Source organism: Podarcis vaucheri, assembly GCF_965113315.1.
Source record: "Podarcis vaucheri genome assembly, chromosome: 6".
In the NCBI taxonomy this organism is placed as follows: Eukaryota; Metazoa; Chordata; class Lepidosauria; order Squamata; family Lacertidae; genus Podarcis; species Podarcis vaucheri.
This window is the reverse complement of record NC_138764.1, coordinates 10657316-10773668: the sequence shown is the minus strand read 5'-3', so window position 1 is coordinate 10773668 and position 116353 is coordinate 10657316. Positions and strand designations below refer to the sequence as shown.

General features: G+C 46.0%; 1 protein-coding gene across 1 annotated transcript; it reads right to left on the bottom strand.

The window, feature by feature from the left end:
* Nucleotides 1–9318: 9318 nt before the first annotated feature.
* Nucleotides 9319–115651, bottom strand: FAM163A (family with sequence similarity 163 member A). Its single transcript, XM_082229126.1, has 5 exons — nt 115269–115651; nt 23899–23993; nt 21441–21463; nt 13412–13526; nt 9319–9803 (listed from the first exon to the last, which is right to left on the bottom strand). Exons 4-5 carry the CDS (start codon nt 13502–13504, stop codon nt 9396–9398), a joined length of 501 nt encoding a protein of 166 aa, XP_082085252.1. The 5' UTR covers nt 13505–13526; nt 21441–21463; nt 23899–23993; nt 115269–115651; the 3' UTR covers nt 9319–9395.
* Between the last annotated feature and the right edge of the window lie 702 nt (nt 115652–116353).

The window sequence follows — 116353 nt, the reverse complement described above, 5'->3', positions numbered from 1 at the left end:
GACCCACAGCCCCAGGTAGATGTCAGGGCCACAAATGGTGAGGATTCCAGTTCCAGGGGGAAGTTGTCTGCCCACCCCGAGGGCCAGAGTGGCACACTTCCAGTTTAAAAATAGGAAACAAAGACCTAGAAGAGGCAGCAGCAGAAGACACCAACAGGAGGCTGAATTCCTAAGGTTGGAGCAGGACAGAATGGTGGGGGAGCTTAGACTGGTAGATTGTCATTGAGAATATGTTTACTTCCTTTCATTTTGAGAATACGAAGGTTGTGCCACATTCTCTTCTATGAGACGAGTTACTTAAACTGAAGGACAGGTTCAGGGGCCAGGATTTTACAGTCTGGTGGAGCGGGTTTGGCCTTCAGATGCGCTGAAGAACGCCTCTGAGTCTGGCTCCATCTGCACTATATGTTTAAAGCAGTATCCTACCACTTTGGGCAGTCATGGCTTCCCCCAAAGAATCCTGGGCACCGCAGTTTGTTAAGGGTGCTGAGAGTTGTTAGGAGACCCCCGTTCCCCTCGCTGAGCTCCAGTTCCCGGAGTTCCCTGCTAAGAGGGAATGGTAGCTAAACCACTCTGAACACTGTAGCTTGATGAGGTACAACTCTCAGTTACCCTTAATAAATCCCAGTTCCCAAGATTCGTTGAGAAAAGCCATGACGGTTGAGTGGAGCTTGGCCACTGGAAGGCCCACCCTTTGTACACCACCAGGGGTCCCAGCCACAAGCCGCAGGTTCTGATCCAGCAATGGACAAATGGATAAACGTAATGGAAGACATCAGACATCTACTTTAGTATTTCAAAGTCTGTATTATTGTTTTTTCCATTTTAACTTCTAACCTGGCTCCATTGCTGAGCAACAAAGGAAACACGTTGAAGACAAACAGCAGTTCTGAAGTACAAAGACAACGGATCGGGACCTTCTTTCAGTCAAACTTTCTTGTATCGATACTGTTTGCCCCTGCCTCTCCTCTACGTGCTACGGAAGCTGTGCAAAAGGTTATGGTTGGTACTTTTCTTCAATGAAGAAGGGAGGGGAGGAGATTGGGGGAGGAATCAGACCTTGAGCAAAAAAAATCCCCTCACCTGTGGCTTGGAAAAGAGGACACACCCATGTTTTACCTGTGTGCCAAGGAGGGAACAGGTTTTCAGGGTCAGCACCCTTGATGCACCCAGGAGAGATGTGCAGTGCAGAATGTCAACACTCCAAGTTTGGATTCAGGAGTTTGGGTGGCAGCACAAGGCAAGGAGCAGTGTATATTGGGCTATCCGCCTCCTCCCCCCACCCCCAGCGGGCCCACTTCCATTGGGGAGGATGGCAAATACAGCGGAGACACTACTGGGATTTTGTTCTGCAAAAATTTTGAAGGAAAGTTTTTAATTCAAGGTGGGGATGTGTCTGCAAAAGGCCACTCAGCACCGAAATAATCATTTCTCTCTACAAAAATTGTGACAGGGTTTGGACGAGCGTAATATCGGCTCGTTTTAATTCTAGAAGTTGGGGCTCACATCTGGCCTTGATTTGAACCTATCTTTAAATATCTGGCAGTAGTTTTAAGCCTCATTAAACCATGCTCCAAGAAAAATGTAGTTCTCAAACTATATTTACTGCAATGGGCTGATGTTCCTGCATGAGCAGCTGGCTTGAAAAACCTCCTTAATCCAGTCCTGTTTGCACTTTGCTGTGTGCAGTGAGCGGCCCTAGACGAACACCACTTAGAAGCTTGGGTGATCAAGCGGTTTATACATAGCTGGAATAAATAAAGATAAAAATAAAATGTGCACCACCACCCAATACCTCGGCTAATTGCGGTGGAGATCAGGTGAGCAGCATGATGAATATTCCCATCCAGAACCGCACACAAATCTCCCTTCTGCATCAGAACAACTCTCTTAGACCTTGAAAATAGGATTTAAATGAAGGCATGTGGGTCAAACAGGAGTGATATTACCACAGAAATACTCGCTTGAGTAGAAACCGGTAACCAGGGGACCAAAATAAATTCTGCATGCATCTAGTCCACTAATACACTTGTTAAGAACCGCTGACCACAGTTCTCTACCTAGGACTAGTAGAAAACTTTATTGGATGCAACCCAGATGAAATTAGTTGCCACTAAATACTGCTGACAGCAATGAACTTTGAGTGAGAAATCTTATCTAACAGCCATTTCGCCTGTTATGCTGGGTAGCCATGTGATCCACGGGCTGCATCGGGGTAGCCAACATAGCGCCCCCCCCAGATGTTATTGGACTTCAGCTCCCATGAGCCCCATCTGCATCGCCAGTGGTCAGGGATGATGGGAGTTGTAGTCAACAATTCATGAAGCGCAACAGGCTGAATAATAATAACTGTGAACATTTTATTGATTATTTCCTAACGGAAAGGTCTAGCCCAGTGTGTGCAACATATGCAGTTCATATATATGGTATATAACCTATGATAATTCATTTCTTCTTTTCTCATTGTTTCTTCTTGTGAGTTCCTGTATAACACAATCCTGAGGCTTTCTTATTGTTTGTAGCTGCACCAGCCAGCTTGTGCCAGCAGCCTACATCAGCTGTGTTGTTCTCGTTACAGATAGGTAGCCGTGTTGCTCTGCCATAGTCAAAATAAAAAAATTCCTTCCAGTAGCACCTTAAAGACCAACTAAGTTAGTTCTTGGTATGAGCTTTCGTGTGCATGCACACTTCTTCAGATACCAATGATGAAGAAGTGTGCATGCACATGGAAGCTCATACCAAGAACTAACTTAGTTGGTCTTTAAGGTGCTACTGGAAGGAATTCTGTTGTTCTCGTTACCTTGAGGACTTTTCTGTTTTCACCTAAGGATCGTGTTATACAGGAACTTCCAAGAAGAAACAATAAGAAAGCCTCAGGATTGTGTTATACAGGAACTCGCAAGAAGAAACAATAAGAAAAGATGTAAGGAAATAAGAGCTGGACCATTAAGGAGGCTGATCGCCGAAGAATTGATGCTTTTGAATTATGGTTCTGGAGGAGACTCTTGAGAGTCCCATGGACTGCAAGAAGATCCAACCTCTCCATTCTGAAGGAAATCAGCCCTGAGTGTTCACTGGAAGGACAGTGAGCCATTCTGGACAGATCCTGAAGCTGAGGCTCCAATACTTTGGCCACCTCGTGAGAAGAAGAAGAAGAAGAAGAGTTTGGATTTGATATCCCGCCTTTCACTCCCTTTAAGGAGTCTCAAAGCGGCTAACATTCTCCTTTCCCTTCCTCCCCCACAACAAACACTCTGTGAGGTGAGTGGGGCTGAGAGACTTCAAAGAAGTGTGACTGGCCCAAGGTCACCCAGCAGCTGCATGTGGAGGAGCGGAGACACGAACCCGGTTCCCCAGATTACGTGACTACTGCTCTTAACCACTACACCACACTGGAGAAGACTCCCTAGAAAAGACCCTGATGTTGGGAAAGATGGAGGGCACAAGGAGAAGAGGAAGACAGAGGATGAGATGGTGGGACAGTGTTCTCGAAGCTACCAGCATGAGTTTGACCAAACTGCGGGAGGCAGTGGAAGACAGAAGTGCCTGGCGTGCTCTGGTCCAGGGGGTCACGAAGAGTCAGACATGACCAAATGACTAAACAACAACAACATATACCATATATATATGAACTGTATATGTTGCACATCCTGGGCTAGACCTTTACGTTAGGAAATAATAAAATGTTCACAGTAATTATTATTCAGCCCGTTGCGCTTTGTGTATTGTGATAACTGTATTTGCGTAGCAAGGTACTGAATTTGTTTTGAGGGTGTTATAGTCCAGCAATGTCTGTATCCATGTTACAACAGAGGCAGATGAGTCTGTGCAGCTACACTCCTTTTAGTAATGTGAGAAGGCTTGGACCGCGTGGCGGGAACCCAAACTGCAGCTCCTGTCCTTGCAATGCCAGTCCTTTGGTACCTCGATGGCTGCTGCAATTCTGATGGCACCGCAATGTGACTACTCAGCAGGAGGTAGGAGGGGTGTGAACTGTACCATATCCTGCTACCAATGGAAGGATGTGTGTCTTGTTTTGTCCTGATTTTAGTTCAAAAAACCAAGAACTTCCCACCATGCGCTAATTTAGCACACCAGGGAAACGGCTAAGCTAAAAAGTTTCTCCTTTATGTGCACCATGAAAGGAGGATTCTTATTTAGATATTTAAAACATTTCTCAAGGAAGCTGACAAAACAAAATAATAGCAATGCACAGTGGTGTAGTGTGGGGGGTGCAGGGGGGGGCGGGCCGCACCGGCCGCAACATCTGGGGGTTAGGGTTAGGGGGCGCAAATTACTTGCCTTGCCCCGGGTGCTGACAACCCACGCTACGCCACTGGCAATGCAACCATTGAGGAATGAAGTATCAGACAAAGCTGTCAGAGTAACAGCGGCAAAGGTGATTTAAGAAAAGTCGTCTTATTCGCCTTTTACTTGGCACTGAAAAAGGAGAGTGGATGCCAAGAGGACATTTCGAGGAGTTGAGAAGGCCTTCTCCCTGCTTGCTCCTCACCCAACCTCTGGTGGTGAGGACATCCAAAGCAGGTCTCCAATAATGATGTAATTGGCAGGATCACATGGGAGGAGGCTAGCCCTCCTCCCAGACTGTTTAAGGCAGCCTTAGCAAACCTAATGCCCTCCAGATGTTTTGAATAGCAACTCCTACCAGCCTGTTGGCTAGAGCTAATGGGACTTGTAGTCCAGGACATCTGGGCAGCACTAGGTTGACAAAGACTGGCTTGGGGCAAATAGGTCAGTTGAAGGACTTTGAATCGCACCCAGAAACCAATTGGAAGCCATTTTTATGTGTGGGTCGGTCTTCATTTTCATGTAGTGCGATGTATATAATGGATTTCCGTCAGTCCCATTGTGTTGCTTTCCCTGGAATTTAGCAGGAGCTACACATTCAGTATAAGTCAGGAGGAGGCGGTAGAACTAGCTAAGATAAAGCCTATCTCTTTGCCAGGTTAGTTTTCTCCTGGGACATTTTAAAATTGCATCCTTCCAGTGCAGATTGGCAGCATGGCCCAGTTAACCACCTCATTTTTCTGGGTGTTAGTCATGACAAACATTTGGTGGATTGTGCCTATTTTCCCAGCAAGGAAATATTCAGTGTGGAAAGTGTGTGTGTGTGTGTGTGTGTGTGTGTGTGTGTGTGTGTGTGTGTGTGTAAAAAACTCTCCACAGAGGAATTTCAGTGAGTCTTCAGATGGTTTGCAGGTTCCAAGAACTGTTGACAGCTCACAAAGCTGTACATAACCAAGCTGGGTGGATTTGCAAAATTAGCAAGTTGTTTTAGGACAGATCACCTGTCACTCTAAATGTACATTTGAGGCTCTTGTTTGCACATTTGCTACACACACACCCCACCGCCGCCCACTGCAACCCGTTCTAGACCTCTGCAGGGATCTGATGAAACAGGCTCAAAGCTCAGGACCCCAGTGTCTTGCAAGTGCCAAAAGATTTTGGCATGTTTTGCTAAAGCAGAGTGAGGCTGCAATCCCATGCACATTTCCTGATAGTAAATCCCAGCTGAGGAAACGGGACTGACTTCTGGGTGAAATGGTTGCTCTCACTCTACGCCAGGCTCTCCAGACGAGCAACTCTGTGTAACCAGGTTGTGAATGTTATGTAATTCTTGTCTCAAGTGTCTCAAAAATCTAAACACCCCCTCGCACCCCTGAGCTTGCTACAAGTACAGCAAGCATAGACAAACTCCAGCCCTCCAGATGTTTGGGACTACAATTCCCATCATCCCTAGCTAACAGGACCAGTGGTCAGGGATGGGGGGAATTGTAGTCCCAAACATCTGGAGGGCCGAGTTTGCCTATGCCTGGAGTACAGTATGTGCAGAGGTGTCAGTAGGTACTTAAAGGGGCCCCAAACAAGGCCCAGGGCACAATTTTTTCACATGGCATTTGCATATATTAATATGCCTCTGAGAAATTAAGACAGGCAAGGTCTTTGCTGGATGCCTCTTCTCGCACCCCTGAACTCCAGACAAGTCCAGAAAACTGCCTTGCTTTGACAAATGCATCCTTGAGCAAGAGATTGTGGGAAGCCCCTAGGGCAGTGGTTCCCAATTTGTGGTCCGCACATCTCAGGAGGTCCATGTAACCCACCCAGGGGATCCGTAGCACCATTCACATAATGAAAACCACCATAGAGAGAGAAAACCTTTCAAACGTAGGGGGTCTGTAGCTTGCCTTTTGTAAAGCAGAGGGTTTGCAGTACTTAGCTAACTGGGGACCACAGTTCTAGGGGCTGAAGTTTGGAAGAGAGGAGGGGCTATGTGGCCAGCAGAACACACCCAGTATGACTGGGAACGCAATCGCGGTGAAGGAGGGGAATGCTGCTCCCAGTCCATCCATCAATCCATGCCTCCAGCCCAATCTCTCACTCTCACACTCGCTTCAGTCTTTCCAGTTACCTAGGTAAAGGTAAAGGGAGCCCTGACCATTAGGTCCAGTCGTGACTGACTCTGGGGTTGCAGCGCTCATCTCGCTTTATTGGCCGAGGGAGCCGGCGTACAGCTTCCAGGTCATGTGGCCAGCATGACTAAGCCACTTCTGGCGAACCAGAGCAGTGCACGGAAACGCTGTTTACCTTCCCGCCGGAGTGGTACCTATTTATCTACTTGCACTTTGATGTGCTTTTGAACTGCTAGGTTGGCAGGAGCAGGGACCGAGCAACGGGAGCTCACTCCGTCGTGGGGATTTGAACCGCCAACCTTCTGATCGGCAAGTCCTAGGCTCTGTCGTTTAACTCACAGAGTCACCTGCGCCCCCTTTCCAATTACCTACCATGCTGCCAATGTTAGTGTTTCACCGACCAAGCCTTGGTTTGGGCATATTTGCATATAGAAGTCCAAGAGACTTCTCCCGCATATGGAAGCCACCAGTTTTATACATCAGAACTCCCACTTGTGTAGAAACTCTAAAAAGAGCTCATTGGGTGTTAGAATCGCTGCCGCTTCAGTATGCAAGTAGGCGGTGGTATGACTGTTCCAAAAATATTCTTACATTACAGAACTAATTTTCCGTGGGCAGGGACTTCTTACACGGGAAAAGGGTTTTTAGAAAACCTAGTCTTCTGGTTAGGAACTCGGAAAGCTATCTTATCCTAACTCAGCTCATCATCTGTGTCAGATCCTGAAAAGTCCAGCACAGTCTCTACAGAATGGAAGCTGTTCTCCAGGGTTTTAGACAGGAGACTTTTCCAGCCCTATCTGTAGATGACAGGCATTGAACCTGGGACCTTGTGGTTGCAATGTGTGTGCTGTACTCCTCCCCCTTCCCTAACATGCTCGTTTTCTGTACGCAAGGAGTTTTTGCACGAGAAAGCGTTTGCTTGGAACGAAAGCTTCCCGCTGACATGCGAGGTCTATATGCAATCTGAGGTGGCCATCTAGAAACTATTTTATAACCAGTGGAACCGTGGTTATCAGGGTGAAGTGCTACCATCCAGATTCCAGATCATGCCCATCTTACTTAAAATGTTATTGGGCACACTATACACTGAAAGGGCATCATTTCTGCCCGGGGAATCCTGGAAACTGTAGCTTGTTAAGGGTGCTGGGGGTTGTGGCTTTGTGAGGGGTGAGCTATAGTTCCCAGGATCCTTTAGGCAAAACCTTGTGCTTTCAATGTGCTATACAGTGGTGCCTCGCAAGACGAAAAGAATCCGTTCTGTGATTCTCTTCGTCTAGCGGTTTTTTCGTCTTGCGAAGCAAGCCCATTGACGGATTAGTGGATTAGCGCTATTAGCGGCTTTTAGCGGCTTTTAGCGGTTTTTAGCGGCTTATCGGATCAGCTGATAAGCAGCTTAGCGGCTTAGAAAAAGGGGGGAGGGGAAAAAACCCGCAGGAACTCACAAGACATTTTCGTCTTGCGAAGCAAGCTCATAGGAGATTCGTTTTGCGAAGCACCTCCAAAACAGAAAACTCTTTCGTCTAGCGAGTTTTCCGTCTTGTGAGGCATTCGTCTTGCGGGGCACCACTGTAAATGATGAGAGCCAACATTTAAGCGCTACAAAGGGCAGTGGACCATTGTGCTTATTCAGCTGGGCAGGGTCCAAACAGCTGGAAAAACTGGGAAACTGAGACACCTTCCATGCAAAGCTGGTGACGGAGGACCCTGAAAGACCCTCCCGGGCGGATCGAGCCATTAGTAATTCAAATACAGAAACAACACTTGACAAATAACAAAGGGTGAAATTGCAAACATTGTAAGAGAAACAAATCCATAATGCAACCCAGTACAAATCCTTCCGAAGATCCAGAGTTCTTTTTAAAGAGGCGCATGATATTGTCTCGCGAATTTCATGAAGCTCTCAAGCTTGGCCTTAGCTTTCAACACTCACTTCACCCCTGGCCCTTCTTAGCCTTGTGAAACATGGTTTGTAGTCATCCTCCACATTCCATATCAGGACTTACTTATAAAAAAATACTATATTTTGCAGTTTCATCAAAGGTGTATCAGGAGGTTGCCCTAAACATGGGCTTTGAATACTAGGGAAATGGAGGTGGACGAGAGGCCACTAACTCGTCAGTGGTGCACTTTGTGGATGTCAGAAGTCATCATGTCTATGAAAGCCTGTGAGAGTTAAGGAAATTGAGAGAACAGAGTCTTTTTTTTTTTTTTTGCAATAGAAAAGCCACCCAAATGCAGAATGCTAGTAATTGCACCACTTCCCAATCTCCCAGTTCCTTTCCTTTATCTTTTGCATATTACGTGCTTGTGTGTGTGTTTGTGTGTGTGTGTTTGTGTAATAAGCAGAGAATGGTTCACCTATTTTTACATTCTAGTACAGAGAATAGCATTCCGTTTGTAACTATTATATTACAAGGATATTAATTCCATTTATTTGTTTTCCTCCTCTCCACTTCCAATGAACAGGAGCACTGGAAGTGAGTTTAGCAAGGATTTTGCCATCCTTCTCGCTAATGCCACCATCATTACTGGGTAGGACAGTGTACAATAAATGGTGTGTTGGCTGATTTAGTATGCACTCATATTACCTGTCAAGGGAGACCAGTGGCTATTGCTTTGGAGAGAGAGAGAGAGACAGACAAATAGGGTTTTCTACAGGTAGACACCAAATATGTTTGTGGGGGTCAGGGTGGACCTGCAAGAGTGTTTAAATACAAGTTAGTTTGTACTGTACATAGCCCTCCTTAGACAAGACCCTTCAGTGGACCCAACACTGTTTGCAGGTTCAAAAACCGCCAAGTTCAATGTCTTGGGCGCAATGTCACCACTTTCCCTCTTAATAAGAAGAGCCTTGCTGCGATGATCAGAAACGATGTTGGGTCTTTTGTTGAAAGGTTTCTGTAGCAATCCCCACTGCCCCAGGGGGATCAAACCGAAGCACCCTGCGGCCGTAACCGATTGTGATCAGACTTCTGTACTGAAAGCCCTCGAGTTGGGAAAGGTCTCGTGGATGATGCAGTGGTGATGGGTCACCGGGAAACTCTGGAGGCCAGCCATTTTGAGGGGCAGCCCCATTTCTTTGCAGCATGTAGGCATGTAGGTGATCCTCTCGCCTCCGTTACGCACCAGGTCAGCGGTCCGTATGTAAAAGGGGGAGCCATAGGGGGAGCAGGTTGGGCAATGGTTCCGATTGCCTGGCTTGTTAATCTCATGGGACGGGAAAGAGGAGTTGCCCTGCCCGTCCATGATGCGAGAGTTGCAAGCGTTGCACATGGCATAGTGCGAGTGTGAAGGAAGGTCAGTCTCCTCCTGCTCCTCCTCCTCTTCCTCCTCTTCCTCTTCATCAGTGTCATCCTTCTTGCAGCAATAATACTAAAGCAGGAGGGAAAGAACTGGGGTTAGGTGGCACACGCAAAAACAAAAGGGCATTAAAAAATATAATGCTTAGCATGTCTTTAGTATAGTGGCAAGAGGGATGCGGGTGGCGCTGTGGGTTAAACCACAGAGCCTTTTGGGCTTGCTGATCAGAAGGTCGGCAGATCGAATCCCCGCAACGGGGTGAGCTCCTGTTGCTCGGTCCCTGCTCCTGCCAACTTAGCAGTTCAAAAGCACGTCAAAGTGCAAGTAGATAAATAGGTACCACTCCGGAGGAAAGGTAAATGGCGTTTCCGTGCGCTGCTCTGGTTCTCCAGAAGTGGCTTAGTCATGCTGGCCACATGAGCCAGAAGCTGGTTCCCTCAGCCAATAAAGCGAGATTAGCGCCGCAACCCCAGAGTTGTCTGCGAATGGACCTGATGGTCAGGGGTCCCTTTACCTTTAGTATAGTGGCGGCCACCATAGTCTCTCTGTTGAGCCCATGAGGCCGTTTTGGGCAAACCCTCTCACCGGGCATCCTATGATGCCAGGTGTTATGAAAATTAGAAGGTCTAAAATATAAAATAAATGTTCATAAATGCACCAGGCAAACACATACGTAAATATATAAACCACATGTCTGAAACAATACAGGAAAATAGCCCTGAAACCATTTTGACTCTCCCAAATTGACCTCAAATGTTTCTCTGAGGAAATGGGGAAACATCCCCATTGTCTCTTTGCTCACAAATCCTGTCTTAAGGGTGCATCTGTGTATAAATACGGCGAGCCTGTGACCTGAATTCAGGAACTGAGTATTTACCATCACAAAAGAATGGCCAGACTGCCCAGGTAATGCAACCAGTGACCATTATTAGGTACCCTGGCAAACAGGATTTCTGCTGTAGACCGCCTCCTCTGCTGTTGACCGCCTCCTTCTGTGATGTATGTACAGTGGTGCCCCGCAAGACGAATGCCTCGCAAGACGGAAAACTCACTAGACGAAAGAGTTTTCTGTTTTGGAGGTGCTTCGCAAAACAAATTTCCTATGGGCTTGCTTCGCAAGACGACAATGTCTTGCGAGTTCCTGCTGGTTTTTTTCCCTTTCCCCCTCCTTTTTATAAGCCGCTAAGCCACTTATCAGCTGATCCAATCAGCAGATAAGCCGCTAAAAGCCGCTAAATGCCGCTAATAGTGCTAATCCGCTAATCCGCCAATGGGCTTGCTTCGCAAGACGAAAAAACCGCTAGACGAAGAGAATCACAGAACGGATTCTTTTCGTCTTGCGAGGCACCACTGTATGATGTTTGGGGTGGGTGGTCTTGGGCTCCAGGGTGGGCAGTTTCAAAAGTCTATATAAGAGCTTGCACACCAAGATTCTGGGTTCCTCCTTCCTCCTGCATGTGGGGAATGGGGACCCTGTTGCAACAGTTTGATAAAGATCAGTCTTAAAGGTAAAGGTAAAGGGACCCCTGACCACTAGGTCCAGTCGTGACCTACTCTGGGGTTGCAGAGCTCATCTCACTTTACTGGCTGAGGGAGCCGGCGTACAGCTTCCAGGTCATGTGGCCAGCATGACTAAGCCGTTTCTGGCGAACCAGAGCAGCACACAGAAATGCTGTTTACCTTCCTGCCGGAGCGGTACCTATTTATCTACTTGCACTTGATGTGCTTTCGAACTGCTAGGTTGGCAGGAGCAAGGACTGAGCAACGGGAGCTCACCCCGTCGCAGGGATTCGAACCGCAGACCTTCTGATCGGCAAGCCCTAGGCTCTGTGGTTTAGACCACAGCGCCACCCGCGTCCCTGCTAAGATCAGGCTTACTAGCTGCTTTGCTTCTCAATATTCTCTGGTTGGCCTCTGTTATTTTCTCCTACTGATAGAGAACCTACATAAGGACTCTATATGGGCTCTTGGGTACCCCATAAGGGAATTAAGAGGCGTTTTTCTTATAACACCAGGCATGGGAAATAAAAACCCCTTCTTGGGCACAGAAGTTTGGCCAGTTGCCAGGCACCTTCCCTTTCTTCTCCCGCCACTGAGATGCTGCTGGAGGCGCAGAGTGTGGTGGGGAGGGCAGTAGGAGAGATCAATGCACAGAAGCTTAAGACAACTGCAGGCTGTGCGCTCTGTGGCTCTAGAATACTGCCGGGAGAGCTTTTGAGAGGGGTCTGTGAATGTGAGTTTGTGGGAGGGAGGGAAGGAAGGAAGGAAGGAAGGAAGGAAGGAAGGAAGGAAGGAGATATGTGTTGCACATGTGGCGCTTCTGAGTTTGAAGGCAAAGATTCACCATGTAGGGCAAAATGGCAGGCCTTGACTTGAGCATACTGAGGTTACTTCCATTCCGAATGGGGGAGGCGAAAGGTCCCCTGCGTAAGTTAATGCATGAAAATCAGTGGCAACGTTTATAGGACTAAATGTCCTATATGTTAATTGTGCATGTATACAGAAGATGCCAATTAATATATAACGCCTTTTGACTTCTGCAAAGAGATTTGGAGAAACATTCTGGACTGAATGAAGCAGTAGTTTATAGTGTTGCGTAGTTTGGTAGTGTTGTGTATTATTATTAAGATTATAGTCTTGCAAAGACCTGCACTGTCAACAATGTTTTCTTGTAATGAAAAAAAAAATACTGTCATTAACTGAGTTGAATAGGATCCAAACTGCAGCAGTCTGATTGGTCCTAGAACAATAAGATCCAGAATGAAGCAGTCTCACTGGCCCTGGAACAATAGGATTCAGAATGCAGCAGTCTGATTGGTCCTAGAACAATAGGATCCAGAATGCAGCAGTCTGATTGGTCTGCAGGAGCCACCCAATCCAGCTCCAGGTGGAAGTGAATCCACAACCTGATTGGCCTACAGGAGAATCCCGGAATTAACCAATCACATGGGGCCCATTGTGAAAATAATGTATATAAGGCAGACATTCTGGGGGAATTTCCATTCCTCCTCACCACTATGAGCTGAATAAAGAGCATGAAATCCACACTCAACTCCGAGTATATTTCAAATACACAAAGCAAAAATAGAGACAGATAGCTATCTACCAGAGAGAAGTACCATAAAATATTTGTTTTTATTCTAATTTATTTTGGTTTGCTTTAAGTTGTTCTACTGGAAGAAAATTTTCTTTCTTATTCACTTCATATTGTGTTACATTACTTAATTCTTTCGCCTGGTTTTTGCCCCTCCCACTTCTGCCTTCCACCCCATCCATAACTGGAATGAGGTTCTTTGGACTTAGCACAATTCTGTCTCCGTGCAGAGAAATTGTCTGACCAGCCCTGATGGTGGCTGAGAGTGTGAATTGCGACCTGGGAAGGCCCTTATTCAACTGTCATCTCACCCACGTGCCCTTTGACCAAGATGCTTTCTCTGAACCTTAGCCACCTGTAATATGGGGATAATACTGACCTACTTTACGGGACTCCTGCAAAAGTTGCTAACAGAACAATCCTATGTGTGTTGACTCCGAAACAAGTACTACTGTTTTCCGTGGCGTTTACTCACAGGATTGCAACCTGAACTAATAGATTTTAAATACTGCAGTAGAGCTGTTTAAAATGTGAAGCTTTCTTTGGATGCAGAAGCAAAACAACCCATAAAAGCATAGATTCTTACCTGTAGCCTACAATAGCACAGAACAGCAATGATACACAGTAAGATCACTGTCGCTAGTATTCCTCCAGTGATTACAACAGTTCCTGCTGTCATCCGACCGATTCTCCATCAAACTCTAGAAGAACAACAAAGATAACTAGAAACAATTCAGAATCCCTATAGCAAGGGGAGGCAGAAGGTAAGATTGAGGTGTACAACTAGTAGATCTCTGGGGGGTTTGACGTAGATCTAAAATTCTTCAGCAACAATAAAAAAGTGGCTTTCCCCTCCAAGACTGCTGAAATAAAGAAAGCTTAGGGTAACCAGGAGTGGACTCTTCACTTCAAAATGTGCTCAGAGACATCCTCAGAAGTTACTTGTCATGCTGGCTGTGTCCTGCCTCCCCTATTGGAGACCATATGCCTCTGAATTGTGGGAAATTGCAGTCAAGGTTAGTGCTACTTAATGCATGAAGGGATTAAGATCATAGAACTGTATTCCTAGACTCAGCTAGCTCACATTCCTCACCTGGAAGGAAGTTATGTTTCCTCCTTGGTTCGAAAAAGAAGTAAAAACTGGGCGGGGGGGGGGACCACAATCATTCAAAGTAATTCAAATTACAAACACAATCATTTTGCTTTTATATCACATTCTGAATAATTTTCCAAGTACCACCATCTGCTTCCCTCCCCCCCCCGACTTCCCCTCACCCATGTGAGATCTTATTGGCATTTGTATTATTGTTTCTTGTTGTGTTAGCAGTTATTTATACTTAATAGTCATATCCTTTATAATATCACCTTATATCCTTGCGAGTCTTTCCTTTTACGTTTATGTTAAACTTAATTTCCATGTCCATCTTTTTTCATATATATCTCTACACACTCCCACTCTCTCTTAATTTTTTGCTTGGGACAGCCCCTAATTGATGCCGTTAATTTTGCCATCTCCATAAATTCACCAATCTTAATTCTCCATTCTAATAATTCTGGTATTTTTTCTGTTTTCCATTTTTTTTGCCACTAGTAATCTAGCCGCTGCTGTCACATAGAGGTATATATTCTTTTTATCTTTGGGGATATTGTTGGTTATTAAGCCTATCAGATATGCTTCTGGTTTTTTGAGAATTGTGCTTTTAAATATTCTTTTCAACTCTTCATGTATCTTGGTCCAAAATTGTTTAATCACCTTACACCCCCACCACATCAGGTGCATTATTCCTACCTCCGCTTTCCATCTCCAACAAAGGTTTGAATTTTTTAATAGATGTTTGCCCATTTGACTGGGGTGCGGTACCAACGATAACACATTTTCATTATATTTTCTCTTATCAAATAACAAGCTGTGAAACTTATAATTTTTCCCACCTATCTAAAAGTATTGTCTTGCCCAGATCTTGTGACCACTTTATTGTTGTTTCTTTTATTACTTCATCTTTCAATTCCCACTCATGGAGTAGATTGTACGTTTTTGATATAATTTTTTTATTTGACTGCAATAGTTCGCTTTGCAGTTTGGAATTTGGTTCGTTCTTTTTCACTAAGTGAACTCACCAAGGTAGGACATGCCTGAGCTTGCTCGCTACAAGCTCAGACTGTGTACTTGGTGCTATTTCACTATCTTGTCTGCATGACATTGACTATTTAATGAGCATTCATTCTGATCTGTTTGTGGGCAGGTTAAATGATGCTGCTTCGTGTCCTCCCACACTTCCCAGTGCATTTTCCCATCACTTTCCCTCGGGGGATGTGGATCTGTTGTGCAAGACATCCCAGTCAACTACAGCGGTGCAACCAAAATTTGCAGACATGTGACTGAATCCCACTCAAAAACAGAAAAATTATGGAAACACCCTGCATCTCCTTTACTCCTTTACTCCTCCTTGGTTGGCCTTGGGGTGCTAGTAAAAAAGCCAAAGTAGATCAGGATTTATATTGTCTCCCTGCTTATTTAACTTATATGCAGAATTCATCATGCGAAAGGCTGGGCTGGATGAATCCCTAGCCGGAATTAAGATTGCCGGAAAAAATATCAGCAACCTCAGATATGCAGATGACACAACCTAGATGGCAGAAAGTGAGGAGGAATTAAAGAACCTTTAAATGAGGGTGAAAGAGGAGAGCGCAAAATATGGTCTGAAGCTCAACATCAAAAAAACAAAGATCATGGCCACTGGTCCCATCACCTCCTGGCAAACAGAAGGGGAAGAAATGGAGGCAGTGAGAGATTTTACTTTCTTGGGCTCCATGATCACTGCAGATGGTGACAGCAGCCACGAAATTAAAAGACACCTGCTTCTTGGGAGAAAAGCAATGACAAACCTAGACAGCATCTTAAAAAGCAGAGACATCACCTTGCCGACAAAGGTCCGTATAGTTAAAGCTATGGTTTTCCCAGCAGTGATGTATGGAAGTGAGAGCTGGACCATAAAGAAGGCTGATCGTCGAAGAATTGATACTTTTGAATTATGGTGCTGGAGGAGACTCTTGAGAGTCCCATGGACTGCAAGAAGATCAAAGCTCTCCATTCTGAAGGAAATCATCCCTGAGTGCTCACTGGAAGGACAGATCCTGAAGCTGAGGCTCCAAGACTTTGGTCACCTCATGAGAAGAGAAGACTCCCTGGAAAAGACCCTGATGTTGGAAAATATGGAGGGCACAAGGAGAAGGGGATGACAGAGGATGAGATGGTTGGACAGTGTTCTCGAAGCTACAAACATGAACCTGACCAAACTGCGGGAGGCAGTGGAAGACAGGAGTGCCTGGCGTGCTCTGGTCCATGGGGTCACGAAGAGTCAGACACGACTAAACGACTAAACAACAACAAAAGATCAGACAAGCATGAAATCTTCCCACTCTTGCCCTGATGCCTCCAAGTATTGCTGCTGTTCTCTACTGTTATTGTCTTATGTTGTTACTTATTTTTAAAATGGCTTTTAAAAATTACATTTAAATAGGATTTTAGAAAGGCAGTGGGCTGAACCAGTTTAGTCAGTTGATTAATCTATTGAAGCTTCACTGATGAATCAAGTTTTAACCAGCGAGAGCCACATTTAATCTGTGGGATCAAGAGTTAAAGATATTGTTAATCTGTCTAGTGTGGTAACGGTTCTGGAATGCTGCTGGAATTGGAAATGTAAAAGGAAACATTAAAGATGACTTTTAACTCTGATGACGTTGAGGATCAGATTGAAACATCCCCATTCAAGCAGCTGGTCTGTTATTCCATTGAGTTGCGGGTTGTGTAATGCCTTTATTCCTAATTAAAAGAACAGCTGAGGCACAGCACACCAGTCTCATTAAAAGCCAAAGCAAATGAAAGTTTGTATTGATTCCTCGATCAATCTGTTTCAAAACAAACTAAACATCTCGCAGTATTTGATTTTCCTCTGCAAGAGCCCTGGAACTGGGGCTTGCTTCCTGGAATGGTCAGTTCCTTATCTTCTAGATACTCCAGGGACAAATCCAAAGAGTCTTGAAATGGCAAGATAAAGGGTCTCCAAAACTAATACAGATTTAATACTACTGCCTTGGTAGCATGTGGCTTTCGAGAGACTACGTCAGGGGTTGTTCTCAATGTTGGGTTGCATCTAGAGATCTGAAACATTGCCCTTCCATTAGAAAACAGCAGGGATATGGCTTTTTCCAATAAAGAGTAATTTATTGTGAAGAGGACATCACAGAGCACACATTTTCGAACAGGCTTTTTATTATTATTATTATTTAAGGAAAGGTACCGGGGTTTTTCCTGCAAACCTAGCAGTTCAAAAGCACGTCAAAGTGCAAGTAGATAAATAGGTACTACTCCAGCAGGAAGGTAAACAGCGTTTCCGTGCGCTGCTCTGGTTCGCCAGAAGTGGCTTAGTCATGCTGGCCACATGACCCGGAAGCTGTACGCCGGCTCCCTCGGCCAATAAAGCGAGATGAGCGCCGCAACCCCAGAGTCGGCTACGACTGGACCTAATGGTCAGGGGTCCCTTTACCTTTACCTACCGTATTTTTTGCTCTATAAGACTCACTTTTTCCCTCCCAAAAAGTAAGGGGAAATGCGTGTGCGTCTTATGGAGCGAATACAGGCTGCGCAGCTATCCCAGAAGCCAGAACAGCAAGAGGGATCGCTCTTTCCTCCTCCAAAAACTAGGTGATTCTTATGGTCTGGTGCGTCTTATAGAGCGAAAAATACGGTAATTACCTCATCCAGTTTTGAACTATGAGCCTTCATGCCACACATCAGAAACGGGGATAAAATGCTTATCGTTCATAAATAACTTGAAAGTTTTAGGATTATTTTATAAAGCAATTTCCCACCATTGCACCAAATTGGCAGCAGCCCAGGTACTCTCCAGGTGACTGCCTTCAATGCCTTACTTTGAGGAAGAATCATCAGAGGATCACTTCCTCAGAGAGAGGAACGAGGCATCCATGCCACTGTTACCTTTTCAGGTGCACAAGGAGGAACGCAGGAGGAAGAGGGCATTAGCAGGGAGCAGTGCGGTGGGGCATGTTGAACATTTCAACTTCCAACTTCCAAAAATGAGGGGTGCCAGAAAGTTGTAACATGACTTGAGAATTCAAAAGATATTTTGGTTAAATTAACGTAATTTGGTTTGCAACCTGTGTAAAATTGCATATTAAATATCAAATGTGATTGCAGTTATAGATTTATATTCTTATTTAGCATGACATTTTCAGAAGGTAAAATTAACATTCTTGAGTTTCCCAAAAGTTTTTTTTGTGTGCTTCTTCATCAAACATAAACCTACTGAGCTAAACGTTGTCCAGTCACACAAAAAATCAACAGCAGATTTGCATTCTTCACGCCCCAGAGCATATTTTTATGACTGAAGAAATTTGCAAAGATTAAGTTTCAGCCCCTCAAATGACACACCCTAGACTGGCTGTGTTGGCTGGCTATGAGCCAGTCAGTCAAGGCAGGCAGGTGGCTGGCCGGCCCTGTGAGAGGTGGATGAGGGAGATCACATTCCTAGCTGCCCTCCTGATCATTCACCATCATCTCCTCAGCGTCATTCACAGGGAGGGCTGGTTAGTATCATAGAATCATAGAATCATAGAATCATAGAATCATAGAATCATAGAATCATAGAGTTGGAAGAGACCACAAGGGCCATCGAGTCCAACCCCCTGCCAAGCAGGAAACACCATCAGAGCACTCCTGACATATGGTTGTCAAGCCTCTGCTTAAAGACCTCCAAAGTAGGAGACTCCACCACACTCCTTGGCAGCAAATTCCACTGTCGAACAGCTCTTACTGTCAGGAAGTTCTTCCTAATGTTTAGGTGGAATCTTCTTTCTTGTAGTTTGGATCCATTGCTCCGTGTCCACTTCTCTGGAGCGGCAGAAAACAACCTTTCTCCCTCCTCTATGTGACATCCTTTTATATATTTGAACATGGCTATCATATCACCCCTTAACCTCCTCTTCTCCAGGCTAAACATGCCCAGCTCCCTTAGCCGTTCCTCATAAAGATATGGTTCTGCCAGCCTAAAAGAGTGCATAGCTGTCAAGCGTCCCTTATTAGGTGGGACAGTCCCTTATCACAGCGCCATGTCCCGCTGCTGTCCCAGATTGATGATGTCCCTTAAATAAGCTACTGAAGGTAATGGGGCCCTTTCTATGTCCAGCTGTCCTTTGTCAACAACAAATTGTTGCTGGTTTTTTGTGTTGAATATATGCTATATGGTAATTTATAGACCTAATAGGTATCTAAAGCCATTTGCACGCAACAAAATATGTATTTTATCAAAGTAATTGTTGATCCCTTATTTTGGCTGCTGATCCCTTATTTTCGAGGCTGCTGGTCCCTTATTTTCAAATCTGTAAGTTGACAGCTATGAAACAGTGAGGTGAGATTGCATGAAAACTGAACAACGTGGCCTCTTGGGGACAAAACCTGAAGTGTCTGTTATCTGCAGTGGGACGGATTACCTGAGACAAGAGGTGATTAAACTGAAGCTGGGTGAAAGGGATACTCTGAAACAACAGGAAAATTAGCAGAGTCGCTGTCACTACAACAACGAGTTCCCGGCTGCAGTCTGATTGGACAGTCTTGAGGGGCAAAGCCAATTGAGGCAAAGGGTCCCAAGACCATGCCGTATTTGAACCTGAGTATTCAGGATGTGTCATGTGAGAAATGGCAGTGAGTGTGTTTAATTTGAAGATATGCAAATGGATATGGATTGTATTGCCAATGGGGCAGTGTCAGAAGGAGACACTTGCTCTTGCCAGTGGGCTAATGGAGTCCCATCAGCCCCGATCAGAATGGTCAATGGTCAGGGATGATGGATGCTGTAGTCCAAAACACCTGGATGCATAGCTGTCAATTTACAGATTTGAAAATAAGGGACCAGCAGCCTCGAAAATAAGGGATCAGTAGCCAAAATTAGGGGTTTTGGCTTTGTTTATACAGAAATCCGGCACTGATGGAGCCATGCTGCTTTGGCTGTGACTGACTATGAATTTGCAGCACCGTGACGGCTGCTAAGCGCCGCTCTTCTGCGTCCCTCCCCATCCCTTCCTCTTCCTCCTCCCTCAGGCCGCCTCCTCAGCCACCGCTGCCACCTCCGGCTTCCCCTGGCAGCGTGGCAGAAGTCTCGCAAGAGAGGGGCTGCCTGACTGCCCACCGCCACCTGTCTCCTCACGACGCGCCCCTGAGGGGGGAAAGGGAGAGATGGAGACGTGGCAGCTCGTGCACTCTCTCTCTCGAGGCAGAGACCCCGAGCCGCTGCTTCCCTCCCGAGCCGGGCGAGCATGAAACCCGGGAAATTTAAGGGACATCATCAATCTGGACAGCAGCGGGAAACGGCGCTGGGATAAGGGAGTTTCCCGCCAAATAAGGGACGGTTGACAGCTATGCCTGGATGGCATCGCGTTGGCTACCCCTAAAACAATGTTGGCAATTGGCAAAGAGATTGGGGTGTATAAAAGGGATTAACATACATCCAGAGTTCTTGTGCTTCTCAGTCAGATGATGAGGACAAGGAATCCCATTTCAGTGCGGTTATGGGTTGCTTCCTCTGCTTGAAAAGAGGAAACACTCATTCTGCAGCTACCTGTAGAATGGAACTTAAAGAACATTGCAGTTTTGGGGTACACAGAGGACTGGGCTACTTGGCAAGAAGGTTCCATTTAGCAATCTTTTTTTTTTAAAGCAAATTTTAATATTTATATGCTGCCCATCTGACTCAGTTGCCCCAGCCACTCTGGGGTTAGAAGTGGGACCTCCAACAAAATGTTGTGGTGTGGAGTGCTCCTGTTGAATGTTTCAGCCAGCCAGCTATGCCTTATGTCAGAATACTCCATTCCGATCCAAACTCACACACAACCAGCATGGCCACGGAGCATGTTCAGTCCCTTAAAGGATTATTATTATTATTATGAGAGCCAGTGTGGTGTAGTGGTTAAGAGCGGTGGACTCGTAATCTGGTGAAACGGGTTCGCTTCCCCACTCCTCCACATGCAGCTGCTGGGTGCCCTTGGGCCAGTCACACTTCTCTGAAGTCTCTCAGCCCCACTCACCTCACAGAGTGTTTGTTGTGAGGAGGAAGGGAAAGGAGAATGTTAGCCACTTTGAGACTCCTTCGGGTAGTGATAAAGCGGGATATCAAATCCAAACTCCTCCTCCTCCTCCTCCTCCTCCTCCTCCTCTTCTTCTTCTTCTTCTTCTTCTTCTTCTTCTTCTTGCCCTCTTGGTATTTTTCTCAAAGACTTCTGCAAACCTTTGAGTTCTCCCAAGCTTGCTGATACCTCCCTCTTGTATTTGGATGGTGATGCTTTGGCTACATAAGGACCCAGGACTCAGACAATGAGCTCACTTTGAGTATAGGATACAGATCGGGTATGATATAGCTACCGGTAGGCCTATCCTCCATGAAGCCAATCTTCTATATTTTTATTTTTTTTAATTATTTGTCTGCACATTTATTCCCCGCCATTCTGCCCATCAACAGCTCACAGAGCAGCTCATGGTTGGAATCAACAACTAATACACAACCCAACAGAAAGTAGGATTTGAAATGTTATGGGGTACTTACGTTCAGTGAAGGGTGCGCTGGGCCTGCAAGACAGAACAGAGGCGACAGATAAATCAATCTCATTCTTTCATTCTCTGATCTCTTATCAGCGGTGGGAAGCAGCTACGCCACCCTCTAGGATCTAGCTAGATGTTCACCAAATTGTTGTTTGTAATATGGCATCAGTGCATAGATGGTACCTGACAGAGTAACATGGGGGTAAAGAAGAACAAGCTCTGCCTGAAGGAACTGGTAGCCTAAAAGCCAGCCATGGGAAAATGGGAGACAGAGGAAAGCATGGCTGGTTAAGGTAGCTGTCAGGGGTTCAGAGACAGAGGCAGAGATGAGGGGGGAGACGGAGAGCGATGGGGAAGAATCCCAGGACAGTGGGGAAGAGAATGACAATGACTTGAGGTCTTCCATGAGTCTGTCAAGTGAATCAGAGGATTCCCAAAAGGGGGCGCCCCTAGTCAGGCAAAGGGGGGTCACAGGGGGAACCTGCCAGGAGCAGGGAAGCAGCAGGGAAACCCCGAGTGGGAGTGGGAGATCGGGATCGGCTTCCCAGCAGGAACGAAGTGAAGAGAGAGGAGTTCCCAGTGTGACACGCGGAGCGGAGCAGGATGGAGACGGGGGAAGGAGATCAGGGCAGGACGTCCTGCCGGAAGAGGAGGAGAGTAGTACAGGGAGTTGTGTAAGTGTCATGAGGAAGGTCAGGGGTAGCGAACGCGCGCCAAGTTCAAATGTGGAGGCGCGCGGAAATGGAGAGAGCCCGGAGGAGGAGCCTGGCCCCAAAGCACGAAGGAGGGGGGAGCAGGCATCTGGGGGATCCGCTTCAGGAGAGAGCAGGAGGGAAGGTACCCAGGGGGGCAGGAAGACCCTGCGGAAAAGAAAGGACAGGAAGAGGTGGTCTAGCACAAGCTCCTTACATTGGTGTAGGGGCGGGACCGATTCAGAGGGGACTTCAAATGTCTAGCCTAACAGACACGGGGCTGCGCGCTCCGGCTGTGGAACTGATAATGAACTGCAATAAACATCCTTGTATATAAGAAGAGCCTGGCGTTGGTCTTTTGTGAGCTGAGACCTGAGGCAGCCCTGACAGTAGCGTTTGAGAACGAAGAGCGCAGTTGTTGAGAGAGAGTTCCAAGCACAGCAGGCAGCAAGGCAGACTGGATGGAGTCACCGAATGGAACAAGAGGCCTGCGGTTCATAGGGCTGGAGGAGCTCTGACTTCACTCATTGGCTAAAAACACTGGCAGGCTGACTCATTTCGCAGAAATTGCTTCGAAGGATACCTGCACATTTTGCTTGATAACTTTCTTTCTAAAAGGACTGAATGCTTATTGTTGCTACCGTATTTTTCGCTCCATAAGACACACCTAGTTTTAGAGGGGGAATGCAAGAAAAAAATATTCTTTAAAGGGAGCGCTGAGCAGAGCCTGTAGGCATCAGCGCTCCCTTTCACGAGCCATGTGGAGCATGTGTGCAGCGCTTGCAGGCTTTTCCCCGAGGAGGGAGAGGGAGATGTGAATCACTAAAGCCATCATCTTACACAGACTGACAGTTGGGCAACTGAGCAATCATTGTAATATATTTGTAGGTGGTTTTGTATTATATTTGATACAGCTATCAATATCTGTAATGCAATATAAACATAAATAAATTTTATGCCCTTCTCCCTCCTCAGGGAAAAGCCCCCAAGAACACATGCTCCACGCGGCTCATGAAAGGGAGCGCTGAGCAGAGCCTCCCGCCTGCATTCGCACCATAAGACGCACACACATTTCCCCTTACTTTTTAGGAGGGGAAGTGCGTCTTATGGGGCGAAAAATACGGTATTTTAAATGAAAGCTCAAGAATCTGGGGACCCTGATCAGGGACAGCAGTGAAGGCCTTTGTGGGTGCCAAATGGGTGACCCTGCCTTACAGTGCAAAAGGCATTGAGGTGCAACCCTCCTGCTGCCACACTCCTCAGATGTCCCAACAAACGCTTTCCTGCTGAATCTTTGGGGCCCTGCAGATCTCAGAGGAAATAACTCTGGTCTGCAAATGAGTTTTGACTTAGCACTCTTTTACTGCTGGGGGCTCCATGGCTGTCAACTTACAGATTTGAAAATAAGGGACCAGCAGCCTTGAAAATAAGGGACCAGCAGCCAAAATAAGGGATCAACAATTACTTTGATAAAATACATATTTTGTTGCGTGCAAATGGCTTTAGATACCTATTAGGTCCTATAAATTACCATATAGCATATATTCAACACAAAAAACAGCAACAATTTGTTGTTGACAAAGCACAGCTGGACATAGAAAGGGCCCCATTACCTTCAGTAGCTTATTTAAGGGACATCATCAATAAGGGACAGCAGTGGGACATGGCCCTGGGATAAGGGACTGTCCCGCCAAATAAGGGACACTTGACAGCTATGGGAGGCTCCCAAATGAAGATATGACAGAAAGGACAGGCAAGCTAAGTACTTACTCTGAAACTATCTCAAATGGCACCTGTCACATGGTCCTGAGAGGTGCAGACTGCTGTCAAAAGCTCCCCATCGTCACACAGAGATCAGTCCATTTCTACAGAGGAGAAAGCAAAGCACAATTAGAAACTCGTCATTTCATTTACCGCAGAATCCAGAAATTAGGTTTACCAAATGGCTGCTTTTCCCCAAGCCCAACTTTGGACAGAAAACATTGCCTTGTGAATGTTTTAAGAATACTGGTATTTTTCCTGATTATTTTTTTTTTAATGCACATGGTTAAAAAATATATGCATACTAAAACACTTCCCTTTGGCAGATTTTCTGTTCCATTGTTTGGTTTGGTCGGGACTAAACATGCCTGGAGTTTTACACACATGTAGCCTGCTGCCTTTATATGCAGCAGATGAAGGTGGCCATTTTGCAACATACAATCCAGGGTATACATTCTTTGCAGTGGGTGCAAATGTGAATCACTAAAGCCATCATCTTACACAGATTTACATGAGTAGAATGTGTCCTTTTATTTAAAATGCATCTCTGGGTTATTTGTGGGGCATAGGAATTCATTCACCCCCCCAAAAAAAATCTAATCCGCCCCCCACAAGGTCTGAGGGACAGTGGATCAGCCCCCTGCTGAAAAAGTTTGCTGACCCCTGATTGTGTAACATCAACCTCCTCCACCCCAACCTAGGACTCAGCTATACAGCTGCAAATAAAACATTGTAAGTATGCATTATACAAATTTGACACTAGATGGCGATAGTGAGCCATGGCAAATTCAATATATTTTCCAAAACGTTTTTTAAAAAAGCATTTTCACAGTGTTTTTTTAATATGTGTCTAGATTCCACCCTAGTTATGGCACGTTGTGAGGTTTTGTTTTGGTTTTTTTTAAAAAACAATCTTTGCAGTAATCCTGCATGGCTCATGTTCATTTCAACGAGGTTGTGCCCCAGATTCTCAGTTAGAATTAGAAGTACTTTAATTGAAAATCTAGATCACCACCTCCACTGGGAGGAGCTCCCCTGAAATGAACGAGAGCCGAGCAGTTCATCCTAACCCTTCTCTGGCAGGAAAACCTCGCCCGCCCCCTTTTTTGATTCTCTTTCTGAAAGACTGCCACCATCCTCTTGGAGTCTGTGCAGGAAAACATCAAGCGACAGTGACTTTGGGGACCTGTTTGGCATACATTTCAGCTACACTGGAGTGGGCTGAAGCTAATGGAAGGGGTGAAGGAAGCAAGAAAAGTGCTTACATTTCCAGGCTGACTGACACAGTCCCACACAGTGCATGTCAGCTCTATTTATTTCCTAGTACTGCAAAAGTTGGCCCCAGCTGATGTAGTCACATTTAATTAACAATCCTTCCCTCTTGTTGAGTCACACTCGCAAACGGAAGGGCCTGATTTCCTTCCTATCGGACACAATTAAAGTTTCCCTTGCAGTTTATTTATTGACTCGTGAAACGGATTGAGCAGCCCAGATGACAGAAACAGCAAACTGGCCCCTCATCTCCCTATGGAACAGAATTCTTCGTTACTCAAAAGGGATAAAATGCCCAAGCTGGGTGTTCCCATTACAAAACAAAACAAAACAAAACTGTTAAGTTGTGGGTGAACATATCAGACAACACAGCGATTATTCAAACAGCTCTTGTTTATTCACAGGCCAGAACAGAACTGAACTGAAGGGTTCAGCCAGCCTGCTTATATAGAGCTCCAGTACAACGTAACTGTAACAACTTTCTGTAACTATCCAATCACTGAACGTCACTTTCGATCCCTTATTTGCATATGCAGACCTGAACTATCGACAGTATCCCCCTGCTGGCCCAGGGTGAGAACTTCAGTACATAACAAAAACAAAACAAAACCAAAAACCACACCTGCACCTCCAGTCTTCAGAAGTGAAAATTATAAACTGTGCATAAACTTCTGCCATGCATTAACAATATGCTAAGCTTGCTGGACCAAGTGTCCATCTAGCTCAGGGGTCAGCAAACTTTTTCAGCAGGGGGCTGGTCTGCTGTTCCTCAGACCTTGTGGGGGGCCGGATTATATTTTGAAAAAATAAATAAATGAACGAATTCCCACGCCCCACAAATGACCCAGAGATGCATTTTAAATAAAAGCACACATTCTACTCATGTAAAAACACACTGATTCCCAGACCTTCTGCGGGCCAGATTTAGAAGGCAATTGGGCCGGATCCGGCCCTCGGGCCTTAGTTTGCCTACCCATGGACTAGGTGAGGAGAGGAGAGCGTATTTCCCTCTGTATAAGATGATATTTTTCTCCATAGAAAAAATATACACAGAATATTGCTGCAGCCGTGGCAATTGGGCAGTTGATTTACTTTAGTGGAGAGGTATGTGTGCAATGGGTGGTGCTGTGGGTTAAACCACTGAGCCTAGGACTTGCCGATCAGAAGGTCGGCAGTTCGAATCCCCGCGACGGAGTGCGCTCCCGTTGCTCGGTCCCTGCTCCTGCCAACCTCGCAGTTTGAAAACACCTCAAAGTGCAAGTAGATAAATAGGTACCGCTCCGGCGGGAAGGTAAACGGCGTTTCTGTGCGCTGCTCTGGTTCGCCAGAAGCGGCTTAGTCATGCTGGCCACATGACCTGGAAGCTGCACGCCTTGCTCTCTCGGCCAATAAAGCGAGATGAGCGCCACAACCCCAGAGTCATCCGCGACTGGACCTAATGGTCAGGGGTCCCTTTACCTTTACCTTTATGTGTGCAATTGTCTGTGGTTGCGTCAAGTGGACAGGTGGAGTTTTTGCTGTAAGCATGCAGACAAAGCTCAACAACTCTGGGCAATTTTCTCCTCAAAATTGTTTGTTGCGGTCCCAAAAAATAGGGGTCATCTTATAGATGGGGGCGTGTTATACATGGGGAAAGTAAAATAATTTTGACACATTTCTTCAGTGTGGGGTCTTAAAAACACATTTTTGAGCGTGAGGAATTCAATCTGCTGTGACCGCACATTATTTTTGTGACTGCACAACTTTTAGCTTTGTAAGTCTACGTTTGATGAAGAAGCACATAAACTGCTTTTGGAAAAACAAAGAAATTGAATTTTACCTTCTGAAAGGCAAAATATTAATACATTAATATTAATACAGTGGTACCTCATGTTACGAACTTAATTTGTTCTGGAGGTCCATTCTTAACCCAAAACCATTCTTAACCTGAGGCGGCCTTTCGCTAATGGGGCCTTCCACTGCCACACGATCTCCGTTCTCATCCTGGGGTAAAATTCTCAACTCGACTCGAGGTACTACTTATTGGTTAGTGGAGTTTGTAACCCGATGTGTTTGTAACCCAAAGAGTTTGTAACCCGAGGTACCACTGTATAGTGGTACCTCAGGTTACATACGCTTCAGGTTATAGACTCCACTAACCCAGAAATAGTGCTTCAGGTTAAGAACTTTGCTTCAGGATGAGAACAGAAATCGTGCCTTGGCAGCACGGCAACAGCAGGAGGCCCCATTAGCTAAAGTGGTGCTTCAGGTTAAGAACAGTTTCAGGTTAAGTATGGACCTCTGGAACGAATTAAGTACTTAAGTACCTGGTAATCATTTTAAACAATTTCTACACCATTTTACACACGCTTTACTCACCAACCAAGCAAAACTAAATTGGTAATTTATCCAAAATATCTTTTGAATTCCAAAGTCATTTCACAATTTTTTTGCACCCTCATTTGGGGAAATTGAAAGTTGAAAAATTCAACATGCCCTAGCATTGATTTCTACTCTTTCTTCTGGACTGGACAGGCAGTTTCATTGGAATTTGTCTCATTGGGTAATAGCCTTGTGTAGGTAAAGGACTCAGCTATACAGCTGCAAATAAAATGTTTCAATTGTGTTGTAAAGTGCAATATACAAATGTGACACTAGGTGGAGATGGCGAGCTATGGCAAATTCAATATATTTTTCAAAACGTTTTTAAAAAAGCATTTTCACAGTGTTTTTTATGTGTGTAGATTACACCAGAATTAGTGAAAAAATAATCAAGAGCGGTTTTGACATAATCTAGCTCAGCCATTAAGTTCACATGCTTATATATTCAGGTGTTGGATGAAAATGAGCAAGAAAAGCACCATTTCAGGTATATTTTTTTAAAAAGTTGTCACCTTTTCCACCCCGCCCCTCCCAATGATTCTGGTACCTTGCCTCAGAATGCCTCTGACCATGTGCAAAAGTTCATTCCCTCCAGTGCAGTAAAGTTCTTCTTTTTTTTAAAGGACATATGAAATATACTCCATATGGGTCTTATGTGTGTAAAGCCTTTTTCTTCATGTTGGGAATGAAGTCTGGAACTAAAATACTGATTGCACCCTGCAAATCGATACTAATAATTTTCTATATGCCTCTCATTAAGAATTCCCAATACAACAACACAGTGTGCATTTGTTCATTCATAAAATGCATGTTGTTGTTGTTTAGTCGTTTAGTCGTGTCCGACTCTTCGTGACCCCATGGACCAGAGCACGCCAGGCACTTCTGTCCTCCACTGCCTCCCGCAGTTTGATCAAACTCATGCTAGTGGCTTCAAGAACACCATCCAACCATCTCATTCTCTGTCGTCCCCTTCTCCTTGTGCCCTCCATCTTTCCCAACATCAGGGTCTTTTCCAGGGAGTCCTCTCTTCTCATGAGGTGGCCAAAGTATTGGAGCCTCAGCTTCACGATCTGTCCTTCCAGTGAGCACTCAGGGCTGATTTCCTTCAGAATGGAGAGGTTTGATCTTCTTGCAGTCCATGGGACTCTCAAGAGTCTCCTCCAGCACCATAATTCAAAAGCATCAATTCTTCGGCGATCAGCCTTCTTTATGGTCCAGCTCTCACTTCCATACATCACTACTGGGAAAACCATGGCTTTTACTATACGGACCTTTGTTGGCAAGGTGATGTCTCTGCTTTTTAAGATGTTGTCTAGGCTTGCCATCGCCTTTCTCCCAAGGAGCAGGCGTCTTTTAATTTCGTGACTGCTGTCACCATCTGCACTGATCATGGAGCCCAAGAAAGTAAAATCTCTCACTGCCTCCATTTCTTCCCCATCTATTTGCCAGGAGGTGATGGGCCCCGTGGCCATGATCTTCGTTTTTTTGATGTTGAGCTTCAGACCATATTTTGCGCTCTCCTCTTTCACCCTCATTAAAAGGTTCTTTAATTCCTCTTCACTTTCTGCCATCAAGGTTGTGTCATCTGCATATCTGAGGTTGTTGATATTTCTTCCGGCAATCTTAATTCCGGCTTGGGATTCATCCAGCCCAGCCTTTCGCATGATGAATTCTGCATATAAGTTAAATAAGCAGGGAGACAATATACAGCCTTGCCGTACTCCTTTCCCATAAAATGCATACCTGCACACAAATGCACACCTGAATATAATCTGTATTAATGGCGAAAACACATTGGCAGCACTTTTTTCTGGCACAGAATCTTCCAATTCGGCCTACACAACTGAACCTACAAGATTTTAGGGTAAAGGGTAAAGGGACCCCTGACCATTAGCTCCAGTCGTGGCCGACTCTGGGGTTGCAGCGCTCATCTCGCTTTATTGGCCGAGGGAGCCAGTGTACAGCTTCCGGGTCATGTGGCCAGCATGACTAAGCTGCTTCTGGCGAACCAGAGCAGCGCACGGAAACACCATTTACCTTCCTGCCAGAGCGGTCCCTATTTATCTACTTGCACTTTGACGTACTTTTGAACTGCTAGGTTGGCAGGAGTTGGGACCGAGCAACAGGAGCTCACCCCGTCATGGGGATTCAAACTGCCGACCTTCTGATTTAGTCAGGCATCAATCCTATCTGGTCTGGATGATGCATGCCAGTCTGCAAAGAGGTTAGCAAGGAGACTGGACGTAGGTTGCTCACAGATCCTTTATTATGATAGAGTCCCATGATTCTATACCAGGCATGGCCAAACTTGGCCCTCCAGATGTTTTGGGACTACAGCTCCCATCATCCCTAGCTAACAAGACCAGTGGTCAGGGATGATGGGAATGGTAGTCCCAAAACATTTGGAGGGCCAAGTTTGGCCATGCCTGTAACAGTATTAACGTCTTACCACACTGACAGAATAGGACCTAGCAATAGCCTGATGGAATTTCACAGAAGCCTGACGACATCCCATGAATTCTGTGTAGGAGGCACTTTCAAGATGCCTCTTTGCAGAACAGATGTCTGACATCTGTTCCAATTTTGAGTGCCCAAGACCAGATGTTGTGGTTGCACCGAAGTTGTCTCTCTTGCTCTGGGTGTTGTTCAGTCACCCTTGGTCAGCATCCTTTTAAACTGCATTTCCGTGAGGATTTACTCTGCAGGAAGCAATTCGCAGGAGCAAATGTTGTAGTGGCAGAATACATCAATTCTCCGCATCTCAAAAACGATATTCTAGAGCTGGGAGAGGTGCAGAAAACGAGAGCCAAAAATGGCCAAAGGAATGGAGCAATTCTTTAGATTAGGGGGAAAAATGGCAAGGGGAGGCACAGCAAAGGGATATATAATTATGCATAAAAAGGTAAAGGTAAAGGTACCCCTGCCCGCACGGGCCAGTCGTGTCCGACTCTAGGGTTGTGCGCCCATCTCACTTAAGAGGCCGGGGGCCAGCGCTGTCCAGAGACACTTCCGGGTCAAGTGGCCAGCATGACAAAGCTGCTCTGGCACCAGCGCAGCACACGGAAACGCCAGCACCAGCGCAGCACACGGAAACGCCGTTTACCTTCCCGCTATAAAGCGGTACCTATTTATCTACTTGCACTTAAGGGTGCTTTCGAACTGCTAGGTGGGCAGGAGCTGGAACCGAACGATGGGAGCGCACCCTGCCGCAGAGATTCGAACCGTCGACCATGCAATCGGCAAGTCCTAGGCACTGAGGTTTTACCCACAGCACCACCCGCGTCCCTAAAAAAATTATGCATAGTGTGGAGGAAATGGGCAAAAAGAAGTTATTTCCCTCTCCCTTTCTCATAATAATAGAACCCAATGAATCAGAATATTCATATAATAATATCCAATGAATAGAATCCAATGAAGCAGAATAAGATTCAGGACAGGAAGTGGTGGGACAGGGAACAATGCATAATTAAACTATGGAATTTGCCACCCTCTTAAAGGTAAAGGTAAAGGGACCCTGACCATTAGGTCCAGTCACAGACGACTCTGGGGTTGCACGCTCATCTCGCTCTATAGACTGAGGGAGCCGGCGTTTGTCCACAGACAGCTTCCGGGTCATGTGGCCAGCATGACTAAGCTGCTTCTGGCAAACCAGAGCAGTGCACAGAAACACCGTTTACCTGCCCAACGGAGCGGTACCTATTTATCTACTTGCACTTTGATATGCAAGGGGGATTATTTGACAGAGTTAGGGAATATAAAAGGTATCAACGGCTGCTCATCATGATGGCTGTATACTGCCATGAGGATTCCTCAGTATGCAGGATGAGTGCAGCAGAGGGAGAGGGCTATTGCCAAAATTCAGCAGGGGCTGGTGCCCATGTCTCAGTGGGGTGAAATGCAGGGAGCCCAAACAGTAGGTGGAACCAGAGCCAGAGGCAGGCAGAGCAACCAACTGCAGCTTTGCCTTTGCCCTGAAGAATTTTGGGAGTGCAGTACTGAGACTGAGGAGGAGGAAACTGACAGGAGGAACTTTTGTAAGAAGGCAGGGCAGGTGGGGCAGTTAGACCAAACTCCACTGCCAAAGTTCTGCTCCTAGATGTCCTGCTTTTATCCTACCCAGAGACATCTGCTTAGCCACTGCTGGAAAGAGGATACTGGACTTGATTCTCCTTATTTTACGTTTTTCAGCTTGGTGCTGCGCTCTTCAGCACACATCATAAAATATCCATCCTCATGTATGTTTTGCTTTCATTTGGATTTGGATTTGATACCCCGCTTTATCACTACCCAAAAGAGTCTCAAAGCGGCTAACAATCTCCTTTCCCTTCCTCCCCCACAACAAACACTCTGGGAGCTGAGTGGGGCTGAGAGACTTCAGAGAAGTGCGACTGGCCCAAGGTCACCCAGCAGCTGCATGTGGAGGAGCGGGGAAGCGAACCCGGTTCACCAGATTACGAGTCTACTGCTCTTAACCACTACTTCTAATTCTATTCCTACAATGATTTCAAGATAAGATAAGCCAAAAGACCATCCGCCTAGGCCAGGGGTCAACAAACTTTTTCAGCAGGGGGCCGGTCCACTGTCCCTCAGACCTTGAGGGGGGCCAGACTATATTTTTTTGGGGGGGGGGGATGAACGAATTCCTATGCCCCACAAATAACCCAGAGATGCATTTTAAATAAAAGCACACATTCCACTCATGTAAAAACACGCTGATTCCCAGACCATCCGCAGGCCGGATTTAGAAGGCGATTGGGCCGGATCCAGCCCCTGGGCCTTAGTTTGCCTACCCATGGACTAGGCGATACCTGCTTCCTCATCTGGCCGTAAAGATGCCTCAGCAGTCTCACAAAACAGGGCATTGTAAAGGACGAGGAACGATACGTCGTGTTGCTGGTCTCCAGCAACTGCTACTCAGAGAGGCACTCTAAGTCTGGAAAATGTATTAAGCTATATGGTTAATGATCACTGGTAGATTAGTCCTCCATGAATCTGTCTGATACTCACATCTTGTGGTACAGTGGTGCCTCGCAAGACGAAAAGAATCCGTTCTGTAATTCTCTTCGTCTAGCGGTTTTTTCGTCTTGCGAAGCAAGCCCATTGACGGATTAGCGGGTTAGCGCTATTAGCGGCTTTTAGCGGCTTATCTGCTTATTGGATCAGCTGATAAGCGGCTTAGCGGCTTAGAAAAGGGGGGGAGGGGGAAAAACCAGCAGAAACTCGCAAGACATTGTCGTCTTGCGAAGCAAGCCCATAGGAAATTCGTCTTGCGAAGCACCTCCAAAACGGAAAACTCTTTCGTCTAGCGAGTTTTCCGTCTTGCAAGGCATTCGTCTTGCGGGGCACCACTGTAATGAGTTCCCTAAGTGAGTTGGATATTGTGCGAATAAGGGAGCAGTGCTATGCTCCCCCAAGGATGGCAGTTGAAGCGGTCTCTCAACTTGTGAGAGGTAACTCAGGCTGTTTTCCTGAACCAAATCTTATGTTCGGGGCACATCCCTAATATTGCTCATGTGTTTTTGCCACCACCATAGAGTTTCTGAGTCCTTTCCGCAAAAATCTGGACCCCTGATTTTCAGAGAGACAGTTGTCTGTTTTTATCCCGATTCTATTTCATGAATTAGTTTAATGATATTTCCTTCTCCCCAAGCATCCCTAACATTTGTGAAGGGGTTTTAAATAGAAATCTCAGTTCCCAGGGTCCTTTGGGGGGGGGACATAACAGTTATTGATATCAGGTTTATGCCAGTTTTGTGGCATAGATAGAACTGCAACTCCCTGGAGGTGTTCTCTGACCGCCCCCCCCCCCAAATCTCTGACAGTCATGCACTGGGACTCCCACAACTTGCGTCACTGGGATATAGTTAGCTGCACCCCCTATTCACCAGCATCAACACATAATTTGCAACCTCGGAAGACTGTCCTTTCATTTTACCAATCCTCCTGTTCCAATCAGTAATACTGGAACTGGCAGAAAGAGGAGCAATTAGGGTGCCCCTCCTTTGGTTGCCATGGGAACTCAAGTCCCCATCTCTCTTGCAAAGTTTAAGTCCCAAAATTAGCTCCCAGTGTATGAGAGGCCGCTTCCTTCAAGAAACCAGAGCCCAGGTATCACAATACAATTCTATTCTTATCCTCCCTTCTGAGCAAGGAGGTGACCTGTATGTTTTGCTGCAGGAGAAGATTTATGCAGAGAGCAGAGTCCTTGCCTTTTTAATTTCTCTTTTTCCGTTTTTGCAGTCTTGGATTCTCTCGCAGAGCTGACCTCCAGAACGGAAAGTCCTGCCCCCGAGAGAATTCCCTTTCCTCAGGACAGACCTTTCTAGCCAGTGATGTCACGGAAGGAGGTGTTACAATAGGAACATATCCACCCAGCACTTCTGAATTGACAACAACCCTTTTGAGCAGTTTATTGGTACAAATGTAGGAGATATTTCATATAGACGATTGAAGAGTGATGGAATTAGCTGGGCCATTATTCTGTACACATGACATTCAAAGAATATTAAGTGGGTATTTAAGACAGGATGCAGAATCTATGAGAATCAAAGCAGTCTTTCATCTTTTAATTAATTTTTCCATAAAAACCCACCCATATGCTCTTGCCACCATTCTTGCAAATAACCCCACAAAACGTATTAACACACTGTTCTTTCTTAACTACTTTGCCTGTTTCCCATATACCTGTTAGGTAACACGTCAATGGCCTGAAAAAACTACGTAGAGAACCAGCTGTCTTCTTATCTACCAAAGCTTCTCTATCTGCTCACCTATAAGCAACTCTCAACATGCCACAGGTAACTAGATGAATACAAAGTTTGCCTTGACAATACAGGCATTCCATGAAGAACAAAAAATAATAATCTCCAAGCATAATTTAAAACGTCTTAAACCAAATCTGTATGTGATGGGTTTAAACATGTATGATGCACGTGTAAGTCAGCCTCACTTTTCTGATGAGTGTTTATTTTCCCAGATCTTTGCCAGTAATACTCTAGCAAATGTTAAAAGATTCCACCGTGAAGTATTAATTAAAGTATTAATTAATGTATTAATGTATTAATATATTGCATGTTTCTCCCCTCCCTCCCAACTCCTATTTCTTGGGCAAATTGCTGTGCTCTGCGTGGTTGTGGCAACTTGTTTTTAAATGGGCCAGCCTAGTGAATGTTGGTGACCATCAAAACTGGTGGTTCTCAAAAGCTCACTCCCAGCTCCATTTCCATGTTTCTTGCCAGGACACCTAATTGTTTCACTCCAGTTCCTGTCACTGATGTTCCACCCAACTATCCCACCTCCCAAGTCCACCTGCAATTCTCTCCTACCTAAGGATGCTTTTTAAAACTGGAGGATGAGGAACCTGCGGCCCTCCAGACATTGTGGACATGGCTAACGGTCAGGGATTATGGGCGCTGTAGTCTAATAACATTTGAGGGTGACAGGTTCCCAGCCCTGCTGTAAATTATCATGTTTCTGCCAAATGTGTATGTAGGTAAAGCCTTCTCATTATACTGAGTCTGTCCATGCTGAGAAGTAATCATCTGTTCATTCTGTAGAACGTCAGTGAGCGGTTGGCTTTTCTGCCACTTATAAACAGTCTGGGGAAAACTGGTTCCTGTGCAGATAGATTATGTTGGGGCTGGTTTTCTAATTGTACGATAACAATGTTTTCCAGACTATACAGCTTAAACCAGCAATTTTTTAAAAAATTGAGCAGGAATATCCAATGGTACACAATGTTTTCGTATTGTTGTAAGCCACTGTGATGAATACCTTTATGATATTTTATACATAAAATAAAAATGAACCAGCCTTCTCAATGAAAACAGGCAGTTTTACAGAAGGCCGTTGCCAGAGCCTAAAAGCAATAGAAGCAACATTATGCTACAAGTCCCTTTCATCTGATGCAGAAGAAGGAATGAAGTTCTTAAGTGGAATAACCCATGAATGAGAAAGTGCAGGGCTTGGTGGGGTTGTCTGCTCTCAGTGGTCCTCTTTCTCTTCCCTCGGGCCCTCCTGCAAAGATACACAAAATTCCTGAAGTGCCTTTGTATTACTGCTGGTATGGCTCCTGGGGGCTGAGCCCTTTTACTTATGGTAGGTGCTGGGAGCCTACCATGGTGTGGTATGGCTCCTGTGCATAGCTGTCAACCGTCCCTTATTTGGCAGGAAAGTCCCTTATCCCAGCGCTGTGTCCCACTGCTGCCCCTTATTGATGATGACCCTTAAATTTCCCGGGTTTCAAAGGAAGCAGCTCCTCTCGCTCGCTCCCTGCCGGCCAGGGAGGCTCCAACCGTGCTTGGCTGCGTTGCTCACCCAATAAGGAGTCTAAGAACGACTGGGGGGTGGAGCTCACATGCCTTGTGCCGATCAAATCGGCCGCGTTGCCTGGGGACTCGCCTTTGCTCAGCGCTTCCCAGCGGAGAGGTGATGGTGTTTTTCCTTGCTGCATCCCCTTTGCCAGGTTGCTGCGCTGTGGGAACTACCGCTTGAGGCTTCGTTTGGCTGCTGGCTGGGCTTTCTGCCTTTGGCTCGGAGGGGCTCAGAAGTTGAACATACCTGTGCCCAGAAAATCCCTTATTTTGGCTGCTGATCTCTTATTTTTGAGGCTTCTGGTCCCTTATTTTCAAATCTGTAAGTTGACAGCTATGCTCCTGTGGCCAGCTCCTTCTCCTCCTGCCACGGAGGGGAAGGAGGGTCTGTGGGATGTGAAACACAAGAGCATTCAAGTACAACATCCCTAGAGTGAACATAAAAGGGGATGTCTGGACCAGCCAGTCAGAACTTCCTGTTTCTCCTAAGCTGGGACAGACTTCCTCTGCATGTGACTAGAGGTGGGCGTAGCCTCACCTGCCCAGGTAACAAAAGAGCAGGACTGGTCAGCCATCTCTCTCTCTCTGACCACATTCGTCAAAGGAGCAACATCTGCTTAGCCTAAGATGCTAAAGGGACTGTTTCCTTATGGGATAGTTTCCAGGTATATTACTTTTCTAACTTAACTCTGCCTTCTGGGATCCATTTGTGAACAGAATGTGAGTGAGTAAACTCTTTTTATACTTTTATAGAAGACTGTGTCGTGTCTCTCTTTTTATGAGGGACTAAAGGGGAAATTTCCAATGAAACTTATTATAGAGGCTTTAGCACGCCTGAGCAAACGCATCCGCTGTGAAAGTTTAAAAAGGGGAATGTTACGCTGCTAAATTGTAGAACTTGTTAACATAAGTTGGATAGGATATAATCAAACAATATATCCTCTCCTGCATCCCTGAACATTCCCACAGGGCAAAAGCAGCCTCCCAGCCACGTTCGGCTCCACCCCTGGCTCCTCCCGACCTCACACAAGTGGCGTGGTCCTCCCAATCCTTTGGTGCTTCTGGCCAGCATCCTTCTGTGGTGGTCTGAGCCCAGATTCGCAAGTTGCTTCCAGCTTATGATTGTGCCACACTAGGCATGGCTAAGCCAGTTCTCCTGATGCCTAATTTAATTCAATCCACTAGGCAAATCTGAAAGGATATCTGTGGCAAGGAAAGCAAAGGCATCAGGTGAGACTCCAGCGGGGTGAGAAGGTGCCAAATCATCCCTTTGGTTAAATAGACTGAAACCTTGGCCCTGTGGCATGCTCTGCAGAAGATGACTCGGTTGCAGCTGAACCCATTCAGATCCAGTCTGAGCTGGATTGCATTAAGGCAAAAGTCCCTCATTGGCACTCACAGCTGCCCAACCAAAAGGCTGAGGCCTTGGGCTGCAGCCAGTGCTTTCATTACCGCTCCCTTTCTCTTTTTAAAAGCACTTATCTGAATGCCTTCCTCCTCTTCTCTGCAACCTAAGGGGAAGAGATTATTCTGGCTAGAATGAGTCAAGGACAGATTTGGAGTCATCGCGCCCAAGGCCTCCGCATTCAAAACACCTGCGACAAGTCCAGCTCTCAGCCCTTAGCAAAAGTGTGACAGCACCAGGATGGAGCAGCAAGTCATGCTCTGTTCTAAAACAAGCTTTGCAATGCTAGCGGGGAAATGGCTCACATTAAAAACAAGCTGCTGTTCAAACAGATGTAGACTCAGCGCGATTGGCTGCATTTGCACCAATAATTAAGCACAGGTTTACTGCTGGAAGTCATCCAACCAGAGCAGGGTTTAGAGTTCCCCCATGGTAGCTTTCTGAATGGTCAATATAAAGATGCTCCAATTGTTAGGAACCCCCGAACAAAAGTCCTGGCTAAACCCATGCTGAGGAGACCCACAGGGCCCAATCAACTGGGCCAAACAGGCCACTTAGCGATCTAGATGGCAAGCCCAGTGCAAGAGGGAATGGAAAACATACAAATGAACATTTTATTCAGAATAACATTTTCCAAAAGACATATATGACCTTGGAAGTTGAAGTTCCTTTTTCAGAATGCGATTAGGAGATTAAAATTTTGCAGGTGAATTAAAACACTTCAAACTTTCCACTAAATGTAGCCATGAAAAGCTTGACATTGCTTTTTTCAAAGATTTCATTACTTAAAACAAGAGTCGGAAGGCGTTTACATCTGCCCCCCGATCTTTTCCTTTTGACAAGTAAAGGCAGAAGAGCTCTCTCTTTCAGATGAAAGTGAACAAATGGATTTACTGCCAGTTCTGTAAGTAAATCCACTCTTGCCTCGAGACATTTTGCAATTCGCTGAATCCCCAAGTGAGTTTCCTCTGTTCCATTTCCATTTCGTTAAAAGAGTTCTCCGAGAAGCATTTGCACAAAAGGATTTATGGTGGGACCAGCTGCCAGATGAAGTCAAACTTCATCAGGTGTGCTTTGTTCTGAGCTTTCCCTCTGTTAGAGGAAGCTGATGAAATGGAAAGATGAAAAGCTACTATGGCAAGGTATATTACACAGAGATCGGTGGAACTACTGGGCCCACTTTGAACAGTGTTAAGAGGAGGATCTGGCTATGTAGACACCTGGAAAAAAGGTAAAAGCATCTTATCAGTGCTCTTTGGAAACTGGTCCATGACCCTTTGCCTTTTCTGTCATGTTGCATTTCGTCAGAAGATTTTAAAGACTTTTCTTGCGTCAACATCAGCAGTAAATGGGTACGGTGACTTCTTCAACACGTTTTCCTGCATATTTGACTCTATAGCATATATCCAAATCTATGCAGGCTATAATTGCATCTCAAAGCTCATGTTACACTTTAAGGACACTGGTGCAATTCCATGCATCAGCCATGTGCTTGAAAATATTTGCTATGAATAAGTGTCCCACATATAGCAACCAGAAGTTACAGTGGGTCTGCCAAGGAGAAGTCGGGGGGGGGGGCAGGAAGGATGGGAGACAGCGACTTGTGCAACATGTGCACATGAAAGGGCCCTGGCCTATTACTGAGTAGTTTGGAACTACGTGCCAAAATAGGGATGGTGTCAAGTCTTTCACACTTGAGTTTTGTTTGCTAATTAGCAGCCAGTGCTTTTTTCCCCTCTAAAAAACTGTTTAGGGGTACTCTCATTTTCCTACTCATATTGAAATACTGCCCCTCAATGAGGCCAAACTTAGATTCACTAAATGTTTAGGGGTATGCGTCCCCCTGCATCCCCTCAGCAAAAAAAAGCACTGGATACGGAAGTCACTTTCAACCAGGACCATAGCTTGTAGGGAGCAGGACTTTAATCCTTTTCTACCATGGTTTCGATCTGGATTCCCTCCCGCTTCACCCCACTGCCGTTATTTGCGCTCGGAGGGAAACTGTTTGGCACTCAGGGCAGCTTTCCTTGGGAGCAAATAGCAGCTGAAGAGGGTGAGGTGATCTGAATCGGGACCACATTGCAGGCAAAGGGTTAAATCCCCTTTCCCCAAATACCATGGCCTTGATCCAGATCATTTGGGCAGTGACTGCTATTTAGAGCACTTCCAGGCAACCCATTTATTGAGCATTCGTCCTGATACACATTTGCAGGGATGATACTGGCTGTGTAAGGAGCCTTCCTTCTGATTTCTTTGCAGCAAAGTTAGATAACATTTGTGTCAAGGCCAGTGTCAACCCACACTTCCCACTGCATCTCCCTATCAGGTTCCTGATCTCAGGAAGTCTGATATTTTGGGGAAGTGGGTTTGTTGCGTAAGAGCTCCCAGTCGACTATAATTGTGTAACCTGAATTTCCTGGTATGTGATTGAGTCCTCCATGAAAATAGCAAGAGTCTGGAAGTGCCCTTAGCAAACTGGCCTCAGACACACCAGGGTAAGTCAAATGCTTAATATCAACCCACGTTTGGCCCTCGGATGGCCACTAGACTTGCACTTTGCCCAATAAGAAGTCAGTCAGCAATTTGAGAGGGAGCTATAATGAACACTAGTTAGACTGGATGCATGTACAATAACTGACTACTTCTTGCTTTGAATGGGAGTCTGTGGTGAGCATCACTTAGACCAAATGGATGCACAGCAGCTGTTTTTATGCTGTTCCGTCAGGAACCATAAGCAAATAAAATGAGTCTCTGCACATTTGGATGAAGAACAATGCTAAATGAATCATGCTGGCATGTGAACTAGTAAGAATTGGAGAAACCCCACCTTTTCAGAAACTGCCTATCTATTTTTGAGGAGAGGTTTCTTGAACATGTGATGCAGCTTTTAAGCAAGATGGAAATACAACCCACAGAATCGTTTGGATGCACTTTGTGCATCCGTACCTTGAGCAGTTGGCACTCTGAACCTTCAATTCATCCCTCTTCCCCCGTCATCCGTAAAACGGGAGCCACTGTCATTGTCTATGTGACAAGATGGCTGGGAGAAAACAGTAGTCAAGGACTGTAAGAAACACGTCTCCTAAAAACATTACATTAATAAAGAAAAAGCAGGGTAGGACAAAGAACGACCTACGGTGGGGAGGCTGGGACAAACACATTTTGTTGGCCAAGCTGCGCCCTTGAAAGAGCACAGGGGGGGAAGAGATGCCTGTTAGATTAGCAGCATTCAAATGGCTTTGATAGTAAGGAAGGGTAATTGCAAGCCGTTGGGAGGCAGCAGCAGAGAGTGACCTTTGGTGACTTCCCTCGAGTGAGCAATGTCCAAGAACAGGCTATGATTTATGGAGCCAGGAGCTCTTTGCATCCAGAAAACTTCATTTCACAGGAGCCATGATTTGATTTAGAGTTCTGAGAACAGCATGCAATTATCCCAAGGTTCAGAGCAAGCAAGCAAACAGGCAGGCAGGCAGGCAGCGGAGAAAGCACTCAGGGAGGCTGGGGAGAGGGAAGCAGCAGAATGCCAGGCCACAGGAAGTAGCCTGGGCAGCAGCAACTGCAGCTGCAAACATCGTTTACGTTATGGCACAGCCTTTGGGGGCATCTACTACTGCTGCATGGTGACTATCTGGCTGGGATGAATTGTTCCATGAACTGCTTTGCCCTCTACAGAAAAGGGTGTGTCATCACGCAATGTTGGTTGTTTCCCTACTGTGGGGGGTGCAGGGGGGCGGCCGCACCGGGCACAACATCTGGGGGTTAGGGTTAGGGGGCGCAAATCCATGGGTTAGGGGGCGCAAATTACTTGCCTTGCCCCGGGTGCTGACAACCCACGCTACGCCACTGCTACTGTCCCACTCAGTATTACTGGCTATGACTGACAGGTCTGGGAATGGCACAATATCATGATGTTGCAAGCAAGGTATCCCTGCCCATAAGGCAGCGCATGTGTTGCTCCCATGAGAACACGGAGTAAGTTCTTTCTTAGAGCCGAGAGAGCCAACGGAAGATTGACTATTTTTTGTACTATGTTTAGTCAATGCTGGATGGGACATTAAGAAGGTCTCTGGCTGAAAATGCCAGGCAGATTTGGAATTTGGCAACCCCCCATTCAATAATAATAATAATAATAATAATAATAATAATAATAATAATAATAATTTATTTATACCCCACCCATATGGCTGGGATTCCCCAGCCACTCTGGGTGGCCTCCAACTGAATATTAAAAACAATACAGCACCAGACATTAAAAACTTCCCTAAACACGGCTGCTTTCAGTTGTCTTTTAAAAGTAAAATAGTTGTTTATTTCCTTGGCATCTGCTGGGAGGGCGTTCCACAGGGCAGGCGCCACTACCGAGAAGGCCCTCTGTCTGGTTCCCTGTAACCTCACTTCTCACAGTGAGGGAACCACCAGAAGGCCCTCGGCGCTGGACCTCAGTATACGGGCTGAACGATGGGGGTGGAGACGCTCCTTCAGGTATACAGGACCGAGGCCGTTTAGGGCTTTAAAGGTCAGCACCAACGCTTTGAATTGTGCACGGAAACGTACTGGGAGCCAATGTAGGTCTTTCAGGACCAGTGTTATATGGTCTCAGCAGCCGCTCCCAGTCACCAGTCTAGCTGCCGCATTCTGGATTAGTTGCAGTTTCCGGGTCACCTTCAAAGGTAGCCCCACATAGAGCGCATTGCAGTAGTCCAAGCGGGAGATAAGCAGAGCATGCACCACTCTGGCGAGACAGTCCGTGGGCAGTTAGGGTCTTAGCCTGCATACCAGATGGAGCTGGTAGACAGCTGCCCTGGACACAGAATTGACCTGTGCCTCCATGGACAGCTGTGAGTCCAAAATGACTCCCAGGCTGCGCACCTGGTCCTTCAGGGGCACAGTTACCCCATTCAGGACCAGGGAGTCCTCCTGAGTAGACTGTAAGGCACCGGGAATCCTGCAGGCCTTCCTCTAGGTAGCAAATAAGTGGGTGGTGGCTAGAAGTGAGTAACACAATGGTATGGTGGTATACCCTACTATGTTTGCACAGGAACAGAGTGTTGTGGTCCATGGCATCTGGCCGCTAACAAAGCGAGCAAACCAGGGTAGGGAAATTGGCCCATTCCTGGAACATTAGATACAGAAGGAAAATGAATCAGGACATTGGTCTGTAGAATACAGATATAGATATCAACAGCCAGTGTTGCACGCACATGTATCTTTTTTTTTAATTGATACTCAAAAAACAAGAAAAAACAAGACAAGAATACAAACAGAACAGTAATAAAGGCAATATTAGTTCCAAATCAATAAAGCAAAAAGCTGTCCTTAAACTATAGACCCAACCTCCCATCCATTCCTTGTTTCAGTTATCTATTATTTGTTGCCAAAAACACATTTTTATCTTAAATTAACTAGTTATTGATTTATCTTAAATTTCATATCTTTCTTAAATCTACTACTAAAGTTATTCAAATGCTGCGACAGAGTTTAAACTATTGCAGTTGTTTTTCAAATAAACTTTGAAGACTTCCCATTTTGAAATAAATTCCTGTTTTGGTTTGTTCTTTGCTTTTTCGGATAAACCATCTAGCTCCGCATAATCTGTTAGCTTTTGGATCCATTCATGGGTAGTGGGGATTTCATCACTCTTCCACTTTGTAGCGATAAGGACTCTTGCATGCATGTGTATCTTGATGGGTGAGGCAGAGCTACAACTCTAACTTCCCAGCAGGAGGCTCACTGTTGCTTACTGGGAGGGAAAGGGGAGGCAGTGCGGATATCCAACACACTGGTGGTGGTGAAGAAGAAGAAGAAGAAGAAGAAGAAGAAGAAGAAGAGGAGGAGTTTGGATTTGATATCCTGCTTTATCACTACCCTAAGGAGTCTCAAAGCGGCTAACATTCTCCTTTCCTTTCCTCCCCCACAACAAACACTCTGTGAGGGGACTGAGGCTGAGAGACTTCAGAGAAGTGTGACTAGCCCAAGGTCACCCAGCAGCTGCATGTGGAGGAGCGGGGAAGCGAACCTGGTTCACCAGATTACAAATCCACCACTCTTGACCACTACACCATGCTGGCTCTTGTGGTGGAGCCAATCTGGAGCTCCTGGTGGTGCTTTTTGCACCATACTGACCTCACTCCACTCATCAGTCTTTAACATCAGCAGTAACATCTAGACCAGGGGGCTGCAACCCGTGGCTCCGGAGCCGCATGTGGCTCTTTTACACCTTTGCCGCGGCTCCAGGGCGGATACTAGCGAGGGGAGGAGGCGCATTGTGCGCCCCGACACTCCCCACTATGGTGGGCGCTGTACTGGCTGTGACGTCGCATGGGGGCGGTGCGTGCATTTGTCACACACTGTCCCGACATCACCTTCCCGCCCGCCCGCTACATTGTAAGGGGCATGTACGCTGGTCACTGCATTGAAAGGGGGCATGTACGCTGGTCAGTGTTTTGAAGGGGAGTGAAGAACACACACACAAAAAAGGTAACTTGTTAATTTAACATTTATTTCTATGAGGAGGAGTAATTCTGAGGGGTCAAACAAAGAAATAATTTTAAAAAGTGACAAAAAAGTTATTTTTATAATGACGAGTTTTGCGGCTCCAACGGGTCCAAGTGGCTCTTTTTGTCTTAAAGGTTGCAGACCCCTGATCTAGACCATGCGCAGTAACATCTAGACCTGTTCTTGAGTTTGTTTATAATCTAAAACAGCTTTATCTTATATTCCTTTCTTTGAATTTGTGCTATTTAGGTTTTTTAAACCTTTTTGTAAAGGCAATACTAGAGTTTTCACAGCCAAGTCCTCAACTCCTTATTACTACTGCTTGGCTTTCTTTAAGTTGGGCTATGTCTAAAACTTGCCATTTAGGTTTTCAAACCCTTTTTGTAAACTGAGTTTTAGAAACTGTACCTTTGAGTCCTCAATCCTTTATTAATGCGCTTTGCTTCACCTAGGTCGAGCTAGGATTATAATACTTCAGAATTTTGGGGAGTTTTACCCCCTTTCTTTTAATTTGGTCATTTAAGGTTTATGATTTTTCTATTTCCTTCTGAGGAAACTGAATAGTTCTGTGAAACGAGGTTTGTCACCGGTATCCCGTTAAGGCTTTGTTCAATTCTAGGTTTTTCTAATTTTTTCCTTAAACTTTTTGATTTTTGTTATTTGGTTTAATTCTATAAGGTAATATTTCTAGTCGATTACTTCTTGTTCCAGGGATTTTCACGGTATTTCATTTGTTTTGTGTAATTTGTCTGTTCCGTGACTGTCTTTTTTTCTACAGGACCCTGTCCCAGGCAGATCCACCCCACCAGTTGGTCATTCAAGGCCGGCCAATGTCCACACAATTCAAATTTATACTTGGGTACATGTGAAAACAATCTATGAAGTATAAGTGTTGGTGTGGGTAGCTTTTTTTCTTCTTCACTGGGGGAAAATAAGACGAGGGTGAAATGTCAAATAATGTTTGCAATAAGAGGGATGGGATAATGGCCCCTTGCATTGCTCACTGAGCGGCACACAGCAGTAATGAGATGAGCACTTTAGAATTACATAACTTTCCCATAGGAAGGCTACCAGGCTACATCAGTCAATATTCCGTATAGATGCTTCAAAGATGCTGTTTTTGGATTGGAGATAATTAGCACAACTCATTGGGAGCTGCGCCCACATGACAGATCTACTGAAATTCATGGAGCTAGGCTTTCGTATGGTGCTCATTAATTTCAGTTTTGTATAGGAAACGTGCTCATTATTTATTTTCATGTTGTTTTAAATTATATGTCCCCATCTCCTAGCCTGTTTGCAGGTTTCCGTGGCAGTCTACAACAACTGAAATCATCATCATGGCAATCATCATCATCATCGCATAAAAACATATTGCTCTTTATACAAAAGCCAGTTCCCAACATTCTGTTCCACTTATTCTGTTGCCTTCCAGTGCAATAGTGGGGAACCTCTGGCTATCCAGAGGTTAAAGTAAAGGTAAAGGGACCCCTGACCATTAGGTCCAGTCGTGACCGACTCTGCGGTTGCGGCGCTCATCTCGCTTTATTGGCCAAGGGAGCCGACGTAGAGCTTCCAGGTCATGTGGCCAGCATGACTAAGCCGCTTCTGGTGAAACCAGAGCAGTGCACGGAAACGCTGTTTACCTTCCCGCCGGAGTGGTACCTATTTATCTACTTGCACTTCGTGGTTTCAAACTGCTAGGTGGGCAGGAGCAGGGACCAAGCAACAGGAGCTAACCACGCCGTGGGGATTCGAACCGCCAACCTTCTGATCAGCAAGTCCTAGGCTCTGTGGTTTAACCCACTTAACATTTTACCCACCTCTTACTCTGCAAGTGTACAGTGTCAGTTCACCTGCTTTCAAAAGAACTGATTATGTATTTGCAAAGCAAATTTTCAAAAAGGACTAACAGTTAAATCCGATGCCTAGATTCAGTTCACCTTACTCCCAAGTAAACATGGATAGGACTGCAGCCTTAGTAACTTCAAGGGAAGTTACTTTCCCATCTTCTACCACCATTGATGTTAGTATTTTTATTAAAGATTTTCTTGGTTTACAAAAGTACATGCCTTGTCTCTTTTTGCAGTTTGTACAGTCTTTCTTGGGTATCGGGTGGCGCTGTGGGTTAAACCACAGAGCCTAGGATTTGCCGATCAGAAGGTTGGCTGTTCGAATCCCCGCGATGGGGTGAGCTCCCATTGCGGGGTCCCTGCTCCTGCCAACCTAGCAGTTTGAAAGCACATCAAAGTGCAAGTAGATAAATAGGTACCACTCCGGCGGGAAGGTGAACAGTGTTTCCGTGCGCTGCTCTGGTTCGCCAGAAGCGGCTTAGTCATGCTGCCCACATGACCCGGAAGCTGTACGCCGGCTCCCTCAGCCAATAAAGCGAGATGAGTGCCGCAACCCCAGAGTCTGCCATGACTGGACCTAATGGCCAGGGGTCCCTTTACCTTTTACAGTCTTTCTTACAGATCAGTTACTTTTGTTGTGAGACATTAGTGTTGAGTACAGTATAAGATTGGGGAAGAAGACGGTGGGAGAGGAGGGGGGGTGAGGCTTATTTTCTTTTATATAGTGTACATGTGGGGTTTTGTGTCAGCGTCAACTGGGTATGTTCTCTTTAATAAATGTTTATTGCATTTCCTTGGTAGTGAGAGGTATTGGGGGGCAGGGTGTAGTTGGTTATCTATGGCTGGCTGCAGTGGGGGGGGGTTGCATTTGTGAGGTGGGGAGGGCAATGATGTTATTAACATTTGAACATTTTATTCCAAGACTAGAACTTTCAGTCCATTGACTTGCATAGAAATAATCAAATGAACCGCTCTGGGTCATTAGATAAAAGCTTTATTTGTGCAGTCAATATACTAGTGCATGGGTTGGTTGTGGATTAAAATGTGGATTCATGTTTCGATTTTAGTAGGAGCAAAACATTTAGAAGTGATAGCATTGTGGGAAAGAATTGTTTTGATTTAGGTGATGCATTGGAAAAAGTTTTTTTTATTTAAAAAAACAACTCTCTTTTGCCTGTTATCTTTAATATTTGTTGGCATTTGTCTGTTTCAAGGCTGCCCCTCGTTTCCCTCTACGGCATGTGCAGAAACTGCCTTCTTGACCAGTGATGGTCAACTATTGGTCTTGTTTGTTCAATCCCCTGGAGTCTTGACATGCAGGGGGAGTCCCTGTGGGATGTGATACATAAGTAGCAGTCAAGTACAACATTCCTTGTTTTCCTAGAGTGGACATGCAGGGGAATGTTTGGTCCAGCCAGTCAAAAACTTCCTGTTTCCTCCTGGCTGGGACATACTTCCTTTGCATGTGACTAGAGGTGGGCGTGACCTTACCTGTCCAGGTAACACAAAAGGACAGGACACGCAGCACTCACTCTCTCTTTTTGACTCCAGCCGTCGTTGGACCAGCTTTTTAGCTAGGAGTGCTCTGCTAACTAGCATAGGCACTGGGATCATTCCTCCCTATGGGGTAGATCACCACACACATATCTGTAACTGTCTGTCTTCAGGGATCCAACTGTGAACTGATGCTGTGAGTAAACTTCTTTTATTGACTTTAAATAAGATTGCCGTGTGTTTATTCTTTTAAGAGGGATAAAAGGGAACTCTCCAGGAACATACAATACTGAATTGTATGATAGTGAGAGGCTTACACAAGCCTGCAACCAGCTACCCGTTGTGCGTTTAAAAGGGAATGTAAAACTCTGCTAAGTAAAAGAACTTGCTACCGCAAGTTAGGAAGGATATTAATAAACAATATATCATCTCCTCCTGCAGGCTCCTGGGAGCCACAGGTGGGAGCTGAATAATAATAATAATAATAATAATAATTTATTATTTGTACCCCGCCCATCTGGCTGGGTTTCCCCAGCCACTCTGGGCGGCTTCCATAGAAACCAAAAAACACTAAAATATCATACATTAAAAACTTCCCTGAACAGGGCTGCCTTAAGATGTCTTCTGAATGTCAGGTAGTTGTTTATCGTTTTGACATCTGATGGGAGGGCGTTCCACAGGGCGGGCGCCACTACCGAGAAGGCCCTCTGCCTGGTTTCCTGCAGCTTTGCTTCTCGCAATGAGGGAACTGCCAGAAGGCCCTCGGCGCTGGACCTCAGCGTCCGGGCAGAACGATGGGGGTGGAGACGCTCCTTCAGGTATACCGGGCCGAGGGCGAATGCAGGGTGGGGAACCACAGGTGGACAAAATATCCCAGAAGGAACATGACCTATGCCTTCCCTAATGCCCCAGGCACTCTTGTCTTTAACAGATGCTGTTAAAATATCACATATTGAGACTGGATTCCATCATACGCTTTGATCTAACGTTGCTCTAATCAAAGTAAACAAAACGTCATGTCATCATTGGAAACCATTAAAGGAAACACAAAAGTCTGTGGATGAAAAAGAAACTGAGCATTGGGCTGGCAGATCAGAAGGACGCAATTTGTTCTGGCCCTCCAGACGCCGCTTGTCATCCATGCTTCATGAGAGAATGAGTATCCCAGCTACATTTTCACAGACGTATTTGTGGAACTTCTAAGGCTACATATATATGAGCAGCTTAAAAGGCAGCACGGCAATGTCTACACAACCTAAATATTGAACTGTGAATCTATCCAGCTTATTATTTTGTTTCTCTCCCCGCCCCCCAAAATTCTTAGTTGATTTTTCGATTAACAACATACAGCACAACTTTGCCATTAGTTATGTACAGTGGTGCCTCGCAAGACAAAAATTATCCGTTCTGTGATTCTCTTCGTCTAGCGGTTTTTTCGTCTTGTGAAGCAAGCCCATTGACGGATTAGAGGATTAGCGCTATTAGCGGCTTATCTGCTGATCGGATCAGCTGATAAGCGGCTTAGCGGCTTAGAAAAAGGGGGGGAAGGGGAAAAAAACCCGCAGGAACTCGCAAGACGTTGTTGTCTTGCGAAGCAAGCCCATAGGAAATTTGTTTTGCGAAGCACCTCCAAAACGGAAAACTCTTTCGTCTAGTGAGTTTTCCATCTTGCGAGGCATTCGTCTTGCGGGGCACCACTGTACTTCCACATTAAAATAAACAACATGAAAAAACAAAAGTGTAAGAACAACCCAGATTTTCAGTTCTAAAATGTCATTTACTTACATCAGGGGCCAGCAAACTTTTTCAGCAGGGGGCCAGTCCACTGTCCCTCAGACCTTGTGGGGGGCCGGACTATATTTTGAAGAGGGGGGAAATGAACGAATTCCTATGCCCGACAAATAACCCAGAGGTGCATTTTAAATAAAAGGACACATTCTACTTATGTAAAAACACACTGATTCCTGGACCGTCCATTGGCCAGATTTAGAAGGCGATTGGGCCGGATCCGGCCCCTGGGCCTTAGTTTGCCTACCCATGACTTACATCCTCTTACTTATCGAGTTTCCACTGTGCTTCGGCCCTGAGCATTAGCTTTGCCTGTTATGTGGCATGAGACAGTGACTAACTAACAACTATCGGAGAGGCCTCCTTTCCCCCCAAACTGGGTAGCATTTCTAGCAACTGAAAAACCACTGTTTCCTTCTCCCTTCTGCACCTGACGTAGCCAATCTGCTGGCTGGACTGCTGCTGTAACGCATCAGGAATGATATTAAAGCATAAGAAGATGTCAGTCAGTTGATTTCGGAAGCTTGATCCATGATAAGTAGAAAATGGGTTTTATGTCCTGGTAAGTCCCATATGGAAGGACAGATCCTGAAGCTGAGACTCCAATACTTTGGCCACCTCATGAGAAGAGAAGACTCCCTGGAAAAGACCCTGATGCTGGGAAAGATAGAGGACACAAAGAGAAGGGGACGACAGAGAACGAGATGGTGGGACAGTGTTCTCGAAGGTCAGGGGTCCCTTTACTTTTACCTCCACTGTAGAAAGGCAGTGAGTTTGACCAAACTGCGGGAGGCAGTGGGAGACAGGAGTGCTTGGCGTGCTCTGGTCCATAGGGTCACGAAGAGTCGGACACGACTAAATGACTAAACAACAACAAGTCCCATATGGTCCGGTTTTCTATCACTAAAACATGTGTTTGAGAAAAGGGTGGCCAGGGGGTGGGGGTAGGGTGGGGATTCTGAAAACAGCCATGAGCCACAAGACAACTATTTCAACAGACAGGTAATAGAGGGTTGTATCCTACAAAGTCATCCCATTTCACCCAAGGAATTCCACTTGTGTGATGCAATTTCCCCTCCATCTCCTCCCTGGATGTGCCCCCCAAATCGATTCTGAACCCTGAACCCTCCAGATCAGATTTGGGAAGAGCACAGAGGGAGATGAAAGATATGGGAAGGTTTCCTGGAATGTTCTCCTATCATCTATCTATCTATCTATCTATCTATCATCTATCTATCTATCTATCTATCATCTATCTATCTATCTATCTATCATTTATTTATTTAAGTGATCCTATATCCCTATACAGTGGTACCTCGGGTTAAGTACTTAATTAAGCAGTTTAGAATCAAATTAATGGCAACCATTGGGCTAGAGTTCAATGAAGATTACAGAAGCAGAGGGGGAGATCAGACTGTGCCTTGGCCAAAGGCCTGGTGGACCAGCTCTGTCTTGCAGGCTCTGCGGAAAGATGTCAAGTCCTGCAGTGCCCTAGTCTCTTGTGACAAGAGCGTTCCACCAGATTGGGGCCACGGCTGAAAAAGCCCTGGCTCTGGTTGAGGCCAGCCTAACCTCTCTGTGGCCCGGGACCTCCAAGAATTTTTTTTTTTTTTGAAGACCGTAAGGTCCTCTGTGGGACATACCAGGAGAGGCGGTCCCGTACGTACGAGGGTCGTAAGCCGTATAGGGAATTCTACCCCATCGCCCTTGCCCTTGCCCTGATCCAGAAGGCAGTACTATTCTTCTACAAAAAGAGGTGCTGGAAGTCACCATGAATGCTTCCCTCTTTTTCTTAGAATGGCAATGGCACCCACCTGAGTGGTTCCAGAAACCACCTGAGAGGTGTTGGAACTGAGTTCTGGTGAGTTCCCCCTGGGGGGGGGGAAGCCCTGCCAGAAGGGAATGTCACATGTCTGTAAAAACATTTTTGCTGTTTGCAATTCAGAAAGGTCACTGTGTTCGTATCTGATTTAAAGATGGCTATTTATCTGCATTATTACATTGGGGGTTTCAGAAATACAGTGGTGCCTCGCAAGATGAAATTAATCCGTTCCACGAGTCTCTTCGTCTTGTGGTTTTTTCGTCTTGTGAAGCACGGCTATTAGCGGCTTAGCGGCTATTAACGGCTTAGCGGCTTTAAGAAAAAGGAAACAAACTCGCAAGAACTCGCAAGATGTTTCATCTTGCGAAGCAAGCCCATAGGGAAATTCGTCTTGCGGAACGACTCAAAAAACGGAAAACTCTTTCGTCTAGCGAGTTTTTCGTCTTGCGAGGCATTTGTCTTGCGGGGCACCACTGTAATGAAACAGATAGCACACAAGGAGTTAAAAAGGAGGGAGGGGGTGAGGGAGGGAGAGCAGGCAATCCATGGCAGAGAATGGAAATGGTGTTAAAGTCCACTGGGGCCAGTTGGTGCAGAGATACATTTGCTTTAATTGATGCTGCACTCTAATGTGAAGTTATGCTCCGAAAAGTGACTCTGTAAATTAATAACGCAGTGATGTTCTATATTTATTCTCCTCCAATGACGTCTATGCCAAAATGTGCACACTATGCAAGTCAATGTGAGGTTTTGCCAACAGTCATGGCACTGACAGAATAACCCACAATAGTTTTAAGACATTAGGCCTTGCTCTGCTCTTTCATTACACTAAAAGTCCCAGCAAGACCCAGAAACAATCCATTTGGAAGGCTGGTTACTTGATCGGTTAAATATTGGCAACTGAACAGTTATTACTGGAGTGTGGTCAAATATTGTTAATTACTCTGTATGTAGTCAAGAACGTCCTTGTGTAATTGGCAACCCGTCTTCTTACTTGCATTATGGGGGCATCTAACAGCAGTGGCAAGAGGGAAGGCTCCTTTGCATCTCAGGATCTTCTTGTACGGCCAGACAAACCCAGGTTTCTCACAAGAGCTTCTTTTGCCCTCCCACCTTTATGTTGAAGAGCCCTGCTGTTTTGCCCAGCTCTTTCCAAGCACAGGCCTGCATTTTTAGGGCCACATCCGAGCTCCCACCGCCCCGAGGTTTTCCCTATGAAAACCTGCTCTTTAAAGCTGAACCAGACCAAATGGCAACTCAGGTTTTCTACATACTGCTCTTTCTTTCGACTGAGCTTTAGAGAGCAGCTTTTCACTGGGCAAAATAAAGGGAGGTTGGACATGGAGCTTTAAAGCATGGACTGGGCCTGGAAAGCATGGAGGATAGGTAAGTGTGGACAAGCCCTAAGTCAATAGGCCTACCATCTTTTCTTGCTCACGTGCTACAGCTGCAGGCATCTCTGAACAGGAAGAGGGATATGGGAATCAAACACACACAGTCACAAATTAAATTACAAATTAAGACTCAGGGCGCCTCCAAGCTGCCAGTGTTTTATGGGAGGAACTGCAGCACGTGCCAGAACATTCGTTTCCCCCTGCCATGAAATACTGCTGCATTTGAGACTTGTTCAGTTTGGAGAAAAGGTAACAGGGGACCTGATAGAAGTTCATAGAACTTGTGGACATCAATTGAAACTGAATGTTGGAAGTTTCAGGACAGATTTTAAAAAGGACTTTTTCCATGCACCACATGGATTAGACAAATTCAGGGAGGATAACTGTCAGGCTTTGGGGAATCAGATCCCTCCCCTAGTGGCAATAAATAAGCAGATCAAATGAAAGGAGCGTTCTTACCAGTTAGTTTCTTTAATAATCACGGTGAGAGACAAAGGAATGCATATCTCTCTAGAAACGGCGTTGCTCCCAGTAAAGGTTTACCCCCTTTGTCCCCATTAATCTACGTCACTCCTACGTCAGGTAATCTGAGTTTGTTGCCGCTGAGCTTTCTGTTCCATCACTCTCAAAGCCCATCTAGTCTTAGGCGAAGTGGGGGGTCAGGAATGCTGTCCAAGGACACTGACTCTGCCAGCTGTCTCTCTCCTGGTGTTTCCTCTTTGAGCTGCTCCTCACCCACTATTTCCCAGCTTTTCCCCTCTGGACTATGTCCTTCTGCAAACCACTGTTCTAAATCAATGCTGTCAGGGCCGTCTTTAGCATATGCGCTGCCGGGGTGCAAAGATCCTCCCAGTGCCCCCAAATTTAGTTTAGCCGCTCCCAGATTTTGGGGGGGGACGATGAACAAAAGTTGTTGAGCTTTATTTGGGAAGGGGGGAGCCAAAGTTGTTGACCTGAAATCGCTCACCTGAAACAACGATGCAGCAGAAGTAACTGCTTTTGTTTCCTGACTCGGCGGGAATATTTGATGCTACGGAGTAACAGAGCAATGGAGAAGAGGGGCAGGGACTTTCGCTCCATTGCTTTTCACTGCCGCCGATCGAAAGGGACCGGTATACAGTAGGTATGCATCTGGCGCCCCCCATAATTCGGTGCCCGGGTGACCACACCCCTTGCACCCCCGGGTAAAGACGGCCCTGAATACTGTCCTCCCGCCCTTGGGAAGGTTCAGGAGAGGGGGGGACTCCCACCATTCCTCCTCAGTCCAGCCCCTGATATCAACGCTATTAGCAGCTACTAGCATGAATGGCTATGCTGTGTCTCCATGGTCAGAGGCAGGAACACTTCCCAATACCACTTGCTGAAAGCCCAAGGAGGAGAGAGTGATCCTGTGTTCAAATCCTGCTTCCTGGTTTCGTACAGGAATCTGGTTGGCCGCTGTGAGTAAACGATGCTGGAGTAGATGGGCTATTGGCCTGATCCAGCCAGCTCTTCTTATGTTCTTATGTTAAGTAATTAAGTGAACAAGGCCATTTTGTAATATTTATAGGCTACTACTTGTGTCCTATGTTTTAATGACTCCTATATTTCAATTATTCAGTGAGGACTAGCTGGAAATTAACCCATTAAATATTTTAGTTCAGAGTCAGATTCAGCTGTGTTTGAAGTTGTGCTAGGCTGGCTCCAGCCCTATAGAAGTTTGGTAATCTCTTCAGCTCACCTCCAGGACCAGATCAGTTGCAATCCACCTGGGAAGCCTTTAAACGTCTGTACTGATAGTGCTGAATTGCAAAGAGGATCGGGGCAAGTTAATGGGTCTAATGGTGTAACGAAGACATAAACCATAAGTACAACGAAGCATCAGATAAAAAGGACTAGATCATTCAATATTAAATATATAACTTGTTTTCAATTTGCTCTGTTTATTTAACCTTAGCCCCCCTAACAGAAATCTTTTATCCTAACTTTTATTCGTTGTTTTTGTTATTATTTTTCATGCCCCACCTTTCCCCCCCGATGGGACTCAGGGTGGCTTTAAAGATAAAAACAAGAACTGCAAAAACATAACAAAAGCAATCAATAAAATGCAATTAAACATTGGCAGAATTAAAACTATACAGTGGTACCTCTGGTTGAGAATGGTATCCATTCTGGAGCCCCGTTCGCAACCTGAAAGGAATGCAAACCATGTCTGCGCACACGCGGGTCACGATATGCCGCTTCTGCGCATGCACGGGACGTCATTTTGTGCATCTGCGCATGCACAAGCAGCGAAACCCAGAAGTAACCCTTTCTGGTACTTCCGGGTCACTGCAGGACTCAACCTGAAAAGATGTAACCTGAACCGAACGTAACAGGAGGTATGACTGTATACATATATAAATTATGTTCAAAACATACCAATAATTACAATAAACACAGCATGGCACCAGCCCTTTCATTAAAAGCAGCCGACTCCCAAAAGCCTATTGGAACAAGAAAGTCTGTTCCAACAGACTGGCAGAAAGAACAGCAAGGAGGGAGCCTGTCCGGCTTCTGTTGGGAGGGAGTTTCAGAGTCTGGGAGCAGCCGCAGAGAAGGACCTGTCCTGTATCCCCATGCCTGTGATGATAGCGGGACTGAGAGACAGGTCCCCAGGTTCATATAAAGGAATATGGTGTTTCAGGTGGCTTGGACCTAAGTCACGTAGGTGATAACCAGCACTTTGAAACTGACCAGTAGCCGGTGGATTTTTTTCTAGCAAGGGGGCTCATCTGCTCCCTAGAACCAGCCCTGGTCAACAATCTGGCTACAGCTCTTTGAGCCAGTTGTCTCTGTAACATTGAACTGGCTTTGGACTGATGGTGTGTGTTTGTGTGCAAATTATTTTTCAAAAAAATTAAAATAGCTTTTATTGTTTAAGTTTAGTGGTAGTAGCGGGGGGAAAGTTCAGTTTTGTTTTTGGTTCAGGGATATAAAAAGGATCACTAGTCTGCACAATATGCTTAAGAAATACTGGCTCCAAGTATGTTTCCGAGCACAATTCAAAGTGTTGGTGCTGACCTTTAAAGCCCTAAACGGCCTCGGTCCAGTATATCTGAAGGAGCGTTTCCACCCCCATCGTTCTGCCCGGACGCTGAGGTCCAGCGCCGAGGGCCTTCTGGCAGTTCCCTCACTGCGAGAAGCCAAGTTACAGGGAACCAGGCGGAGGGCCTTCTTGGTAGTGGCACTCGCCCTGTGGAACGCCCTCCCATCAGCTGTCAAAGCGATAAACAACTACCTGACATTCAGAAGACATCTGAAGGCAGCCCTGTTCAGGGAAGTTTTTAATATGTGACATTTTAGTGTATTTTTCATCTTTGTTGGAAGCCGCCCAGAGTATTGAATTTGCTGTAGCTCACCATCGCCATCTAGCGCCACATTTGTATAATGCACTTTAAAAGGTAAAGGGACCCCTGACCATTAGGTCCACTCGTGGCCGACTCTGAGTTTGCGTGCTCATCTCGCTTTATTGGCTGGGGGAGCCGGCATACAGCTTCCGGGTCATGTGGCCAGCATGACTAAGCCGCTTCTGGCGAACCAGAGCAGCGCACGGAAACGCCCTTTACCTTCCTGCCAGAGTGGTACCTATTTATCTACTTGCACTTTTGATGTGCTTTTGAACTACAAGGTTGGCAGGAGCAGGGACCGAGCAACGGGAGCTCACCCAGTTGTGGGGATTCGAACCGCCGACCTTCTGATCAGCAAGTCCTAGGCTCTGTGGTTTAACCCACAGCGCCACCTGCGTCCCTCCATAATGCACTTTGCAACACACTTAAAAAGTTTTATCTGCAGCTGTATATCTGAGTCCCTGGTCTGTAAAAGCTGGGTCAAATTGAGTTACAGCCACACACGACTTCTGTCACCTTTCATAAAGGCTCTTGTCGCCTCTTCCTCTTCTCCATGGAGTGGCAGGTTCAAGCCATCTCTTACCAGCTTCCCCCTTCCGACTTGTCTTTGTTGCAACAGACAACAATAGTGACATTTTAAAATTTATTAGCACTCCTCTGTAACATTACATTCTGGCCATTACCAGAAGTAATGATTGACCTCTGGACATCCTGATCCTTCTTGCAATAGCAGAGTAGCTCGGACTGCTTAAAAAAACACAAAACCCTATAGAAAGCAGTATTCTGCTATCGCTTCCCACAATCTGGCTGTTTTCAGCCATGAAGGCGCGTGTTCCTGGATATCTAACATGCACCTGTCTTGGTACAAATTGAACCCATTGCTTCATGCTCTTGGCTTCCATAGTGCTGATAAACACCTGTTCTCTTCCGTTCTTTTTGGTGAGAGGATGAGTATGGAATTAATTGCTCCTGTTTGCTCAAAGATACGGGCAACAAAAGGCTTGTCACTAAACACGCAACTACCTCTGTTTTACCATTATGTGTTCCATTTCCCGCCGTTCAAAGAGCCTGGCTCAACGTGTGGGAGACCTGAAATCAGAGCTTCTTGTCTTTTTTCTTTCCTTTTCAAGCGTTAAAGCGATAGGAGTGGGATGGATTAGGTTCACAGTGCTGGTGGGGAGGTGAAACACGAGAGATGCCTTAATATCTCTGTGTGTTTTGCCCTGCAGGCAGATATGTAGTTTCAAGGGAGACTGGGAGAAGCAATTTTAACCAGGAAATGTTGGGAAATGGTTATTCCTTTGCTGCCGTAGCACCATGGTCTCCGCCTGAATCGGCAGCCCCTGCCACAGTTGCTGTTTATACTCTATGAAATATACTTGGAGTTGAGAATAGATTTCATGCTCTTTATTCAGCTCATAGTGGTGAGGAGGAAAGGAAGTTCCCCCAGAATTTCTGCCTTATATACATTATTTACACAATGGGCCCCATGTGATTGGCTAATTCCGGGATTCTCCTGTAAGCCAATCAGGTTGCGGATTCCCTTCCACCTGGAGCTGGATTGGGTGGCTCCTGTGGACCAATCAGACTGTTGCATTGTGAATCCTATTGTACTAGGACCAATCAGACTGCTCCCTTTTGGATCCTATTCAACTCAGTACATAACAACCTACATATAGGGATCCTATTTGAACGTCTCCCACACCCCATCTAGTTTTGCATGTATCCCAATCCTGGGATGTGGGTGGCGCTGTGGGTTAAACCACAGAGCCTAGGACTTGCTGGTTAAAAAGTTCGCGGTTCGAATCCCTGCGACGGGGTAAGCTCCCGTTGCTCGGTCCCTGCTCCTGCCAACCTAGCAGTTCGAAAGCACGTCAAAGTGCAAGTAGATAAATAGGTACCACTCCATCGGGATGGTAAACGGCGTTTCCGTGTGCTGCTCTGGTTCGCCAGAAGCGGCTTAGTCATGCTGGCCACATGACCCGGAAGCTGTACGCCGGCTCCCTTGGCCAGTAAAGCGAGATGAGCGCCGCAACCCCAGAGTTGGTCACGACTGGACCTAATGGTCAGGGGTCCCTTTACCTTTACATGCCCCATCTAGTTTTGCCTGCATGTATTCCAATCCTATTACAGGCCATAACCAGAAGGGTTATAGGGTCCAGGACACTTTAGAGCAGGGGTCGGCAATTTTTTTTAGCTGTGGGTCAGTCCACTGTCCCTCAGACCTTGTGGCAGGCTGGAGAATGAGCACTGCCGGGGGGGGGAGCTGGAAGAAGAGGCAAGGGGGGCAAATTGTCCTCCTCCCCACCTCCCAGCCCCAACTGCGGCAATTACCTTCCCTGGGGCTGCCACCGCTGCCGCCACTGCTGCTGCTTCTCGTGGGTAGGCAGAGAAAGCTCATCCACTCCGTTCTCTGGCCCACAGGAGACTAGGGTGGTGGTGGGGGAGGGAAGATGAGCGGCATGAGAGGGCTGGCTCTGGAGAGGGGCTGCTTAAAATGGCATTCAGCCAGCTCAGCCCTGCCCCCTTCCTCCTCTAGGCAGGGCGGGGAGAAGCCAGGAGGAGGCAGGGAGGAGGCGCCACCGAGGTGTGTGCGAGAGAGAGGGGGGAAATGGAATGGCACAGCCTGAACAAACAGAATCCCCATGCTGATCCATGGACAGTCCACAGGCTGGATCCTGAAGGCAATTGGGCCTGATCCGGCCCGCAGACCTTAGTTTGCCGTCCTCTGCTTTAGACTGAGGATATTTTCCTTCTCTCCTGAATCTCTCCCCCCAATAATAAACCATATACATCATTACATGGCTTGGGACCCCAGTACTTCACAGACTGCAGTGGCAGAGCTTGGGGTCTCAAACTTCATCGATGCCAAAAATCAGCCTTCCATTCTAATTCATAGCAGCCGCTTCTCCTGAGGTGGCCTAGCGCCCAGTGCGACCAAACCAGTCACACTTCCCTTAAACTGCTTCTGCAGACTGCCTTCCCTGCTATGACCCTACCCCATAGCTGTCAACTGTCCCTTATTTGGCGGGAAAGTCCCTTATCCCAGCTCCGTGTCTTGCTGCTGTCCCTTATTGATGATGTCCCTTAAATTTCCCGGGTTTCAAAGGAAGCAGCTCTTCTCCCTCCCTCCCTGCCGACCAGGGAGGAGGGAGGCTCCAACTGTGTTGCTTGGCTGCGTTGCTCACCCAATAAGGAGTCTAAGAACGACTGGGGGGTGGAGCCTGCATGCCTTGTGCCGATCAAATTGGCTGCGTTGCCTGGGGACTCGCCTTTGCTCAGCGTTTCCCAGCAGAGAGGTGATGGTGGCTTTCCTTGCTGCATCCCCTTTGCCGGGTTGCTGCGCTGTGGGAACCACCGCTTGAGGCTTCGTTTGGCTGCTGGTTGACCAAAATCCCTTATTTTGGCTGCTGATCCCTTATTTTCGAGGCTGCTGGTTCCTTATTTTCAAATCTGTAAGTTGACAGTTATGACCTACCCAGACCCTGAGATCACAGTCAGACCCTTTTCTACATGGCCCTTTCAAGAGAAGTTGGGTGGGTGGTAACAACAGAACAGGCTTTTTCAGTAGCAGCCCCCTCCTCTTTGTGGAATCCCCCACCCCCCAGTTTGACCTTGACATCTTTTTGGCACGAGGTGAAGAAGTTCCTTATTCTCCCAGGCACTTGAGTGAGAATGCTGCTGTGGTCTTTGCAGCTATTTTTACTTGCATTTTTCATTGTCTTGTATTATAGGATGGAGAGAGTATTTTTGCTGTTTACTGCTGATTGCTTTTAGTTTGCCATTATTGATTTTGATGTTATGGTTCCTTGAATTGGATCGTATGGTCTTTTTTCCTCTCTCTACCGTTGCTTTGAATCTTTTTTGTAAGAAAGACTAATAAACGAAATAAATAATAATTGATATTATAAGTAGCAATGAAATAGCCGTAAATTAAATGCTACATACTGAACTCTATAACATATTTATGATTTCAATATTCCATGTTCTTAATAAATAAATAAATATACTACATATTTTGGAAAGTGGTTTGTCGGCTTGCCTTTTTCTTTCTTTGTTCTCTGTGGCTTTGCGTATCTCTCTGGATATTGTCATCAGACCAGGCATGAGGATCCCTGAGGTGGGGGAAGCACATTTTATTGACATCTGGATGCCAGTCACCATTTTGAATCAAGATGGTGGATCAAAACGTTGCTTTGGCATGACTTTGCCTGTTTTTTGGCATGGGTTTGGTTGCCTCTCGAGATATCACCGCCAAATTCTGCATGAGGGTTCCTGAGGTGGGAGTGGAAGGCTCAGTCACCGTTTAGACACTAGGCACTGTTTTGAACCAAGATGGAAGATCAAAACATGACTTTGGTGTGACTTCACCATTTTCTAGCATAGATTTGACTGATATAATCACCAAATTTGGCACAAGGGTTCCCAAGGCAGGGCAACAAACTCCTTTGCCATTTGGACACTGGGTGCTATTTTGAATCAAGATGGCAGACCAAAATGCTACTTGGGTGCAGTGCGACTCCACCTGTTTTTTGACATGGGTTCTGCTGTCTCTCAAAATATCACCACCAAACGTGGCACAAGGATTCCCACAGTGGAGGTCTTCATTGGCGTTTGGCTGCTGGTGTGACTTCACCTGTCTTTTTGGCATGAGTTGACTGCCTCTTGAGATACCATCTTCAAACTCAGAACAAGGATTCCTGAAGTGCAGGCAGTTTACTTGGATGCTGTTGGATGCGAAGTGCCATTTAGAATCAAGATGGCACCCCAAAATGCCACTTTGGCATGACTTTGCCCATTTTTTGGCATAGGTTTTTCGGCCTGCGTTCTGTGGAACATGTGAACAAGTCTTGTGTTTTACCCCAGGCTCCATTTCATCTCTTCGAGACCCTGCCTAGATCACATTGAATCAAAGACACAATTTGAAATAGATTTGTCTCGGGGCCTTTCCAACAGCACCTGATTTTTCAGCCTTCAAACTTACTAAGGAAAGGCTTCAGAGTTGAGGTCTGGATGCTGCTGAGAACATACAGAGAAGTGACCAACAAAACCAGGAAGCATAGGAAATAGGTGGTAATACACTGGTTCCAATATTACCAAATTAATGAGCTGTTCAAAGCAGATAAAAGAATAGGATTTCTGCCATGAAGTTCACAATTTGAAAGAGAAGTGATAGAAAATACAGAAAGGAAAATTTCTAAAATATATAAGATACTATTAGAATGGGAAACAAGAGATGAGCTGGTAAAGTCAGCGATGATACAGTCGGCAAGAGATATTGGGCAAGAGATATTGAATTGCTATCATGGGAAAGACTGTGGAAAAGAGATTTGAAATTCACAGCCTGAAGGAGAACTATATGAAAATGATGTATCGGTGGTATAGTAAACTAGCGAAAAAGTGTAAGTCCTAAACAGATATTTGTTGGAAATGTAAAGAAAAAGGAGGAACTTTTTAATCATATGTGTTGGACTTGCAAATTAGTAAAGGACTTCTGGGAAATGATATATAATGAAATGAGAAAAATGATGAAAGTATTTTTTAAGAAGAAGCCAGAAGCCTTTCTTTTAGGAATAATGGGGGAGAAGATTCCAAAAGTTCAAAAGAACTTATTTATGTGAGCTACGACATCGGCACGGATGTTATATGCCCAGAAATGGAAGGAAGGAGCAACACCAACCAAAAAAGGAATGACAGGTGAAACTGTGGGAATACACTGAACTGGCTGAGTTAAGAAGCAGAATTTGAGACCAAGAGAAGATTATTTAGAAAGAATGGGTGAAATTTGTGGAATACATGAAGAATTATTGTAAACATCTTAAAACACTAGCAGTACTAGAATAATCAGAGCAGAGAAAGTTTAATAAAATGAAATAAGACTGAAGGTGAAAATAAAAGAATGAAGTAGCATTCTGGATATGCAGTCAAATAGGGGGTATTTTAATGAACCACAGAATATGGGGAAGGGAAGTTGGGGATAATGAGATGATTTTAATAAATACTGAAAACTATAAATAAAATGTGAAAAAAGGAATAATAGGAACTACACTTCCCATTATCCTTAGTGACCATGGACACTGCTGCCCGGGTATAGAATTTTTCACTCTTTCATGTTCCTGCCCTTGCCAAGGTGACTTCAGAATGGGGGGGGGGCGCATGCAGCAAAGACGTCTGGTATTGTGGGTTGGTTGTGGGGAAGTGATAAGGTCACATTATAGAGATAATAAATGTTAGATGATTTGAAAGCTATATAAAGGTTGCTAGCAGCAGCAGCAAGCAGCCAATAGCCTGCCCCAGTCATCCGAAGTTATGACCAGTCCAGTCATTTCACATAACTGCTTGGCAGTCATATTCCGCCCCCCCCCCCCAATCAACCAAGAATACCTAAACATGTAAGATACCTATTATTTTTACAAGTGTGAATTTAAAGTTCACTGTTTCTGTATTTTGCATGCACTTTTTTTTTGCTGTAGTCCATCTCCCCACCATCAAAAAAATATGATTAGGCAGGCAGAGATATTTCACTCCAGCTATAGGTTTGTTCTGTTATGATATACAGTATTCGAAACAATATCCGCTATCTCGGTGGAATTTTTAAATTGACTCTCATAGATAAAAACCAAATTGTGCCTTAATATATCGCTGTGAAAGAAAATGCTTGCCAGCTAAGAGATTTTGTAAAAAAAACAACACCTTGCAGCAGTGACCTTCATTGTGATAGCAGGCTTTGCAATGACCATCACATTGTGTGCACCTGAAACTTTCAGCTGAACAATATTGAAACAATATATATCAAAATGCCTATATAAAAAAAATGTGCATTTTTGTTGTTGTTGTGGATTAGTTGGCATCTGACTGTCTCAGAAGACAATGGAGGAAGGCGCATTCAGGGGTGAAGTCCAACTATTGGAAGGTTTGAATGCCTGCAGTGGAAAGCCTGAAACTTGCTCCCTGTAGAACACAACCTTGGTGATTTGTGAATCACCTTCCACATATATTGTGATGGCCTGGGACTCGGGCTCGGGCTCGGAACCAGAGGAGATTCAGTCTGCACCGGATCCTTTGCCTCAGGCATCACCTGATCCAAATCTGGGGCCTGACCCTGAAGAGTCCCAGTCTGCACAGGTTCCACTGCAACAAACACCAGCTGGGCCGAGTCAGGGGCCTGAGCCTGCCCTGGCTCCAGATGCAGGGATTACCTCGTTGTCTTCATCTGGGCCATCACTTACAGCTGCTCCACTACCAGTTTGGTCAGGGGAGGTGAAGTGGCCCCTGGGTCTAGTAACCCACCGACATCTCCCGAGCTGCAGAGACTGAGGTCTGAGAGAAGGAGAGACCTGAGTACTCGCAGGAGGAGTGCTCGCCTTCGGGCGAGACAGGGAGGTGAGTCGCAGGGGGATCAGGACTGGCCACTACCCCGACATAGATAAAAGGCTGTCGGACCCCTCCCCAGGTTGTGGGAGCAACATTGCTGTATGCTAGATCCTGCCTGAGATCCTGTACCTGTCCTTGCCTGGTTTCCTGCCTCGTGCCCTGCCTTGGCCCTGTTGGACTGACTCCTAGCGGAACCTTTGGATACTGGACCGGTCCTGGATCACGTTTCACGGGTTACCCCCGGGTCCAGCACATATATGTCCCAAGGTGATTTGCAGCTGCACCCCTTGTTTCGAACTCCCCACTATCATATAATCCTCTTGCTCCTCCTCATTGTCAGTCTCAGTCTGCCACCTCACTCCAGAAAGTGTCTTTGCAGGAAGAAAAGAAAAGGGAACCAGTGCAAGCAGCTGACCCCCCCCCCTTTTCACATAATCCTCCCATTCCCAGGCTGGCCCACAGTCCCTAGGATAGAAAGGGCACCCCCAGTCTTGTCAAAAACAACACGTTCCAGACACATTTTGAAAGCACAAAGACACTCCACAAGCAAACAGCTATATCATAATAACAACAACAAAAATAATAATGCCAATAGGTCTTGTGCCAATCAATGTCAAAGGACATCAGACTGGGAGAAACTTACAGCATAAACATTTCAGACATGAGACCCACCCCAGCTCTCTCCTGGGGTACATTTTTATGTTCTTATAGTGATGGCCGCCAACCAGGATGGCTTTCAAAGGGGGGGTTATTCATGGAGAATAAGGCTAGTAAAGCCTTAGGTCCAGTCGTGGCCGACTCTGGGGTTGCGGCGCTCATCTTGCTTTATTGGCCGAGGGAGCCGGCATACAGCTTCCAGATCTTGTGGCCAGCATGACTAAGCCGCTTCTGGTGAACCAGAGCAGCGCACGGAAATGCCGTTTACCTTCCCGCCGGAGCGGTACCTATTTATCTACTTGCACTTTGACGTGCTTTCGAACTGCTAGGTTGGCAGGAGCAGGGACCGAGCAACGGGAGCTCACCCCGTCGTGGGGATTCGAACCGCTGACCTTCTGATCGGCAAGTCCTAGGCTCTGTGGTTTAACCCACAGCGCCACCCGCGTCTCAGGAGAATAAGGCTACCAATAGTTAATAGCCATGATGGCTGTACTAACTCTAGAAGTGGAGTGACAGGAATGAGCCAGCAGTAAATCACACTGAGCAAGTTGACGCTAACTCTTTGTTAGCAAAAACAGGAGCATCAGACCTAATGAACACAGCAACACATCTTCAGTAGGTCTTGTCTCCATGAAGCAGTTGCTAAGGCTGAAGGTCGCTGCTTTCCCCCAGCTGCCCATCCCCTCCTCTTCAGGGTTTTCTCCCATGCAACTGGAGACTGCTGGTGCATGCAGGTAACCTCTCCTCCACCCTTTTCACGCCCCTTCTGGTTCTGGGAGACAAGTGGGGTGGGGAGCTTGTCACACAGGAAGGGGAGACGCCCGTGATTCTTCACAAGGTTGACCCATCTCTGCCTCTTGGTCTCCCTCTTCCCACTCTCCTGCTCCAGCTTCTGCCTCTGATTCTGGACTACTCTCTGCTACAGACTCTCCCAGCTCACTAAGCCCTGTTGCCTCTCCAGCTTCCAATGGATGTCTTCTCCCTCTTCGTTGTCCCTCCACCAGTCCATGGGCTCTGAGCCTTCTTCCCCTGGGGTTTCCCAAGCAGCTTCCTCCCACCATTCCTCCGTGTCCAACCAGTCCCTGACATTGAGGCAGGATGGCACTCAAGACTGGTTGCCGGGAATCACAGATGGAGAAGGTGCAGTTGTACACAGTTCCGCTTGCAGGCTTCCCACTGGCCACTGTGGGAACAGGATGCCGGCTTAGATGGGCTTCTGGCCTCATCCAGCAGGGCTCTTGATGGCTTGTCTGGCACTGTGACGGGCGCTGGGATTTTCAGCAAGTAAAGTCATCTATTTGTACACTAGCAACATTTTCATTAAACTTTGTCACACTGCCATTTTCTACATTTTTGCAGCTTATTTTTTTCTTAATGAATGCATTTATGTTAAGCTATTTTCCGTTTGCTATTCTCATGTCTGCAGTCGATCTGACTTTTTTTACAGTGCTTCTCCATTCTACTTGTTCTATGAGTTTTCACAGACTGAAGAATTGATGCTCTTGAATTATGGTGCTGGAGGAGACTCGTGAGAGTCCCATGGACTGCAAGAAGATCAAACCTATCCATTCTGAAGGAAATCAACCCTGAGTGCTCACTGGAAGGACAGATCCTGAAGCTGAGACTCCAATAATTTGGCCACCTCATGAGAACAGAAGACTCCCTGGAAAAGACCCTGATGTTGGGAGAGATGAAGGGGACAAGGAGAAGGGGACGACAGAGGACGAGATGGTTGGACAGTGTTCTCGAAGCTACCAGCATGAGTCTGACCAAACTGCGGGAGGCAGTGGAAGACAGGAGTGCCTGGCGTGCTCTGGTCCATGGGGTCACGAAGAGTCGGACACGACCAAATGACTAAACAACAAAACTGAGCCCTTTTCTGTGTTCTTTATAATTCTGGTTTCCAGGTGAGCTCTTTTCAGGCAGTACTCACATCATGAATGGGGCAACTGTGGCAAAAAGTGTTGTGGGGGCTGCACATTGAGGCTCATTGCTACAGATGTTCCGCACGACAGCCGTTCTGGGGCTACGTGCATCATAGAACTTCTGCCACATTCTGATTATATATTTACAATTTTGTAGCCTGTTTTAGAAACATTCATAATCCTCCCCCAACTTCATTGGTTTATTATTAGTATCTGGTAATTTACAAACATTGTTTTCCCCATTCTCAATGTCTTCGTTCTATGTGAGTCACTTTTCAGAGGGGAACGTACACACCCTTTAAGCTTTTCGTTACAGGTTTTTTCCCCTTTTCTTTCACTGAGTTTATTCTATTAACTTCCTAAATTGCTAGTTGTTCCTTTTCTTCAACATCGTCGCTGCCGTCAACAGTCTTTTCTCCCCCTCACAAAATTTGTTTTTGCAGTCACATTGTTGCCTTTCCTTTCTCCTTAAGCTCCTAAAATCTTTCTAACTTTAAGCAATTGCTGCTCTTTGAACTCAGACACCTTTTCTACTACATTCCAGCTGCCAATGCTTTATTTCATATCCCTTTATTCTTAGCTGTGTCATTTATCTTGGTTCCTTTTATAATTTCACTCCCTCCCTATTTTCCTCTGTACATTTTGTTCTTCCCTTTCTTAGACCGCTCATCTATACTTTTCCCACCTCAGAAATTCATGTTGTTCAACCTGAAAAACAACCACCATCCATGAATCCACCATAATGTGGGACTCTCACATTAGTAATTGGTGGAGTGGCAGGAAACTTAAATTGGGAAACCCCCACCATGTCTGAGGGGTTTGCCTAAATCCTCCATCAAGCTCTCAAGACTGGGGAGCTGTCAATCAAGGCAAGAGTGTCAGGATCAGGCCCAAGGCAAGGCATGCTGAAGCAGTATGGGAGCTGTGCAGCAAAGGAGACAGAAGCTGAGAAGAATGAAATATCGAATCAGCATTTGCAAGCTAACAACTGAAGAGTTTCATTGTTGTCTCTGCTGACCTTCCGCTTCCTGGAGTATCAGAATGGCTCAGATCTAGAGTACAGATTGGTTTTTGTCTCCTCCTCCTCTTGTGCAACAGTCAGATATGGGAGGCATCGTGTTCCTAGTTATGTGCTGCAACGTCCGGATCTTGGCTTCAGTTTGGGCATTTTGCTGTCTCTGCTACTGCTGGGGTCCTAAGTAAGATGGTGGAGGATCTATAGGAGAATCTGCAGTGTGTTTTCTGTTTCCAGTCAGGGAGGCACTGGTTTCATAGTCCCACCAAGTGCGGCTCTTCCAAGCTTGCAACCTCAGGATGCATCAACTCGCCTTGATCCCAGTACGCACTGGGACCAGTGACAGAAATGCTCTCCTCTTCCAAGGTTTCTTCCATTTCTGGCCTTGGGTACAAGCTGGTCCTCACTGAAGGATTATGGTCATTAGATCTATTATTTGTAACATTCCCAAATTCAGTAATACCTCCCAGGGGGGTAAAACAGGCCCATGATTTCCTTACCACAAATTATCTAAATCAGTGATTTGCTATACAGGCTGGCCAACTGACCTCCTCATTTATTTATATCCTGCAATAACGTTGTACAAAACCGTATTAAACATACAAAACCTTACGGCAGATGTAACATTAAAGGATGGGCTGTTCTCCACCTAGCACAACCTGAAAACATTCCTTTTCTTAGCGAGTAAAACCAATGGCAAACATTTTACCAAACCTTGACTAATATTTACGTAGCAGGACTACCAAGGGCCAGAAAATATTGGTTAAGGAGAGAGTTTCCATCCCACAGGAGGCCAACTGACCATCCTTGGTCTAGATCTAGATCTAGATCTCAATCCAGTCCACAATGAAGAAAAAAATGTACCGTGCGTGGTCTGTATTGCAGTTATCACACCAGTCAGCTTTCTGATGTTGAATGTTGCTGGCTCACTTGCAAAAGCCAAGCCAAAGTGCCTTGTTGGGAATGGACAAGGCAGGAGGCCCTTGGGCAGAAATATCCCAGGGAAATGTACCTGACTGACTGAGATCAGTGAAGCCCTCCTCTTGGCATGCTAGCCCCACTGGCTGCCTCTGGGAATAAAGCTAAGCAAAGGTTATTATTTAATTTATAATGCACCTGGGGTGAGTTGATCTGGGAGGCTTTGATTGTGATAGAGAAGAAACAGGAAGGGAGAATAATAGTAATTATTATTATTATTATTATTATTATTATTATTATTATTTTATTTGTACCCCGCCCATTTGGCTGGGTTTCCCCAGCCACTCTGGGCGACTTCCACAAAGACCAAAAATACACTAAGATGTCACACATTAAAAACTTCCCTAAACAGGGCTGCCTTCAGAGGTCTTCTGAATATCAGGTAGTTGTTTCTCTCTTTGACATCTGGTGGGAGGGCGTTCCACAGGGTGGGCGCCACTACCGAGAAGGCCCTCTGCCTGGTTCCCTGTAGCTTTGCTTCTCACAATGAGGGAACCGCCAGAAGGCCCTCGGCACTGGACCTCAGTGTCTGGGCTGAACGAAGGGGGTGGAGATGCTCCTTCAGGTATACTGGGCCAAGGCCGTTTAGGGCTTTAAAGGTTAACACCAACACTTTGAATTGTGCTCGGAAACATACTGGGAGCCAACGTAGGTCCTTCAAGACCGGTGTTATGTGGTCTTGGCGGCCGCTCCCAGGCACCAGTCTAGCTGGTCATTGTATGTGGTGGCAATGTAAAATCATTAAAAAGGCCTGGGAGAAGGACCTGCTTGCTCCTACAGAAGGAAGAAGCCCCCACCAAAGAAGATAAAGAAGATTGGCAAAATGAACTACTGTATTGAATGACACAGGATAAATCGGTGAACTTGAAATCCAAGAAAGAGAGGACTTTGAATTTCAAAAAAGGGATAAATGTTTAATGCATATCTTTTATGTTTTGTGTACAGATTTTTACATTAGAATAACTTTAAAAGACACTTGTAACAAGATGGAGAAGATTAAAAATTGAAATATTAAGAGTACAAGGTGTTAAGGACGTGCGTGAACGAGTATTGAACAATGAAACCAAAAAGGGAGGGGAGGGAAGTCAACCAAAATTATGGTTTAAAAAATTGTTGATGATGCTTTTGTTGTTATTTTTGGAAAAATTAATAAAATGTTATCAAAAAATAATAATAATTTATAATGTGCCATGTGTAACAACTCTTCTACCCCTAGGAGAGAGCCATTAACACTTCCAAACGACAAACCCGTTGCAAAAGGAAACTACAGAAATCCAAGGGAATCAAGAGACCGAGGGCTTCTTCACACTTGCAAGAGGACCCAGGCAGAACCACCACGAACAACCCCAAATCCTCTGACTGGTGAACCATTCTGTCTTCTTTGTTGTGGTTGGCGCACAAAGGCATGGCAAGGGAAATAGGCGGGATAGGAATCTGCACACAAACAGCTCTTGTATCCCTCCCTTCCCACTTCTTCACTGAAATAGTAAGGTAAAGGGACCCCTGACCATTAGGTCCAGTCGTGGCCGACTCTGGGGTTGCGGTGCTCATCTCGCTTTATTGGCCAAGGGAGCTGGTGTACAGCTTCCAGGTCATGTGGCCAGCATGACTAAGCTGCTTCTGGCGAACCAGAGCAGCGCACGGAAACGCCGTTTACCTTCCCGCCGGAGCGGTACCTATTTATCTACTTGCACTTTGATGTGCTTTTGAACTGCTAGGTTGGCAGGAGCAGGGACCGAGCAACGGGAGGTCACCCCATTGCGGGGATTCGAACCGCTGACCTTCTGATCGGCAAGTCCTAGGCTCTGTGGTTTAACCCACAGCGCCACCCGCGTCCCTCTCTTTAGTGAAATACCGTCATCCAATTTATGTGATGTTTCACAGAACATGGGGGGGAACAAGGGAGACATTAAACTTCACCCTAAGGCGTCAGTGCAAGTATTTAGGCCTGCCAGATGGAATGACCCATCCTCTCCTCCCCTCAGGTTCTGGTGGTTCTCCTGACGCCCCTGAACCTATTTCAGGGGTGCAGGAGGAGGTGCCCAGGGAAGGGGAGAAAGCCCCAATTGCACAAATCAGGTCCTCCCTTAAAGAGGTGAGACCTGGAAAACCGACATCCTGTGTTGTGGGTGGGAACGATTGGTCAGCCACAACACGCAATTGGTAGGTCCCTCAAAGCTGGGTGCAATCTGGCCAATGGAATGCAGTCCAAACCCTTCGAGGGACCTATTTATGCCCATGCACGTGACCCAGAGCTTCCTCTTTTGGCTTGTGCATTCGGAACACCCGCCCACCTCTCCCTATTTTTAGGGCTTTGCACTTGACCTTGCTATGCCATTGTGTGTCGTCTGTTGTTGGGACAGGGGCGCGGCAGGAATTTTCTGCCCTTGGCTGATAGGCTGTTGCCATTTGGGTTTCGCCTGCCGTGTAGCAAATCATCACAACTGTTATGTACTGAAGTTCTCACCCTGGGCCAGCAGGGGGATACTGTAGATAGTTATGCAAATGAAGGATCGAAAGTGACGTTCAGTGATTGGATAGTTTTAGAAAGTTGTTACAGTAACGTGGTACTGGAGCTCTATATAAGCAGGCTGACTGAGCCCTTCAGCTCAGTTCTGTTCTGGCCTCTGAATAAAGAAGAGCTGCTTGAAGAAACACTGTGTTGTCTGTTATGTTCACCCACAACTTAACAACAACTTGTAAGGCTGCGGATGGTTCAGATGATAGGGATGGGAGAACGCTCTCGCCATCCCTATGTGAATGGTATTCCGTTAAAGGAATCCAGGGACTTGGTGGTTTGGTCAACCCCTGTGAGGGGGTTGTACCCGTGCCTGAGTCCAGGGGGACATTTGGGTGGCGGAGTTAGCCTGTTCCTGGCTTTCCGCTTATCCAGGTGTTCCCCCTTGGCTGACCTATGCTGGTGCCCTGGGTCAGCGCTACCTGCGTGGCAGGGAGCTAGTCGAACCAGGGCCTACGCAACCAGTCACTTTCTGTAATCAATAAAGTTGTGGCCTAAATTCTGCCAAAAACCAAACCAAAATTTTTAGTCGTGTGAATTTATTTAGGGGGGAGGTTTCTGGATCTGAACACGCAAATGGAAGTCCTTGTACATGGCTTCTTCCTTCAGGATTCATGAGTTAAATGCTGCCCCAGGTACCTAATTATTTATATAGCACAATTGGTGCTTTACAGATTCATGCCCCAAGGAGCTTACAATCTAAAAATTAACATGGGAAGCAACTGAGGAAGCAGACGGCAGAAGTAAACAGGGAAGAAAAACACAACTGTTTCAATCAGACGTGATACGTCTAGGCTGTGGCTCTTGCTGCACATTGGTTGTTGTTTTTTATTGTTGACTATTAGATTGCAAGACTGCGGGGAGATGTATTCTGCTTCTAATGCCTTGTAAAGTGCTGAGAAAACAAAGCTCTAATGGATAAACTGACAGGATAGAGAAGGGATCAAGTGAAACAGAAATTTAGTAAAGACTGGAATAGATTTAAACAATACCTTTCGACCACTGCAGATAATTAAATTTTTTGATTGGTTTAGATTAACTCTTGTAATGAGAAACATCAAAAAGTAGCCAAAAGTTGGTTACCAATAAACTATATGTATTACGATATGCATTCAACCAAGAACTCTAAAGGACCCAAGAAAGAAGGGGAGGGAAGTCAGAAGTACAGTGGTGCCTCACAAGACGAAATTAATTCGTTCCGCAAGTTTTTTCTTCTTGCGAGTTTTTCGTCTTGCGAAGCACGGTTTCCCATAGGAATGCATTGAAAATCAATTAATGCGTTCCTATGGAAACCGCTTGCCAGGCTGGCGGTGCAGAGAAGGGCTTTTCTCCCCACTGCAAGCCTTCAGGACAGGTACGGGAACAGAGGGGAAGGGGCGCAGCGCTTCTCCTCTGTTCCCGGGGCTTGCGGTGGGAGGAGGGTTTTTCCTCCCCACCGCCAACATTCAGAACAGCATTCTGAATGTTGGCGGTGGGAAGGAAAACCCTCCTCCCACCGCAAGTCTTCAGGACAGCCATCCGAAGGCTGGCGCGGGGAGAAGGTCTCTCCGCCCCACCGCCAGCCTTCGGAGGAGGTCCGAGGACAGTGGGGAAGACGCGCTGCACTTCCCCGCTGTCCCGGAGATTTCCCTATGGGCTTTCGTCTTGCAAAGGAAGCCTATAGGGAAATTCGTTTTGCGAAGCGCCTCCAAAACGGAAAACCCTTTCGTCTAGCGGGTTTTCCGTCTTGCGAGGCGTTCGTCTTGCGGGGCCCCACTGTACCGTATTTTTTGCTCTATAAGACTCACTTTTCCCTCCTAAAAAGTAAGGGGAAATGTGTGTGTTTCTTATGGAGCGAATGCAGGCTGCGCAGCTATCCCCGAAGCCAGAACAGCAAGAGGGATTGCTGCTTTCACTGCTTTCACTGAGATTCAGAATATTTTTTTTCTTGTTTTCATCCTCCCAAAACTAGGTGCTTCTTGTGGTCTGGTGCGTCTTACAGATCCAAAAATATGGTAGTTAGAATATTAAGGAGTTGAATTATTAAGAATATGCCTTTGTTTTTCTTTATTATGATTTAGAAATACATGTACATCAGCAAGAAGCTGAAACATTATGCTGTGATTTTATGTTAAGAAAGCATTTCTCTTGTTAAAAACCAATAAAGATGAATTGCAAGAGAGAGAGACAACAAAGCTTGTCCATGCCTCTGAAGAGCATGCTTGCTCGCTCTTTCTTTCTTTCTTTCTTTCTTTCTTTCTTTCTTTCTTTCTTTTCTTTCTTGTGCATCTTAACCACAGAAGAACTTCCCAGTGGATTACCTGGCTCAGGGCTGTAACAAAAGACCTGAACTTCTGAAGGAAAACTACATGGCAGCCTTCATCACCCTGGAGCAGTGGCATAGCGTGGGGGTGCAGGGGGGGGCCGGCCGCACCGGGCGCAACATCTGGGGGTTAGGGTTAGGGGGCGCAAATCCACGGGTTAGGGGGCGCAAATCCACGGGTTAGGGGGCGCAAATTACTTGCCTTGCCCCAGGTGCTGACAACCCACGCTACGCCACTGCCCTGGAGCCCTCCAGATGCTGTTGAACTACAATTCCCAACAGCCCCAGCCAACACAGTTATACAAATAATAATAATAATAATAATAATAATAATAATAATAATAATAATATTGTAGTCCAACAACAAACTGGAGCGCACCAGGTTTGTGAATGCTGCTGCCTGAGGTCGCTGATGCATTGTGACAAAAATGCATTCTGCTGCTCACATTGCCCATGATTCCAGTAATATTTAGTCTTCCCGGTGCTGGGAACCTGACACTTTCCCTCCATTTGGAGATCTTGGATTTGGCTGGGATGCTTCATTCTGGAATATGTAGCAGGACAGTTGATCCACCCTTCCTTCCGTATGAAGACCACTCCGGAAAGCAAACAGGTTTTATTTCCCCAGAGGCAGAGATCTCTCATTTCAGAGGCAAAACTGAAGGACTGCAGCTGGCAAACAACGCTGAGAGCTGTTTGTTTTCCAACTCCACTAACCTCTTTTTATTGCAAATTGGCAGTAATAAAGAATATTAGATGAACAGTCGAGCCCACGTCATCCAAACCTCCCTCCCCTCCATTCTTCCTCTCTCGCCAGCTCCAGCTTCACTCTCCATTGTGTTTGCTTAATTCAATGAAGTGTCTGTCTGTCAAATTAAACCACTTTCAGCCTTACCAGAATCTTCTAAAAGGCCTAATTGGAAAAAAATAGCAAGAGGGGCTACCTTTTCAAAGCGGATTGCATTGACAAACAGTAGGGAACGGTCTAAGCCCTCCCTGATCTGGATGACTTAAATCAGACTGAGATTATTTTGGCACTTAGGCCGCTATGTGATATTAGCCAGGCAGCCCCTGCTATGGTATTGCGAGGCCAAGATTCTCAGGGCTGGTGCATGTGCAAAATGCTCTTCGCTCGATTTCTTACCACATTATATCATACCACCCGATATTTGAATCTGTGAATGAAATGTACGGACTGCATGTTGTTTTAAATCCTTCATGTGATGAGAGTTAGGACCAGCCCGAGACATTTTGCTGCTTGAGGCAAAGAATAAGAAGCTTTGCCCACCGCTCCACGTATAGAAGCCAAGTGGACTGGTAGCAGAATTTGATTTCAGTACTGGCAATAAGGAAAACTGGATGGCAGCGGAACTGAGGGCAGTGCGCTAGTTATTCGGGTGCACGGCAGGCTGTATGTAATGGCACAGAGAACTGTTCTTAAACCAAAGGGTACAGCCGGGGACAACCAAAGCTGCAGGTGCTACACGCCCCCTGTAAACGTCTGCTACCTGAGATAGTTGCCCCACTCTTTCTAATGTATACCCGAAGGAGCGTCTCCACCCCCATCGTTCTGCCTGGACACTGAGGTCCAGCTCCAAGGGCCTTCTGGCGGTTCCCTCACTGCAAGAAGTGAGGTTTCAGGGAACGAGGCAGAGGGCCTTCTCTGTGGTGGCGCCCGCCCTGTGGAACGCCCTCCCATCAGATGTCACGGAAATAAGCAACTTTCTGACTTTTAGAAAACATCCGAAGGGAAGTTTTTAATGTTTGATGCTGTATTGTGTTTTTAATATTCGGTTGGGAGCCGCCCAGAGTGACTAGGGAAACCCAGCCAGATGGGCGGGGTATGTATGTATGTATGTATGTATAAATAATAATAATAATAATAATAATAATAATAATAATAATTATTATTATTATTATTATTATTATTAAGCTGGCCCTGTGGGGAGCAGGATGAGTGCAGTGTTTCTCAGACTTGGGTCCCCAGCTTTTGTTGAACTACAAATCCCATCATCCTTGACCGCTGGCCCTGCTAACTAGGGGTGATGGGATTTGTAGTCTAATAACAGCTGGGGACCCAAGTTTGAAAGCACAGCATTAGAGGGATGATTTCTGAATCAGGATTGCACACCACATGTGGAACCTATATAAGTACAAAATGCTTCCTTGCTACAGAAGGTGTCCTCCAATTCATGGAGGCTGAGGGAGACAGGAGGCAGATCTGTGTCTGAGGGATTTAGACCAGGGGTCAGCAAACTTTTTCAGCAGGCGGCCGGTCCACTGTCCCTCAGACCTTGTGGGGGGCCAGACTATATTTTGGGAAAAAAATTATGAACAAATCTCTATGCCCCACAAATAACCCAGAGATGCATTTTAAATAAAAGGACACATTCTACTCATGTAAAAACATGTTGATTCCCAGACCGTCCACGGGCCGGATTTAGAAGGCGATTGGGCTGGATCCGGCCCCCAGACCTTAGTTTGCTAACCCATGATTTAGACTGTCTGAATAGGTCATTTGTGGCTATAGTGGTACCTCGGGTTAAGTACTTAATTCATTCCGGAGGTCCGTACTTAACCTGAAACTGTTCTTAACCTGAAGCACCACTCTAGCTAGTGGGGCCTCCTGCTGCCGCCGCCCCGCCAGAACACGATTTTTGTTCTCATCCTGAAATAAAGTTCTTAACCCAAGGTACTATTTCTGGGTTAGCGGAATCTGTAACCCGAAGGATATGTAACCCGAGGTACCACTGTATATGAAAGTTGAATATGTGGTCTGCGAGGGTTCGTTGCCATATTCAAAACACCATCTATTGCTGCAGTTATCAAGTGCTGAACATGCATGTGCAAATCATCCCTTCAAAGCCCTAGACTGGGTCTGTAACCCACCCTCACACCATTTTTTTACATGTTATGATCCCTTTGGGTGAAGATTCTCCAGCCAAGCCCCGCCCTGGGCTGCTATTTACTCCCTCACCACCACTGCTATTTGCTCTTGTTGAAGGAAACAGAAATATCTTTATGGCTGTAGTAAAGTTGTAACTGTTTAGAAAATCATTCCTTGGTCAAGTAAAAGAGTGTGGCCTTGTGGGTATTTCATCAGCCGCAAGGACCCTGGGAAAGGGAGTTGTGTTTCTTTAAACTCTAGACACTCTGGCTCCTTGGCGTGAGAGGTTTATGGGGATAAAGGAATCCTTGATTTAATGAAAGGCCTGACACCTGGGTTTGGGAGTGTGAACCTTCCCCCCCCCTCAGTGAGGTTATCTGTCCTTAAAGTGCTTGGGAATGGGGATCTGGTTAATTTCCACAAATGGGAGGAAAATTCTTTGATTGGGGTTCGAACCTAAAATTGACCCAGCTGCAAAAGAGTAAATTGGTCAATTAGGACTTTTGATTGGCTGGAAAGTTACTACGCCAAGTAATAATTGTAAATAAAAAGATCAAGGAATTGTTAGAGAATTGCTCTCTGCCATTGCTCTGCAATCCGCAAAGATGCCCGGCTGTAACATCCACCTAATAGCCGTCGTTTCGTCTTTTGAAATGGAAATCTTCAAACACCTTCAGTACGCAGATGCTTGAAAGGACTATTGACTATCCTAACTGTGTGTCTTTGTGAGTATGTAAAGTTAGTTAGACTATGCAATGTTTTTATTTTTCTTTGCTTGTAAGTTTCATAAGATGCGCCTGTTGTTCTCAACATGTTTTCTGTTAGTCTTTTAAAATAAATTTTTAAAGAAGAACCTGTTTGTTATCTGCGCCTTTTCCGAGGGAATAGCTAAATCCTAGCCTTCTGCTTGGTTACGCTCTACCGTAGAATTTCTGTCTGCAAGTCTGTGGATTCAGCTTGTAGGGGGGGGGGAATTGCCAGGTTAACGGGACACACCCTTCTCCCTGGGTTGTGGCTCTGGGTTCCCCTGAACAAAGGGAGTGGTGGCAGCCCTACCGGGTGTGATTTCCGCCTGTGTTTCTGGAAAAAAGTAAACCTTGCCAGCCAGCCTGCTCAAGAAACCTGTTCTGGCCGGAGAGCAAAGACAGGTGAGGGAGGGGCAGTTGGGGGCGAGGGATTACCACAATGGCGCAGGAGCTAAACCTGAGGCATGGCCACTTAAACCACTCACACCAACAAAAATTACCGTATTTTTTGCACCATAACACTCACTTTTTTCCTCCTAAAAAGTAAGGGGAAATGTCTGTGCGTGTTATGGAGGGAATGCCTATGGGTGGCATGCCTACGGATTTTCCTCCTCTAAAAACTATGTGCGTGTTATGGTCGGGTGCGTGTTATAGAGCGAAAAATACGGTAATAAGGCATCTCCAAAAAGCTCTTCAAAATATCCAGCAGATGCAAAGATTTATAAGGAATAGATACCAGAAAAAGGGGGTTGTCTGTGCATCCCTAGTAAATAGGCACAGCTGAAACTCTCTGCACAACATTTCTCTGAAATGAATAATCAGATTTCCCTCAATAAAGCTTATTATTCTTCCTTACAGATGCTTCTTCCCTCCCGCTTCCAAACTCTTGGTCTTTTCATGATGGACAGGAAATGCACGGTGGTGTCCAGATGAGAATTCAATCTGTCAGGGAAAAGTTTAACATGAGGGCAGCTGCGCATATAGTGTATATATATAACCAACACGTACTTCATCCACAATGGACAAAGATACAAACAGATAGAAGGAGCACCTATGGGATCACCCCTCTCACCGGTCATCGCAAATTTGTACATGGAACACTTTGAAACCAATGCTTTAGACAAGTCAGAACACAAACCCAAACTTTGGCTCAGATATGTTGACGACACCTTTGTAATTTGGCCACACGGGAAAGAAAAACTAGATAGCTTCCTCACACATCTCAACAGCCTACACCCCAAAATACAATTCACTATGGAAATAGAAGACAACAACCAACTCCCCTTTCTTGACGTCCTAATCTACAAAAAACCTGATGGCTCCCTAGGACACACTATCTACCAGAAAAAAACACACACCAACCGCTACTTACATGCACAATCACACCACCACCCTGCACAAATAAACTCCGTAGCCAAGACTCTCATCTCCAGAACCAAACGCCTGGCTGACAAAGACCACTTGACAACTGAGTTACAGAATCTCTCAAATGTGTTAATCGCCAATGGATACCAGAAAAACAGGGTTACGAAGCTAATCCAAAAAGAAACACCCCCCAAAAACCAAGACACAGAAGAAAACAATGGCATGGCCCTCCTTCCTTATATCAAGGGCACTACAGACAAAATCAGCAAAATCCTCCATAAACACAATATCAAAACAGCCTTCTGCACCAACCAAAAAATAGCCAATATCCTCAGAAACCCAAAAGACAAAATCCAGCTGGAAAACCAAGGGGTCTATGAAATACCCTGCAAAGTCTGCCCAGCCACGTACATTGGACAAACAAACAGACGAATAAATGCACGTATCGCAGAACACAAGAATGCCGTCAAAAAAGAAGAAAAAACTTCCTCTCTTTTCCAACACATGAAAGAAACAGGACACGAAATTAATTTTGCAGATTCCAAATTGCTCTTTAACATGGAACATCACCACAAGAGAATAATCATGGAAGCCATCGAGATAGAGAAACACCCTCACAACATGAACAAGCGTGACGACACGTCCCGCCTGCCAGACATCTGGAAATTAGCCCTCCCCACAAAAACCGACACCAGAACCAGAGGCACACAGAACGCCGTCACCAATCAACCACACCAGACCCAAACCCAGACCCTCTCCACAGACATATTACAGACTCCATCCAGTAGCCAAACTATAGTGGCACCTCCGGATGCTGCACCCCCCTGCAATCCCTACACAGATCTGGCTGGCACAAGGCACAAAACCACAGCTCGCCCCTATACACGAAGCCAAGCCAGAGCACAACTAAATGCAGCACAGCCATCTTCTCAGAAAAACTCTTCACAAGCTCAAGAGGTCAAGACACAAAAGCTTTAGCAACTAATCTACACTTAATGACCCACCCAGTGGTATTCAGAATATCACTCATGAAATCACTCAAGATATCCCTCAAGTAATTAAGGAACAAAAGAAGAAGAGGCACACTAATCTAGGAACTTCCTCTCTGCCCAGAACGTTGGAGGCTATACACCACACCCCTCAACAGTATTTATAGGAACTCAAACACCAGATTCTGCTCTGTTCCAGTAACAAGAAGCCGAAAGCACCAGCCTGAAGATGACGAGTGAGACCTCGTCGAAACGTCGCACAGACACCCCGACTCTTACACGGGAAGACACCCGAAGACACCAAAACCTGCATTCCTGTACCCGTGAAAATCTACGAAAGCATATATATATATATATATATATATATATATATATATATATATATACACACACACACACTCAGAGGCATTTGTTCGATGGATATCTGTCTCTCTCTCTCTTCCCCACTCTGTTTCTTCTGCTTGTAGCAAATGTCAGAACCGGAGGCCCAGTTGTCACTTGTAAAAGTCATCGGCTCACAAGGCAGCACGGAAGAAAAGCTTGCCAAGCCACATGCTGCTGTCGCTGCTCCAAGGCAACTTCTTCATGCTCCACACAGCAAGGAGAAGGACATTCATCAAGTCTCCCATGCATGAACTTCCCATCTGACTTGCCCCCACTCTGCCTCTTGATGGCCTTTGAATGCACCTGGAAGGCTGCTCCTTTCGCAGTTCCCAGGACTTGCCAGTTCTTATGATTGAAGTACAGGCTCTAGTACGCCATCTCACACTCGCTGCCCTTTAAAGGTAAAGGTAAAGGGACCCCTGACCATTAGGTCCAGTTGTGACCGACTCTGGGGCTGCGGCGCTCATCTCGCTTTATTGGCCGAGGGAGCCGGTGAACAGCTTCCAGGTCATGTGGCCAGCATGACTAAGCCGCTTCTGGCGAACCAGAGCAGCGCACGGAAACGCTGTTTACCTTCCCGCCGGGGTGGTACCTATTTATCTACTTGCACTTTGAGGTGCTTTCGAACTGCTAGGTTGGAGCTCACCCCGTCATGGGGATTCAAACCGCCGACCTTCTGATTTAGTCAGGCATCAATCCTATCTGGTCTGGATGATGCATGCCAGTCTGTAAAGAGGTTAGCAAGGAGACTGGACATAGGCTGCTCACAGATCCTGTATTATGATAGAGTCCCATGATTCTATACCAGGCATGGCCAAACTTGGCCCTCCAGATGTTTTGGGACTACAGCTCCCATCAGCCCTAGCTAACAAGACCAGTGGTCAGGGATGATGGGAATTGTAGTCCCAAAACATTTGGAGGACTACTTGCACTTTGGTGTGCTTTCAAACTGCTAGGTGGGCAGGAGCAGGGACCGAGTAATGGGAGCTCACCCCGTCGCGGGGATTCGAACCGCTGACCTTCTGATCGGCAAGTCCTAGGCTCTGTGGTTTAACCCACAGCGCCACCTGCGTCCCTAGAACCAGCATGAGTTTGACCAAACTGTGGGATGCAGTGGAAGACAGGAGTGCCTGGCGTGCTCTGGTCCATGGGGCCACGAAGAGTCGGACACGACTAAACGACTAAACAACAACAACAACCCAAGACTGGTCACTGTGAGGGCACTTACAGAATAGCTCCCCACTCTCAAAAATGGTTACATCCTCATCACCATTAGTGGAATGGTGCCTTTGCTAACCTTATGCCCAGCTGGGAGACCTCAAGGAACCATTTGGCATCCTTCTCTTAGCTTTGGCCGTAATCCAGTGCATGAATCTACTTTGTAAGGACAAACAGAGGTGATTTCTTCCAGAAAGCTTTAAAAGGATGCCCATGAAGTCCTAACATTGGGAGGGGAGGTCATTAATGCCTCTCTTGGATGCTAAACCTTCTGTTCTTGATGTCATGGTTGATGTATTATAATTCTCCCCTCAGCTTTTCCTCTGCTATTTATATTTCAGCTGGTGCTCAGACACATTTTTAAAGTCATGGTGGATTCCAAGAATGTGTTCTCCAGGAGAAGATACTGTGGACTTTTAGGTCCATAATCAATTCCAGTTTGCCTAGCACAGAAAAGACATCTGTTCATCCCGAAGAATTTTGCGGATTAAAAAAGGACCTTCAGTGTAGGAATTAAACGAGGGTTTACAATTTAGCAACCTTTGGGTTGCTCCCCAAAAAGAAACCCAATACACAATCTACAAATATTTCCCCCAGAAAGATAGATGTATTGATTGTCTGCGTGTTTCTCCCATTTTATAACACTTAAGCAAGGTAACACCTTTTTAAATAATGAAATACCAGCCAGAACTTCCCCCACCTCAAAAAATGAGGGATCCCAACCTCATGTTTGCCTTGTAACACTGTTATAGCAGCAACCACATTTTTAGAAATACATGTTTTTGCTGAGGTAAAGGTGTTCTTCCCACATAGAAAGCAATGGTCTTCCTGTAAAAAGGCTCTCTTCTGGGAATTCCCAACGACTTAGAATTTTAGGTCTTTTAAATCTATTTATTCTGCACTTTTCAGCTTAACCAAAGTCCATCAAGACAATTCACCATTAAAACTATCAAAACACTATGGCAGTTAAACAGTATAAACAACAATACTGGAAAAAGCATCAGTGAGGAAAAGCTGCTGGTGGCTTTGGACACCTGCCTATGGCAGGACAAAATGAAAGCAAATAGTAAACACACATCTGGGGATGTATAGCAGAGGGAGAATAAAATGAGCTATTGAGGAAGCGCTGAGGTGATGACTTCTCCCAAGGCTGTTCTCTCTCTCCCCCTTGCTTTGCATGTTCTAAATTCCCAGGCAGTGGCGTAGCCTGGGGGGTGCAGGGGGGCCGGCCGCACCGGGCGCAACATCTGGGGGTTAGGGTTAGGGGGCGCAAATCCACGGGTTAGGGGGCGCAAATTACTTGCCTTGCCCCGGGTGCTGACAACCCACGCTACGCCACTGTTCCCAGGGGCTGCTAATTTATTCCCATTTTCCAGATAATTGAAAATGAGAAACTGACAACAGAAAATGGAAACAGACTGTACTAAATCTTGTCTGTTTGCCCCTTCATTTGACATCCAGTTCTGACAAGTTATACAGTGACCAGTACCACAACCTTTATTTAGGCCTATAATTGAAGCCCTCAAAAGGGAAGCCATTTTTATTTTTATTTTTTTTAGTGAAGTCACCTCCAGGCCAATGAGGCTGTCAGGAAGCCACACAAAACAATTCTTGGATCACTGGGCCGAGGGTGTGTGTGTGCTGTTTCATTTTCCACTAGACTGCTCCATCCTGGTTTTCCTCTACTGCCACCAAAGGCTTTTTAAAGACATGTTTTCTGTGACAGGTACAAAGAGTTCCAAAGAGACAATATGGCAGGAATCTCTGAGGAGAGGCATAGCCAGACTCACAGATGTGCAGCCTGAGGGGGAACTAGCAGGAAACGGCTATTTAAATGCTGTCAGGACCTAGGGTTCATTGTTGTGTGGGTGTTTTTGTTTGGTTTTGTAGCTTGGAGGCCACAATTCGTTTAACACATTGAGGGCTCCAGGCATCTTGACAAGAGCAGAGCACAGCAAGTTCAGAACAAGTTCAAGCACCCAAGCATGCCCTACGGCCTGAGCCCTAAACAGACCTCAAAGAGTTGCTTTCATTCATCTGCAACTTGTCATCTCAACACAAAAACCTACCAGAGGGAACGTTCATAAAAACGAATGAAGTCAATTTTGATGGCTGCTTTAGCAGCAGCTTAGTGGTTAAGACAGCAACATGTGAAAGTGGAAAAGAATAAATCTTGGTCCACAAGTAATGGGTATATTTTGCATGTGCCCAGTGGCGTAGCGTGGGTTGTCAGCACCCGGGGCAAGGCAAGTAATTTGCTCCCCCTAACCCGTGGATTTTAGTAGGGGCAGAGAGCAGCGAGTGCGAGCGCCCCCCCAGATGTTGCGCCCGGTGTGGCCGGCCCCCCTGCACCCCCCATGCTACGCCACTGCATGTGCCCCTCTATTTTCACTTCTTGGAGGGATATGGTTTTACTGCATAGTTTGCTGTATATACTAAATTACCATGCCTGTTTGCTCTGTCTTCATGCTGGGCTGGCTTAATTGAACCATAACTGATGTAAAAGTATGGACCAATTTAATTGCAGTAACAGCTGTGTGGAGGCCACTGGGGAAAAAGTTACCCATGCAGTTGGGTATGCGTACACTCAGATCCACCTAGCGACACTGTGTGGAAGCAGGTTTCTGTATATGTATACTTCAGACCTTCCAGGTGTCCCTATTTTCCAGGGACAGTCCCGGATTTACAGAAGCCGTCCCAGTTTCTAATTTGATCCTGGAATGCCCCCTTTTCCTTTGGACATCCCTATTTTCACATACCCTCCAAAATTTCTCCAATGAAAATAGGGATGTCCCCTTGCATAATGATAATTTTACTATTTATACCCCACACATCTTACTAGGTTGCCCCAGTCAAAATAAAAAAATTCCTTCCAGTAGCACCTTAAAGACCAACTAAGTTAGTTCTTGGTATGAGCTTTCGTGTGCATGCACACTTCTTCAGATACCCTGAAGACTTCTTCAGATACTTCTGAAGAAGTGTGCATGCACACGAAAGCTCATACTAACTTAGTTGGTCTTTAAGGTGCTACTGGAAGGATTTTTTTTATTTTGACTATGGCAGACCAACACGGCTACCTATCTGTAACTAGGTTGCCCCAGTCACTCTGGGCGGCTTACAACATAAATAAAAACATAATTAAACATTAAGAAAACTTCCCTATACATCATTGCCTTCAGATGGCTCAGGGGTTGGATAACTCCATACCCTCCAACATTTCTCCAGTGAAAATAGGGACATCCTCAGAAATCAAATCAGACCAGGACAGCTTCTCTAAATCAGGGATGTCCTTGGAAAATAGGGACACTTGGAGGGTCTGTTTTCATTGGAGAGATGTTGGAGTGTATGGAGTTATCCAACCCTGAACCATGTGAATGCAGTTCTGTTTAGGGAAGCTTTTTAATGTTTAATGTTTTATTATGTTTTTATATATGTTGGACACATTTTTATAGAGACTTCTTGTCTTTTGTGTCTGCCTTCTGTAATAAAAGTTAGACATAGAAATAAGCCATTTTCCAAACTTTAACAGGAATCAAGAGATGGTGGTGCCACAGCCTTCTTTACACATGGATGCAAGGGGTGTGGGGCACCCGGGCACTAAATTCTGGGGGGTGCCAGGCGCCCACCACTGAAACCGCTGCCTAAGCTAATGTTGCCGCAGGGAGAGCTCTCTGGAAAGTCTCACTCACCAAAGCCAGGAAGAGAGGGAGTGACAGGGAAGAGGGAGATACAGACAGAAAGAGAACGTGCCTATCTGGCGATGGGAGCGTGCGCAGGCTCCAGAATCTTCCCAAGAAGAACTTATATGTGTGCTCACAAGGGCCCTCCCAGCTCCTCTAGAAATAAAGTTGCTCCCACAATGAAAGGCTGCCCAAGATGGCTCTCCCACGCATGCGCACAATGCCCGCCCGTCTCATCTTTCAGACACCTCCCTACGACCGTAAGCGCATGCGTCGAGTCCTTACACTGACTCCCAATGTGTTCTTTGTCTTCTTTAGAATAATAATAATAATAATAATAATAATAATAATAATAATAATAATAATAAAATAATTTATTTATATCCCGCCCTCCCCAGCCGAAGCCGGGCTCAGGGCGGCTAACAACAATAAAACAGTATAAAAGTATAGCATAAACAACACTCTAAAATCATTCATTATAAAATTAATGGTTTTAAGCTGGTTTTAAACAAAAAAAACCTCCTGTTGGAGCCATGCAGGTGTGAGCGCTATTTATCAAATGATAATAGTGACATAAGCATATTAAAAAGTTAATTTGGGGGCTAAACTAAATTTGGGGGCACTGGGCGGATCTTTGCACCCCGGTGGCACATATGCTAAAGACGGCTCTGGGTGGTGTGGGATTTTTCTGGTTTCTGACAGATTCCTGAGCAATCATAAGTAGACAAACAGTTATTCCCCAGTCATCAGGTATAATGCCCTTAAAATATATGTTACCAGTAGGAGAGCATGACCCAGAATACGTGTCATTTCTGTCAACACAGATTCCCAAGAAGTCCTGGTCATTTTGCATGCTCATATCACAGAATCATAGAGTTGGGAGGGACGCCAAGGATCATCTAGTCCAACCCCCTGCAATGTAGAAATATGCAGCTGCGATCAAACCTGCAACCTTGGCATTATGAGCACCACCCGCTAACAAAATGGGCAACCAATCCATTCAAGTCCTTGAGAAATGACGGTGCCAAAGCTAGCAGTTAAGAGCATACTGGAAATTGGATGGAAGCAGCCAAAATCTGTTCAGCATGAATGCGTGCCAGGGGGTTACAAGTTGTGGGTCCTGACTGGCTGCATACTTTCCTTGAAGGAAGCCCTGTGCAACACAGGAGGACTTAAATTCCTAATAAACATTCATAGGATTCGTCTGCATGGTGATTGCTTAATCCCTTCTCCACCTACCAGCTGGCTTCCATTTTTCCGTTTCCAGCACCATCCACTTCTCAGACTCAGAACAGGCGGCAGGTGGTTTTATCCCAGTGAGTCAGGATTACACCTCCTTCTAAATCAGCACAACTCTGTATGGTGATGGCTACAGCACCCCAATGATGAAGCAGAGTATTTGCATTGAAACGTGCCGGGTTCATGAAACCTTTCCTTGAGCAGCTAATTTAATTCATACCTCATTTAGCCGAAAGAGCCGCCAGATGGGATTCAGACATTCCAAGCCACAGCGCCTGGCAGGATCAGTTAATCACTTACACAGCTTAGCTAAATCCTTTTTTTTCTGTGCAGCGCTCTCCTTTCATAGCTACCTGTGTTTTCCTTAGGAATCAAATAGAATAAATAAAGGCAACGTGCTTCTGCCCTTGTTTTAAGGGCCAAGCAGGCTACCAAATTTCCCCCTTTATGCCGCACTATCTTGGGAGGAACAGATTCCGAAAAGATATGTGTAAGGTTGTCAACCAGCAGGGCTTCTGTGTCTTGGACAGCAGCCTGCAGACAGCAGAGGAGCAGCCTGCTTTCCCATGTCTTTAAATTTTTTACTATGTTGGACCTATGTTTTATTTGGAGACTGTAGGCGTGCTTACTTTAGGCATATTTACCAACTGTGCAACTTCTCAAACATACGAACATACTTCAATAAGAGAAAGAGCCAGCAGCCTTTGTTTACGGCAGTGTTTGGCTGGCTTAGTATAAATCCTGTTCAAACTAGGGTTTCCAGTTTTGGTTTGGAGAGCAAATGCAAACCATGGTTTGCCTAAAAACTGACAGGTAGGGAGGGAATGGGAACTCAGAAGGCTCAAAGGCTCAAACAGTTGAGATTCCTGCATTGCAGGGGATTGAACTAGATGCCCCTCAGGGTTCCTCCCAATTTTACAATTCTAGGTTATATATGCAGCTCTCTCCATAATCATGGCATCACTTTCTCCAGCAGCTGATTAACTTTGGGGGGAAAAATAATAGCAGCATGAGTTGACCCAAACCATTCATTTTAGAGCCTGAAAGGACAACCTGGAGCCCTAGGTCTGCAAAGGTAAAGGTAAAGGGACCCCTGACTGTTAGGTCCAGTCGCCGACAACTCTGGGGTTGTTGCGCTCATCTTGCTTTATTGGCCAAGGGAGCCAGCGTACAGCTTCCAGGTCATGTGGCCAGCATGACTAAGCTGCTTCAGCGCACGGAAACGCCGTTTACCTTCCTGCCAGAGCGGTACCTATTTATCTACTTGCACTTGATGTGTTTTCGAACTGCTAGGTTGGCAGGAGCTGGGGCCGAACAACGGGAGCTCCCCCCGTCGCAGGGATTCAAACTGTCAACCTTCTAATCAGCAAGTCCTAGGCTCTGTGGTTTAGACCAAAGCACCACCCACGTCCCTTAGGTCTGCAAAAGCCCTCCGCAATTTATCAGTTCAGACTTCTGGAAAGAGTGATCTGTCCTTCTCCTGGCAGACCACTGCCCAGGGAGGAAGAGGGAAAGGAGGAGGTGTCTGAAAGGTGGTAGAGGGGAGAAATGCCCCAGCCACTTTTGATGCCAGGCTTGTCTACCTCTGCCCCTGGCAGGTTACCAAACTGACCTTGGGAACATGTGAACTATTGATTCCGATACTTGCCCTGTTACACTGATGCCACTGTTTTGCACCTGTTGTGGAGAGATGGGAAGGGGCTTCTAAGTCAGTGTCTGGAAGAGTGCAGTAGAGTTGCTATTATTGGGATTCCAATCCCTCCCATCAAGACTCTAAATCAGGAGTCGTGAAGCTGTGCACCAGACCTAGCCCACAAAGTTCTGAAACCCTCTTCCAAAGGTGGGTGCCTCTTTTCCCCCTTTGAAAAGTGCCATTTCTGCCTCTGGCATGGCGCTGTTGTTAGAAGCTCTTAGAAAGACATTTAGATGAATTCACTCTGTTAAGTCACCTGTGCTCCTTTGCCAGAACCCAAAGGTATTTTCAGATGCATCCTTCAGAAAGCAAGATTAAGCCCAGGCTGCAAAACATGGGCAGCTTGAAGATCACAAGGGACTTATAATTCTGTGTTGGCTCCGGATGCAAACTTTGCAGCTCATCCAGCGCTATCAGACCTTTAATTGGTTTGCTGAAGACAGAAAATTTGGACAGTGCATGATAGGATAAATTAAGGGGTTGTTGTATTGATAATTGTTTCCATTCTAAGTCCAGATTGGTATCTTCAGGTAGCGATAGAGCAATGAGTATGTCAGAAGCCTGCAATGACTGAGCTAAACAGCCCATCTCCTTGGAGCTGGTACGATTGCACCTTGATGAACCTGTTCAATATTTGATGCTTTCTTCTTTCTTCCTAAGCAGAGAAGTGCTGATGCTTTTATTCTAGGAGGCAGCACAGACAGGTAGAGGGCAAGCAACTTATTTAAAAGGCAGGGAGAAAGAAGGAAGGAGGGAAGAAAAGGGAAAAAAAGACAGAGAAAGAAATGAATTAGTGATGGGCCATCCCAAGAGAGGGTTCCGGTTGGGTAGGGAGGGAAGAGCCATGAGGAGAAGCCAGCCATGCGTGAGGATAGGATGTGACAGATACAAATGTGTACTACACTCTCCAGACATGTGGGGGAATTAGGAGAGCATGGATTCTTGCAGGAGGTGTTGCCTTTTACATAGGGGGGAGTTGTATTGTGTGTCTGTCCTGTTTTGAGCAATTAGAGGAAATGCTATATAAAAGTAGTGACCTGTAAACAGCCAGAGGGCTAAAGCTGGCATACGATTCAGTGAAAGTGTGGAATTTTTTTCCAAACTGGGTGATAGTTGAATGCTTATCATCATCACCACCATCTTCCTTCCATCTAAAGATAATTGTGATGGTTGAGTACATTTGCAAGTGAAATGGGGCAACCAAAACAGAAGGCAGTGATTTTTGCACACCTGCGGGACCATTGGAACCAACTCCTAGGGGGCGTGGGGGCTTCGCTCCCCACAATAAAAGATTGGGAGCAGACCCCAGAAAGTTGGCAAACCTTCCCACTCAAATGGTGTGTGTGTGCACTGCATCGATTACGCAGGGCGGGGCTTACCTATGCCCCCACAATATTTTATTCAAGTTGGCACCCCTGTGCAGGACTCTCCTGAGTACATGGAAATGTACACATTTGCAAATTATAAAGGAAAACTCCAAAACTGCTGAACAAGGACCTGTGATTTCCCAAGACTTATAGAAAGTTGGTGACAGTTGATTTAGAAATTCTAGACTAGATCTAGATTTAGAAATTCTAGAATAACTCACTCTGCTGTCTGGAACTTCCAGGTTCACACGAAACTAAATATCAATGAGAGCAGGAACTCCCCTTTTCGCTATCCCCTTCTGTTTACACAAATCATTTGTTTGTTCCCTTCCAAATCACAGCTAGGCAAAAATCCTGGATTCCTAACATTGTTTTCTTTTGGCAGCTCTCACTTTTCCTCCCCTGGGGCAGAAAGAGTCAAAGGATGCAGACACTTGGGTGAAACTGTATAGGTACAACCATTTAAGCCAATGGTTGAGAGCAGCTGAGACACAGAATCATGGAACCGTAGAATTAGAAGGGACCATGAGGAACGAACCTCTGCAATACAGTGGTACCTCGGGTTAAGAACTGAATTCGTTCCGGAGGTCTGTACTTAACCTGAAACTGTTCTTAACCTGAAGCACCGCTTTAGCTAATGGGGCCTCCTGCTGCCGCCGCGTCGCCGGAGCACGATTTCTGTTCTCACCCTGAAGCAAAGTTCTTAACCTGAAGCACTATTTCTGGGTTAGCAGGGTCTGTAACCTGAAGCGTATGTAACCAGAGGTATCACTGTACAGGAATCTTTGAAATATGAGTTGAGAGGAAAGCAAAATGGAAGGCCAAGGGTGACAGGGGATCAAGAATGTAAGGAGAGCCCTGCTGTTCAACCCAAAGGCCCATTCTAGCTTAGCACTCTGCTCTCATGGGGGTCAACCCTCTGGAAAGCACGCAAGAAGGACCTGACCACAGCAGCAACCTCCACGCTTGCAATTCCTAGGTATTGGTATTCAGAGCACAGTGCTTCCACCAGTGGAGGCGGAACAGTCCGCTGTTTTCCACGAATTTGCCTAATCCTCTTTTAAAGCCATCTAAGCTGGTGGATTTTGCAGTATCAGATTCCCGTTTATGTGCCCTTTGTGTGCTTTGAGAAGAAGCGCTTTATTTTGTCTCTCCTGAAACTCCAATATTCAGCCTCCTTGGATGGCGTCAAGCTCTGGTGCTGGGAGAGAGGTAGACAGCCGTTGTTCTCCCTTATCCACATTCTCCATAATATGCATGATTTTAAATGCCCCTCCATCTTACCTTTTTCCTGCACTAAAAGCTCCCAAATATCGTAACCTTTCTTCTTAGGGCAGTTGCCCCAACTCCTTCATAATTTGGGTCATCATTTTCTGAACCGTTTCCTCTTGATACGGAGGGGGGGGGGCATGTCTTCTTCACCTCCTTCTTCGCTACAATATATCCATTTATTTCCAATTGTCAATGTCAAAAGGGACTAAAATCTATAAAATTCATAGAAAATCAACGTGCCAATTTGCTCAATTTCTCTAGGACTCCATGACACCTCCCCTGTCCTCCATAATCCCTCAAGCAAGGTGTCAAGACCCTAATCCTGTCAAATCACTCTGCCAAGCCCTTCCTCCGGGCGATGCCAGGTGACAGACTATGCATACATGGACGATTGTCTTCTCAGGATGTGCTTATCTGCGCATATCTCCAGCTCTGCATATTCCCCCCTCCCTCCTCCATATGTTAATCCGGTGTAACCCAACCTCTTCTTAATGTATTCATGATGTAACTGGGATGTATTTGCACTGTATTCTGGGACATGGAGGAAAATTTCAAAAGTTCATGTCACCCCTTTCTCGCTGTTCAATCTCGCCTTGAACCTGTTGCGCAATAAACTTGGATCTTCTGCAGTTTGCTCCTGTCCGGCTGAGCTCATTTTCTTCCGCAGGGACCTGCGGACCTAGTCCGACGAGCTGGGTGGCAGAGTAGCCCTACACCCAGATTTTTCCATAACACTCTCCAATATCCTGTTTGAGTTGAGGCATCTAGAACTGTCCACAGTGTGCCAAGCGCGTTTACACCATAGATTTGCACAATGCCATTATGACACTGGCAGTTTTATTTTCAACTCCTTTCCTAATTATCCCTAGTGCGGCATTCACCTTTTCCACGGCTGCCACACACTGAGTTGACGTCTTCATGGAGCTATCCACTTCGACCCCAAAGCTTTCATTCCTAGTCAGTCATTGGTTCCAACCCCATGAATGCATATGTGACATTAGGAGAGAGAAAATGTGCCAGTATCCATCTCTTTTCACTTCCTTACACTGAATAACACTTGCCAATGGCTGCCCATTCACACAGTCTTGAGAGATCCTTTTATTGCTCCTTACCATCTCTTTTTATCTTAACTGCCCTGAACAATGTGGTATCATCAGCAAACTTGTCTACCTCACTGTTTGCCCCTAACTTTAGGTTGCTCATTATGTGCATTTGCAGCCTCAACTCAGCTGCCTAAAGGGTCCTAAATGTGCTTCTATTTTGAGCTATACTTGCTTATTTTTTCTTCATTTGTTTTTTCTCTTTCAGCATGAACCACTTTTGAAGCAACATTTTAAAAAACCAAACAAAGATGTGCCAACCAGGCCTCGGCAACTGCTGTTGAGAGAAGTGTACTAAAGCACAGGGGGAACTGTGAGAGAACAGCCTCCAGCATATTAGGTATTCTGCTCTATGGGAGTGTCATAAGTCTTCCAGCTCTAGTCTCAACCTCATGAACCTTCTGTCTAAAGCTGTTCTTTCCCAGTTCCTTCTAAAAGACAGAGATTAGCATTTCAGTCCCTGAAGAACAGTCGTAGGCATCACTGCATTTCTCATAAACTGGACAGAAAAACTGAGTCTAGCATTACATCAACTGCTACACATATAAGATCTATGCGCCTCCACAGGAACATGGAGAACATCATAACATACACTGCACATTTTTTCGCCCTTGTTGCAGGAATTTATGTATAGGTTGGGGGGGTTGCCCCTCCAGCAGATATCACGCACATGCAGCCCACTACCAAAATCAGCACAACCATTTTTGTGACTTTTGTGATTTGTCCCCACAAAACACTTCATCACAGTTTCTTCCTATCTATTCAAAGGGCCTTTGCTGCACAATACCAAATGTAAGAATTCACTGATAAATGTATCTATGTACTGGCTCACAGGGAAAACTTCAGAAATTCATAAAGACATGTAAGAAGCCCGAAATCAGGAGGGAGGGAGATCAAGATATAATAGGGATATTAATAAGATGTTGTAACTATCGAAAGATTGTAATGGAAATTTAGGCTAGTTTATGTTGTTCAGTTTAGGTTAGTATCTGTTGTTTATTGCTGTTTGTATTATTGAAGGAAAACGAATAAAAAGAAAATTTTAAAAAAAAGACATGTGAGCTCAGCTGCTCAGCAGCCCCTCTGCCTGAGTGATAATCCCTGGCATCCTGATACCTGAGTGCCAGACAGGTAGCCATTTCAGAAATAACAAACCCAGATGAAAACAAAAGGGTGTGGTTAACTTGGCTGGGAAACAGGGAAATGTAAATATCTCTTTTGTTACACTTGATGGGTGTTTGGTGGAGGGCAAGGGGAACCATGGGGCAGGGTCCAGGATGCTCAGATTACTGCCACCAGACCTCCCCTTTCATGATGTAACCGTGATGTATTAGTAATGTAGTTTGGGGCGGTGTAACATGGGGATTAGTAGCTAATAAAAGTTTGAGGGCTCTTTTGTTCGGGGCTTCCATCTTGTTCCACCTGGTGGCAGGTGGGAGCCCTGTCGCGTCAGTCTTCAATAAAGACCAAGCCTACTGGCTGCTGTTTTCCTCTGGTATTCCTGGCTGGTGTCCTTGTTTTTTGTCCAAGGGAGCTGTAATGTGTATGGGTTGCTCGTGCGTAAGTTGCCGCCTCTCCAGGCTTTGTTGCCTTGCTAAACCTTTCAGTCTGGGCAGCCCTTCAATTCGTGGCTGCCTCAGTCGCTAGCAGAATCCGTCAGTGGGCGTTTCTTAAATCTTTTCCAACATAAAAGTTGTTTGACACCCAGTCTCCTCCTACTCTCTCTGCGTGGAAGTCTTCTGCGCAGGGTGGGCGTGGGTAGCGGAGGACCCTTGCTCTCCCCGCAGAGTCCTGGGGCCCTCTCGCCAATTCCCCCATCAGCCCCTCTATATCCCTGGTGTTGCACTGATTTGCTTCCCCATCTGCGGAGCTGCCTCTCTCCCTGCTGGGCCCTTCTCCAGCATCATTTGAGAGCCTTCCCTCCGCCTCTAGCTCCGATGTCAGTTCCCTGACAGGAGCCCTCAGATTTCTCCGCTAACACCTTGTACTATTTTCTGCAACGGTGGCAGCAGGATGGTGGGGGGTTGGTGAGACACCTGCTCCCCTCCCCTCAGCCATTGCCTGGTCACACTCCTTGACTGTTGTGGGGGGAGAGGGCTGCCCGAGTCCAGAGTGGCACGCAGGGAGGCAGAGGTGGCTTGGCGGGTGAAGGAGTGTACATGCACAGTGGCTACAGCAGCCTGGGTGCATTGATGGGTTGCTGCTGCTGCGACTGGTCACGTTTCACCTCTTAACTGCTGACAGGGAGGTGCACCAAGCAGTCTCCCTTCCTCACTCATTGGTTGGCCGCCTCTCTGTTATGTACGGAGTTGAATAGGATCCAAACTGCAGCAGTCTGATTGGTCCTAGAACAATAGGATCCAAATTGCAGCAGTCTGATTGGTCCTAGAACAATAGGATTCAGAATGCAGCAGTCTGATTGGTCCAAGAACAATGCAGCAGTATGATTGGTTGGCAGGAACCACCCAATCATGCTCCAGGTATAAGTGAATCCACAACCTGATTGGCTTACAGTAGAATTTCAGAATTAACCAATCATGTGCAGCCCATTGTGTAAATAATGTATATAAAGCAGATACTTTGAGGGGACTTTCATTCATTCCTCCTCACCACTATGAGCTGAATAAAGAGCATGAAATCACTTTGTGACTCTGAGTATATTTCACTCTCCCTCCTTCCCTCTCTGCTGGCTCAGTGGCAGGGCCCACGCGGTGTCCCTTAGCTGACCACAAGGAGAGAGGAGGCACTGCCGCCACCCCAGCCCCAAAGGCCCGGCCAGGCACGGCTTGCATCCCCACAGCTCTGGCTTAGTGAGACAGCCTGTTTTGGGGGCACCCAGGCAGTGCACCACCGCCCCCCCCGAGGGCTCCGGCAAGCCCAGACATGACCCCACCTCAGTAAAGTGGGCCCATGCAGAGCCCCCTGTGCACCCGCCCAAGGGGAAGCCCCGGCGGCCAACATGGTGAGTGACTCCTCCCAACATAGGCAGAGAGGAGGGCTGGGCTGGGGGCACCTTTGTGAGGGTGCTTAGTTTGCACCCCCTCGAAAATTGCGCCTGGGGCAACAGTCCCTCTGACACCCCCCCAGGCTTCACCACTGCCATGTCCACATCCTCGAGCCTTACTAACTGAAACTGATCCAGCACAACAGGACTAGATAGTGCTCTAGACACCCAGTGATACTCCTCTGCTATCACAGCGGAGTCAGGATTTTATCCTCACAATGCTTTGCAAACAAGTCACAGCGAGCTACTGTTGGTTCCACCACCTCCATTGGGCCACCCCTTCCACCCCTTCTTCCCTGGTGGAGCAGGCACCATTTTGTGGTTCGCCTCAGGTGCCAAAATGTCTTGGGCCTGCCCTGCTCCTTCCCACCCAGGAGGAGCCAATGGTCAGCCTAAAAGACTCTTCTGAGAGGCTGCAGTTATGTGACACACCTCATGCAACAGGGTTTAGCACAGGGGTTGGCAAGGGTTACCTCGCCTGGGCCGGTTCACTGCCACAGAGATTGCTCTGTGGGCCGGATTGCACCTGTGTCTGTGCAGACGCAATTTCCGGCGCCGCGGAAGCGAGTCCCTGCTCCATGTTGTGCCTGTTTAGTGCAGCGCGCGGGGACTCGCCAAGTGGGCGAATCGGTTTGGGGATGGCTCAGGGGGCGTTTAAACGACCCCCGTGAGCCACTTGTGATCCATGGGCCACAGGTTGCTAACCCCTGGTTTAGCAGCTTCTGACACCTAAGCATTGCCCTCCTCTTCAGGCTTTTGACTCATGGGGAAAAGTAACATGCAAGCAGAGACAGTGTGGAGCAGTGGCGTAGCGTGGGTTGTCAGCACCCGGGGCAAGGCAAGTAATTTGCGCCCCCTAACCCGTGGATTTGCGCCCCTTAACCCTAACCCCCAGATGTTGCGGCCGGCCCCCCCTGCACCCCCCACGCTACGCCACTGGTGTGGAGGGCTCATTTCTGAAGAGATTATTATTATTAGTAGTAGTAGTAGTAGTAGTAATTATTTGTACCCTGCCCATCTGGCTGGGTCCCCCCAGCCGCTCTGGGCGGCTTCCAACAAAACACTAAAATACAATAACCTATTAAACATTAAAAGCTTCCCTAAACAGGGCTGCCTTTAGATGTCTTCTAAAAGTTTGGTAGTTATTTTTCTCTTTGACATCTGGTGGGAGGGCGTTCCACAGGGAGGGTGCCACTACCGAGAAGGCCCTCTGCCTGGTGGTTCAAAACAATTGGGGTTCAAAACTGCACAGAGAAGGGCTGTAGCTCAGTGGATGAACAGTGGCTTTGCATGCGGAAGGTTCAATCCTGGGCATCTCCAGGTAGAATCATAGAATCATAGAATCCTAGAGTTGGAAGAGACCACAAGGGCCATCGAGTCCAACCCCCTGCCAAGCAGGAAACACCATCAGAGCACTCCTGACATATGGTTGTCAAGCCTCTGCTTAAAGACCTCCAAAGAAGGAGACTCCACCACACTCCTTGGCAGCAAATTCCACTGTCAAACAGCTCTTACTGTCAGGAAGTTCTTTCATCCTAGGTAGGGCTAGGATGAGACCCTGCCTAAAATCCTGAAGAGCCACTGCCAGTCAGTTCAGACAATGCTGAGATAGATGGACCTACCATCTGACTCCATATAAGTCAGTTTCAAATGAGTTGCTGACCAGTCCTCTAACGAAAGAGGTCCTTTTAAGTCCACAGGGGAAGAACACAAGACACCACAGACTGTGCCACTGGAGCTTGCTCCAAGCCAAAATCTACAGCCATCAAAGAAAATTAGAATATTTTAAATTCATTTAAAAATGATTATGGCCGGTTCGTTTTCTCCTGCAGTTTGTAGATAGCAACTCCCATAAGATAGAGAAATACCATTTGCCACTTGAGCGGAATAGTAGGTACATGTATCCAATATTTCATTCAGAGATCTTCAAACACTGAAACAAACTTTTTAATTAAGTTTCAGAGCTCCCTTGGGCAAGAGGTATTATTAGCTGCTATTAACAGATGGAACAGAAACTTTTATAAAAGTGTGTGTGTGTGTGTGTGTGTGTGTGTGTGTGTGTGTTTAGGAAATTGTCTGAATGGAAACTTAGCAGCACGAGGGAAAGAGAAAGAGAGGGAAGATAACCGGACCCATGAGAACCATCTGCCTGTTGACCATCTGGAAAACTGAAGCAGGATGGCAAAAGGATTTGACATTGCATACCTCCAGCATGAAGTCCAACTGTTTAAAATGACCCTAGACCAAAATATCTATTTAAGGCGTTTTGAAGTCACATCCTATGTTTGGGCCTAAGTGATTGTGCTCTTTCCTAATTCTCTATCCAAAACAGTGTCTCTGCAGAGCTCAAACAGGTCAAGAGTAATTCAGGGTTCATCTACACTTACCTTTGCAATCCACAAAAAACAAAACAAAACCACCCTCGATTGCCGTTTGATCTGATTTAGCTGCAAAATGCGGGTTTCCTTGGGGAATGTGCCAGGACCAAAAAAACACAACACCTGGACACAGACTTGGAAAGCCCAGATCTGTGACGAGAAATGCAACACAAAAGGATGTGTGGATGAGCCCTCAGTTGCTTAGTCTAATAACAGAGATACGAACTCTGAAGCATGCAAGTTCGTGAGTCACGCAATTTCCTGTCTTAAATGCAGTGGTACAAAGGCAAAACGTCTTAGGTATTTTTAGGAAGACCTTGGTCTTGTTTGAACAATTTTCTCCTTACATAGGATAGGGAATTAAAATTCTGCTTTCTTGGCAGATAAAGCTGGTCGAATACGCTGAAATGGCAAAATTGACACACAGAATTCGCAATCAGGAGGAGACGAAGTACCAAAAAGAATGGAGTAAATTTATGGTTTATATAAGTGAGAACTGTGGAAATATGAAAACGTTGGCAGGATTGAATTAAATCTTATGTCGCAGAGTAATTTTTAACCAATGAAACTGTGAATTATAGATTGGAATTAGAAAACTTGCGGAAGGGAAGGACGGAAGTCAACAGCTCTATGGAGCATAAAGTAGGATATATGTAATATGTAATAAGATCTGATGTTTTTGTTGGTCGGTGTTGGTGTTCTTAAACCTCAATAAAAAGCATTTGGGGGGAAAAAATCTGCTTTCTCACCCCACTCCACCAAGTATGACTATCCCATCTTCTAGCCTGCAAGGCATCCATATATGGACATGATGTTTGCATATACAGAGTACATGCGCAAAGTCCAACACATATGGGCTCAAATTATGCAGCTGATTGGACTAAAGGCCTTAAAAGCTCCTTCCATCAGTCCACCTCTCTTAAGCTCCACCCCCTTGCTAGAAGAATGGGGATTCTTAACAGCCAGACCCCTGGCCTGAAGATGGGCACTTTCCTGGTACCTCCTCAGGCTTGGGAGAAGAGTCCCATCAGGGTTCATCAGGGCCCCAGTCCCAGTTCTGTCCACAAACTCCTCACTTAGCTGGCTCCTGGGCACCACCTTCATGTTCAGTATTAGGAGCCTGTTCCTCAGCCATCAGCATAGCAGCTTCTGACTTAGGACTCAGCTACATTAGCAAAGAAAAAGTGTTTTATATGCGTTATATGGAAGTGTGAGCTGGAGTAGAAAGAAGGCTGATCACCGAAGAATTGGTGCTTTTGAATTATGGTGCTGGAAGAGACTCGAGAGTCCCATGGACTGCAAGAAGGTCAAACCTCTCCATTCTGAAGGAAATCAGCCCTGAGTGCTCACTGGAAGGACAGATCCTGAAGCTGAGGCTCCAATACTCTGGCCGCCTCATGAGAAGAGAAGACTCCCTGGAAAAGACCCCGATGTTGGGAAAGATGGAGGGCACAAGGAGAAGGGGACGACAGAGGACGAGATGGTTGGACAGTGTTCTCAAAGCTACTAACATGAGTTTGACCAAACTACGGGAGGCAGGCCTGGCGTGCTCTGGTCCATGGGGTCACAAAGAGTCGGACACGACTAAACAACTAAACAACAACAACATGCGTTATAACACTGCGACACCAGATGGCGATGTGGAGTCCCATCTTTCGCCAACATGATTTCCCTCTTTGAGGTTTACAACTCATTTTCCTGAAACCCATTTCTGATGCGTCTAGATCCAGCCTTAGACTGCTCATCCTTCCCCTCTCACCCTGAACTCGAGGCCTGGGCCACGACAAGGGAGCCGTTTGCTCTGCAAGTTCAATCAGCCCACAAATGAAGATCTCTAATGCCATTTCCTTATCTAACCTCATCACAGCTTGACCAACTCAGTTCTCTCAAACCACGGATAATTTCCTGTCCCTTCCAGATATGGTGATGCAGAGGAAAGCTATGACAATTCACATTTCCAAGAGAATGCAATTAAGTAAAAGCTGATGGGAACACGACAAGAAGAACAAGGACAGGGACAAACGAAGAGTAATAGAAGATCTGGGTGTAAGATTAGACGTCTGCAATAAAGCCTAGCCTTTGCCCTGAAGAGGGAAATTGCTTTAAAGAAACATCTCTACCCAGGAAGGTTTGTTTTTTACTGTGCAGTTGGAAAAACTAGCAGTTTAGAAAACTTTCCCATCCTTGATAAGGCAATATGATCCTTAAACTTTCAAAGATGTTTGAAAACAGTGCTACTTTGTGTGGTTCTACACTCGCATGGCATCTGGGATAGGATCTGAGACCTGGATCAATGGACAGGTTTTGTTTTGGTTTTGGAAAGATTCTGTGAAAGGTTTGGTTTTTTTTAGTCACTCCATCTTATTGAAGATGTACAGCATCGTCTTTTGGCTAATATCAAGGCTCTGTGCACACATAGCATTTGAAATGGACAGGGGTCATTTTTGCAGAGTGCCCTTTCGTACACTGCTATTTGCAATCGTACACACCTTTGAGCGATAACATAATCTGAAGTTACAGATAGGTAGCCGTGTTGGTCTGCCATAGTCAAAATAAAAAAATTCCTTCCAGTAGCACCTTAAAGACCAACTAAGTTAGTTCTTGGTATGAGCTTTCGTGTGCATGCACACTTCTTCAGATACACTGAAACAGAAGTTGCCAGATCCGTCTATATAGTGTGAAGGTGGGGAGGGGTATTACTCAGAAGGGTGGTGGGAATGGGAGATTGGCAGATAGCTGAGATGAGCCTGTTGACGACTCTTAACGACTGCAATAGGTCTTACAGGAAAAGGCAAGGGGTGAGATTCTTACTGGATTCTTATCTCATTATACATGACTAAGCCATTTTTCACCTTCTCACCCCTTGCCTTTTCCTCCCAGTCGGCAGAAGCAGCCGCCGCCTGTTGCTGGGCTGAGGGGATGGCGGTGTCGGGGTGCGGAGGCTGCCCGTGCCCGGCCAGGCGTCTGTGGCGGCGGCGGCGCTGCTGCAGCGGCTGCTCCTCCTGCGAGCAGTGAGTGGAGCGCAGCCGCAGCAGCGGCGGTGGGGGGCGCGCGCGCGCTAGGGCGCAAGGCTGGCGGTGGCGGCGGGGAGCCCAGCCGAGGAAGGAACTTGTCCCTTCCCTCTGGACTCGCGCCCCCCAGATGTTGCGCCTGGTGCGGCCGGCACCCCTGGTAGCCCCCACGCTACGCCACTGCCAAGAGACTTGGATGGCGAGGGAGCTGCTGCAGCGACCTGCAACTCGTGTGTCATGTTTGGCAGCCCTGTATAGGGAAGTTTTTAATGTTTGAAATGGGGTGGTGTTTTTATATTTTGCTGGAAGCTGCTCAGAGTAGCTGGGGCAACCCAGTCAGATGCAGTTTGGATTTGATATCCCGCTTTATCACTACCCTAAGGAGTCTCAAAGTGGCTAACATTCTCCTTTCCCTTCCCATCCCACAACAAACACTCTGTGAGGTGAGTGGGGCTGAGAGACTTCAGAGAGGTGTGACTGGCCCAAGGTCACCCAGCAGCTGCAGGTGGAGGAGCGGGGAAGCGAACCCCGTTCCCCAGATTATGAGTCTACTGCTTACTGATGTGTGGCATATAAATAACAACAACAACAACTATTATTATTATTACTATTACTACTATTACTAAACCACAAGACACCAATAAATTGCTAGAACCAGAGCTGCTGTATAATCAGGAATAGAATCTGTGATCGATTGCATGGAACTAGCTGAGATGACTGGCAGAATCCGAGACCAGGGAGAAGAGTCGGTGAAAGAAGACTGGAAGAAATTTAAAGACTACTTAAAGAAATATTGTAAAATTAATGAATGTTAGAAAGATGTTGGATAGAAATTAAGTGGTTTCCGGCTGTAATGTTTTAGGAGATATGGAAAAAAAGGATTATAAATGGGTTAAAGTTTTATGGTAAGGATTTGCTGAACCAACAAACTGAATTGGAATACAAAGAAGGGAAGTATGAGGAGGTCGGAGGAAATAAGGATATGGAAGTTATATTACTGAAAATTGAAGTGTGTTTTTAATTGTTTATTATTTTACATGTTTATTTTTTGTAGGTTGTGTATGTCTTGTATGTTGTATGTTTATTTCTTAAAAATTGTCAATAAATATCTTTTTTTTAAAAAAAGGAATAGAATCTGTGGCCAAATACATCACCATGCAGGTCTGCTTCTCTTTGGCATTTGTTTATTTCCTTGTATACTTTGCTGTCACAAGACTGCTGTCGCTTCACCAAGAGATGTTTGGGTAGGGACTGGGTAGGGAGCTAGGCAGATAGACAGCCAGGCTTCCGGTGAAGGGATTTTGGCTGCTTCCAGACTGGGGTTTAATTTGAACATCGTCCACTGAGATTACCAAACGAGTCGTTGGCAACCGTTTGTTTTACTTGCTGGATTTAACATCAGAAAGGGACGATCTGGATTAAACTGGAAGGGACCATCGACACACTCACTTGGCAGTAAGCCCCTCTGAACTCAGCCTGCTTAAAGCCATGCGAGCCAGCAAGTCCAGCCACCCCTCCCCACTCCCTCTGCTTGGCCCAATAAAGGGTACCCCGGCCCCAAGCAGGAAAGCTCAGAGAAGATGGCATTGCCAAGGTGGTTCCAGAAGGCTTCCTGGCTGGGGATCCCACTGCACCCCTCTTTTCCAGACTGCTGCAAATGAGGTTGGGATGAGAAACAGCTGCTGATTGGCTTCTTTTCCTCCAAAACAGCAACAACTACAGTTTTAAAGTTTCCCCTTGACTGGGAGAGGTTGTCTAGGGTTGCACACAAAAGTTCTCCAGGCCTAACTTGGAGATGCCAGAGAGAGATTGAACTACGGACGGTTTGCATGTATTGCAGGCGATCTGCTACTGAGCAATGGATGTTCCCTTAATGAATTTTGTTTTTGTTTTTTCCCCAAAAAAATTATTAATTTTTCAAATTTATAACAAATAGAAGCAAAAAAGAAAAACATCACAATATAAAAACAGAAAAAACAAAAATACAAACAAACATTTATCCTCATTGTTAAAATCCCAATTTTGTGATCATTGTTAAATGACTTCCTCGAATCCCCCTAGCTGAGTTTCCATATAGGTCGTTGTAGCAGTTTTCCAATACTACTTTTAATAAAATTAGCTTAATCGATTAACATCTGTCTTTCTTTTCAAATTGTCTTCTATCCATAATGTTATATAATTTAACATATTTAACTCCTAGGCCAATTTGGTACTTACAAGTAATTCTACTTATATCATCTTAGAATATTTAACTAAATAGTCCTTAAATTTCTTCCATACTTCTTGGTGCTCCTTCTCTTTCTGATTGCGGATTCTACCAGTCAGGTCAGCCAGCTCCAGAAAATCCATCATCTTCGTCTGCCATTCCCCCACTTCCTGTAGTTTCCAGTTTTTGGTTAACAAAATTCTTGCTGCAGTTGTGGCATACAAAAACAATCTAACATCTTTCTTGGGCAATTCCATACCTATTATTCCAAGTAGGAAGGCTTATGGTTTCTTTATAAATGTATATTTCAACATCTTTTTTCAATTCATTATAAATCTTTTCCCAGAAGTCTTTCACCTTGGGACACGTCCACCACATGTGATAAAATGTACCTTCCTTTTCCTTGCATTTCCAACATAAATTGTCGTTCATATGGTAAATCTTTGCTAATTTTACTGGGGTCGCTTAATGAATTTTGGACTTTAATGAATCCAAAATACCAAACTAGACAGGGGGCAGCCAATCAGCCTCTGCTGGAGGCAGGTGATTTCCACTGAGTGTGAGCTAATCATACATGATGCTGCCCTTTGCACACCTGCCTAAATCACTGCTGTAGGCATATTTCCTTCAGATAAAGAAGCACAGGTAAGTCACAGGCCAAGGGAGTAGGCGTCTCCAAGGGTTGGTAATTCTTACTCTGAAAGTATCAGACATGTGAGAAATACTCTTTTAAATATCAGTGACCTTTGCATCACACACAACCTTGCCAACTCGTACAGCAACATAAGCCCCGCTCAGAAGGGGTGGTCTCACTTTATCTAATTTGTACCTCATTGCACGGCTTAGACTAATCCCAAAAACATTTTTCAAATTCCTAGGTGCCAATATCAAATTACGGCAACCCTGGCATTGGGCCAGAGGACACACCAGTTGCATGCCAACGTGCTCATTAAGACTCCAACAGCTGCTGCTTCTAGGGAAACACAGCTTTGAGAGGAGAGCTTCAGCTGACAAGCGTAGATTGTGGGGTGCGTCACTGTCCCCCATTTTGTGCTTTGCCACTCAGAGCCGCCCACCCAACTGCTTTCCCATCCAAGGGAAGCCAGATGCGTGCTTGCAAGGGTAAATTCGCTTGGATCTCAGTAGAAGGGAAATGGCTCTGTTGGAGTTGGGAGAGGGCAATAGGAACGCTGTCCTCCAATCTGTCACTTCTCAACTGAAAATAGCCCCCTGCCTCACCCCTATCAAAAGGATGCTTCCCTAGAAGAAGAAGCCAAGGAGAGCTCCAGATTTGAACGTGCCTCACCCAGTGAGACTTCCCCGCAGGCTTACCGAAAGTGGCAGCCATCCAGCGGCACTGACAGGAGCGCCACCGCTGTGTGGTTGGACCCTAGGGCACCCAGTGTCCCCTTTCACACCAGACAAACTGGTATTGCAAGTGCTGCCCAGGGTGGTATCCAGTTTCCCCAAATGTCCCATAACATCAGATGCAGCATTCGGTTTTACTAGATGTGCAGACGAGAGAGTTCTTCCTGTAGGTTGAGGTGGCTGCATGGTCCATCTTTGTTATTTGCTTCTTCTTGCTTAACTAAAGGAAGCCTCAGCTCAGCAGGGGAAGTGCTGTACGCCTTTGTGCCTTGCCCAGGAACATCCAAGGCAGTTCCATTTTGAAGGCATCTCCAGCATTTGTCTAAGTATACTGTGCACTATGGGATACGGGTGGCACTGTGGGTTAAACCACAGAGCCTAGGACTTGCTAATCAGAAGGTTGCGGTTCGAATCCCTGTGACGGGGTGAGCTCCCGTTGCTCGGTCCCAGCTCTTGCCAACCTAGCAGTTCGAAAGCACGAAGTGCAAGTAGATAAATAGGTACCGCTCTGGCAGGAAGGTAAACGGCGTTTCCGTGCGCTGCTCTGGTTCGCCAGAAGCAGCTTAGTCATGCTGGCCACATGACCTGGAAGCTGTACGCCAGCTCCCTCGGCCAATAAAGCAAGATGAGCGCCACAACCCCAGAGTCGGTCACGACTGGACCAAATGGTCAGGGGTCCCTTTACCTTTACTGTGTACTACACTGAATCTGCCATTAGCCATTTATAACTCAATACACCTGCTTGTCTATACTGTAATATATAATGTGCACTTTGGCCTTAGCAGGAGGTTTTGGAGGGTCTTTTTTTGCCCCAGTTACTTTTCCATTAGTGAAGAAGTGGCATTACCCTAAAATAGTAGGTGATCAAATTAAAGGGATGCAGCCGCTGATGTCTAGACTGTCTAGCTCATGAATGAGGCTGTGAAATATTTTTTTGATATGGCTCCATATTTAATTGTCACCTTTTGGGGGGGTAATATTTCTGTTTGAAGTTTTGTAATTGCGGCTCTTCCAGTGGCACCCAATGATAGTTTATATTAATTGTGCACTGCGCCAGAGGGGGAGATAAACCTCTGAAAAGAGCAAGGCTAATTCCTGAAGAACTTGTAAATCAAAATAGGGCCTATGAGCTGGAGGAAATTGCAGTGAGCCTGTACAAGGCTGGAGACGGTTTCGAGTCCCTTAATTATGCGGTCCTTGGTTCATTATTCAAAGGTGCTGATGTCAGTTCCATATTCTGGATGAAACTGCACTTCCATATTAAATGAGGGCGTAACCGAACAACCTTAGCATGTCTGCCCAGAGACACAAACCTCTTTCGGGAGTGTCTCAGGGGCCATGTGGTGTGGTGGTTAAGAGCAGTTGACTTGTAATCTGGTGAACCAGGTTCACTTCCCCGCTCCTCCACATGCAGCTGTTGGTGACCTTGGGCTAGTCACACATCTCTGAAGTCTCTCAGCCTCACTCACCTCACAGAGTGTTTGTTGTGGGGGAGAAAGGGGAAAGGAGATTGTTAGCCATTTTGAGACTCCTTAGGGCAGTGATAAAGCAGGATATCAAATCCAAACTCTTCCTCTTCTTCTCTACACTCCAGGTGGAAGCTGAATGCTGTCATCTAATGGGGAAAAATACTCATCCTGAAGCTCAGCTGGGGCACTGGTAGTTTTTAACCAGTCTCTGCTTTTGTGCAACTTGACCTGCAGATGTTAGTTGGAATTCAATATAGCAATGTGGGGTATTTGGGGGAGGGGGAGATGAGGTCCACTTGTGCAACAGGAATTTCCCCCTCCTCCCCTCACACCTCCCTAAAAGTATTTGGGGGGTTCCCCAAACCCTCCAGAGCAGATTTAGGGGGGGAAACAGGGTCTGGGAGAGGAGGAAGGGAAGTCCTGTTAAGCTCAATGAACACGTTGACCCAGTGTGTGCCAGGTAACTTCCATGCGAGGGATCATTAGGAAAGGAATTGAAAATAAAACTGATGTAATTATATAAATCTTCAGTGCGACCACATTCAGAATGCTGTGTTCAGTTCTGGGTGCCACACCTCAAAAAGGATATTGTAGAGTTAGAAAAGTGCAGCTGAAATGACCCAAGGGGGTGGAGCAACTCCCCTATGAAGAAAGGTTGCAACATTTTGAACTTTTTAGTATAAGATAAGGCGAGTAGTGATGTAGTGATGTATGGAAGTGAGAGCTGGACCATAAAGAAGGCTGATCACCGAAGAATGGATGCTTTTGAATTCTGGTGCTGGAGGAGACTCTTGAGAGTCCCATGGACTGCAAGAAGATCAAACCTCTCCATTCTTAAGGAAATCAGCCCTGAGTGCTCACTGGAAGGACAGATCCTGAAGCTGAGACTCCAATACTTTGGCCACCTCATGAGAAGAGAAGACTCTCTGGAAAAGACCCTGCTGTTGGGAAAGATGGAGGGCACAAGGAGAAGGGGACGACAGAGGACGAGATGGTGGGACAGTGTTCTCGAAGCTACCAGCATGAGTTTGACCAAACTGTGGGAGGCAGTGGAAGACAGGAGTGCCTGGCGTGCTCTGGTCCAGGGGGTCACGAAGAGTCGGACACGACTAAACAACTAAACAACAACAACATGCGTTATAACACTGCGACACCAGATGGCGATGTGGAGTCCCATCTTTCGCCAACATGATTTCCTTGGTTTCCTATACTATACAAGACCGCATCCAGACAAGACCTTCTGCTTCACTTTTCCCTTCATGGAAGCAGATAAACAAACCACAAAGGGGAGCTACCAATTGCTGCAGGCCTAGCAACCATGGTTTGTTAAGGCAAAAAAGCCCACGATCCAGAGTTTGGATAGAATGCTAAGCTACCGCTTCATGGTTTGTTTTTCCATTCACACAGAGGGAGACGCAAACCAGAACTTCTGGAGCTGTGTGCACAGGATCTGTGGCAGCTGGTGCCTCTTGTTGCTGGAGGGACAGAGTTGACAGAAGGATAGTTAACGGTAGGCAGAGCCCGGGGCAACAACAGAGAGAGCTGATGGTAGTCTGGGTATTTCAAGGCACACCTACTTGAGAGTAAACCCAATTAACACAGTAGAACTTACTTCTGAATAAAACACACAGGAATGTGTTAGCAATCACAGCTAAGTTGTATAGCATCAGTACGTATTTCATATTATACATTACACAGAGTGACAAAACACCTCCAGGAACAGGAAAAGCAAAAAGGAAGCATGTTGGTCCATAAAGGGGGAACCCTCAAAAATCTATAGCTAATCAATACTTTCATTTGAACAAACCATCACAAAACAGAGGAAAAGCTTTTTTGTTCTCTAGAATTCTTCATCAGGCTGGATGTTACACAAAGCAAGGGATGGGAGGATGAAGAAAAACAAAACAATTAAGTTGGACATTGCAGCCGTTAGGTCATTTATTTAATTTTGTAGCCATGACATCATTCATTATGCCTCATCCACGCCCAGCTTTGTTAACATCCAGCCTGATGAGTTCGGGAGAACTCAAAGGGAAGGACGGGAGGAAAGAGAAACTGTGGGTGGAGGGGAGATAATCTATTTATGTATGTTCCAGGGGCTGTGCCTCTGCTCAGCCTGCTCATCCATCCCTTGCTATTCCCTTCACATTAACCCTCTAGAGCTCCTTTTCCTACCCCTTCCAACTACCTACGCTCACTTTACACCAGCCCAACCTCACATCTGAAGCCACTTCTTCCTTCTATTCTGAAGCCCCACTTTGCACCAGTGATCTCTCTCACTCCCTGCCTCCTCGCCCTCCTTTTGTGCAACCCCTCCGTGCACACAGACGGCTTGCACCCTCTTTCTCCCACACACTGCAGCTACTAAGCCCTCTTTTTACCTTCTGCCCAGTTATAAATACACCATCCCTTCTATTCTGCAGACCTTTTCCTGACTCCGCTTCCATCTTTACCCCGGTCCTCATGCCTCCCACTCCCTCCTTTTTGGCACCTCCATTTTTACTTCCACTCCTTATCTCCCCTGCTCCTTGCTTTTCTCGACTCTCCCTTGAACACAGACCTCTCCATGTCCATGGCTCACCCTCTCTCCTATTATGCAGCCTCTTTTGGGCACAAACCCCATGATTATATACGTTATTGTATCTGAAGAGCCAAGCTGCCAGCTTGTTAAATTACTGCATTGAATCTGGAACTTCATGTTGAAGACAACGCACGGTGCCAGGAGTGAAATACATTGTGTGAAGGCACTGTGGAGTATCTGAGGGCTCTTCATATTTTCTCTCACATGTATGAGGCAGCTGAGGAATGAAAGAGGCAGAAGTTTGAGTAGAGTGAGAAGGGAAAGACACTGAAAGGAAAAATGTGTCTGTTTTAAACAGCAGCAGTTTCCGTAAAGTAGGAGCGGAATATTACTGAGAGAAAAATGGCAATTTTAAAGCACAGCAGAGGTTTGAGTAAAGCTGGGATGGAGAGGCACGGACAGGTTGTTGTCATTTTTTAAAACTGTTTTTTAACAAAGATAAATAGCAGAGATGGGTGCAACACAGAAGCCAACACTAAACAGCTGGCAGAACAGAGGCTTTCCAAAATCCCTTCTTGCTGTACTCAAACCTTATTTTAAACTGCCACTCTCCCCAGTGTCACTCTCTGCTTGTTCTGCGAGAAGCCAAGTTACAGGGAACCAGGCAGAGGGCCTTCTCAGTGGTGGCACCCGCCCTGTGGAACACCCTCCCACCAGATGTCAAAGAGAACAACAACTACCAGACTTTTAGAAGACATCTGAAGGCAGCCCTGTTTAGGGAAGCTTTTAATGTTTAACAGACCATTGTATTTTAAAATTCGGTTGGAAGCCGCCCAGAGTGGCTGGGTATAAATAATAAATTATTACTATTACTATTATTATTATTATTATTATTATTATTATTATTACTCAACCCTCTGTCTGCCATTGTTTTAAATGGCACTTTCCCTTCTGTGTCTCTCCACTCCTGCTTTATTCAAACCTCTGCTTGAAATGGCCACTCAGTATTATTCCATACAAGCTTCATTCAAACCTCAAATGGGGTTTAAACCATACACTTTTCCCCCTTTCAGTGTTCTCCCCGGTCTTACTGTACTCAAACTTCTCTCACTTCCATTCTTCAGCTACCTCATCAAGGAGTCATCAAGGATTCCACAGCACTTTCCTCAAACCTCTACCATTGTTTTAAATCACTGTCTTCCTCTGAAATTTCTGCTGTTGTTTTGAATCACCACTTTCTTCCTCTCAGTGTATGCCACTGCTGTTCTGCAACAGAACACCGTAGCAGAAGCCAGAGCACACAGGAATGCTGTTTACCTTCCCGCCCAGTGGCGTAGCGTGGGGGGTGCAGGGGGGGCCGGCCGCACCGGGCGCAACATCTGGGGGTTAGGGTTAGGGTGCGCAAATCCACGGGTTAGGGGGCGCAAATTACTTGCCTTGCCCCGGGTGCTGACAACCCATGCTACGCCACTGTTCCCGCCGCAGCAGTACCTATTATTGAAATACCTGACCATAGTAAAAAGAAGAAGAAGAAGCAGTCAACTGACAGGTACACGGCAAATGACTGTTTCCTCAGCCCCTGTTAAAATTAGGCACTGATACTGCCCAGGAGATCCACATTTATGCAGGGAGTTTTGCAGTGAAATAGTATCACACTGAAGCAGATTTAAACAGGTGAAAAAATGGACATCAAGACTCAAGTACATATAGATGAATGCATCATATGGTCACTGAACATATTTGTACATACGCTCACACACACCTCTGCATGTCTCACGAGTGTGTGCACACACCCTTTACAGATTTCCAGCTGAGAGGAAAGAAAAAATATGGCATGAAATCTCTTAACATCACTGGCAAACGAAGCATGAAACATACTTTCAAGGAAGAGGCAGTAACGGAGCCAGGTTAAATATTTCATTTCAGGAGCAAACCCATTAATGTTGAGGATTCTGACCTTCAAATTGTGAAATTGCTTGGGGAAGAAATCATAGAATTGTAGAGTTGGAAGGGACTCTGAGGGTCATCTAGTCCAACCCCCTGAAATGTAGGGATCTCAGCTGGATCATACATGGCAAGTGGCCGGATCCGTACGGGGTTGGACTAGAATGCCTTCCAACGACACAATTCTATGGTTCTATGATTTAACCTCTGCTTAAAATCCTCCCAGGAAAGAGCTGGAGTCTCGTTGGAGACTGTTCCACTGTCGAATTTGACACAAGCACACACAGAGAGAAAATTAGACTGCAATGGAGAGAATGCCTATTGCTTCCCATTCTTCTAAATGAACGCTGGGCTGGTTGAAGTCCAACAGTTAGTCACATAAGAGTCAACAGCACATTGACAAGAGCAACAACCCGATATTAAATTATCTTGCCCAGGAACAGTTTTTTATTAAGGGCATAATTTACTCATGCCTGCTAAAGGAAGGTGACCGCGGATTGAATTATGCTGTCCTTACCTGGGAGGATTTTGACCCTGTAGGAAAAAAATAAATAGGAAGGAAAGAAAAAAAGAAATGTGACTTTTCCTCTCCCTGACTTCCCCTTCTTATTCAGATATTAAATGCAGCCAGTTAGAAACACAGTGGAATGAATCAACACCGGTCACATAGAAACAGTCCATGCTACTTACTCCTTGTTCAACACACCACAAATGGCTGCCCAGAAAAGTTTTAAAAGATAATTGTAGGGTTGCCATATGTCAAGAATTTCCCAGACATATCTGGAATACTTTTCTGTCCGGATTTTCACTGTTTGAAATATGGCAACCCTAGGTAATTGACTTTCGCACAGGGCCGCCCCAAAAGTCGACCTACAGTCAGCTAGTTGTGTAATGCTATACAGTGGTGCCACGCAAGACGAAAAGAATCCGTTCTGTGATTCTCTTCGTCTAGCGGTTTTTTCGTCTTGCAAAGCAAGCCCATTGAAGGATTAGCGGATTAGCGCTATTAGCAGCTTTTAGTGGCTTATCGGCTTATCGGATCAGCTGATAAGCGGCTTAGCGGCTTAGAAAAAGGGGGGAGGGGGAAAAACCCGCAGGAACTCGCAAGACATTTTCGTCTTGCAAAGCAAGCCCATAGGAGATTCGTTTTGCGAAGCACCTCCAAAACGGAAAACTCTTTCGTCTAGCGAGTTTTCCGTCTTGCAAGGCATTCGTCTTGCGGGGCACCACTGTATAGCCAGGGCCGGCCCACACATGAGGTGACCTGAGGCAGCTGCCTTAGGCGGCAGAATCCAAGGGGGGTGGCATTGCTATGGCTGCTCCACCCGTGATCTGCTCTGGATGACTGAGAAGTAAGGAGAAGCAGCATGAAGTCTCAGCAGAAGCCACTGCCACCACCACTTTTATATGTCACAGAGAATACATTTTATGTTTTGATTTGAACCAACTAGTCAGCTCTTTGGCTGCAGGCTACTAGTCAAATAAACAGCATTTTGAAACTGATCTCTGGCTAAAGTGAAGACCTGTGTAACTACAGATTATTATTACGCACAGTGAAAGCAGGTATACTCCTTAGGTGTCATCAGCATTTGTTTAATCCGTTTGATCATTAACCTTTAGCTTTATTGCAAAGTGAAGCTCTTTCCTAATCACCTACAAAGTATATTACAGTACAATCCTTAAACTGCTAGTAAAGATGCTCAGTCAAAGAACAACAACCTAAGCTTTCTGTTTCTATATTAATCACAGCAGCTGTCTGGCTGCAGAGCAAACCCGAATGCTGTTCTATAACAGAAACCCTACAACTGGCATCACACTACAGCTAAAAAAAAACCCTCTCTCCAGATAAAGTTGTCTATCTCAGCAGACAGAGAATATTCTAAAATATGGTTGAAAGTCCTCTCTCTCTCTCTCTCTCTCTCTCTCTCACACACACACACACACACACACACATACACAAACGCACACACAATCAGAATCATGCACAAGGAATATTGGGGAGGGAAATAGCAGCCAGAATATATGGTGAATGTTTTCATAGGCCCAATGTCCCCACTGTGGAAGGACGTGTGGATCCAGAACCGGCTTCCACAGTCCCTTATGGACTCATTGTTAAAACCGTGTTTATGGAAGACAATCTTAATCGGCTACGAGTGATCGCCAAAGAAAGAAGAAGAAAGAAGAGGTGCTCTTTTGCAAGAATCAGCATTTAGAAGTCCAAGACAGGCCTAACACAGAGATTATTATGTGGAGTTGTGCACTGGAGGGATATAAATGACCAGGCTAGGCAGAGCACGATGCAGTACACAGTGTGCTTTTCTGTTATGGATGTGGAGAAGGAAACAAATAAAAGATTTCCAGGGAAACCTTCCCCCTGCCAGCTTGAGCCCTCCCCGCTATAAACACTATTAAGAGATATAATCATATAACTCTCACCCCTTCCAATTTTCAGGACTGAAGGGTACATTTGCCAGAACAAGTTCCAGGCTGCTGAACAGTGACAGCAACCCAAGATCTCTGTTCAGCAAGATAATGAGTTTTAATTCGCAGACATTCCTTTCAAAAGAAAGTTATGATATACATTTCCTTTAAGGACAGACGGAGCCATGAAAACTGCTTTTCCACAGGCAACACTTCACACAGAGCTGCTCTACAGAAGAGGTTAACTTTGATTAGCCAGCCCTGTTTTTAATGGCTTTACCTTTTTTTGTATACATGTTGTTGTATAAAACCCTGAAATATAAATACATTAATAATAATAATAATAATTTATTATTTATACCCCTCCCATCTGGCTGGGTTTCTCTGGCGGCTTCCAACTGAATATTAAAAACAGTACAGCTTCAAACATTAAAAACTTCCCTAAAGAGGGCTGCCTTCAGTTGTCTTTTAAAAGTAAAATAGTTGTTTATTACTTTGACATCTGCTGGGAGGGCGTTCCACAGGGCGGGTGCCACTACTGAGAAGGCCCTCTGTCTGGTTCCCTGTAACCTTACTTCTTGCAATGAGGGAACTGCCAGAAGGCCCTCGGCGCTGGATCTCAGTGTCCGGGCTGAACGATGGGGGTGGAGATGCTCCTTCAGGTATACAGGACCGAGGACGTTTAGGGCTTTAAAGGTCAACACCAACACTTTGAATTGTACTCGGAAACGTACTGGGAGCCAATGCAGATCTCTCAGAACCGGTGTTATGTGGTCCCGGCGGCCGCCCCGAGTCACTATTCTAGCTGCCGCATTCTGGATTAATTGCAGTTTCCAGGTCACCTTCAAAGGTAGCCCCACGTAGAGCGCATGGCAGTAGTCCAAGCGGGAGATAACTAGAGCATGCACCACTCTGGCAAGACAGTCAGCGGGCAGGTAGGGTCTCAGCCTGCGTACCAGGTGGAGTTGGTAGACAGCTGCCCTGGATACAGAATTGACCTGTGCCTCCATGGAGAGCTGTGAGTCGAAAATGACTCCCAGGCTGCGCACCTGGTCCTTCAGGGGCACAGTTACCCCATTCAAGACCAGGGAGTCCCCCAAAAACAGTACTTCTGTCCCCCAAAAACAGTACTTTACAAAATATATTAACTGACTTAGAAGTGTGTCTTCAGTTCTTCAGCAAGCAAATAATAATAATAATAATAAATGTTCAGGATTTTTTTCAAGCCTGTGGGTGACCTGGGCCTTCCAAAAAGATTCATCTCTCCTACCTCTTCTTTCTTTTTTTTTAAATATATAAATATTTATTAAAGTTTTCACAATATTACATAATGAAAAAGAAAAAAGAAAGAATGCAAAATAAAAAACAGTTAAAAACAATTCCATCTTTTTGTCACTTATCTTTCATTTACTTGTTTCCCGGACCTCCTCATACGTCCCTTTTTTGTATTCCAGTTCAATTTATTAGTTCAGCAATTCCTTTCCCTCCTTATTTTACCCTGATCTTTAATCTTAATATATTATAACATTAAATTTTTACCTGTTAAAAATCCGATTTTTCCATATTCTTTTATAACATTACAGCTAGAAACCACTTAACTTCAATCCAACATCATTCTAACATTCATTAATTTTGCAATATTTCTGTAAATGGTCTTTAAATTTCTTCCAATCTTCTTCCACCGACTCTTCTCCCTGGTCTCGGATTCTGCCAGTCATTTCCGCCAATTCCATGTATCTCCTACCCTCTCCTTTCAGACAGGAGGGAATGCCTCTCCTGAGATGCTCATGCTTGCTGCAACTCAGGCATCCCACCACTTAAACCCAAAGAAAGCTTTCATTCTTCAGAACTGTTATCTTACTTGTGGGCGCATCCACACAGAGCAATACATTTGCACGATCTTGGCTTGAAAGAGTTGCCAGAAGGAGGCATACATCTTCGGGACGGTGAATTTGCGTAGGGTTCTCTCCTATTCTTCTAGAAAAAGAGGGGCTGGAACTCACCACAAATAACCTCCCTCATTTCCTTAGAATGGCAATGGCGCCCACCAGAAGTGCCAACCTGGCCCCATGACCATGGGTGCCCGGGCAGTGTGTGTGCCATGCAGCATGCGTGGCCCTGGCATCGAAATTTGTGGGTGCCCAGTGCCTTCATGGGGAATTTTGTGGGTGCTTGGGCACCCAGGGCCCCAGGGAGTTGGCACCTATGGTACCCACCTGAAAGTTGGCATAACCCACCTGAGAGGTGCTGGGACTAAACTAGGGGGGGGGGAGCCCTGCTCCTTAACCTTTTCTTCTCTCAAGGAGAAGGCAGTGGAGTTTAGGATCAGAGTGGTTTTTTTTAATGATATTTATTAATTTTTCAAAGAAAAAAAATTACATAGATAAAAAGAATAGAAGAGAAAACAAAAATAAAAGTAACAAAAAAGAAAAATACAAAATACAGAAAAAAGATAAAAAAACATTTAAAAAGAAAACACATCAATCTTTCCATATCATATATTCATATCCTTACTTCCCTGACCTCCTCACACCTCCCCTTTTTTGTATTCCAATTCAATTAGTTAATTCAGCAATTTCTCTCCCTCTTTGTTTTTATCTTATTCCTTTAACTTAATATAATATAACTTTGGGTTCTACCTGTTAATAATCCATTTTTCATACACCTTTATAACATTGCTGCTTAAACTACTTAACTTCATTCTGACATCATTCTAACATTCATTAATTTTGCAATATTTCTGTAAATAGTCTAGGATCAGAGTTTTCCTTCTCCTAGATGGGCTCCCTTCCCAGGTTGACAAGCCTCATCTGCCAACTCACTTCCCTCTTCCCACATGCAGAAACCACTTTCTTGACCATTGGACTGGTCTTGTCCACTCAATCTGCAGGAGCCTGTCTTTGCATGCAGAGGAAGTCCTTCACTCACTGAGGGTCTGAGACACATCAGCTACCCTCACGTGGTTTAGCTGGCCTGTTGAAGCCATTCTCAGGGTGTGGCTGCTGTCACATGCTTCTAGGAGCCACAGGTGAGACCTGAGTGCAAGGTGGGAACCAAAGGTGAGCAAACTACCCCCAGAAGGAGCATGACGTGTCCCCCACCAGAGGTCAATAAAAGAGGCTTAAAGACTTTCTACATTTTTTTTAGATTTGCCTTGAGAAACACCAACAACTGGGAAACACTGGCCTGCGAGTGCTCCAACTGGAGAATAGCCTCTACCAAAGGTGTCATGGACTTTGAAGATGCTCAAACTCAGGACAAAAGGGAGAAACGTGCTAAGAAGAAGGCATGTTTGGCAAACCCTCACCATGATCAGCTCCCACCCCAGAAACCTATGTCCCCACTGTGGAAGGATGTGTGGATCCAGAATTGGCCTCCACAGTCACTTATGGACTCAATGTTAAGACTGTGTTCATGGAAGACCATCTTACTTGGCTACGAGGGATCACAAAAGACAAAGACCGTCCCCCCTAACATGCCATAGTAATGACTACTGGGATAGAATCAGGATGCGGTTTAGTTTGTGTGCAGAGCTGTTAAATGTGGTCTCTTTAGTGACTACAACACACCAACAACTTAACTGGATTCAACATAAAAACAGACTCAGGGCCGACCTAAGATACTTTGCTGCCTGAGGAAGAAAATAAAAACACAGTGTGCTCTGCTCTTGCTCATCAGCATCACATACAATCCACCAAGAAGTAGATTGTACAAGCCCCACTGAAATGAATGTTCGATGAAAACTTCTTCATGAAGTGTGCCTCATGGGTGAAATCCCACTTTGCCTGCCCCCCTTCAGGGCAAAGGAACCCCTGAGTGTAACTCAAAAACAAAATACTGAATTGCTCCCCTCTGTAGTTATATGTGATGCCTGGATTTCATTCCACCACCACCCATAAACTCACAAGCAAAAGGACCGGCTTCGTTTACAGAGACTGCTACAAAGAGTTACCCTCTTTTCTCCCAATTTTATGATCCTTCTAATTTTTACAGAGAGAGAAACCTGAAATGTAACAGAGTTCGATTAGCCCAAACGCCTTGGAGGTCTGTCAAAGGGAGCGGGTAGGAACCAGCCCTAGCATAACTCAGCAATCTTGTGTTTATTTGCATTGCATCCTCCCCAGCTGGTAGAATTCCAACACAAAGACACCCTTCTCCAACAAAAGAAAGCCAGAGGGAAGGAAAGCAAAACACACAAATCCATATATATATTTCAGGAACTGACTGGAAGGGCGCAGAGAGCAGAAGAAAGCTTCGGTCTGCGAAGACCCCTCTGAATGCTAAGCAGCCTCAAGGCGTCTCTCCACCGCGTCTCCGCGCCGCGCAGGTTTGTTTTCCAAGGCGCGATCGCGCCAGATCCGTGGATCCCAGAACAAGCAAGCTGTCTTCAGAAGGGGCGGGGTGTTAGGGGAAACCGAGTGACCATTCTCCATAGGGAGGGGGGTGGCGGTGGAGTGTCACTCCAGCCGACAAAACGAAAGACCATGGCAGCTGGAGATAGGTGGAAACGCGCCGCGAGTCTCCACGCAAAAGGGAGGGAGCGAGGACGGGTCGGTCCCCCAACCCTGCCACTACACAAACACACACTGTGCAAGCCCTTCGCGCCGTTTTGCAAGGAAATGCCCTTCGGACTTCCCTTCCCCTCGTGTCACAAAGCCCACAGTGCCGCCACTTCGCTGCAGATTCCCTCCAACAGATCTTTCAGAGGGGCAGGGGCGCAACAGAGGAAAAATATACAGACACACACATGCACCCAGGCGAGCGTGGATTCCAGAGCAACTTACCTGGGAGGCGTCTCTGTTTTGGCTGGATGGGCCGATTGCCTATCCTGCGAGGGTCTGGGCACTCCTGGTTCCAGCAGGCAAGGCAGTGGCGGATGGAAAGTGTGTAGACTGGCAGCAGAGGCGGCGGGAGCGCAGCGGCGCGGGCAGGAGGGAGGTGGCGCACCACGCGCCCTCAAGCTCTCGCCCAGGCGCGTCTGGCGTGCTTCCTGGCCGGGCTCTCCAAAAGCGTGCGCTGGATCCCCCCCTGCTGCAGGGGGCGCCGATGCTTCATGCTCTGCCGAGGGGAGTGGGACCCCCCCTTCCTCCGCCCACGCGCACTGCGAGAAGCCAGGCGGAGAGACGAGCATGCGAATGGGGGGAGTAAATGTGGGGTGCGATCAGCGGGAGCCACAATCTCAATCTGCTGGGATGACTTCCCCGAGGCCGCGGTTTTCAGCCAGCTCCGAACAGTCCCGTTTAGAGAGCAAAATCACTGAAGTTCGCCGAAACAATGCAACGTTTAAAAAGGCGTTTTGAAAAGGAAGGAAGGAAAGAAGGAAAGAAAGCTAAGCGGTTTGCGTTTTCCCAGACTGGGCTTTAGGGACCTCGCCAGCCGCTCTGTTTGAGCACAGCTCAGCTGGGCAAAGAGGGCAGAAGGCGCTGCAGAGCATCTCCCCACCTCCCCCCCCAAAAAAAGCTGCAGCATCTGCTTAAACACACACACACACACGCGCGGAAACTTCGAGTTCTGCTCCGACTCGGTGACTGAGAAGCATCCAAAGGGTGGAGCCTCTGGAGGGAAGGAGGCCCCGAGAGATTTCGCTTGAGCTGCGGAGCAGAAGAGCGAAAGGAAAGAGAGCGGGAGCTACGAGCCCGTTTGGCCCAACAGGTTGCCAACTCCCCTCTGGAGTCCGTTTAAAAGTCGACAGCTGCTGCCAGCGCCCGCTGAATACGATTAAGCAGGCAGCTCCGGCCCTCCCTTTGGCTGCTCTCCGTGGTGCTGAAAGCTCTCCAGTAGCTCGTTATTGGGGATAAAATCCTTTCCTAACCTCATTAGTCGGCGCTCATCAGCGGCGCGCATCCTGATCCTTCGCCTCAATCGTCGC

Bases quoted from the DNA above. Each gene is read 5' to 3' on its own strand.
- FAM163A (XM_082229126.1), bottom strand. From the start codon at position 13,504: ATGACAGCAGGAACTGTTGTAATCACTGGAGGAATACTAGCGACAGTG. The intron at 9,804-13,411 runs GTAAGAATCTAT...CTCCTGCTTTAG, and splicing joins TGTGCTATTGTAGGCTACAG to TATTATTGCTGCAAGAAGGA.